Below are 109,813 nucleotides of genomic sequence, written 5' to 3'. Positions count from 1 at the left end.
CGTGCATGCGTCTTTCCGTCCGTCCTCCTTGCGTGACTCCGTCCCATCCGTCCATGCACAATTTTGTTCGGGCTATTTGTCAGCAACTTATGACCGGAATTCAATGAAAACTTATGGGAAGCTTCACTACCAAGAGGAAATGTGCATATTATCAGCGGATTCTGGTTGGATGATTTTTACAGAGTTATGGCCCTTTGAAATTTTTCATTAACTGTACAAATAGTGCAATTCTTGTCCGGGCTATTTCTCTCAGCAACTGATTACGGAATGCAATGAAACTTTATGGGAAGCTTTACTACCAAGGAGATGCGCATATTATCAGCCGGTTCTGGTCGGATGATTTTTCACAGAGTTATCCCTTTGATATTTCCATTAACTGTACATATAGTGCAATTCTTGTCCCGGCTATTTCTCAGCAACTAATGACCAGAATTCAATGAAACTTTATGGGAAGCTTCACTACCAAGAGGAGATGTGCATGTTATCAGCGGGTTGTGGTCGGATGATTTTTCACAGCAGATATGGCCCTTAGAAATTTTATTTAAAAAAATCATTGTCCCCCCAACTACTGTGTCCTCAAGACGTTTCCTTTTATCTGAATATATAGTTAGTGTTGTTAATCAGTCAGAATTTTTTTAATCGATTAATCGGCTACCTCAACTGACTAATAACGGATTAATCAGGATTTTTGTAAGTGAAGGAAAACTAAGCTTAATGGAACTTATTTTAATGATATGAGCTGATTTATTGTACAACAATTGCAATAACATTTATATTGAATATACAGAAGAAATCAGAACAACTTGCAGTCTGTTCAGGTTTCATGCTGTTTGCTACTCATCAGTATCTGAGGGTTGAAGATGAAGCCTTTAACATTTGAATCTAGTTAGAAAAGGTCTTTAATTAAATTCACATTTCTGAGGGACTACAGCATCAAATTCGTATCTAAGTGGTTAATGGTTAAGGTCATGGTCACATTTCATGGTCAATAGTTTAGCCTTCATTGTTACCATTTTCCGAAGGAAAAAACTGATTATTAGATTGGCGAATGCGGGCGCTGGCTGGCTGGCTGGCGGGCTGGCGGGGGGGGCGGAACAAGCTTGTCCGGGCCATAACTATGTCGTTCATTGTCAGATTTTAAAATCATTTGGCACATTTGTTCACCATCATTGGACGGTGTGTCGCGCGAAATAATTACGTGATATCTCCAAGGTCAAGGTCACATTTTGAGTTCAAAGGTCAAAAATGGCCATAAATGAGCTTGTCCTGGCCATAACTATGTCATTCATTGTGAGATTTTAAAATCATTTGGCACATTTGTTCACCATCATGGGAAGGTGTGTCGCACGAAAGAATCACGTCAATATCTCCAATGTCAAGGTCGCCACGACTAAATAGATTTTTTTTTTTAAACAAACTTACAAAGGGGGTTAATTTTGTTTGTTCATTTCAAAAGTTCAGTTTGAGTTTTCTCCCTTTCATAATTTATTTTTCACAATGAAAACCTGGTTTTGTGACAATTTTGTCCCTTGTTTTGTATCTGCTTCTAATCATCTTGTGTCCATTGAAGAATTAAAAAAAAGTAAAAGCTTTTCAGAAATGTCCAGGTGTTAGGATTAAATCTTGTTTGCTTAAAATTAAAGTTGCTGCCTCAAGGTATAAGAATTTTGGCTGGGGATAGAGCTGTCTCTGTGACTGACTTGTCTCAGTTAAATCTAGGCACTTGTGTATAAGTGTCTTTATTTTCAATGTCCCTTGACATATTGCTTTCATATTTGCATACTTGTTACCATCATGACCCCAACCTATAAACAAGAGCAGACAACTATCATCAAGCATTTGACAGAATTATGGCCCTTTTTATACTTAGAATATGCATATTATTGATAAATCTATGTTAAAGTTTGCGTACTACCCCAAATATTTCCTGTGCCCCTTGACATATTGCTTTCATATTTTGCATACTTGTTACCATCATAACCCCAACCTACAAACAAGAGCAGACAACTGTATCAAGCATTTTGACAGAATTATTGCCCCTTTTTACTTAGAATATGCATATTATTGATAAATCTATGTTAAAGTTTGCGTACTACCCACACCCAAATTTTTCCTGTGTACCTTGACATATTGCTTTCATATTTTGCATACTTGTTTACCAACAAGACCCCAACCTATAAAGAAGAGCAGACAACTGTATCAAGCATTTTGACAGAATTATGGCCCTTTTTATACTTAGATAATGAACATTTGCTTAAATTTGCCATAACTTCTTTATTTATGATCAGATTGTATTATACTTTGACAACACCACTTACCTGAATACCACAATGGATTCCACAAAACAAAACTCCACGCCCCAACCCAGAATCCCTGCTCTCCCCTCCCCCCCACCACCCCCCCCCCATTTTTTTTTACTTTTTTTATTTTTGAAAGATCATCTTATAAATGACCACACCCCACATTATACCCCCCCCCCTCTCAACCCCCCCCCCGAACCCCCACCCCTGAATTTTTTTTTTTCCTTTTTTTTTTAAAGATCATCTAATAAATGACTACACACCCCCCATTATACACCCCTCTCAATCCCCCTACCCCCCCCCCCCCCCACCCCCCAAAAAAAAAAAAAAATAATAATATTTTTCCTTTTTTATTTTTGAAAGATCGTCTTATAAATTATTGAATATAATTTCCCCATGATGGCTTACGTTATACTGTCAAGCACTCGAATAGTCGAGCGCGCTGTGCTCTGACAGCTCTTGTTTTTAATTTTTGCAAGAAATAGCATTTCTTTGTAAGAACAATTAATAAAACTTTGAAACAAAAAGGGATTTTTTTATTTTCTATTTGGATGTATACATATGAAATATTTGTTCGGTTTTCTGTTTAATATCCAATTATATTACCAATATGGCCCTGTGTTCGCAAAACATTTTTGGAATCGAAAATCGATTTTGCTTGTCATTGAAAATGGATTTCCATTGTAGTTGAAAGGCAAATATGAAATCGATGTCAGTTAAAATTGATTTTCGATTGCAAAATCGTTTTGTGAACACGGGGCCTGAATTATCAAATTCTTTATCTCCAGTTATCTTATAACAGGTATGATTCTTAAATATTAAAATTTTTCATTTATAAAGGGGTAATCTGGATTTTTTTCTAAAAACTCAATTTATATCTTTACTATTTGTGTTTATTTCATGACTTAAAATAAAATAAAAGGTTAAACACAGTATTATGTGAAGTTGGAATAAGACATCAATTTGGGAATAATTATGTTTTTTCAACAGTGCATAAAATGCAGTTTTACATGTTGTATATTATTTAGATTGACATATTATAATTAAAATAGATACCGGTCCTTGCAAATATAATAGCATCATTTAAATTGATTTTACTACAAAACTGGATTTTTTTTATTTTTTTTAAATCCTCATAAAATAAAACTGAGTCCATGCGGCACATGAACACAGTTTAAAAAAAATACAGTAAAAAAGATAAAAATACAATCACTGTTAATGAAAAAATCATGCTTATTAAGCTTGAAGTATAGATAAAATATTACAAAAATAAATTCAGATCATGAAATTAATAGTTTTGTTTGAGAAAATCAACCAAAATGATGTCCATTCCCAGTTTGATGTCTTATTCCAAATTCACATAAAACAGTGTTGTTAGATTATTTTCTTGCATATGATATTGTCAATAGCGTGTTGTGCTGATTTTTATGTCCCCCACCACTATAGTGGGGGACATATTGTTTTTGCCCTGTCCGTTTGGTTTGTTGGTTGGTTGGTGGTTTGTTTGGTCAAACTTTAACATTTTGCAATAACTTTTGCAATATTGAAGATAGCAACTTGATATTTGGCATGCATGTGTATCTCATGGAGCTGCACATTTTGAGTGATGAAAGGTCAAGGTCATCCTTCAAGATCAAAGGTCAAATATATAGCCTCAAAGCGGTTGCAAAAGGGGAACATAGTGTTTTCTGACAAACACATATCTAGTTTATTAATAAAACGTGTGATCCTTGCTTATTTACAGTATTTTGGCCTTGCTCTTGAAATAAAGGGTTCAAGGCATGTGCAAAGAGTGTCATCCAAGATAAGCCTGTGCAGTCTGCTCAGGCTTATCAGGGATGACAATTTGCTTCATGGAATTTTTTGTATAAAGGAGGTCTGTTTTAAAACAAAAATCCAGTGTACGCGAAAAGTGACAGACAAACACTTTAAACACATGCATTAAACCCACTTTTCCGAGAACAAGGCTAAATTGTACTTGTAACAGATGAGATGGAAGACACGTCTGATGATGACAACGGAGACTTTGCTGATGTCGAGGAGTTTGCTGATCAGTTGGAGAGTGGAGACCGACTTGAAGGAGATGGAGGGGAGATAGAGGCGATGGGGAGAGTTTGATGACAAGGATGTGGACTTTGTGAGGAAGATATCCAATTTTCTGATGGTGAGCAGTTAATGAATGAAGATTTAAGATTGGTGATAAACAAAAACTGACAACATAAATATTACTGTCATTTAACCTATTGTTTTTATGAACATAAGAATTATGTTTTACTTTTTGTCCCCTACCGGTTTCAGGGGACTTATGGTTTGCGCTCTGTCTGGTCTGTCTGTCTGTCTGTCTGTCTGTCTGTCTGTCCTGTCTGTCTGTCTGCCTGTCTGTCTGTTTGTCCGTCCGTCCGTCCGTTCCGTCCGTCTGTCCTGTCTGTCCTGCGATAACTTAAAAAGTTTTAATATTTTTTCATGAAACTTTAAACAATGGATAGATGGGCAATATGGACATTATGCACGTCATTTTATTTTGTTCCTACGTCTAAAATTCTGGTTGCTATGGCAACAAATAGACTAGAAATACTGCTGAAAATGGTGGTTTCCTGGATCCTGCGATAACTTTAAAAGTTCTTAATATTTGTCATGAAAACTTGAAACATGGAATAGATGGCAATATGGACATTATGCCACGTCATTTCAATGTGTTCCTACGTCGAAAATTCTGGTTGCTATGGCAACAAATAAAAAATATCTGACAATGGTGGGAATTTCTGACAATGGTGGAGCCGGTAGAGGACTAATATTGCTTGGCAATATTCTTGTTCATGAGTGGTTTTTCTTTGTGGTTTAATTTGGTAAGTATACATGTATAATAGATTGTGCTAAAGTGTCTGCTTTCTGATGATTGTTTTTGCTGCTGCATGTAAATGATGATTTACTTGCTGATTATTTATCCAGATGAGTTTAGTGAAGATGTCCACGCAAAGGGCAAAAAGAGGAAGGCAGCTTTGAAAGTTTTGCCCCAAAAGCTGAACAAGTCCAAGTAAGGGAGCATGTTAATATGCACATTTGAACAAAAGTCTTTGATATATATTCATTGTAATCAAATGCTAGCAAAATTCTACATAATGGTTTTATCTGTTGCAGATTCTTATTACATAATATACTGATTGTGTTTCCAGGTTAGACTTGTATGTTGCTGTTCTTAACTAACTAGGAAGGTTGAAATTGAGTCAAGTTATTGTAAAAGTGGGCTCAATGCAATATGCCTAGTGTTGTACCCTATTGCTGACTGCAATAGGCTAATCAGGGAGGACCCTTTCCACCTTAACTGAATTTTCGTTTAAAGAGACCTACTTCAAACTTAAAATTCACAAATAGCAAAAGTTTTGTCTCTGATAAGCCTATACAGACTGCAAAGCCTAATATGGGAAGACACTTAACGCATATGCCTTAAGACCAGTTTTTTTCAGCACAAGGGGATATATATTGTGTATCCATATATTTCAGGAAGGCAAAGACTGGTGCCAGTGCTGATATATATACAGCTGCAGAGCAGGTAATGTGCACATACCAGGGATTAAGGGACCGCTAAGTTTATGTTATGGTTGAGTCGAGGATATTTGTTGAGTTGTCTGTTTGATCATATATTCTTAGATTTGAGCCTTGCTGTGAGATAATCAGGGCTTTATGTATATGCATGAAGTGTTGTCTCAGATTTGCGTGAACGGTCCACACAGGCTAATAAGGAAAGACACTTTCTGGTTTTATGATATTTTTCGATGAAAGTAAGTCGCTTTTAAACAAAATTCGTTTAGGCAGAAAGTGTTGTCCCTGTTTCAGCGTGTGCAGATTGCACTGGCTAATCTGTGACGACAGTTTACCCACATGCATATTTTGACTTCATAGATTTTACTTAGTAATGAATAGATTTTAGACAAGGTCAAGAATTTTACATAAAAAAAATTGACAAGTGTCAATAATGATCCACAAATAGCATTGTACAAATGTTTTTAGTTACATGTGAGACGTGCTGTGGGAAAATCATGCTTGATGCATGTGCTTAAGGCAGTGCCCCAAATCATCTTGTGAAGTTGGCACAGGCTAATGAGGGACAACACTTTCCGCTTTTATAAAATTTTAGTGCAACATTTGACGCACAAGAATTAAGACCTGTTTTTCCCAGAACAAGCAGAATTGTTTTTGATTAAACATTTAAACATGTATCTGTGTTTGCAGTTTGGGGACATGTTGGATGAGACAGGAGGTTTCCAAGATCAACATGTCTGGATCACATGCATTTGCTAATACGGACAAGGCCCGTAAGTACACCACTATACAGAGATTGTTTGTGTGGCAGGAATGTATGGGTATAACTGCAAATATGAGACTACCTCTGGAAAAACTGTGCTTAATATGTATATGTCTTGGCCGAAAGTGTTTTCCCTGTTCCTGATTCCCCTGTAGACTGCACGGGCTAATCTGGATGACCCTCAACACACAACATTAAGCTTCAGTTTTAACAGAGTGCGTCTCGCATGTATTTCCTTATTCAGTAAGATGGAGTTTGGCTGTACAACTTCATGGATTTTAATTTATGACAATAAGTAATTGTATCTTTAGCTTCTATATCTGGATTTCTCAATTTATTTATAATTATGCCAGGTTGGTCTTATTAGCTCACCTGTCACGAAGTGACATGGTGAGCTTATGTGACCGTGTGATGTCCGGCGTCCGTTGTGTGTGCGTGTGTGCGTCCGTCAACAATTTGTTTGTGTAGACAGTAGAGGGCACAGTTTTCATCCATCTTTATGAAATTTGGTCAGAATGTTTATCTTGATGAATTCTGGGTGGGATTGTATTTGGGTCATCTGGGGTCAAAAACTAGCTCACTAGGTAAAAAACTAGGTCACATAATAGGTCAAATAATAGAAAAAACCTTGTGTAGACAATAGAGGTCGCAGGTTTCATCCAATCTTTATGAAATTTGGTCAGAATGTTTGTCTTGATGAAATCTGGGTTGGGATTGTATTTGGGTCATCTGGGGTAAAAAACTAGGTCAATAGGTCAAAAACTAGGTCAAATAATAGAAAAACCTTGTGTAGACACTAGATGTCACAGTTTTCATCCAACCTTTATGAAATTTGGTCAGAATGTTTATCTTGATGAAATCTGGGTTGGGATTGTATTTGGGTCATCTGAGGTAAAAAACTAGGTCACTAGGTCAAAAACTAGGTCAAATAGTAGAAAATTTTTGTGTAGACAGTAGAGGTCACAGTTTTCATCCAATCTTTATGAAATTTGGTCAGAATGTTTATCTTGATAAAATCTGGTTGGGATTGTATTTGGGTCATCTGGGGTCAAAAACTAGGTCACTAGGTAAAAAACTAGGTCAAATAATAGAAAAAACCTTGTATAGACAATAGAGGTTGCGGTTTTCATTCAATCTTTATGAAATTGGTCAGAATGTTTATCTTGATTAAATCTGGGTTGGGATTGTATTTGGGTCATCTGAGGTAAAAAACTAGGTCACTAGTTCAAATGATAGAAAAACCGTCAACAATTTGTTTGTGTATACAGTAGAGGTCACAGTTTTCATTCAATCTTTATGAAATATGGTCAGAATTTTTATCTTGATGAAATCTGGGTTGGGATTGTATTTGGGTCATCTGGAGTAAAAAACTAGGTCATTAGGTCAAAAACTAGGTCGCTAGGTCAATAATAGAAAAAACCTTGTTTAGACAATAGAGGTCACAGTTTTCATCCAATCTTTATGAAATTTAGTCAGAATGTTTATCTTGATGAAATCTGAGTTGGGATTGTATTTGGGTCATCTGGGGTCAAATACTAGGTCATTAGGTCAAATAATAGAAAAACTTCGTGTAGACAGTGAGGCCTTTTTAACAGCGTTAGGCCCAGCCAGTGTATAGTACTGCGTTTTTTAGAGCTTCTAAAATAAGGATAGATATTTTTAATCCAATAGATTTTTATTAAGGCACCGCACCAACACTGCAAAGTTTTCTATTTATATCAATGGTACAGCCCAGTAAAATCGGGCTGTCCATTTTATGGCCGTTTTCGACCTTTTTATGCAGAGTTTTATGTTAAGCAGTGTGCTCGGGCAACCGAAGTCCCGAGGGTAAACAACCCCATTAGTCAGTCAGACAGTGAGGTCACAGTTTTCATCCAATCTTTATGAAATTTGGTCAGAATGTTTATCTTGATGAAATCTGGGTTGGGATTGTATTTGGGTCACCTGGGGTCAAAAACTAGGTCACTAGGTCAAATAATAGAAAAACCTTGTGTAGACAATAGAGGTCACAGTTTTCATCTAATCATTATGAAATTTGGTCAGAATGTTTATCTTGATGAAATCTGGGTTGGGATTGTATTTGGGAAGTCAGGTGAGCGATTCAGGGCCATCATGGCCCTCTTGTTTTTATTATTGCAAATATTTTATAAGTGCTCAAGGATAACTTTATTTCAAAATATTGTTGATATTTCCCATTCCAGAGCTGTATTTATATTTGTTCACAACAAGAACACTTTCTTCTTTCATATTCATAGTGTAGTCACCGCTTCGTCTGTCCGTCCGTGTGTCCGTCTGTGCACAATTTTTGTCCAGGCTTTCACTCAAAAACTAATGACCGGAATTTAATAAAACTTTATGGGAAGCTTCACTACCAAGAGGAGATGTGCATATTATCAGCGGGTTCTGGTTGGATGATTTTTCACAGAGTTATGGCCCTTTGAAATTTTTGAAATTTTCCATTAACTGTACATATAGTGCAATTCTTGTCCAGGCTATTTCTCAGCAACTAATTACCTGAATTAAATGAAATTTTATGGGAAGCTTCACTACCAAGAGGAGATGTGCATATTGTCAGCAGGTTCTAGTCGGATGATTTTTCACAGAGTTATGGCCCTTTGAAATTTTCTGTAAAAAAATTCTTGTCCCCCCAACTACTGTGCCCTCAAGACGTTTCCTTTTATCTGAATATATAGTGCAATATTGTGACAAAAAAAAACCTTTGGGGAGCATCACCCGTCTCCGACGGTTTCTTGTTTATACAGTAAAGATAGTTATTCCTTATAGGGTGTGTACAACTTCATTTCAAGATGGGTGCTTTATGCCCGGATTTAAATTTTGGATAAACTTTCTATAAACAAAAACTTCCATACAAGTGGAAAGTGTTGTCCCTGATTAGCCGGTGTAGTCCACACAGGCTTATTATGGAGGACATTTTCCACCTAAAATGGATTTTTTTTTTAAAAAGAGACTTTCTATATATAAAAACTTCCATAAAAGTGGAAAGTGTTATTCCAGATTAGCCTGTGCAGACTGTTTTAAACCTATTTTCTTGTTGAATTTAGATGCAAAGCAGCTCAAGTGGGAGGCAGACAGGGACAGATGGCTGCGAGGGCCGACCCGAAAGCAGCCATTCAACAAGCAGAGGGGTGGGAAAAAATTCTCCAAAGGAAAACAAGGTGGAAAGCGTGGACAATTTCAAGGAAAGCCTGGAAGAAGGAAATAGACTGTTAAAAAACTTTTGTAGCTTGTTCTTATATGTCTGGAAAGCAGATGCAATGTTCTATACGGTTTTAAATAAAACCAGATGTAATTATGATATGTGTTCAGTTTCTCTTTGAATTGTTTGGCTTTTAATATTATTAGAATTATATGACGCTTTTGATTGAACTGAACATATTGATCAGTATACTGTGATGATTTTAATCAGTATACTCTAGCCTTTAAACATGTAATACTGCATATGAAGAGTGTTATTAGAAGAGTTGGCTTTATGAGCATGCTCTTTCTGCGCATGGATGTTTCAAGGAAGTCTCTTCTGATGGTAAATCCACTGTTAGTTGAAAGGAACAGCCTGATCTAGGACGCCACTACTTGATCTAGAAGGCAACTTTGATTGTGGATTAAAAAAAGTTTTTCCTGATTATACACACATTGTATAAACCATGTGTGCACTATGCAATTTTTTGTTGATTGGTTCATTTCACAAGATAGTGCAAAAATCTGTTAATAAATGTTTGCATTATTTAACAAGTAGGCGGAATAACTGTTTCAAAAGAACATAAACTTTCATTTTGGCTAATGTAATAACCGACACACATTGAGTCTTGCGATGTTTGAAAGCCATAATTATTACTTGCATTTGTTTTATAAAGAATAACACTGTGTGTTAAAGGGACCTGTTCACAGATTTTGGCGTGTTTTGAAGTTTGTCATTAAATGATTACCGGTATTTGTAAACATCAGAACTAAAGAGCTCCGGTAAATAACAAAAATATATTTTTTAAAGAAAAAAGTAATCCACGGCTGGGCTCGAACCACTGATCCTTGAAGTAAAAGTCTAGTAATTGTACCACTCGACTATCAGTGCTGGTAAGCCAGATGATGTATTTTATACGATATATAAGCAATCCTTTTAATGTCACACAATGTAATGATTTCAACAGAACTTTCCAAATTATTCATTCAATCCCTTCACGTTTGTATTGCAGCATTATTTTCAGGTTTTTAAATAGGCAAATAATGCATATAATGAATATTTTAGAGCATGGTTAATGATAAGTTTCCTTGTAATAAAAACATACGTACAATTAAAGTTTGCAAATCTGAATTAAATTTGTTTTTTAATTTATGTTAATTTATCAAAACATGAACAGGTTCCTTTAATATGATGAACAGAATTTTAAATGTGAGCAACTAACAACACATTTAAATTAAGCACATTTAACTGTTTTTGAAAAATGTGCATGCCATAATAGGGGAGATAATTTCAAGGTTGAATGTTTTTAGATATTAAAATTCCATCATCTACAGTTACAATAATTTCACATGAGAAAGTCCAAATATGAAGGATTTTGTTTAGTGTAACTTATCAGGCTTTCTATATTTGTGCCCAAAATATCTTCAATAATACTTGACTTATCTGTATGTAATACAAGTAACAGTTAATAACAATTCGGTTTCTGTATGTGTGCATACAAATCTAAACACTTGAATGGTCACAAAGGGTAGTAATTACTCCACAAAATGCTGTGGATATATATGGTGTCTGTGCTGGAGGTCAGGGGTTTTATCTGATCTCAGAGCATTGTCAGAATCGCCTCAAAAACACCATGAAAGTACTGTCTTAATAAAAATGTTGCTGTCGATGCAATTGTTAATTAGTCAATATATTTAAACTGATGAATAAATAAAGGAACCTTTTGTCCATGTCATTTTGCTTATATAATGGAAAAAAGTCCTATCTGCTGTGAGAATTGAACGTAGGTACTCAAATTTAGTTGAATTGTGCATTTAAGGGCCCTTGAACCTAGCAATTGACATAACTGCCATAAGATTGTGCAACAAACTTCTATATTGTGCAAGCATTTTAATAAAAATAAAAATATGTCATAATAAAGTTTGTGTGCATACTGATCTACTAATTCCTGAGGTATGTGCCATATAAAATGTCTTGTATAGGTTCCTGGAATTTCTTGGAGGAAAGTACAGAATATTGAAACTATTGAATTATCTTACCCACGGACATTTTATCTGTGAAACTTCAAATGTGTTATTATCGTGAAACTTACATGTTTTCAAGCCAAGATTTCCCCTTTTTATTAAGTAATATGCATGGGAGTTAAGTCACATTAACACATCAGTACGGAGTTAATATTTGGGTGTGCCTATAAAATTGTGTTGGAATTCACATAGGGAAAACGTTGCAATTGTGTTAGCATTAATGGAAATACAAAATAAATTAATTCTGAATATTGAGGCAAAATATTATTTTTTTTTACATCAAAGGTTCAAAGGTTAAACACATAGTGAAATTCTTTTAAAATGATATTGCTAGTATAAAATAGCCCGTTATGTATTGAGACCGAATCGACTCGACCAAGCCTCGCGCATAACCGGATGTAGAAGGATAACTGTATAAACTGTACCAAAATGTTACAAAATATTTCCTCTAAATCTGAGACAAAGTAAAAGGTGTTCAAAATGATGTCCGACGAGATCATACGTCGGAATCCCGTCGACGACTTCGAGCTTATTCAGCGCGTGGGTAGTGGAACGTACGGTGATGTTTACAAAGTGAGTAGAGACACTGTTTTCAGCATCCATTTATCATCTTCAGAAGTGTCAAATTGCTCTTGTCACTGTCTGTTGACACCTGACTGCGAATACTGAAAGAAATTGTATTTATCTTGTAACTCAACTGCTTAAAATAGAAGTAATTGGAAACAATTGCCTTTCATATTGCGACTGGCTAATTCTCTGCAATCTGATTCTTAATTCCGCATTAATAATAATAGGCAGGGATTTGATTAATACAGGGTAGGCAGGTAAATTCACAGGGACCTTTAAGATAAAAATTCTCTACATACTATAAATAAATATAAGGGAAACAACTGTCAAATTTCCTGCACTGCACCTTGGAAAGAGGCCTTGTGGTTTGAAATATTAAGTTTCAGTGCTCATTACAATTGTTCAGTTGCAGATAATGGACTTTCTGAACAAAATATATTAAATTTGTTATTCCTTTTGGGAATTTTTCTGACAGCATAAGGAAAATGTATAGTTTTTACTCAATTGCTGCATTATAAATAAAGTCTTCGAATTAGCCTATAAGCCCGAATCGATTCTTGGGCCGGTCGGTTGATCCTAAATGCTTATAAAATAGCCCGACTGGTCGCTTAAATATTTGAGTGCAAAATTGTGAATACATTGAAAAACTGAAACAACTATCATTTCAATAACCTGATTTATACGTGGTTTTAAGAGGCATGATTAAATTCGCTATTTAAATGCCTAAAATGACGTTATAAGTGTAAAAGAATTGCATGAACACATGCGGCCGCCATTTTTCTAAACTGTCATGTAAACATCCAGGTATGTTGCTATTTAAAGTAATGATGCAATTGACGCCTAATCGAGATGAGGTTATTCAAACTTAACATGCGTAGATCACGTTGCTGGATGTTCACGCATCTGGCACTTCGTAATGTTTTAGAATAATGACCAATCTAGAAGCGTATTTAATTTTAGAAGCATTTTCCAAAAATGTATTTATAATTCATGAAAAATGGACGAAGTAATTTTTCAATAAAAATAAAAGAGTCTGTAAGGGATATTGTACGCATTGGGTTAAAAACAAATTGATCCTTATTAATACAGTTAGATTTCCATGTGTTTTAATGAATTCTTCTTGCGTATTAGAAGATGTTTTTTCAACAAATTATTAAAAATTGTAGTACTTTCGTTTATTCTGTAATCTCGTTCTGCTACGTGACCTTCTTTGCTACTTATAATCTGTTTACAAATATACAATACTTTTCATGGTTGACACATGCTTATCAAAATATCAGGAGTAAATTAACGAAGCATACATTGTCACTTGGTAGATTGGGCAATTAACACACCCAGTGGCTTTTTGTTCTGAAGCTACATGCCGACAATTCATAAATTCACCGGTGATTTTCCTAGTTATAATACGATAATGATCTGTTATATAAATAGGTTGATGTAATTTTCAAGTTCTTCAGATATTTTTTAAGCATGATTATAATTCAATTTGCTTTAAAATAAAACCAAACAGCGGTCAAACTGATTTATGGAATCATTGAATGAGAACATGTGTAATAATAAAGTTACAATAAACAGCATAATTATCTGGTGCATTTTGTATAAAATGCATTTCAAAAGGAAACAGAATACCCTTTATTACTGTAATCACATGCATCTGTTTTTACTTATGGAAGTAGCTAGATTTTCTGATTGTTAATAACTATTTTGGTGTTGCTGGCCAAAAAAGTCATAAAATTTATATTGACCCAGGTTTTTTTTTTGGCCCGATGTTATAGCCGAAATTCAGCTATGTTCCCAATCCCAAAAAGTATACTTTTTTCCCAAATCAGCAGGGTTGGCATATTGACCGGTCAATTGAGTATTGACCGGGCCGGCGGTCAATACCCGGTTAAAACCGGTCAAAAAGTTATTTATTGTAAAAAAAATCTTTAAAGCTGTAAAAATTACTTCTTTATTATTTATGGAAACGGCCTCAAATACATAAGGACTGAGGCAATATCTTTATCTCAGTGTGTCACATCTGTTACTAAAGCATTATTACTATTGTAGTTACCACAGTATTCCACTTATCTATTGATATATCTATTTGATAAGCAGATGGACAAACAGAACTCTTGTGTTTTCTAGGGTCATAAATTTGGCTCCTAAGCCTTAATTGGTAATAAAATGCATGCAGTGTTATGTCTCTCATATTGGCAATGAAACAAATCTGCCCTTAACCCATGCCGTGCTTGAACCGAATTTTAAAGGCCTTTGCAAACAGTTTGGATCCAGAACGTGGCGTCTCATCAGGATCCAAACTGTTTGCTATTATGATAGTATTCTTTGAAAAAAGTAGAAGAAAATGCTAATTTTAGAAATTCTGCAGACGACATTTTAGCAGACGACAAATTTCCCAGCATGCAAAGGGTTAAGCTATTTCATATCACTCACACAAAAGGAGATTACTTGCTATTAATTAAATAGTTGCTTCTAACTTGTCTCCTTTCTGTAGTCAGGGGTGTGATTTTTCCGTGGATTTCCGCGGATCGGGTTGTCCCGGATGTCACTTCTGAGATTTGCGTAAATTTGTTTTAAAAAATGTGGGGGAGAGGGGCTACCACTGATTCCGCGGACGTATTTCATAAGCGGCCCGAAATACCCGCGAAATCTCTCCGCATTTTACACTGGTAGATTCTGCCTAAGCATTTTTAAAACGAGCCATATAATTGGCTGTCGTTTCCCAATCTTCCAATTAGAATCGTGTTCTTAAAATGCGCTCTGTGATTTGTTTGCAAATGGCGCCGTTGTGAAGAGAAAATTAAGATTATTGAAATAACAAATAGCAATCGAATAAACGACTGACATCACCTAGCAGGGATTTCAATTGAAGCAGAATCCTGCATTTTGATGCAAGCAAGTTGCAATTTTCACATTTTTGACTCCTGACAAAAATTAGCCTTGCATCATTTTGACACCTTTGTTTTCCACAATCCAACTTGAAAAATGGACCAGAAATTATCATTTATGGAAATAATAAATCTTTTGTGAAATTATTTTATTGATTATTATGATAAATAAGCTATTTCAAAACTTTAAACATGCATTTCGGAACATTTCAAGTAACTTCCGTATATTGACCATTATAATTTTATTTTGACCCCTTATTATTTTGAGACCTTGGGTCATTTCGACTCCTGATTTTCAAAATTTACTGAAATCCCTAACCTAGTCTGATAGGAATAATGAAATGTGTTTGTCAAAAAAAAGACCACGTTTTAGATTCAAGCAACACATATTTTGTTAAGAAATGTGCCCACTGAATTTGTGTCACCAGTGTTTGCAAATTGGAGTTTAGTCTACTCGAGAAGTAAAACAATTTAGAAGAGTATCGTTCGAACATGGAAATAGACAAACATGATTTGATTTTTATATGTCTGTGGGTCTGTGTATAATCAGATTCATATGCATATTCTGCTTTATTATGTTTGTCACGCTGTTCAGTTAACTTAAATAGCTTTGAACTGAGTGAAGATGTGAAATGCAAGATATTGAAAGGTAAACAAATTAAATATATTAATTTAACTCAGTTAATACGTCTTTAACACCAGAAGAACACTCAAGTGTGTTTGTTTATATTTAGTCTATTAACTGTAATGCAATACATTGAAAATACATTGAAAAACTGCTGCTATTGATCACAATAAATACTTAACAGTTTACTTTGCATTCTCAGTGTGTTAAATGTGAAGTTTAACAGGTTTTTATAAAGAAATATTGTTATGAAGTTCAAAAAGTTGTTTATTTTAATGTCTGTTTTTAGCTCATCTATTTTTTGAAAAAAAATTATGAGCTATTGTCATCACCTTGGCGTCTGCGTTGGCGTCGGCGTTGGCGTCGGCGTCCGGTTAAGTTTTGCGTTTAGGTCCACTTTTCTCAGAAAGTATCAATGCTATTGCATTCAAACTTGGTACACTTACTTACTATCATGAGGGGACTGGGCAGGCAAAGTAAGATAACTCTGGCGTGCATTTTGACTGAATTATGTGCCCTTTTTATACTTAGAAAATTGAAAATTTTGGTTAAGTTTTGTGTTTAGGTCCATTTTATTCCTTAAGTATCAAAGCTATTGCTTTCATACTTGCAACACTTACTAACTATCATAAGGGGACTGTGCAGGCAAAGTAATGTAACTTTGACTGGCATTTTGACAGAATTATGTGCCCTTTTTATACTTAGAAAATTGAAAATTTGGTTAAGTTTTGTGTTTAGGTCCACTTTATTCCTACAGTAGCAAAGCTATTGCTTTCATACTTGCAACACTTACTAACTATCATAAGGGGACTGTGCAGGCAAAGTTATGTAACTCTGACTGGCATTTGGACGGAATTATGGGCCCTTTATACTTAGAAAATTGAAAATTTGGTTAAGTTTTGTGTTTTGGTCCACTTTACCCCTAAAGTATCATAGATATTGCTTTCATACTTGGAACACTTGCAAACTATCATAAGGGTACAGTAAAAGGACAAGTTGCATAACTCTGGATGTCATTTTTAGGGAATTATGGCCCTTTTTTGACTTAGTTACTTTGAATATATGGTTAAATTTTGTGTTTCGATCCACTTTACTTCTTAAGTATCAAGGCTATTGCTTTCAAATTTCAAATACTTTCATGCTATCATGAGGCTACTGTACCTGGCAAGTTGAATTTTACCTTGACCTTTGAATGACCTTGACTCTTAAGGTCAAATAATTAAATTTTGCTAAAATTGCCATAACTTCTTTATTTATGATTAGATTTGATTGATACTTTGACAAAACTACTCTTACCTGACATACCACAATAGACTCCACCCAAACCATCCCCCGTGCTCCCCCCCCCCCTCCCCCCCTATATATTTTTTTTTTTTAAGATCATCTCACAAATGACCACCACACCCTCACACTATACCCCCCCCCCCACCCACCCCCATTTTTTTTTTTTAAACGGTTAAAAAACACAACTATTTATTTTTATTATTTTATGTTTGAAATACCATCCAACCATCGCACCCAAGAATCCCCCCCCCCCAACCCCACCCGAATTCCCCCCCCCCCCCCCCTAATTTTTTTTTTTTTTTTTAAGATCATCTCACAAATTACCACCACACCCTCACACTATACCCCCCCCCCACCTCACCCCCCCCCCCAAAAAAATAATTTTTTTTTGACACGGTTAAAAACACAAATATTTATTTTTATTATTTTATGTTTGAAATACCGTCCAACCATCGCACCCAAGAATCCCCCCCTCCACCCCCCACCCCCCACCCGAATTTTTTTTTTTTCTCCGTTTTTTTCGCATTTTTGGAAGATAATGTAATAAATGTCCACACCCCCACACTGTACACCCCTCTTCACTCCACCCCTCCCTCCTTTGTGATTGAAAATGAGAGTCCCTTCACCTTTAACAAGAAAATAGATGAGCGGTCTGCACCCGCAAGGCGGTGCTCTTGTTATGTTTGTCATTGCGTTATGCGCGCCATTCGCGTAGTCAAAATCAGTCAACAGAATTTTCCTCCCCTCTGACTTTGCCTCAATCACACCCCTGGTAGTAAGAGGTTTTTTTCCTTTCATATTTTAAAGTTCAATTGGTATTCAAATGAATAAGCAATCAAAGTTCTTGATTTTGACAATAAAAAATGTTTTCCAACTGTGGGTCTGCTCTAGACTCTTCTTTTCAATTATTTTTTCTTTTAATAATTATTTCTTATTGTGTTTTTTATTTTTATATCAATGGAAAATAAAAGATTTTTTGACTATTTTGTTTAAAAAGTATTTAAAGAAATCTATGCAAGAATACATGACAAGTAAGGGTCGTGTCAAAATGGTGCCATTTAAGGCCCTATTATCAGGTTTGGATGCCCCAACCTTGTAGAGGTGAGAAGACTGTAAGAAGACTGTGGGGACAGTGGGGCATGAGGAATAACTCATAACCAGTAATTGACAGGTTCTTGTTGAATCAAGCACAGAATTATCTGAGCATAAATAATTCATTAGAATTGAAAAAAAGTTCAATCGACCAGAAAAATCCAACTTTGACTAATTTGAAATTTTTTGAGAGATTGGCCAACAAATTGCATTAACAGGTATAAAATAGTGGGTATTAATAGCTTAAGATATTATTGGCAACATGACTTTTTAATTGATATTATCAATATTGTTTAATTAGGCATGGAATATTAATCAAAATTAGGGGCAAAGTTCAATCGACCAGTATTGACAAGTAATGACCACTTCGGGAGTATTGACCGGGGCGGTTTTAACCGGTAAAAACCGCCGGTTAAAACCGGGGGCAGTCGATTGGTGCCAACCCTTGCAAAATGTGGCAAAAAATTCCCAATTTCATAAAAAATATAAAAAAAATTTTTTTTTTAGAAAGAAGTGTCTAATGCGTATTTTATCTCAATATCTCAATTTTAATCCAATTACATCTAACAAAGTTTTATATGATTTTGTTCTTTTAATTTGAATGATTATAAAGAGTTATGTAAAATTTAGTATTTCCCTAATCAGTGGACTTTTCATGTGGAAAAAAAAGGCTAATGAATTTATTTTCCGAATTTCATGAAAATGCCGATAAAATTCCCAATTCCAAAGCCATGGGCTATCTTCCCAAAAAGTTGAAAAAAACAAACCTGATTGACCTCTTCGGGCTATTGAACATGTTTGGGCTATTCAAAATTCCATCTGATTAGCCCTTAGGGCTATTTGGCTAAAATATTTAGCGTGAAGACTGTAAATAATGTCATAACATACAAAATCCTTTAGTGTTTTGTCTTATGGTTTGCTCTCTGTGTGTCTGTCAGGCCTAAGAAAAAACATGTATGTTTCAGGTTACAGGCTCAAAAAAATGAGGGTCGGTAGGTAGGGATTTTTTTTTTGGTTCGAAAATGTTCAGAATTGTTTGATGTTCGTACTCATTTTGTACCAACATGTTTTAAATAATTTAAATGAAAGTTATGCACAAAACATGCAAGATATTACAGATAATGACCTTATTGAGATAATCAAGTACTGTTTCACACTTGAATTTACAATTTCATTTAATAAATCATGGAAACGTTTACATAAAAATGAACGCTAAGCTCTCAAACTTCGCATTGAGGGAATGATAGTTTTGAAAATTAAATTATAAAAATACTACCGAAAATTAAATTACAATAATTTGAAATAATGTTTAAAATGTATTTACTATTTAAAATTAGTCAGGTTTTATTCAATATAAATATGACTTTTCCTCTTCATTGGATTTTTTTCGTTACACTGAATTCCAATATTCCACTTTTCTGGATCCTGCGATAACTTTAAAAGTTCTTCATATTTTTTCATGAAACTTGAAACATGGACAGATGGCAATATGGAGATTATGCATGTCATTTCATTTTGTTCCTACGTCAAGAATTCTGGTTGTTCTTGCAACAAATAGACTTGAATTATTGCTGAAAATGGTGGAGTTTCACCGGTTGGGGACCATATTGCTTGACAATAGTCTTGTTTTACATAAATAACAGAGCAGCGCTTCCACTAGCTTTCAAAAGTTGGAAGTCCTGACTTCCAATCCTTAAATTTTGGATGTCCCAGATGATAAAGTTGGAAGTCCCAATTTTATTTCAATGAATATTTTAGTAAACCCTACTGTATGTGATTTTGCTGGTAAATACCTAAATTAAAAAACTGTGATTCCTTGTTAATCAATCTGCGATAAACGCTTACGCGCTGAGTTAACCGAGTGAATGACCAGACTTACTGTTATGATTTTATGTCCCGTGTTTTAGATAACAGTATACATGCCGATTATCGGATGTCCAAGTGACTTCCACCATTTGTAAAACAAACGTACAACTGCCTCTTTTGGGCGTAATTTACTCCTGGACGTCCATTAACGGAAGCGCTGAATATTAATTGTTAGCTCGGGGATCAGCCTAGTCACATTTCTACTAGAACTTTGTTTAAATGGGCTGGTGGGGTAGGGATTTGCATGAAGACTGACCCTAATTGTTAAGTCTGGCAGTGTTTTTTTTCCCTTCTTTGGACGGGTCCGGTAAACAGCCCCGTTGCCAATGACCTACGGACCCGTTCCCAAAATGAACCGGATCCGTCCCAATTGCCGAAAAAATACAACAAATCCCAATCAAAATCGAATAAACAATCCAAAAAAAAAACGCCAACTTGACGTATTTTGAGACCGTTTTAAGTTTCGGCCGATTTGACTTCTCGGTGAATGACTGGTATTAATATTTAATGTTACATTCGTACATTAAATACGTGCATGTTATCAGAGACAATATCCTATGGGCGACTAGAGCGATAATTTCATTCAAACGCCCATGATTTCGCCTTACAAGCACAGTTTTTGGCAGACAGCACAGTTAAAGAAAGTCGGAAAAATTATTCAAGAAAAACTAAATTGATCAAAGGATCCACTTCTCTATTAAGTACAGCGAGTTTTGTCAGTTTGTTAATCCACCGTTAATTACGAGTAACACCCATCTTATATAAACTGGAATCACAGTTCATTTGTATACTAACAAGTCCCAATACTACACAATAGACATTGAGAAAACACATTTCCTCGATTAGATATAAATTATCTGAGTAGAATTAAATTGCTGCGTCATGACCTTCGTCATTGCAAATGGCGGACGTATTTTAACATTCAACCTGCGTTCAATTCAAAGCTGGCGATTCAAATTACAAGCAATGGTGATTCAATAATGGAGAAAGCATTAACTGGATTTAACAAACGTTTGATAAGGTTTGTTAAACCAGATAACAACAAGGAAAATTTGGATTATTATTAAAGTTAAACAGGTAAGGCATTCTCAAGTGTACATATTTCGGACATGTACAGTAATAGATATACTAGATGTCCCAATTTATAGAGAACTCTGTCTGTAACAATCTGTGTTCCGATAGCATGTTGTTGTTTGTGCAAGACTGTGAATAAAAGTTAATGTTGCTTTCCTGTGTCATTTAAAGCTGACTAAAGTTAAACAAAGTCATAAAAATACCATTCTCTTCAATTGTTACAATTCACAAATTGTTGTTTCCCAATTGGAAGATTTCACGACTCATTTTTTTCCCAATTTGGTGATTTCACGACCCGTTCCCAATTAGGTGAAAAAAATCACTGGTGTAGGGTCTGCCAAGAGGATGACTTAGGTAAACATTGGCTCTAATAAGCATACTAAGGGGAACGTGTCTTTCATGACTTGCATTATCTGTTACTACACTTTACCCAGCCCAGTTTTTGTCAGAATGGGGCTCTTATTATGTTGCCATTTCAATCAGATAATATAGGTTGGCGCTAAGGAAAAAAAAAGTAAGAGCCAAATTTCAGCCTACCGATGATGACCCACATATACATGTAAGCTTATTTGCTCTATATATGAGTGTACCTTTTGCTTTGTGTCACTGTGTGAGACTATCAAAGAAAGAACAACAACGTAATTATTGTCTTAAATGTATTGGTATCAAAAAGCATTGTATTAAATTATCAACCAAACCACATTTAAAAAAAATATTTTTCCTCTGAAATTAAATGCTTCATTTAATTATATTTTAATTTCATTTTCATGTATTGACAGGAATGGTCCGACCCGCCCCTACTCCTGAAAAACTCCATCCTCAATCCCCCTCCTCTCCCTTATATTTTTAACAAACATACATGTACTTGTCAAACAATGTAGTCTGGTGCTTTTTGGCTCTCTAAAAATACATTATACTGCAATGTGATAGTAGTAAACTTACGCATTTTTTCTATTGTTTAAATGGATCAATACTTTCTAATTGTGTGCATTCATTCGAAAATACGATATGCAGGTTTATATTTAGTTACACCACATGGTCTGTTGCAACAAACACGCTTTCCATGCATGTTACTAGACAGACGACAGCATTAATTTCGCTCTCTTATTAAAAAACGGGTTATACATGTATAGTGAATGGTGAACGCGGTAGATGAGTACAAAGGGACTTGTAGCAGCAATTACTATCACATGGCTGTAGAAAAACGGTGTAAATAAGTTCTATAAATAGACATGACAAAATATATATTTACTGCAATTAAATTGTTACTGCATAAAAATTCTTATCGGCTATTGCAGTGCTTTCCACAGGATTTTTGTCAGGCGCCCCGGGGCTGATAGGGGTGGTTCAGGAGGGGTGTCCCCCCCGACGTTGATTTTTTTTAAATTTAACGTGTCAATTAACGCTCTGTGGTGCGTTTTAACTCAAAGAAAAACAACGTCGAAAGACGTCATTTGGTGCGCTATGACTCTTCAAAAAATCCCCCTGTCATTTAAAATTATATATACTTTTTTATTGTTTAATTGTTTTAAAACTTTCCCGTACTGACAGTAAAATCCTGACTCGAACAATTCTCCAATACATCCGTTTCAACCCGACTCTATTACTGCATACTTACTACTATTCAAGTTTCTATTTATTATCCGATAATCCCGTTTATTCCGTTTTTATAAATCACTTTCTGGTAAATATTTACGATAAAAGCTCTCAATTATTTCTTTTGAACAAACCTTGCCATTTTTCTATAGTATCAAATAAAAATTTTAAGTGACTATTTATAGATTTGATGAAATATTGCCTCTGAACATGCGTCAATCCTCTTGACGTGTTGTGTGCTTGTTAAAACAATACACGCGACGTTGTACATGCTGCATAATTTTCGCGCTCTTTTTAATTGAGAAAAAGATTCGACACAAAATAAATTTGCACTACTAATTTGAGAGCAAGAATATTTAAACGTTTCGGTAACATTTAAATTCGGAAGTGTGTTTCGGATTAAAAACGCGTTAACGTCGACATACGGGAAAGGGTTTCTGATCACAAATTTAATTATTCCCATTTGAGATTTTAATACATATTAACAGTTGCGTTATGAATTTAACGATAATTTGTTCAAACATTCAAGTCGAATAAATGTTTTGACGGAATTATGCATGAAATTCACGAGGATTACGGCCTGTTGTCATCATCAGTCTTCTAAGTATCGATTATCGGACGAAAAATGTACTAGTGTGTGTAATTAATATAACGAAATTGTGTTAAAGTAGGTACCGTGTGCTCTTTTAAAACAGGGAATATTGATACACTGATAGAGAAACCTTTTTTTTTTACAATCTCCACTTTCTTTCACTGAAAAACACAGGTCGGAAAATTTCAAGCGCCCCGGGGACTCTGATTTCGAAATTCAAGCGCCCCGTCAAGGGGCGCTTAAATGGCCTGGGGAAAACCCTGTATTGTCTTCACTCTTGGACTCCATAAGTAATTTAATTGTGAACCATTTGCCTTTAACTTTTCATAAGTAACAATTGTTTACAACAAATTTTATAGTAATTGTTTGCTGTAAAAAGTTGTGATGATGATGCCTGACGCCGTTTTAATATACTGTTTTAATTGCCGTTTTATATTATGTAAAGGGTAAAACTGTGATTCTTTCTTTATCTATCTGCAATGAACGCTTACTTCGTGACCGACGTCAATAAAAAATAATAGTCGCCGGTTAACCCCGCCCTCATAAGCGTTCTCGTAATCCGATTAAACGGTGAATATCACAGATTGGCAACTGGAAAGTTTCCTGGGAATTTCTTGTGATGCATGAGTGTCAGCAATGCATACATGACTGTGTAATGTAGCTTGAATATTTGATAAGCATGTCATGCTATCTCTTATCATTGGATTATCTATTAACCCATACAGCGTTTATGGCAATTACATGTACATGCGGATGTATGTACCGAGTGCTCTTTTAAAGTAGGGAATATTGATACACGATGTTTCTGGCGATTTATACAGCCTGAAAACAGGAATTTAGTGAGTGAATTTGAAAATCAGAGGGCCCTTTTTTTTCAATCTCGGATTTCATGAAAATCTTATTTTTGATAGCCAGCCAGGAATTGTAACTCCAAATGTGATTTTGGCAATCGGTAAGGCTAAAGTAGGATGAGGCCAGAGTTTTATTATTTTCTGTTTAAAGGGATTTTTTTTTTGAAAGTCTGAATAGGAGGAGGAAAAAAAAAATCAAAAAAGTTTCGTAGGAAAAAACATATTAAAAAAAAAAATGAAAGTTACTAATTGTTTTAACCCAGCCCCCGCAGTCATTTTGAAAATCATTTTCTTTGTTTCAATATCAAAGTTTATGTACAAAATAAATACTAAATCGAAAGAATAAACAATATTCAAGAATCCTCATATTACATTGGCTTCGAAAATCATGTAAAGTGTTCACTATTTACCTAAAACTTTCGGATCTCGCAGTGAATTATTTGTTTTACATTCATGTCTGCTAGATGCTTGATGAATGATGATAGCATCAATTGTAAATTCGTCTCCGAATAAAACCCGCGCAGTGTTGTACCGTCTTAATAGCTTGTTATCGTAGAATGATCGCAGATCGCAACAGTTTGCGCCTTGTTAATTTTTTTTAATCTGGAGTTTACTTAGATGGGTTGAAATTGATTCGGTACATACCCCCCTAACATGTCTAAAAAGTCCATGCCATCCCAAATCCAGAATTTTGAAATAATCCAGAACATTAGAGCCCCTGTAAAAATATACTTACCCCATATTTACAAGAACATGGATGGGCGTTTCCAGCCCACATGTGTAGTAGGTCTGTGAACCACCGCCGCCCGCAGCCAGCTCTAACCACATCAATGATCTGATCTTAGCATTTTATCAAACTTGACAAACAATGTCCTAAATTTTCGGGATACGGACAAAACCCCTCCCGGATAAAAACCCTCCCGTCATTTTCATAGGGGGCGGACAAAAACCCTCCCATGAATAAACGTGGGCGGACAAAAACCCTCCCACGAAAAACCGAGGGCGGACAAAAACCCTTCAATGAAAAAACGGGGACGGACAAAAACCCTTAAAAGAAATTAAACACCAACAAAAATTACTCATTGTGTGTATTGTGTTTTCAGGGTTTGTCCGCCCCCATTTTTTTTCATGGGAGGGTTTTCGTCCGGCCCTGTTTTTCATGGAAGGGTTTTCGTCCGGCCCCGTTTTTTCATGGGAGGGGTTTTGTCCGGCCCCTTTAAAACTGACGGGAGGGTTTTTATCCGGGAGGGGTTTCGTCAGGCATTTTAATTTTTCATTTAACGGAAGAGGAGATAAAGTGTTAGATTCATTTTTTGTTATTATACTTTTAATTGAAATTTTGAAATACGACGATGCCATTGGATTTAATTTAGTTAATGGACTTTGTTAACACGCCATTTTCTTTGCTGATGGGTAGACTGGTTTTTTTTCACTATATTTTGACGTTTTTAGGGGTTGACTGTCGTAAACCAGTTTACAAAATTATTTGTTTTGTTCAAACAGCAAAGGCTAAAATACAATATCAAATATTTTTTTGAAGACCACTTTTTGTTGGATGCGGAGAAAAAAATAAAAATATTGTTTTCTGCATTATTTTAATTTCACTTTTCGGAAAATTGGATGCGGTGTTCCGGTTAAACAGAAGATCAAAAAACTGGTCTTATGGCTGAAGTCTCAGGAGTCCCTGTACTTGTGTTTGTTAACATGGACACCATGAATCTTTATCGCCAGACTAAAATTTCCTGATAGATGTCAAAGCTTTGTAGATATGCCAGAAAGGAAACAAAGCTTGAACTATTGTCTTACAGCAGCTGTGCTATGGTAGTTAGTACATGTAAAGATGTGTTGAACATCATACATTGTAAATATTAGAGGTTTGCACAAAGTTGGCTTATTGCACAAAACTTAATTTCTAAACTGGATTTTTGCTGAGCAAATACTTCATTTAAAGGGAAAAAAAAAACAAGTGGAAAGTATTTCCCTGGTTAGCCTTTGCCGACTGCACATGCATGACAACCAGTTTCCTTGGCACAAGACTCATATTATACAGTGTTCTCCATGAAAATTTTAGAAGCCAGTAATATTTTCAAAGTAGCAAGCGACTTAGAACAAACGGGTTTTTTTTTGCGCGATTTTGATTATTTTGAATTGATATTTTTAGGAAAAGTAGCCAGCGCCAAGGTTGTTGGTAACCGGTGAAATTTCTGGCTGCTGCTGCTTCCGGAGAACTCTGTCATATAGTACATCTAATACATTGCTTGTGCTGCCATTGGTCATAACAGTCTTAGAATTCTTTGTACAATATTTGGCAGCATCATATTTTGTTTGGCTACAAGTTTTACTCCTGAAGTAAGGAAAATTTTGGCATTGTTACATGTATATTGACTATTCATAATTGTTCAACCAAGCCTTGAGTTAGTTCCAATAGTGCGTGTACTTGTATTGTGCAAGTGCATCATGCAGTTACTTTTTTCATCACACTATACCTGTATCTGTAGTAAATTATCTGTATTTCACCTTTGTTATGTTTATTCCAACTGCAAATGATAAACTGATTATACAAGATTGTTTGCAACTCTTTGTGTCAGGAGGTATTGTTGTTGTTTTGGTCAAATTGGTTAAAAATTCGGCCATATATCCAAACGCAAAAAAGGAAATATTTTTCCAGAATGACTGCCTAAAATTCACAATAAGCTGAACCTGAGTAAATATAATAATTAAAACAATTTGATCTCCTATTTTAAAGTACTTGTTATGACAGGCAAAACATGCCTTTTTATGACAGACAAAACCATGTCTTTGCGAAAGATGAAAACGTGCCTTTTAATGGCATACAAAAACATGCCTTTTATGACAGACAACAACCATGCCTTTTTATGACATACAAAAACATGCCTTATTATGACAGACAAAAACATCTCTTTCAATGACATACAAAATTAATCCTGTTTATGACAGACAAAACAATGCTTTTTTACGACAGACAAAAACCTGTCTTTTTATGACAGAGAAAAACATGCCTTTTTATCATCAAATTTATGGCAGAAAAAAACATGCTTTTAACGACAATCACCTGCCTTTTTATGACATACAAAAACATGTTTTTTTATGACAGACACCAACCTGCCTTTTAATGACATACAAAAACATCCTTTTTATGACATACGAAATCATGCCTTTTTATGACATTAAAAAAAAATGCCTTTTTATGACATACAAAATCATGCCTTTTTATGACATGCAAAAACATGCCTTTTTATGACAGACAAAACAATGATTTTTTATCACAGATAAAAACACACTTTTAATGTCGAAAAAAAAAAACGTCTTTAAATGCCTCACAATACCTATGTGTGTTCCAGGCGAGAGAGAGGAACTCGGGGGAGATGGCAGCTATTAAGATGATCAAGCTGGAGCCTGGTGACGACTTTGCTGTCATCCAGCAGGAGATCATTATGATGAAGGACTGCAAACACTCAAATATTGTAGCCTATTTCGGCAGCTACTTGAGGTATGGGAAAACTGGGCTAAATGCATAAACGTAGTGTCCCAAGTTTTTTTTATGCTCCCGATAGGGTTGCATATAGCAGTTGAACTGGCCGTCAGTCTGTCTGTCAGTCTGTCCGAAAACTTTAACATTGGCCTTAACTTTTGCAATATTGAAGATAGCAACTTGATATTTGGCATGCATATGTATCTCATGGAGCTGCACATTTTGAGTGGTGAAAGGTCAAGATCATCCTTCAAGGTCAAAGGTCAAAAAAACTAAATCAAAGCGGCGCAGAAGGGGACATAGTGTTTCTGACAAACACATTTCTTGTTTGTTTTGTTAAGGCCATCCCTTATAAGCATTGTCGCAAGAAGTATAGGCTTTAGTCACCGCTTTCCTTGATAAATGGTTACAAAGCTGTTAAGGAGAAGAATATGTCTGTTCTTAAAGCCTCAAAATTATACAGATTGCCTAAAAATACATTACATCACAGGGTCTTTCAAAAAATCCACCAGACACAGTTGTTATGTGAGCTGCTCCCATTTTCCATGCAATTTACCCTGTTCATATGTTAATATTTTATTGTTATTTCGTGTTCGACTTTTTTGTTAAATGTTTCATTTGCAGCAGAAACCAATTTAAACTGTTAAAAATAAGTTAGCTTGGCCTAATTACTCGACATTGCATTAAATTTTTGTATGACGTCATACCCGCGAATCAAGGGTAGTAAAACAAAATGGCTGACGCTTTACACTTATGTCAACAATATTGACATTTAAGAGCTTTAAAAACATTGTTTGGAAATCACAATGGAACAAATCAGCGAAGAATGAATTTATTTTAAAAGGTTAATGTTTGTTTTCGTTGTTTTTTATGCGTTATTATTTTAATATTGACTAAATGTTAAGGTCGGGAATTTACGGTAATTTAGGATATGAGTAGCCTTCCAGGAAAATGTGTATAAAGGCATGTGCATAGAGTCATCCAAGATTAGCCTGTGCAGTCTGCTGGCTTATCACGGATGACACTTTCCACTTTCATGGTATTTTTGTGTAAATTGAAAATCAAATTAAGGTTGCAAAAATTGTCCCAGATTAGCTTGTGTAGATTGCACAGCTATTCTGGAAATGCACTTTATGCACATGCATTTATCCACGTTTTTCCAGAGGGAGGCTCATGTATTGCAATGTCAATGTTTCAGACGAGACAAGTTGTGGATCTGTATGGAGTATTGTGGAGGTGGATCCATGCAGGACATCTATCATGGTGAGGCTCTTCTGTACACAATAGTAGTAATATATTTGGATACACAAGTGTGTAAAACTATGATATGCAAAATTATATCAGCCTTGATGTGTGAAGATTGGGCTTAATGCATGTGCATAAAATATCGTCTCAGATTAACATGTGCTGACTTCACAGACTGGGACTCTTTACACTCATGCATTAAGCCTAATTTTGTGAAAGCAAGGCTAAAATGCTTGGTAGAGAATGAGCTGAGGACATGTATGCATCTCCTGCAACTTAAGTTCCTTGTTGACATTTATTGTGTTTAAGTAAAATATCAACAGGCACTTAAATTGCAGGAGATGCATACATGTCCTCAGCTCATTCTCTACCATGCATTTTAGCATTTATTGTGTTTAAGTAAAATCATAGTGTAGACATTGCCTGATGCTATAAAGTTAACCCTGTTGTCAAACAAAAATTATGTTATATACATTGACTGCTGCTATACAGTTTCCCCTTTACTTTCCCCTGTTGTTTCCCCAGTTACGGGTCCCCTGATGGAGCCTCAGATCGCGTTCATCTGTCGGGAGACCCTCAAGGGGCTACAGTACCTGCACAGCAAAGGCAAGATGCACAGGGACATCAAGGTAGGCAAATCTGTAGTGGCACGACCCCCGGATCGAACGATCGGGGGTTTATTGTTTTTGGCCTGTCTGTCATCATATGTGTCCTTGTGTGTGTCCCAAAACTTTAATAAAAAACTTAAACCTTCTTCATAACTTTTGCAATATTGAACGTAGCAACTTGATATTTGGCATGCATGTGTATCTCATGGAGCTGCACATTATGAGTGGTGAAAGGTCAAGGTCATACTTCGAGGTCAAATTAAAAAAAAAAATCAAACTGGCAAATTAGGGGGCATTGTGTTTCTGACAAACACATCTCTTGTAGTATTTTTCATGCCAAGGTTGTCATTTTTATACAAAAATCCAGTGCAGGCACAAGGTGTTGTCCCTGATTAGCCTTTGCAGACACACATAATCTTGGACTATGCATCAAGCCCAGTTTTTCTTGACCAAGGCTCATATTGACCTTATTGTTGGGCTTCAGATAGTTGTTCCTGCCTACTTCTGCTGTCTTAGCCTCAAAAATAAGGCCAATATAAATTCAACTTATTGCACCACATTCTGTGAAAAACGGGCTCAATGCATGTTGGTCAAGTGTCAATCAGGGATGACATTGTCGCTTTACATACTTGTTTATAAAATAAATGTAGTTATATATTGTATATATAGAGTGCTATTCAACATAAATCACTTTAGAAGTACAGGCATTTAAAAAAAAATGTTTGTCTATGCAATCATGTTTAATAATTGAAATCAACAATCAACATTGAAATACTGGTACCATGAGTGTCCTGTAACATGTGTGATTTCTTTCTTCCTTTTTAGGGTGCCAACATTCTACTTACAGATGATGGAGACGTGAAGTTAGGTATGTCAATATATGAGTCATGTTCTTGATTTAGTGCTTGCGCGTAAAGTGTCATCCCACATTAGTCTGTGCAGTCCTAACAGGCTAATCAGGGATGACACTTTCCACTTTTTACAAAAAAATATTTTAAAGGAAGTCTCTTTTAAACAAAAATTCAGTTAAGGCATAAAGTTCCGTCCCTGATTAGCCTGTGCTTATCTGGGATGACACTTGATGCACATGCATTAAGCCCAGTGTTCCCAGAACATGGCTCATATACAACAGGGTTTCTCATTTCTCACTCATTTAGCATGAATTTATCTTGCAAGAAATCAACAAAATACAAAAAAACTATTAAGTCATTAATTTAATGTTTGAATAACAATTCGAATTGCATTTCCAATATTTTCAGGATGTTATTTGCACATATCATTTTTAATTGAAGGCAAATTTATCATTGCTGTTGATATTACTAAATGACTGAAATGGGATGTGATATTCATTTAGGAGTTTTAGCTTACTTTTGCGCAACATGCTTATTGTGAGTTATTTGGAAGTTGCAATGGCCCCAATAGACCCTTGGACCATGGTCACTGTTGTTATAATTGATAACAAGATGGTAGTTAAGATTATATTAATAATGATGGTCATGATGAGGTTGATAATGCTAATGATAACAGTGATCATAATGACAATAATAAGGATGATAATGATTATGATGGTCATGATGAGGTTGATGATGCTAATGATACCAGTGATCATGATGACAATGATAAGGATGATGATGATGGTATAATGATGATGACATGTCTGTTTCATTGCAGCTGATTTTGGTGTGTCTGCACAGATTACACAGACTATGTGCAAACGAAAGTCTTTCATTGGGACTCCATATTGGTATGTATTAAATAAATATATAGAAGCAGCACATTATGCTGTTCTTCTTTTTTTTTTAACCCTTGTGTTAATTTTGTTGTACATCATGTTTAGTGATCAATTAAAACCACACATGCATCTTATTTTCAAAGGCATGAATGTTTACTGATAAATGTTAATAATGCGCTATAAATGGCATTAAATACTTGAATAATATGGAAGGGTTTATCCGCCAGTTCATGCTTATTGCTAAATGACTATTTCATATTTCTAAATGACAATTGTTATTGCTTATTGACAACTCCACTTTGACATATTACAACTTGCATTTGAATTCTGTTACATTACAATTGTATATTTGTTAATTGCATTTGCCGTAAAAAAAATTCATTGTTCATGCGCATTAAAGCTTATGTTAAGTCCCTTCATGAAAACCATTTGTTGTTGGTGTGATTAAATTTGCGTTCAGCTTTTCAATATTGAAATGTTTATTTATACTACTGCTATTTACATCTGTGCTTGCCTAAGTACATTTTACTTTGTTGCTGCTTCGATGATCTTACTATGCATGTACAGTGTTATTTTTTTACATGGAACCAATAATAAAGTGGACGTTCTAGCGCAAATTATTATACAGGGAGACAACTCTCCAGGTGTACGATAATTCCCGGTGTGTACACTACTTTTGTCGAAACAATTATATTGGCGTCCGAGCTTGTTTTGCTGATAGTACATACCGCAAAGAGATGTATTCGTTTAGAAAAGTTTATTATAAAGAATATGATTACGCGTGTATGGTTACGTGTATAGGTGCGTGCGAAAATATATTGCGAAGCCCCTTTTTACTTTGCGAGATCATAAGGAGAGCAGAGTACTCGGAGGAAAACCCAACTGTCCAGTATGTGAGCAACAACTAAACCCACATGCACCGCTTATGTGAGAAGCGAATGTTCAAAGCACCACTCTAGCTTGATAGTCACGCGATAATCAAATCTGTCCTGACAAAGTCATCAAACACTTACAAGGATTGAATGCTCTGAGCACTCAGTAATTGTTACATGAGAAATTAAGCACTTTGTGCACTGATTGAAAAAAAAATGGCGGGAAAAAATACACTGTTGGACATTTAATATTAGTTTAGCTGGTGTATCGACTTTCAACAACAAAAATGCGGCCATCATGTGTTCTTTAGATAAAAACTACACCCAGTTGCTTACATAAGCATAAAAACTACTAAGATAAACATTATCGGAGACATTGTGAACGACGATGTGTTAATTGTTTGTTTTGAAACGGTTTATTTTGATTTTCTGAGTTGTTTTAGCATAACTTCAAATTTCGCACTTTAAAAACGGTTCTCAATACGTTATCCCCTGACAGATGACAATTTACACAAAATGTTTAAACTGTAAAAAGGATGTAACATAAAAAAGTTACATGCGTGAAAGACATCCATAGACATTCAATGTGTTCTGCGTTGCATAGATGCATTTCCAAAAAATAATATATCTGTCCATTTAATAACGGTTTTATGCATTTGCATAAAAGTGGCTTATAATCACTTAACATTAAACAATATCATAAAATATAAATTTTCAAAATATAGAAACCTTTGACAGTTGCGTACATTCTAAAATATTGTAAAAAACAATAGATTATTTATTTTTTTAAGTTATGCGCTTCATATTTTGTGCAATAATGTATACTTGATTATTTTAATTGTACAATGCTTCTATTTGTCATACAAATTAAATGATCTTATGTATTAATAATTATAGTTTGGCAATACCTATGATATTTTTTTCTAACTAGATGCACAAACGTTTGGACGAATTTTGAAATATAGCTGCAATTTCTGGTTATTTAATTTTAATAAAATGTTTTATTCAATTTTAAGGTAGTATTGTTCTTTGGGAGGGCGTGGGGCAGTTAGATGGACTTGTTCACAGTTTGGAAAAATTACGATTTTTCAGAAGAAAGTGTCTTAGATTCAAACAAGAATGTATACATTTTTGTAAACAGGCGAAATAACGCTCCTGGCTTAGAAAATTATTTCTTCATTTATGGATACTCATCATTCGAAATCGATAAAATAATAAAGCTTTTGTGAAGCTTTTCATCGATAATTTTTAAAATACGAGTATTACTAACATAGCTGTTATTATTCGCAATAATTTATAAAAGCGTGCTTGGCGCAGTGGTAACCCTCTTGCTTTTTGCTTCCACAGGACCCGGGTTCGAATCCCAGGGAAACATTATAGATTTGTTTGAAAACGTATTGAATGAGATTTTTCTTAAACTGCGAAAAAGTCCCTGAAAATGATTTCTAAGATGTATGAAAAATGAAAATGACGTACAAATCTTAAATATTATTTTACTCTGTAAGTCAACAAAATATCAATTGACGCTTCCAAAGTGCGCAGCTGTGTTAATAATTAACGTTCTGTGTGACTGAAACGCAAAGACGGGTGTACGAAAGTACTGAAATTTTACCATGCATCGACTTGCTTGGGCACACGCATCCAGCCTGCTTCTGCCGTTTTACTGACTCGCAGAGACAGGGCTTTTTTCGACAAAAATAGCTAGTGGTTTAATAGTAATAAAATAACTTGGAGTTTACTGATCCCGATATTTCTGGTTCTCCGCTTTATATGAATTACATATCACAAATTGTCATATCGCATTTGATTAACTTCATGCTGCGTCATGCCTTGCAACATGCTTAGTGCATATTGCTTTCGTCTTGTTGAATTGCTAGTGTAATTACTAGTGTAATTGCTAGTGTAATTACTAGTGTAAAGTCGGAATCATGTACAAACAGTATGTTGGTAACGAATAGCACAATCCAAAAAGTATTTGTCATATACCAAAATGCAATTGTAAATGTCAACATGGAACTGTCGTTAAGCAATATACATTTGTCATTAAGCAATACGCAATTGACATTTAGCAACATGAATGGACTGGCGGACATCCCCTTCCATAGAAGATGAAATGTTTTCACAGCAACTGTAACTAGGCAAAATGCAACTGCCATGTATCAGAATGCATATGTCAGTAATTAAAATAAGAATGAAATTCAACAGCATGCATGTTCTGTATTTAAATAAGAATGTCGTTTAATCGCATGCATCTACTGGCGGATATTCCCTTCCATAGAATAATGGTACTCATTTTTATGTCCCTCACCCACTATAGTGGGGGACATATTATTTTTGCCCTGTCTGTAGGTCTGTGCGTTGGTCTGTTTGCTCCAACTTAAACATTTGCAATAACTTTTTCAATATTCAAGATAGCAACTTGATATTTGGCATGCATATGTATTTCGTGGAGCTGCACATTTTGAGTGGTGAAAGGTCAAGGTCAAGGTCATCCTTCAAGGTCAGAGGTCAAATATATGTGGCCAAAATCGCTCATTTAATGAATACTTTTGCAATATTGAAGATAGCAACTTGATATTTGGCATGCATATGTATTTTGTGGAGCCGCACATTTTGAGTGGTGAAAGGTCAAGGTCATCCTTCAAGGTCAGAGGTCAAATATATGTGGCCAAAATCGCTCATTTTATGAATACTTTGGCAATATTGAAGATAGCAACTTGATATTTGGCATGCATGTGTATCTCATGGAGCCGCACATTTTGAGTGGTAAAAGGTCAAGGTCATCCTTCAAGGTCAGAGGTCAAATATATGTGGCCAAAATCGCTCATTTAATGAATACTTTTGCAATATTGAAGATAGCAACTTGATATTTGGCATGCATATGTATTTTGTGGAGCCACACATTTTGAGTGGTGAAAGGTCAAGGTCATCCTTCAAGGTCAGAGGTCAAATATATGTGGCCAAAATCGCTCATTTTATGAATACTTTGGCAATATTGAAGATAGCAACTTGATATTTGGCATGCATGTGTATCTCATGGAGCCGCACATTTTGAGTGGTAAAAGGTCAAGGTCATCCTTCAAGGTCAGAGGTCAAGTATATGTGGCCAAAATTGCTCATTTTATGAATACTTCGGCAATATTGAAGATACCAACTTGATATTTGGCATGCATGTGTATCTCATGGAGCCGCACATTTTGAGTGGTGAAAGGTCAAGGTCATCCTTCAAGGTCAAAGGTCAATTATTTTTTTTTAATTCAAAGCGGCGCAGAAGGGGACATAGTGTTTCTGACAAACACATTTTTATGTCTAGGTCAAGGTCATCCTTCAAGGTCAAAGGTCAAATATATGGGTCAAAATCGCATATTTAGTGTCTAATATATGGGGGGACATAGTGTTTCACAAACACATCTTGTTTGTATTTAAAAGTTAAAAAAAATCAAATTGGAATTTCCTTCTCAACTTAAAAATCATAGATTGGAGATGCCTTACTTTTGTTTGACAAATAGTTTGATTAGCTATATTGGATTACGCCACCTTTTATTAACTATATAAATGTAAACTTTTTTTTTCAAGCCTCTTGATGGGAAATCTGGGCTTAATGATAATCTGTTAAGTGTCATCTGAGATTTTCCTGTTCAATCCACAAACGCTAATTAAAGATAACACTTTCAGCTTTATTGTCTTTTTGCTAATAAGACTTCCTTTGAACGAAAAAATACCATTTCACCCTTTCCCACTTAGAAGCAAAATGAAAATGGCTATGTGCAAACAACATAAAACCAGAACAGCCTGCGAGTAACTCACAGTCTGTTCAGGTTTTATGCTGTTTGCTGCTCATCAGAATCTTGGGTTTGGAAATGAAGCCTTTAAAACTTGAATCTAGTTAGAAAGGTCTTAAATTAAATATAACTTTCTAAGGGACTTCAAATGCGTGAAAATAAGTTTCTAAGGGGTAAAGTGATAAGCGGAAAGTGTTGTCCCTGATTATCATGTGCATACTGCACAGGCCAATCTGAGATGACACTTTTCGCACATGCATTAAGCACAGTTCTCTTGTGTGTTATCATGCAGGATGGCCCCTGAAGTTGCAGCAGTAGAACGTAAGGGTGGCTACAACCAGCAGTGTGATATCTGGGCAGTGGGCATCACAGCCATAGAGTTTGCAGAGCTACAACCACCCATGTTTGATCTCCACCCAATGAGGTATGTTCTCAGGCCATAAAACAGCTTGACAATTCCTGTCTCAGCCATTACTTTGCTATATATGGATGGATATTTTAATAACTTTGCACAAATAAAAACTATCAGAAGACAATTTGTAGCACGTAACACTCATCTCCCAGCCTGAAAGGTCAAGGTCACTTTTAGAGGTCAAAGGTCAAATTTGGCATTAACAATTCCTGAAAATTGCTGTCTCCGCAGTAACCAGTGTTTTCCACAGGTCAATTAACGGTCCCTCACAGGGGAGCTTGAATTTCGAAATCAGAGTCAGCGGGCCTTTATTATTCACCGATTAGTGTATTTTTCTAACCCTTCTTAAGATCAAAGCAAAATCAATATTCTCCAGGTTATGTGATTTCATCATACCATATTCTTGGCTGTTTTAGGGCCCTGTTCCTAATGTCCAAAAGTGGTTTTAAACCTCCACAATTAAAAGACAAGAGCAAGTGGTGAGTATCTTTTAAGCTTGTAACATATGAACAATAGGTTCAAAATGTATGTGGTATTTACTTCTACTCAAACAACTACTTGTATTTAAAAATTATTATTGTCTCAATGTGATTTTAAGTAAAATGAGTTTTTTTTTAATGTAATGAAAATACATTTAAGTGCTTTATTGTGATACTGCAGTGTATTTTTATCGAGATCAGAACACAAGTGCTTAGCTCAAAATTTGTATATTTAAGCAAGGTGCTGCTATGTTTAGTTTTATAAAGGCATTCCTTGATACTCAGTCATATAAAAATTGAAGTGGAAATTCCAGATTGTATGCATGCTGAAAGTGTCATCCCAGATTAGCCTGTGCAGCCTGCACAGGCTAATCTGGGATGACACTTTACGCACATTCGTTAAGCCCCGTTTTCTCAGAAGAAGGCTCATATACAAATAATAGTTATTAGTATCTAGAGTGTTCTTTTACTATCTGCCAATAAAGAGGACAACTGTTATTGCATTGCAGGTCTCCAGTGTTTCACAACTTTGTGAAAATATCTTTAACTAAAAATCCTAAGAAAAGACCACCAGCTGAGAAACTATTAGAGGTATGCTTACATAGTGAAATATAAATAGATTTTATGTGTAACGTAATGTTGATCCTCAATAATGCCATGCATTTGGTACAAACAATGACAGACTTTTAATTATTTCAAACATTACTGTACTGAAATCAACTACAATTTGGCAAATCCAAGATTGTGGCCCGTTTTCATTATCCAATTCTTAGACATAAGTCTAAGAATATGGAATATTCTTAAAACTGAAATATTCACAATATTCTTTATTCTCAAGTCTTTCCTGACATGTAACACATCAAATAACATCATTCCTCATAAAGAACAGTGTGCTTAGGACATAAATACAGTTCATAGCCTGCATTTATTTAAACTCTGAAATAAGATTTCTTGGTTCAAGGTCTATTCTTTATACTTAAGTCTAAGAATCAGTTGGTTAATATGGGCATGTGTCTACGGCATTGATCTATAAATGAGTCATATGAAGGTGTTTAGAACTTGGTTTCATGATTTTTTTGTGAACGGAATTTCTAATGTCATATGTCCATGCTTGTGTTTCAGCACCAATTTATGCAGGGTGATTTAACTCGAAGATTAACTAAGGAGATTTTAGATAAAGTACGCAATCCACATTCAACTACATATGAAATACAGCCTGACGATGAGGATGAGGTAATGTATGTTAATATGGGACTAATATCTAGAATATGGTAGGGAAATGAAATTTAGCGTATTTCTTGGAAAAAGGGGCTTTGATGCATTTGTGTAAAGTGTCTTCCCTGATTAGCCTGTGCAAGCCTGTGCAGTCTGCACAGTCTAACTAGGGACAACACTGTCTGCTTTTATGGTATTTCTATGCTCCCCATATATATATATGGGAAGCATATAGTTGCCAGTTTGTCCTTCCGCACTAAATTCTTGTCCAGAGCATAACTCTAAAAGTACTGAAGGGATTCACTTGAAACTTGAAATATAAACAGATGGCAACTAGGAGAAGTGCAGTGACCAAACAACATAACTCTATCTACCTTACTTTTTGAATTAACTCCCCTTTTATATAATATCAAAGTAAATTTTTGTCCGGAGCATAACTTTAAATGTACTGAAGGGATTTACTTGAAACTTTAAATATAAACAGATGGCAACTAGGAGAAGTGCAGTGACCAAGACCCATAACTCTATCTACCTTAGTTTTTGAATTATCTCCCCTTTTATATAACTTCAAAGTATATTTTTGTAAAGAGCATAACTCTAAATCTACTTAAGGGATTTACTTGAAACTTGACACATAAACAGATGGCAAGTAGGAGAAGTGCAGTGACTAAGAACCATAACTCTATCTACCTTAGTTTTTGAATTATCTCCCTTTATTTAATTTCAAAGTTAATTTTGTACGGAGCATAACTCTAAATCTACTAAAGGTATTTACTTGAAACTTAAAATATAAACAGATGGCAAGTAGGAAAAGTGCAGTGACTAAGAACCATAACTCTATCTACCGTAGTTTTTTAATTATCTCCCTTTATTTAATTTCAAAGTAAATTTTTGTCCGGAGCATAACTCCAAATTTACTAAAGGCATTTACTTGAAACTTGAAATATAAACAGATGGCAAGTAGTAGAAGTGCAGTGACTAAGAACCATAACTCTATCTACCTAATGTCGCTGGGGTCATGGTCACCAAAGCTAATAATAGATTTTCCTTCACACTTTTGTTACAGTTTCTCATAGAGCCTTCAATACTTTACAGATCTCTTTCATATTTGGCATGTAGGTACCTTGGATGGACCTCTACCTTTTGATGACGTTTGAGGTCACTGGGGTCAAGGTCACCAAGGCTAATAATAGATTTTTCCGTCACACTTTTGATAAGTTTCCACACAATTAACCCATATATTGACAAAGCATCATTGGGGAGCATCCATCAGTTTTACTGATATCCTTGTTTGTTAACAGGAAGTACTTCCCCAAAGAAAATCTAGGCAAAATCCAGTGTAGGGGTGTTGTCTCTGATTAGCCTGTGGGGACTGTACAGGCTAATCTTGGACAACACTATGCACGTGTATTTTACCCTGTTTTCTCAGAACAAGGCTCAACTCTCCAAGACCTGCCCTCACGACTACAAAAGTTGTGAATCTTAAATTAAAAAGCAATAATATTAGCAAATATTAGCCAATCAGAAAGCGTGAAATATTTGCTCTATCACTTTTATTAGTTTGATAGGTCAGATGAATATTTTAGCATTAGTTAATCCATTGTGAAGATATTAGCTGATAAGGTGAATATCAGCCACATTGAATAGATACACATTCTTTGCAACATACTGCGCAAAATGGTTAATGAAATAATTGTGTACACCATTTGGCTATTATTGCTAGTTTAACATTTGTTATATGAATATATTAATAGATTATTTATTTATGAAATAATTGTGTGCATAATGATTATTTACTCATTAAATATCTGTTTATGATAAAGAAAAAAACACAATAATTTCAAGGTTTTGAATTCATGTATATTTTTGTACTCATGACATCTGTTTGTGTTGTCATGGTTACATTTTCTGTTTCAGTTGTTGGCAAACGTTCCACAGAGAATCCCCTCTGCCAACTCCGACAGTAGACATCGACAGGCGCTTAGTGAGTTTCAATGTAGCCCTGAACAGTCATATACATGTATATCCCAAAACGTATTTATCACTCAGTGTAAAAGATGGATTTGAGCCTTCTTCTTGGAAAACAGGGCTAACTTCATGTGCGTTAACTGTTATCCTACAATAGCCTATGCATTCTTCATGTGCGTCAACTGTTATCCTACAATAGCCTATGCATTCTGCACAGGCTGATCAAGGACAAAAATCTCATTTTTTATGAAATTTTTCGTTTTAAGTAAGTCTTTTGTAAACCCAAAACAAGTTTAAGTGTAAAGAGTTGTCTCTTATTAGCCTGTGCAAACTTCACAGGCTTATCAGGGACGATACTTTATGTAATCTGCATTAAACCCTGTTTTCCCAGAGGGCAGCTCAAATTTTTTTATGAACAATTCATTAAATGTGTAATGGTGCAAGGAAACTAATCGTGCTGTATTATCAACTATTGACATTTGCTAAGTTTATCTTAAATGAATTTTTTTTTCAAGTAAGCTAAAAACTTATTTTTCCTAAATAAAAAATAAAAATAACAAAGCTCACTATAGCCGTGCAAGTTTTCAAGTTTACATAAGTGTGTATGCATCCAAGTCTACAAAATATAGCTTAGTAATTCATCAAGCCATTTAAAATAACTTTACATTTTCAAAAAAAATTCACTGTTGGGAGACAATATAATGTATCAGGTATCGACCGTCTCCTAATCTCAAAGATCAAGGTCACTTTTTTAGGTCAAAGATCAGTTGACCATTAAACAGATTGTCAAGACTGTAACATCATCATTCATCGTGCAATATAATTTTCCAACAATATTAAAAATGTGAAAAGGTTTGTCACCTGTTGGTCAAATGTCAAAATCACACCGAAGGCTAATGGTCTAGCTTGCTAAATAATAACATAAATGGGCTTGGCATGTTTGCTGACAGCCATCTTGCTTGTTCCTAAAAAAGTGGTTAAGAATTCAACAATAAATTTTGTCTTAAACAATAACCTCAATGTTTTCTTTTTTCTTTTCAGGTAATATTGCCAACAATATTTCAACAGTAAGTATTTGTCACCAAGTCCAATAGACTTAAGAGGAAGGGTCTATACCAATTTTGAGTTGAGAGTAAATGTTGTCACAATCCAAATAAACCAAAGTCCGAAAACCCAAACATTCTATTAATCTTAGCACATCTTATAATTATGATTCCAGCATCTCATGTCTAAAAAAAGATCTGATGATAAGTAGCTTAAGCCACAATGCATAGTGGATACTTAATATCCAGCCGCATCGCAGGAGAGGAATGCTGGCACATTGGACTCGAGTCCTCTACATAGATACTACATCCTTTCAAGAATTGTAATCAAACTTGCCTTCAATGCAAAGGTCATTGAGATGATGTGCAGAAAGCATGGGTATCTCAATCTGCTCATTGTAAAGATCGCACTTAATAATTGTGAGCCTTTTCGACTGAGATTTATCAACATATTTACTCATTTTAGAATTAATCAGTGCCTGAAGTTTTGTAGTATTTATAAGTGTACTTTTACACATACCTATTCCTGCATTCATTCTTTTAGTGTCACCTCTGGCATATTAAAGGTACTTTGAAATATACGATTTAGTCATGGTGATCATTTGATTGTTTTGAGATCTTGATACCCATATTTCAGGATGAGCAGTATAAGACAGCAGTCAGCTGGCCGAAAGAAGATCCCTCTCAAAAGTAAGGCACTGCATTTTCACCTGAAATTGAGCCTTGCTCCGGAAAAATGTGGCTTAATGCACGTTTATAAAGTGTTGTCCCAGATTAGCCTGTTCATTCAGCACAGGCTAATCAGGGACAACTCTTTCCAGTGTGATTGTATTTTTCATCTCTTCTGCGAAAATCCAGTTTACGGGGAATGTGTTTTCTCCGATGAGCCTGTGCAGACTGCACTTTGGGCACACGTGTTAAGACCCATTTTCTCAGAGTGTGGTTAAATGACTTCAGTTGCCTAACTCAAGGTTTTGCCTAACTCAATGTATCTGCAAAGTATCTTAGAGTAGTGTTCCTTTAAGGTTTTTGTAATGTTTTTTCTTTATGTTTGATGGTTTTATTGTTTGTATTAAACTTTGTTATTCTATAGAAGTCTAGTAAGAACTTTGGCTTTTTGCACTTTCGCTTCATCAAACTCTCTAGTTTCAGTGTGTCCCAGTTTGTTGTAAATTAAACATGACCTTTATCAACAAAATAAAGTGCAGTTTTAAGTTTTTACATGCAGACCAAACTAAAATGATAAAATTCCAAAATACACAATTTGATCAGAATGAACATAACACCAGTGTAATAAGTAGTATTCCAGATTGCAAATTGACGCATTGAGCCTCATTCTGAGAAAACTGGTCTTAATGCATGTGTGTAAAGTGTTGTTTCAGATAGGTCTATGCAGCATGCACTGGGTATTCAATAACAGCACCTTCCACTTTTATGTTATTATCAGTTATAGGAAGTCTCTTCCAAAGAAAATCCAGTCTAGGCAGAAAGTGTCGTCCTGATTAGTGGACTGCACAGGCTTATCTGAAACAACACTTAGCACATGCATTTAACCATGTTATCCCAAAACAAGGCTCATTTGCAGTTGAAACACTGCATATTATCTTGTATTGCATCTGTCTCAATTTCCTCTCTCAAGTTTGTGTGGGCAGATGAGTGATAATATACTGGTTTATCTTACATTTATCTATTTCCATCCTGGTTAATTAATTACCTGTATGATAATATGAATACTGTGGTAGCTATTTAAATGTTAATAGCACCAAATAATCTGATTATCCCCCTTTAATACTAATTGTCTACCCTACATTTTGTTTGAGTTTTCCTGGCTTCATATTATAACGTAGCGCATATCAGTTGCAAATGGTCTTCCTCCTATTACAGGGGATTGCTAGAATCTGTAAATGAAGAACTCTTAAACAGGTAGGTAACCATGCTACATGTATAAGCTGCCTGTATGTGGCACACAAGTATATTCCTTTAGATGAACTAGCAAACTAGCCTGAATGGGTAACTTCCCTTCAGATGAACTAGCAAACTAGCCTGAATGGGTAACTTCCCTTCAGATGAACTAGCAAACTAGCCTGAATGGGTAACTTCCCTTCAGATGAACTAGCAAACTAGCCTGAATGGGTAACTTCCCTTCAGATGAACTAGCTAACTAGCCTGAATGGGTAACTTCCCTTCAGATGAACTAGCTAACTAGCCTGAATGGGTAACTTCCCTTCAGATGAACTAGCAAACTAGCCTGAATGGATAACTTCCCTTCAGATGAACTAGCAAACTAGGCTGAATGGGTAACTTCCCTTCAGATGAACTAGCAAACTAGCCTGAATGGGTTACTTCCCTTCAGATGAACTAGCTAACTAGCCTGAATGGGTAACTTCCCTTCAGATGAACTAGCAAACTAGCCTGAATGGATAACTTCCCTTCAGATGAACTAGCAAACTAGGCTGAATGGGTAACTTCCCTTCAGATGAACTAGCAAACTAGCCTGAATGGATAACTTCCCTTCAGATGAACTAGCAAACTAGGCTGAATGGGTAACTTCCTTTTAGGGAAACTAGCACACTAGTCTGAATAGTAGAGTTTGGAGGCATGTAAAACCAGATTTTATTATAAAGAAAACTAATTCTGAAAATAAATGATCTTTAAGTAAAGTTTCTTGCAATCTTTCTAACAGGTATATAGTGTGTTGTTTAACATAGGTTGCAGAATGCCAATGGTCACATTTACAGATTGAAGAATGTTTAGTCACATGCACAATATAAATTATGTAGAAAGTATTTGCATTCCATAATTAAATATAATACAGCGATTTTTTTTTTTGCCCAATCGGGAAAAGTACCTGTACTAGTCCAATTGGGAAAATTGTGAGCGAAAAAACCTGAAATTGGGAAAATTTGCGTTGCGAAGTCTTCATTTTGGGAAATTGGTGCATTTGATTTTTTGCTCCCAAATACTTTAAAATTGATAACTAAATGGTGTTAAGTTGTCAATATTATATTTACTTAAGTTCAGGCGATAGAGCTGCATAGTGAAACTAACTAAATGTTGCAATTTATTTAACAAAAAATAATATTTTTTTTAGAAACCTTCAATTTGGGATTTTTTTTACAGCAAATGGGAAATGTGTATGGTTTTTCTCCTTATTGGGAAAGTGCCCTTTTCTGGTACTTTATAAAGAAGAAAAGAAATCGCTGTAATAGTCAAGATGTGAATTCTTGTTAAGCTAAGCTACAAATATCTGTGTCATTTATAAATGTTATTTCCTGCCAATGGTGAGACATTTGAGTCTTTTATGTATAACTTAATATTCATCTAATTTACTGGGGGTTATTAGTTAGTTAAATATTTTCAAACATTTCAATATACAGTACAGCCAACGCGGAACAAACGTATTTCGCGATCCGCGGCGGCAAGGCGAAACAAATCGATGCCGCGTCAGTCGTTGAAGCCGCGTCAGTATGCGGCGGCAAGTCGCATTTCGCCGCGAAGCTTCGCATCTGTCCGCCGAGGCATGCCGCGATCCGCGACATGATGCCAAGTCGATGCGCATCATGAAATAAAAAATCTTTAAAATTATTAGTTACATGTAGTTATCAAATTTTGAAAGAACAATTATAATAATAATTAAAATAATAATTTATTGTGCGCGGATTGTATTAGCATATACATGTAAGCATAGTTAATGTGTCTGGCCAATTAAGTTTGTTTCCCGCCCGTAGTGTATGTATTTCACACATAAACAAGGTCACGTAATGATGTTTTTCGCACATACAAGTGGTCAAGGCTCCAGCATATGGTGGATTTATAAATTAATTGCATGTTGATTTTGCTATTATATTTAAGCTGAGAAAATAAGCAGTTTGAAGCCACATCAATAATCAACACGGTGAAGACGTATTTGTTGTTTTGTTAATTATCAGCTTATTATAACTATAATGGTTTGAATATGCGTATATAAACACATTTTATTAACCAGGTTTTCCGAAGGAAAAAACTGGTTATTAGATTGGCGAATGCGGGCGGGCTGGCGGGCGGGCGGAACAAGCTTGTCCGGGCCATAACTATGTCGTTCATTGTCAGATTTTAAAATCATTTGGCACATTTGTTCACCATCATTGGACGGTGTGCTGGCGAAATAATTACGTCGATATCTCCAAGGTCAAGGACACACTTTGAGTTCAAAGGTCAAAAATAGCCATAAATGAGCTTGTCCTGGCCATAACTATGTCATTCATTGTGAGATTTTAAAATCATTTGGCACATTTGTTCACCATCATGGGACGGTGTGTCGCACGAAAGAATCACGTCAATATCTCCAATGTCAAGGTCGCCACGACTAAAAATATATTTAAAAAAAAAAACTTACAAAGGGGGTTAATTTTGTTTGTTCATTTCAAAAGTTCAGTTTGAGTTTTCTCCCTTTATCAGATTTTTTTTCACAATGAAAACCTGGTTTTGTGACAATTTTGTCCCTTGTTTTGTTCATATTATACAGTTAATATCGCTACTAATTACCCGATAATCCCGCATATTCCAGTTTTAAAGCAAATGCTGGTAAATATTTACGATACACAAACATTCTCCATAAGTATCAAATACATTATGGCATTTGTTACTATTTAAAGAGATGATGAAATAACGTCTAATCGGGCATTTTTTTTCCCCACTGAACACGCGATTTACGCCTGACGTGATGTTCATGTAATTATACAACACAAAATACAACCACACTTTCCAAACGACGTTCTACATGACTGCATAATTTTCACGCGCTTTTTATGAAACAAAGGATATTTTAGCACTGTTTATTTGACGCTAGAATTTGCCAAAGGTCGCGTTAGCATTAAAATTCAGAAGTGTGTTTCGGATTACAAATTTAATAATGATAATTTGATAATCGAACGAAACATTAACAGTTGCGCGTAATTAATTCAAGGATAATTTGTTAAAGCGCATTACATGTCATATCGCTTATTAAAACATGAAAATAATAATTATGAAACCAGCGTAAATCTTGGTTTCTACGCTACACATTCATGTATGTACATGTAGGTGGATATCTTTTCACTCGTTCCACTGCGTACGTATGCGGCGGATTTACTCCGCGAAAGTACGCGAGTGTTATACAGACTCGGCGTCATTGTGCGGATCAATGCCGAGTGCCACGGCGATACGCCGCGTGAACACACGATTCGGCCGCCGCGTACTAATAATCTGGCTGTGGCATAGCCGCGGATTATGTTTGTGCCGCGTTGGCTGTACTGTATTCTAGTCAGTAGTATATAGACCATACTCTTACTGGGGGTTATTCGTTGGTTAAATATTTTCAAACATTTCAATATATTCTAGTCAGTGGTATATAGACCATACTCTTATGCAAATGAGTAACACTCTGGAAAAATGGGGCTTAATGCATGTGTGTCAAGTGTTGTGCCATGTTAGCATGTGCAGCTGCACAGATGTATAAGGCATGACACTTTCCACTTTACTTTATATTTGTTTAAAGGAGACTTTCTTTAAACAAAAAAAAAATCTGTAAGGAAAGTGTCGTCCCTGATAAGCCTGTGCGTACTGCACAGGGTTATCTGGGAGGACACTTTATGTGTATGAATTAAGCCTTGTATTCCCACAGTGTGGCTTAAATGTATTGTGCCCCCCTTCAAAGAAGCAGCGGTATATAACTTTGCACCTGTTTGTCAGTCAGTCAATAGGTTTATCCTTACATAAGCCATTTGTTTCTCCACAGTTTACTGAGAATACTTTAACCTTCAACCATGCAATACCTATGATGGTTACTTGGATGGAATGTTTCAATTCAAACTTAAAGTGTTCAACTTAAAATAATGACTGATGAGAATGCAGTTGAACTTGGATTGTCATTGGTTTAATGTTAAAACTCATAAGAAGTATTGTTAGGGCAAGACTTGTGTTTTCAATATCTGTAATAATGCGGTTTCTTTACAGATTGCCTGTAGGAACCTATCTTGTTCCAAAACAACGGTAAAAATGAAAAATGTGTCTACATGTGACATATGTACCTATTTATTGCAGTTAAATGCACGAAGAAATAGCTACCATTGCTATGTCAAAACAGTAATGTCTGCCTCTCTGTTTGTAGTTAATGATTGTATTTAAAAAATGGATTATTGTTTCAAGTTTTTAAAAACAAATCTAAACTTGTTAAAAACAAAATTTTGTTAAAAACAAAATATGTTAATAACATAGTTGTTGTCAGAGTTTTAGCCTTTAAGTCAATTTATTCAAATTGTAAACCTTTCTCTTGCAACACTGAGCTTATTGCGTGGCTAGGTGTTCTAGAATTACCAGTGCAATTGACCAGTCGCCAACTCCGCCCACATTTTGTCGATCAGCCAATCAGATATCGATTTTTCACACACCCCTCGGCAACGCTTATCTGGCCGCCATTTTGTCCGACAAACAAAGCGTGTTGTACATATGGAATGGACGTAATTTTTAAGAGTTTACACAGATTTTATATCAAATGCATGATCATTACTGTTCGATCATTATTCAAAATTGTAGGTGCTATACATACTTTATAAAAGGTTATTATTTTATCTTTATTTCTTGAACATATGAACGAGTAATGAGAAAACAAACACAATAAATAGTTTAACCACACCAGGTGTGTGTTCTATAAAACGTGTTATACCGTTTGATGCACAATATTATTAAGCAGTTTGGACAACATTATAACTGCCACACGTGCTTATTAATCTCAGCGTAATTGTCGATAATTAATAAATAACAGTATGTTGCGTGGATCTCAGAATGAAGGAACATTAAGGCATTGTTAGGTACTGTACACAAGAAAAGAAAACTATTTAATTACTTAAATGATTTCCAAATATATATTTATTTTCTGTGGATCATAAACAAGGGAAATCATTATAAATTGTTAACTTAAATATTGTTTTAACTAAAGTAAAAACAACAAAAAGGTGATTTCAATGCGGCTTAGCCAGCTTAAAGCGACTTCAAGTGTAAAATGTACGGCTTATAAAACAACAACAACAACATTTCTAATACAACATATATTGATACGGGGAGAAATGTGAAAATTGCAATAAACATATAAGGGCCATCTTGTTATAAATAAGCAAATGCATAATATGCTAAATGTATTCAATTCGAATGTTCGTGAACAGCACCGTAATACCAACATTTTTCTTTTTTTGATAGTGAAATGTAACAGGTTCGCATTAAACATAAATGAAATAAAATGCATATTAGACTATCTGTTAATGAAACCACGAAATTAGGCCTGTATTAAATTATGGTTGCAATCAAAATTTAATTTATATCCAAATAAAAAAAATCGGCGTCTTTTTAAAAATAACAGAATAAAACAAAGATCTAAACATTTTTAATAAACAAAAAACCCATCATGATATGGATATTTCATTTGCATTTAATAAAAATATTTTCAAATTTATATATGAATAGCCACCGGGTTCACAGTCAGACGGTTGAATACAAGTTCAAAATCAATATGAAATAAATGCTCATTTTTACAACGGATTTTTCATCACCTCCCTATATAATATGTATAAGAAACGTTTCTGATAGTCAGTCTGCCGTTAACTCATTTATTTTGATTACGCCATTTTTCTCTAAAGTTTTAAGATGCTTAGTGATGATCTAAAGCAAGTCAGTGAATGGTTAATTGACAACAAACTGTCATTGCACCTAGGTAAGACCGAATCAATTCTGTTTGGTTCACGGCAGAAACTCAGGTCACAATCCTTTCTAAATATTTCATGTGATGGAACACCCATTTCATCTACATCATCAGTCAAGTATTTAGGGGTTACAATTGATCAAAATTTGTCTTTTACTTCTATGGCAGAGTCAGTCATCAAGAAGGCTAATGCAAGGTTAAAGTTTTTATATCAAAAAAAGGAATTTTTATCCACAGATACTAGAAGGCTTCTAGTCATGTCTTTAATTCAGTGCCACTTTGACTTCAGTTGCTCTGTTTGGTACACTGGTTTAACTCAAATGTTAAAAAACAAGTTACAGGTCACCCAAAATAAACTTATCAGGTTCATATTAAATTTACATCCTAGGTCTCACATTGGTAAAGAACATTTTACTAGACTTAACTGGTTGCCTATTGAAAGTCGAGTAAACCAGATCACACTTTGTCATGTTTTGAAAAATAAGCTCTAAGTTGGCTCCGCTATATATGGAAGATAATTTTACTCCAGTCAGTAATATTCACAATAAGAATACTAGGTTCAGAGTTAGAACACAGTCAGACTCTCCTAATACTGATCTAAACATGCATGATTGCAATAGGTTTGCCATTCCAAGGGTCAAGGGTTCTGGCAAAAAGTCATTTGCTTTCAATGGGTGTACTCTCTGGAACTCTCTTCCTCAGCATATCAGAGATGCCAAAAGTATTCCATCTTTTAAACACAGTGTTAGGGAGCATTTTTTAAGCCAGATAGATTTTTAATGTGCATCTCTTTAAGATTTTTTACTGTTGATTTAACTTGAATGTCAATATAGATAGATTTATTGTGTCTTATCTAGTTGCTGTATGATTATTCTTTAGCTTGGCAAATAATTTTATGTTAATTTTTAAACACTTAAATTGTGATAACTTCTTAATAATTGTCTAGTCTAGAACTTATCAGAATATATTCTATGCATTTAGGCTAGTGTAACTTAAATATGTTACATGTCTTTCATTATTATTCACTGTGATATTACTATATACTGTGATATAAAACGTTGTCTCCTATGTCATACAATATTATAACTAAAGGACCACAATGGAAATAAGGGTTTAATTGCAAACCCTTTATTGTGCAATCCTTAACGTATAATGTTCATTGACATGGCTTTGTTTATACATGCAGGTTGTTTTTTATTACTTATTGTGTGTATATAACATGCTGCCATGTAAATCTATGCATTTTATGTTGAAATAAATCTATCTATCTATCTAATGATCGTATTAACGTTTTACAGAGCAGTTTAGGTTAGTGTGCGGCTTTAATAATTTATTTTATAGAAAAGAGCATAATACATCATTACAAATATAGAATTTCCCTCACGTAATCCGCTATAATTGCGATCTGCTTGTCGGAGTTTTCTAATCACTAGACCACGTGACTATGTGGGCGGAGCGATCGATAATTTGGCGACTGGTCAATTCAGGGATAACACTCTCTGCTTTGACTGTATTTTTGTTTAAAAGAAACTTTCTTAAAATGAAAAATTCCATAAGAGCGTAAAGTGTCATCCCTGATTTACCTGTGAAGCCTGCACAGGCTAATCTGGGATGACTCTTTAAGCACATGCTTTAAGCCCACTTTTCCTATAGCAAGGCTAATACATGTGCATGTTTATGGCTTTTCAGTCATTTTATTAGGCAAATGGAGAGGTTTATTGTTTTGACACTCTAGACCCTGCTTCAGATTTTAACATAGCTTCCAGAATAACTCGGACAGTTGCAGGAATCTAACTGTTTATCTACTGGCTTAAATGGAGGGCCTTGTGTTTCAAAGTTAATATTTACCTGCGCTCTGGGAAAAAGGGGCTAAATGCATATGCAAAAAGTGTCATCCCTAATTAGCCTGTGCAGGTTTCACAGGCTAATTAGGGTTGACACTTTACGCTTTTATGGTTTTATTTGTTTCAAGGAAGTCTCTTGTTAGCAAAAATCCAGATTTGGTGGAACGTGTCTTCCCGGATTAGACTGTGTGGACTACACAGGAAAAGCTGTGAAAACGTGTAACATTAATGCATTTAGCCTCATTTGGCCAAAGCCCGGCTCATATTTGTGTTTTTTAAATCCCCATAAGTACACCATTTATAAAACACAACTTAGTTTGACAAAAATGTTTTATCGGAGCTTTAAAAAAATGTTGACTTAGATTTTGATTTTTAAGTCTTATGCACAGCTGCTTGAAATTTTTAAGTTATCAATTTAAAAAAGAGTTAAGGCCTTATTATTTTAAGCCAGTAGACAGATTGCCATCTCTTTGTTTATGGTACCTTTAATACAACTTGCTTGTTAAAGGCCTATAATTGTTAATATATTTTATTTTCATCTTCTATATCCGTTGCTTTCAGAGGACATAGAAATAGTTTGGTTATAGAGGATGGCTTTCAAACTTGTCGAAATGTCTCGGAAACGTAAGCACTGTGTCTAACCTCCTGGGTCCTGCTTTGTTCTGCATGCATGGGAACATCGTATTTCATCACCATGCCAACAAAGTTTTAGTTTTGTGAACATTGTTATTATGATAACTATTGACCTATTATTGTGGACAGTTTTATTGATACTGATTACTTATACGCAACACTGTGTACTTATTTTGTTCTATTTATTTTTATTTCATATAACAAGTGTTAATTGAATTTCCGCGGTTGGTTGATGGTTTCACAAGTCAAAGTTTGCTTGAAAAAGTTAACCAATTAACAAAATATAACATTAAATGATTTTTCTAATAGATTAAAAAATTATACCACCCGGAGTCACATCATTACTTGGTCAGTCTATCAAATATGAGGCTTGCCTGGGAAAACAGGACTTAAAGTATTTGCGTAAAGTATCGTGACAGATTATTCGTGCAGTGCACACAGGCTAATCTGGGACAACACTTTCAGCCTGGAATGGATTTTCCATTTGAAGAAACTTTCCTTAAAAAAGCCTTCCATAACAGCTAAATGAGTCTACTCTGATTAGCCTGTGCAGACAAATGCTTGGAATGTTAAAACCTTACCCTTAAGGCTGTTAAAATCTTTATATTATGGGTACATTGCTGCCCTGCTAGCATGATATCATGATGTGGTTACATTGCACATATTCATGGTTTTTGCCATTTTTTGCAGAAGTTTTATTTTGTTTTTAGTATACAAATGTATTTAAACTGACTTAAACAGTGTTTTACACTGCATGGCCCATTGAGTTGGCTTATCAAGATTTGTTTACTCACATTTTGGTTCCATTATCATATAAATATTATATTTATTAGAATTCTTGTTCTGTCCCACTCCATATTTTGTATTGTTGTGATATTATAGATAGATTAAAGTAATTATTATGAATGTATTTCTCCATTAAATTTGGCCATTCATTTTTATTTTTTGGTAAACGAGAATTTTAGGTGGAGTTAGGCCGTAGGAGAAATCTTTTGCATTGCTCCAATCGCATTTGGTTTTACTGGGTTAAACTGGTTAGCCAAATCCGCTATTGCTTTTAGATTTGTGAAATTGTCTCCCAACAATTTATTTATTGATGGTAAATTGGTAGCTGAGAAAATAAAAACAGAAAACTTATTTATCTATTTTTCCATAACCACATTTTTCTCACTGGTTTGTAAACTGAAAGATTAACAAGATGGCCTTAGGCCTTCAAACATAATTTTTCTCCACATCTGAATTTTTTTTTTTATGAAGCTGTTACACAAACCTCGAACCTTGGGTTGCAAAATTGAAACTTGTCTCTTCTTTACATTAAAACTAGATATGTTCTTGTACAAGTGTACTACATGTTAAAATGTATGATTTGTTTATTACAGAAATGTTTAAGGGTTTCGTGTGGTGTATTTTCAGGGCGACGTTGCCATTAAAGCCGCCTCCAGTTCCACCCAAGGTATGTACAAAGTCAGTACTCATGTGTACAGTGACAGGTACAGAGATACAATGATTGTCTTTTTGAAGATATGAGATACAGTGAAAACTCTCTAAACTGGATCCTCTATACTGGATTTATCTCTAAACCGGTCTAATTGTCCGGTCCCATTTTTAGCTCGTCTGTTTTTCGGAGAAAACCCGAGGTATGGTCATAGCCAGCTCGTCGTGTCTGTCATCGTGTCGTCCGCATCGTGCTAAAACCTTAACCTTTTGTTAAGGTTTCTAACATTGGCTCTAAAATCAAAGTGCTTCAACCGACAACTTCGAAACTTCACATGAAGCTGCACCTTGATGAGTTCTACACGCCACACCCATTTTTGGGTCTCCAGGCCAAAAGTCAAGGTCACTGTGACCTAAAAAAATAATAATCTGACAAGCTTTCGCAAAAGAGCGTGGCACCCGTTATGCGGTGCTCTTGTTTTCCCTTTAAAACCATGCGTAAAATATATCCTCACGTCCGAAATCCCCTCAATTCCGAATACTGGTCATTCTTTGGATCAAAAATGGGTAATTCCAAATGTAATTGTACCTCTCTAAACTGGTCAGGAGCGGTTTATTGCACCTCAGACTTAGGGTCAAAAACTTGTGAATAGCGGATTAAAGACGCATGAAATTAATAATGGTGGTCGAAAATTTTGCAAACTGTAAAATCGCAAAACAATTTTTAGGGACTTGACCTGTGATGTACATATCTACAGGGTTAAAAGTCTTCCAGCTTGTGCCGGAATTCCGGTTTTTCAGGGCACCAAAAAGTCGTTTTCATTATTCATGTAAATTCCATGAGATAATTTAGGGGGGGTAGGGGGTGACCCCCCTCGCATTGTCCAAGCAACATGAAATGTTTATCACGCAAATAAAAACACAGAAATAAAAAAAGACACTTTGTAATGGGTTTTGCAGAACGTGTTTCGGTGAACGAGCTGCAATTTCGGAAAATTAACAAAAGCAGGTGCCGGAAAGAGTAATCGTTCTTTACATTGTAATCTGCGCGAAAAATAAAGGGAGGCAAGCGTTTGCGACATTGTCGAATCATTTACGTCAAACGAGTGCCATAATAAAAAATAGTTGCTTTTTGACGTAAAACGAATACAAAAAATGTAGTTCCTTGAGCTGAATTCGAGTACAAAGGTTCTAGAATCTGACGTCAAGAATAAATGGCGATGGGAGTGGTTGGCTGAAGTTGATGAACGTGGAGTTAAATTTCGCTAATGGCTTAACAAATGTATTGCCTGGTACATCAGTGAACAAGTTTAGAATCACCGGGCAAAAAACGTTAATAAACTTATTTTTTTTTACCACAATAATTTATTCCAGGATTTAGTGTCATTGTGAGAATTTGTAAAAATAAAGGGTAATATTTATTTTGTTTGATAACAGGTTTGACCAGAAGGCATATGCAGTTTTTTGTCAAAAATAGCCAATTAAAGTTCACCCTTTGGCAAAGTATTAAAAATCATTCGACTTACAGAATTAGTATTTCAAAACATTGTCTTGGCATTTGTTTTCAATCAGCAAAAATCTTATTTGAAAATAATAAAGCCTTCTATATTCATATGCACATTTCAAAACATAACTCATTCAATCAGTTCCGGTTAACTTTTTGCTGCATTTATCCCCCCCTGTAAGCATAATACAAAAGCTTTTTTGATTAAAATTGGTTAATTTTTTTCCTTCACCTAATGTATACCGTAGACACTTATCATTTTGTTTTATTGTGGCATTATGGAAAATTAAAAACAAATTAATCGGAACTGCTGATTATCCAGAACTAGTTGACAAACTGTATATGTTCATTGTTGATTGAAATTTTTGGTTTCTTACTATAAAAAAATAATATATTAACTCTCCTTTATAAAAATGAACTTGCAAAACAGGTGTGATTTTTAGCAAGGCTGTTTTGGGAGAAAACCCGAGCTATTGTCGTAGCCAGCTCGTCCGCCGTCCACCGTAGGCGTCGTGCTCAAACCTTAACGTTGGCTCTAAAATCAAAGTGCTTCCACCTACAACTTTGAAACTTCATATGTAGATGCACCTTGATGAGTTCTACACGCTACACCCATTTTTGGGTCACTAGGTCAAAGGTCAAGGTCACTGTGACCTCTAATATCAAACTTTAACATAGACTCTAAAATCAAAGTGCTTCCACCTACAACTTTGAAACTTCATATGTAGTTGCACCTTGATGAGTTCTACATGCCACACCCATTTTTGGGTCACTAGATCAAAGGTCAAGGTCTCTGTGACCTCTAATATAAAACTTTAACAAAAACCTTAACATTGCCTCTAAAATCATAGTGCTTCCACCTACAACTTTGAAACTTCATATGTAGATGCACCTTGATGAGTTCTACACGCCACACCCATTTTGGGTTACTAGGTCAAAGGTCAAGGTCACTGTGACCTCAAAAAAAAAAAAATCTGACAAGCTTTCGCAGCCAAGCGTGGCACCCGTTATGCGGTGCTCTTGTTAAGATTTGTGTTAATTTCTGAGCTATTTTTTATTTGTTATTTTGCTAAGTCTCAGGAGCTTCCGGGGGCCTTAGTCCAAGCGGCCCCCAGCTAAAATTTTCAGGTTTTTCAGTTTTGCCAACTTTTAACCCTGTATCTATTAATGGAAGTTGTAATACTGATTATAATTACTGATAAAATAGAGTTCTTTAGTGTGTTTTGTTTTTGATGTAGGAATCTGTGCTAAATTTTGATTAAGCTTAAAGCTATTTAATTTTGAGTTGTTTATTACAATTGCTAATTTAGTGTCATATAAAATGGTGATTTACAGAGTTCTTGAAGAAGGTGCATTTAGATATTCATTTACATGTAGATTTTCAAATTTGCAATTAAGACTAAAACTGTAGGAATCTCCTTTTAAGTGATGGCACGTAGAATTGTCTCTAGAAGACAATATCAAACTGATCAAAGAGTCAGAGATGTTGCCTAAACCTACACTCAAGATGCTGTCAGAGAAATATTGGGTAGGAAAGTCGATGAAAAAAGTCTGTGTACATGTCTCATTGGGAAAACAACTCTTCACCCAATAAAAGTCAATTTAACAATGAGATGAAATTTGAAAATATTGCCCTTTGTTGTTTTTGTATGATGTAAGTTTTCAAGGCTATATCTCAGATATTCTGCTAGATTTCAACATGAAACTTCATGAGGTGTATAGATATCAATGGGGAGAATTGCAATTCATAAAAACAATTACCCTACACTGAATTATTTTTTATGACTATACCATATATCAAGGGATTTTCACCCATCCATAAACAAAATTTATTTGGCAGGGGATATCAATTTAAAGAATTTGCTTGTTATATACTAATTTTAGCGCCATTGTATTGAAAGCCCCAGGATGAACCAGTACTTGTGTTTTTTGAAAGGCTAAGATACTGTATTTAAATTGAATATGAGTTGCTCTCTGGGAAATCAAGATACAATGCATGTGGGCAATGTGTCGTTCATCATAAGCCTTTGCCAACACCTTCCACCTTCCGACTAGGCTTGATTTTCGTTTAGAAGTGACTTCCTTTAAACGAAAAATTATATAAAAGCGGAAAGTGTTGTCCCCGATTACCCTGTGCAGACTGCACAGACTAATCTGGGATGACACTTTACGCACATGCATTAAGCTTAGTTTACCCAAAATGATGCTCATGTGTATAGTGGAGATACAATGTCTTTTAGCATATGAAAAAATAATTAATTTACCTTAAGCTACAGACAAGTGTAACATTTGTAAGTGTGAATATGTTGCTTATTCAAAGTTTAAGCGTACTTATTGAGACTCTGTGGCATTGAAAGCCTTAGAATGATCGAACACTCAAGTGTCCTTTTCTATGTTAAACCAGTACTTGTGTCATTTGGAAGATTTCTATCTTGCTTTTAATTTGAATATGAGTGGCGCTCTTTGAATAGATTGTTTACTGCAGATGAGTAATGTGTAGTCCCAGTCCGCACAGGCTAATTAGGTACGACAGGGGGAGGCTAATCTGGGATGACACTTTACCCGTTAAGCACTGGTTCCCCAATGTGAGGCTTAAATACATACCTTTTGTAACAATTCTGATAACATAAAGTCTCAAGATCCTCTCTATATTTGCCCTTACTTTATAAGACCTTGTATTTCATCCCATTTCCATTTGATTATGTACATATTATAAATTGTGTATGAAATTCAATGTAAAACAATGTGTTATGTTTTAAATAAATATGTTTGCCCCAATGTTAGCCCGCAGCAAGCTACTTCACTGTAGAGGAAACCTCAGAAAACACATACCATGAACCTGATGATGACAACGAGGGTGACCTTGACCAGGGGCCTGACCTTGGAACCCTCCTAGACCGGGAGCTCACGCTCACGCCCAACACCCACCTGCCCGCGTTTGACCCGGGTGAGGCAATGTTCACCCCACCCCTGCCGCCCAAGCTGAGCCGTCGGCAACACAACGGGGTCGCTGTCAGCAATGGGAAAGCCCGACCCAGCTCGTACCCTCCTGGGGGCGGGGATGAGGAGGGCAGTACCCCACCGCCTGTGCCCAAGCGAGAGAAGAAAGAAGGGCTGGATAACACTGTAAGCTTTTGACTATGAGAGTCTCAGGGCCTTGCTCTGGGTAAATTGGGCTTAATGCATCTGTGTTAAGTGTCGTCCCAGATTTCCCTTTGAAGTCATGGACTGCACTTTCCGCTTTTTATGGTATTTTTCGTTTTAAGGAAGTCTCTAAACAAAAATCTAGTCAAGGTGGCATAAAGTGTCATCCCAGATTAGCCTGTGCGGATTTCTTTTCTGGGATTACACTGTGAGATGCACATGCGTTAAAACCACTCGCCCTTTATTTTGCAGTATACTGCTTTTACACTTCTAAACATAGTCATGATTTTCTTGAAATATTATGGTACTAAATCTGATGTTTGTTTTTCATGATAGGATGACACTGCAGGTCTTAATACTTATTATCAATCTGCCTTTAATGTTACTAAACACAGATTTGTTTATATATTGTGTATATATATTTATATTGTTTTTGTATATCAATTATAGATTTTTGTCAAATGACTTTGTGAATTTATTTTCGTATTAAAGTATTAAGATGAACATTTGTATTGCTCACAATAAGTCAGATACCAAATCTTTACTAGAAATTCTTCAATGCCATTTATTTTGATATCGTTTATCTTTCAGTTACGGCCAGTCAGTAATGGTTTACCTCCAACGCCAAAAGTTCATGTAAGTATCACTTGTTACTAATAGCTTTATTATTTACCAACTGAATGTGTTGATCGTTCTTACATATAATTAAGTTGGTACATTATTAAACAAATATCCTTCATTTGACTGAAAACAAAATGAATCTCTTAAGCAGATGTTGTAAGGTATACAATAGGGCCTTATTCTGGCAAAGCTGGGCTTATTGCATGTGCATAAACTGTTGTCTTAGATAAGTCTGTGCACTCTGTTTTTTCCACCTTGACTGGATTTTCGTTTAGAAGTGACTTCCTTAAAACAAAAAATTCTGCAAATGCGGAAAGTGTCATCCCTGCAGTCTGCACATGCATTAAGCCCCGTTTCTCCAGAACAAGGCATTTATTAACATATTGTGTTACAGATGGGTGCATGTTTCTCGAAAGTGTTCAATGGGTGCCCTCTCAATATCCGGTGTACTGCTAGTTGGGTGAACCCTGACACCAGAGGTATGTAGGGAAAAAACTGCTGATAAATAATTAATAATAATTAAATAATGAATAAATAAATAATAAATTACTTATTTAACTGTTTAGTGAAACAAAACCATTACTTTGTTATATATTATATACAAAGAACCTACCCAAAAATTGTATCATATGATTTATTTCTTTTCAAGGTACAAACTATTTAACAAACAGTTATAATTTGATATAAATTTAGCTGTAATTATGTGTACAAAGGTTGACCTAATTGTCAGACATGCTACTGCATTATGCTGTTATACATTTTGACAAATAATAAAATGAGCAGCAGCATAGGAAAATGAATCTTATGCCATATACCACCAGCGTTGCTCAAGACCAGCCTTTGCATTTGTGCAGTCTTGTCTTGAGCTACAGTATCCATAAGGTTTATATGGTCTTACTAGTGGAGCTAAAGCTCCTGACTAGACTGCATGGATGCACAGGCTGGTCTAGAGCTACACTGGCCACAAATGACATAACGCCCGTTTTTGCACAATGCTGCTCAAACGCCCATGTATTTCAGATGAGCACATCTTGATTGGGGCAGCAGAGGGCTTGTACACATTGAATCTGAACGAGATCCATGAGGCTTCCCTTGAACTGGTACTTGAGCAGTGGTCTCTTTTTGAGAATGCATTAGTCCATCGTACCTAATTGCAGTGGAATAGGTTATGAAAATCTGATTGAGCATCCCTCTTGGTAAACAGGCTTTAATGCTATTGATTAAAGTGTTGTCTAAGGTTAGCCTGTGAAGTGTGCACAGGCTAATCATGGAAGACACTCTCTGCCTAAACCGGATTTTGGTTAAGGAGAGACTTCCTTTAAACAAAAAAATACCATAAAAGTGGAATGTTTTGTCCTTCATTAGCCTGTTGGGACTGCACAGGCTTATGTGAGGCAATATTTTATACACATGCATTAAGCCCTGTTTTCCCAGAACAAGGCTCAGTAACTGAAGATGTTTGCCTGAGCAGGTTCAACAAGCCATAGCGATATGTTTTCACTTAAGTGATACAACTTAGTTACAGTCAATCTTGTATTAAGAGACCACTCAAGGGAGTAATCAAAAGTGGTCTCTTAATAAAACGGTCTTTGAATACAAAAGGCCATTCTGGAAGAATGCTTACCCTCAATTTTAATCTATATGAAGGATTATCTCTTTTATCCACAATGATTTTAACTTTTATAATAAAATGAATATAAACACAATACATAAACAATATTTTACTTATAATGTGTTTTATTTTTCACTTATTATAAATTATCATTTATTATAAATTTATTATTATTGTGTGTACATATTTATTTGCAAAAACAACATAGACAAGGAAATATTTTTCCTAAGAACAAAGAATTTTGCTAAAAATGTGTAACAGTCTACATATACATGTGTACAGCTAAAACTAGAAATAAATGTCAGAAGCCAAAAGCTATGATATATTATCACATGTATTTCTCTTTCCGTTTCTATATTGCGCGTTTTTTTTCACCTGACACATTATTTTCCACGTCTTCAAGCACCTCGGCTTTACGCTTAAGAATGTTCTGAATTTGGGTTTTTCCGACTCCAATCTCGTCTGCGATTTTACGTGCACTTATACTCTTTGACAATTCCAAAACCCGAATTTTCTCGTTCAACGTTAACACTTTTTGTTTTGACATTTTAATTTCTGCATGTACGCTTAAGGAAATCTAACTCGATTATGATACATAATGAGCTGAAAAAATTAAAACACGTCAATTGAAAACAAACAATCAGACCTGGTTGGAAAATTTATTAAGTAAATAACAATGTAATTGGCTTACAAATATCTACTAATTAGCATTATTACAAATTGGTAATGTACGGATTTCGACAGATGTTGCCGATTAATAGTTTATTTTCCGCACTTCTCAGGAAATGTTTGTCGCGTACAGTGCATTGTTTCTGCACCTGTTATATATACTCGAGAAAAATCGGCATTGTCTCTTAACGATCCACATAGTAAACTATTTAAGCTGTAGACTGTGCGCAATACGTTCCCCTATTATTCAACTCAATAAATTAATACGCAGTCTACAACAATACCGGTCAGAACCGGTCAACGAGACAAAGCATAATCATAATGGTTGTGAAAACAAAGCAGAGGTGTAACAGTACATCTTATCGGCTTAGATAAACAATTAACACGGATTTGTCCCTGAAAGATCGATAGATTAACCACTTTTACCTCCTAGTGGTCGCTTAATACAAGATTCGGACATCAAAATACACACAAATCAGCGGTCGCTGGTCGCGTAAAACAAAAGTCGCTTAATACAATATCATTATATAGCGAAAAAGCTCCGTGGGATTTCAAAATGGTCGCATAAGACAAAGGTCGCTTAATACAAGTGGTCGCATCCACAAGATTGACTGTATAAGGAATATGTTTAGCAGTGTTTTATTTTACAAAAATAAATTTCTTAAAAATGGATTCGACAATTCATTCCATAATCCATTTCTAAATTATTTACTCAACTATAAAATTGTTCAGCATTGGGCTTAGTTATTGATCATTATATTACATTTTAAGTTTTCAGAAAAGAAAATTACGTTTCGTTAATTTGGCATTTATTTTGCACTTATTGGCATAATAAATTGGTTTTGTTAAATAATACTCATTAGATCACTTAAATTATTTGCTCAATGGCAATGCTCAATATTTATTTGTGAAGCCGACATCATTTTAATTATTATTGTGTGTTGTTATCATGGAAAGTAAGGTGTGTAAATTTGTATTGAAAATAGGCAGGAGCAGATATTAAAATACAGTCGAAACTGACCTAACGGCCACCTGAATTTACCGGTCACCTGCAGACAACGGTCAGTCTGGAATCCCCCCGACGAAAAACACTCTATATTACACTTGAATTCAACGGCCACCTGTCCATAAAGGCCAAAGGCCACTACATTCCACTCCGAAATTCATGTTTGACCTGAAATCAACGGTCACGCGTCAGTCGTCTCGAGTCGTCTCGAGTCGCGAAAATTAAAAACACAGCATATCATGTGTCCGTCTATTTTGCGGTAAAAGCGTCTGATAGCGGTAATTGTCTTTGATATTATAAAAGCGGCCCGCTGCGAGTAAACAAACAATTTGTGCCTCCATGACCGGTATGTAAAATTGTTTCACCATTATTATTGAATTTTCATTTTGATTGCATTAAAAGACCAATTGTCTGCAACTCATTTTGCTACCAGTTGTGTATTAAAAATATATTTTATATTCGTTATTTTACATGACTAACCCACTCCTCTAAGCCGAAATGATCCGTAAAACAAAATTGTGTCTTTGTGTCGTATAAACGATTCTACACTAAAACTAAATTTAGGTTCACATCGTACATGCATGATCAGTTGTTTAACGAAAAGACGGTTGATATTCAAATGCATTTGTTTTCTCTCTCCGGGATAGTGTTTTAGTATGTTGATGCTGAATTAACAAATATAAGTGTACATTGTATATGAAGTGAAAATACCAAAAATAAACAACGGTTGCGATAGCCAGCTATAAACTGTTAGATGCCCATAATATCACTTTAAACAGGTGACATTAACAATAACAATGTGTATTAATAGCAATTATCGTCTGCATGCATAACGCATTAACGCGTGACAAAGTCAATTGATCTGTATCGCTGATTAAGTGTTAAAAACAACATTAAGCTGGCGAGTGTTTTGATAAGAAGGCGATAAGAGGATTAGTGATCAGCTGTAATGGCAAAACATGGACTGATTTGCAACATTTAAAGCGTCTGAAAGCGGTAATTGTCTATGATATCATAAAAGCGGCCCGCTGCGAGTAAACAAATTATAAGGTGTTGAGAAGGTTTCTTTTCCGGGGATAATTGTGGGTGTATCTTCTAAAGAAATTTTATCAGAGTTTATGACTTGTTGAAAGTAATTATCGCTTAATTAAATGACCGCTATTTCTTTGAATTAGAACGGTACAATTACACTGTACTATCGGTTTATGACACCGAATCCGCTTTTTAGACTTTTACGGACGTGACGTCAACGGAACGTGACAAGCTTTATTTACTGAATGAATGAGATGCATGAGAAAACAATTATACCAGCGTTGATAAAGTCATTGTTTAATTTAACATTATGAAATAAAATCAATCTAAAAGATATTATTCTCTATTATTCAATGTACACGCGTAAGTTAATGCTGTTATTATGCTTTGTTAATGCAATGAGCATTTGTTTTACACTGTATGCAAACGACTGGGTGGGTTAACGACGTAGTAATACTACCAACTGACCAACCTTCTTAAAATTGTGATCCGAATTCAACGGTCACCTGTGGACAACGGTCACTTTGATCATTTCCTTTGACTGACCGCTGAATTCAGGTTTGACTGTAGTTCTTATATAAAACAGACCAATAATATAACTTTGTGATAGATTTGAAATAATGTATGGCCATGTGTTGATTATTGTGATAATAACCAAAAGTTATTTGTTTTGATACTTATTATCAAAGCATTTTGGCTATTTCTGTGGTGGTTCTTATTCCTATGCATAGAAATTTCAAAGCATTGGTTAGTACTGCAATAACAAACACTCGCTGAAAAATATTTGTTTATCATAAATTGGTAAAAATGCCTCTTGATCAAATAGGTAAATGTGTGGGGTTACAATACATATGAGCCTTGCTCTGGGAAAACAGGGCTTAAAGCGTGTGAATAAAGTGTCATTGCAGAGTAGCCTGGGATAACCATGTTCAGTCTGCACAGGCTAATCAGGGACAACACTTATCAACTAGACTCGATTTTTCTTAGGAAAATACTTCTGTGTTGTCCCTGATTAGCCTGTGTAGACTGAACAGGCTAATCTCGGATGACACCTAACGCACATGCATAAAGCCCCATTTTCCCACTGTGCTACTCATATATAAGCTGAAGGAGATTGAAATTCATTCTGATTGCTGCCTCATGTACTTTCAGCTGCACGCCCGACCGTGTTCATGGCTCTACGTGATCAACAATGTCCTCATGTCCCTGTCAGGTAACTTAGGCAAACAACTGCAGGAAACTGGGCCCCGCTCTGGTAAAAGGGTTGTTTAATGCATGTGGGTAAAATGTTCCAAATTAGCTTGTGCAGTCAGCACAGGCTAATCAGGGACAACACTTTCCGCTAAAACTGGATTTTTGCTGAGAAGACACTTAGTTTAAAGGAAAATTACAATAAAAGCAGAAAGTGTCATCCCTAATAAACCCGTGTGGACTGCAATGGCTAATCATGGACAACACTACACACATGCATTAAACCCTGTTTTCCCAGAGTGCGGCTCAAATTGATGTTTGTGTTTCCTCTACTGGAAGTTTGTTTTAATGTCATAAATACATACCTGCTATCCCTAGCTATACCTTTTAAAGGTGGGTTAGCTCCTCCAGAAATCTTCAAGCGCCGAAATAGGCCACCTCTCTAAAACAGATCAGGTTAAATATAATACAATGTAACCTAACAGGAAATCAAGATCCGCAACTCATCTTCCTTTTCTGGAATCGGCCATGTAGATCGCCATTTTTCGTTGTCATTGAAATTTGATCTTTTTACTCTCTTCTGCGTGGTTGTTTGGGTTTGGAATTGATAAATTGCGTGATTTATCGTTTTTGCTCTATTCAAAAATTGTTTCCTGTAAATATTTTGTTGAAAATTAATTAATTTTCAGACTTTACCGAGTTTTGATCATGCTCATGCACTTGAGCACATGCATTTCGTGTTTTTAGTCAACAAGTTGTTATTTTGTTCTTTTAAAACTGTTTTCTTATGTAGATTCTTTTCTTTTTCTATTTTCAGAATAAGAATGAATCTACAAATTAGAGGTTCATGTGGTCACATAAAGGCTTCGTGGGATTCCCACAAGACTTTTTTGTCGTGTACTTATTGTACCGTTGATCTTAAATGCTCTGTTTGCAGTGCATGGGACGATGCGACGTGGCAGAAAGCAATCCGTCGCAGAACGTTTCTGAGCCGGAAACAGGCAGATGAACCTTCACAAGATGATCAATGCCAGGTGACTTTGTTGTCCACGGATGACAGATTTCAGCATCAAACGGTCTTTGCCCGATGGCATTACTAATGCCGGACCATTTGGCAGCCGCCATACGGTCATTACCTGGTGACAACACTGGTCATGTTATGACCGGTACGTCACCAGGTAACGGACCAGAGACTGGTCTGGTCACTGGTCACCGGGGACCGGTCCGTAGTACTGGTCACCGGGGACCGGTCCGGTCACGGGTCCATGGCACTGGGGACCGGTCCGGTCATCTATCAACAGTGACCGGTCTGGTCAATACCACCGGGGACTGGTCTGGTCACCCGTCAAGACTACCAGGTACCGGTCACTGGTCATTTGTCAACAATCAGAAAGAGACATTGCTCATCATCATCGGACTATTCCTCCTCTTCTTCAAAGGCATCTTGGTCGTCAACTAGTACCGACAATAGAGGTAGACGTCGTACACGCTCTCCTTTATCGAGCAGTCCTCATTCACGGCGTCGATATGATCGATACCGATCATCTCCAGACTCTAGGAGACGTTGTTCTAAGAGACGTCATTCCCATCGCAGCTGATCTGTTTCTCGGCATTGCAGGGATAAAGCTCGGCGTCATGCTTCACGTAGGCATTGTCATTCTGACTACTCTTATCCTTCGCTGTATTCTGTTTCGGATTATAATGTCTCTATACCCTATGTACCAGTTCCAGTTTCCAGTTTAACATATACACATGTTGCTGTGACTGGTACTAGTTCGCAGACCTTGTCTTCTGGTGTTTATCTCACCACTACGGATACTTGCTCTGCACCACGGGTATTGGCTACGCTACTTAGTCGGGTACCTCCTGCTGCTACACCGTCGAATGCACACTGCTGGTGTTGTAGACAATGAGGCCGATTCAGAGGCAGATTCCAATGATAACACTGATCAATATTTGGCATCAATTAATCAGATCTATGAACTGATATTTCAAACTCTCGGTGATGATTATTGCCCAAGACCTGCGGAGATGTCTACTCATTCGACGATCTCTATCACGGATAATTAGTTCGTACATTTGATCCCTACAGGCTTTCTAAGGCTACTTCTCGCCTTGATACACGCCTTCCTATTGGTTCTACTGTCTTATCAGTTTTTCAATCGTTGGAATCAGCTAATAAGGCCATTCCAAAACGAGGAGAACTGTGGAAAGTGCCTAAGGATTTGTCTGATCCTAAACAGAATGAACGTACTAGAAGCTACAAGCCTCCTGTACCAGATCCAACTTCCGGCTTGGATTTTGCTTAATTGCCGGTTCAGGATCCTGACATCAATAAGCTTTTGCTTAATATGCCTACTTCTTCTGTTTATGTTCCTTATTCCATGTTGGAACATTGGGAAGTGAAAGAACGCAGATCTTTAGGTCTTACCAACCAGATAGATCTTATGCTAGCAACTATTTTGCAGTTGGTGTGTGATTGGTCGGATTCGATTCATGTAGAACTTCGTGATTTGTTAATTCATCTTTAACGAACGACATTGTCCCTTTCACATAATGCTGCTACTTCAATGTCGAAGATGCTAAGGATTTGTAGAGATCTTATCCTTTCATCTTTACCTAAAGATTTTCTATTAGAACCAGGTATGAATTCTCTCAGAACGGCACCTCTCTCATCAGGATTTCTTTTCGGTGAATGGATACAAGACACAATCTCAGCGGACAAAGATGATCAACTTCATGCTTCTTTAGCTAGAAACAACTCTGGACAACGCCAAGGGGCCTTTAAGCGACCAGCTTCTAGACCACCGGCAAATCCAGTAGTAAAGAAGGATAAGAGGGATAACCTTTGTTCTAAAAGGCCTTCCTTGAATCTTTGGTCAGTTCCTAATAGACAGTCTTCATTTAACAGACCTTCTGTTTCTCAGAAATCTTCTGTTAAGAAATCTGGTAGAAAGAACAAGCCTCAGCCGGATAAAAGTTATTCCAAACTTCTTACCGGCAGGGGCGGACCTCCTTATCAGCCCTAGGGGCCAACCCTTTCTACGGCCTTCTCCTCCGATGCCGGAAATACCAGTAGGGGCCAGACTTCAACATTTTTCAAATGGTTGGCTTCGTATAACTTTGGACGCTTGGGTTCATTCTCTTGTTACAGAAGTCCTGACTTTTCAATTTGAAAAAAGACCTCCACTTTCTCGCGTCCCTATAGAGCTTGTTTCTCTGAATCCACTAATTCCAGAGTCCATTCTCGGTCTCTTGAAAAAACAGGGGGTAGAAAGGGTTACAGACCCTTATTATGTCCCCCACTATAGTAGTGGGGGACATATTGTTTTTGACCTGTCTGTTGGTCCGTTGGTCTGTTGGTCTGTTTGCGCCAACTTTAACATTTTGCAATAACTTTTGCTATATTGAAGATAGCAACTTCATATTTGACATGCATGTGTATCTCATGAAGCTGCACATTTTGAGTGGTGAAAGGTCAAGGTCAAGGTCATCCTTCAAGGTCAGAGGTCAAATATATGTGGCCAAAATCACTCATTTAATGAATACTTTTGCAATATTGAAGATAGCAACTTGATATTTGGCATGCATGTGTATCTCATGGAGCTGCACATTTTGAGTGGTGAAAGGTCAAGGTCAAGGTCATCCTTCAAGGTCAGAGGTCAAATATATGTGGCCCAAATCGCTTATTTTATAAATACTTTTGCAATATTGAAGTTAGCAACTTGATATTTGGCATGCATGTGCATCTCATGGAGCTGCACATTTTGAGTGGTGAAAGGTCAAGGTCATCCTTCAAGGTCAGAGGTCAAATATATGTGGCCCAAATCGTTTATTTTATGAATACTTTTGCAATATTGAAGATAGCAACTTGATATTTGGCATGCATGTGTATCTCATAGAGCTGCATATTTTGAGTGGTGAAAGGTCAAGGTCATCCTTCACAAGGTCAAGGTCATCCTTCAAGGTCAAACATCATATAGGGGGACATTGTGTTTCACAAACACATCTTGTTCTCCAGGATTTTACAGTTGTCTTTTTCTTTTTCAAAAGAAAAATGGTTCCTGGAGACCAGTAATAGACTTAAAAGTTTTCAACATGTATCTACTCAAACCAACTTTCAAGATGGAGACTCCTTCCTTCATAAGGAATTCCATCAAACCTCTGCACTGGGGGGTGTCCTTGGATCTGGAAGATGCGTACTTCCATGTTCCTATACATCCCAACTACCGGAAGTACCTTCGTTTGGCCTTTCGAGGCCAGGTATACCAGTTCCGAGCATGCCATTTGGGTTTACAACAGCTCCGCAAGTCTTTACCAAGCTGATGGCTGCAATAGGAGCACATCTCCGAGATCACGGTATTCTGCTTCTTTAGTACTTCGACGACTGGCTGCAACACCAGCTCGATCGTCAATTGCTTCTGTGCCATCTGGAATTTTCTTGGAAGGAACTCCTCTATCATTAAGGCTCCTCCTAAATGCAGACAAATCAGACCTCATTCCGTCTCAAGATTTCACCTTTGTGGGAATGAATTTCTTGACTCACATCAACAAGGTCAGAGTGTCATGTCAACGTATATCAGACCTTCTGGTAAAGGTCAACTATGTTTTGTCCCAATCTCATATAACAGCTCAAGAGTTCCTCTCTCTCAACGGTATCCTGAGCTCAGTAGCAGACTTTGTGCAGTTGGGACGTCTATTCCTACATCCTCTTCAGCATTATCTCTCAGCTTGATGGAAATGGTCTCCGGACAATCTGTTAAAACAGATTCAATCTATCCTTCCCTAGTGTCTCATCTTCAGTGGTGGCTAGATGAGGAGACTCTTAGCAGGAGTACCACTTCTTCCTCAGCAACCGTCATTACATCTAATCACGGATGCGAGCAAGGAAGGATGGGGTGCTCACCTGGAACCTCTCAGTCTAATAGTTTCAGGGTTGTGGTCTCATCAGCAATCTCACCTTCATATCAACAATCTAGAAATGCGAGCAGTATTTCTAGCTGTATCTCATTTCCATTCACATCTTCGAGACTCTTGTGTGATGGTGTCAACAGACAACACATCGGTGGTGGCTTACATCCAGGCACAGGGGGGAACACATTCTCAATCCCTGTATCTGAAAACCAGGAAATTACTTGTTTTTTTGCAAAACACTCAACATTTATATTCTGGCCAAATACATACCAGGTCGCCTTAACGCCCTGGCGGATGGGTTGTCTCGCAAACATCAGATACTTCCATCGGAATGGACACTTCATCAAGATGGATCTGTAACGTTGTTATGTCAGCCAGGATTCCTTGGTAAAAATCAACTCCCCTCTATGGCTTCTAAACCCTTCAAAGTTCCAAGTCTTTCTAACACTTGTGGACATAAAGATGATGATAGACTTTTTTGCCCAGTCAGTGCTTTGAAGTTCTATCTTAAAAGAGTAAAGTCTATTCGAGGTTCTCGCAAAAGACTTTTCATTCCATTAAAAGGAGGGTGTGTCTGCGGCATCTATTTCTCGTTGGGTAGCCTCGACTATTAAGAAGGCTTATTCATCTCTCTCATCTAGGGATTTATCCCTTTATATGATTAGACCACATGAATTAAGAGCTCTTTCGGCTTCCTGGGCGTATATTAATAATGTTCCACTTTCTGAAGTGCTTCAAGCTGCTTTCTGGAGGAATCCGACCACCTTTTCCTCATTCTATCTTCGTTCTCTTGAGTGTCAACAAGACAATTTATATATGTTGGGTCCTCTTATGGTCTCTCAAACAGTAGTTTCTTCCATGGCGTAAATGTGCTGGGGCTATCTGGAAACTAGTACAATACTGTACTATCGAAGATTATCTGAGGACATACTTCTACTATCTCTGGCTGAAAAACCTGAAATATGGGTTTTGCTGTGATGGGAAAATATAATGAGACCTTCCCGCCACAGCTACCATATCAGCTAGGGATAGCAGGTATGTATTATTGACATTAAAACAAATTTTCTTAAAATAATAATTAAGAATTAAAATAAATTTTATTTTAAGAAAATTTGTTTTATCTGTAGTGGAAACTGTCATTTGGTGAGTGAAATTTCTGTGGTAAGTTAATGGAACTGATTCTGCAGTATTTAGCACTAAAATAGAGGTAGAATATAGACAATTTTTTCTAGGGTACATCATGCATTCTGTACGGCAAACAAGGTCTATCCTAGCAGAGAACAATCCAGGAGCTAATGTTGTTGCAAAAGACTTTGTCACTTTTAACAAGTGTATTAATCGAACACAGAAATTCTGTCATATTGGAAGAAATGGAATTTCAAACACAATGCAACCTAATTTTAGGGGTTTTAAAGGGGCCTTTTCACAGATTTTGGCATTTTTTAACTTAGTCATTAAATGCTTTATATTGATAAATGTAAACATTGGATCGTAAAAGCTTCAGTAAAAAATCAAGAATAAAATTTAAAAAAGGAAAAGAACATTGCCCGGAGCAGGATTCGAACCAGTGACCCCTGGAGTCCTGCCAGAGTCCTGAAGTAAAAACGCTTTAGCCTACTGAGCTATTCCGCCGAGTACTCATACTTGACGTATTTTATACTTTATATAAGCAATCTTCGTAGTTTCACAAAATTTAACGACAAAAACAGAACTCTCCAAATTATTCAATCGTTTCGCGTTGCAACGCTTTATAATTTTTAGGTTTTCAAATCGTCAAAAGATGCATATAATGGCTATATTAGACCATGGTAAATGTTCAGTATTACTGTTTCCTCACAAATATCATAACTAAAACGAAAATTTGCGAATCTGAAACAACTTTTTTCAATTTTGTCAATTTACCAAAGCGTGAAAAGATCCCTTTAAGAATCACTCGCTTTCTGCTTTTTGTGAAAAAATTTCAAATAAAGATGTCTCCTCTAAGCAAAAATCAAGTCTTAGTGGAGAGTTTTTTCCCTGATCTTCCTGCACTGACTGCACAGGCTAATTTGGGAAAACGCCATAAGACCATGCATTAAGCCCAGATTTCCCAAATGGCTAATTTGTATTTGTTGGATGTAGGTCGGACCCAGCATCTGTTCCGTCATGACCTGATGATGCTGTACAACAAGCAGACCAATCTGTTCTCGCTTCCAAAGAAAACAAAGATTCCTGAAAAATTTGTTCCCAAGTAGGTAACCTTAAATATTGCTGTTAATCAGCCTCTTGCTGGGAAATCTTCTATTCATGAGTGTAAAGTGTCTTCCTAGAATAGCCTGTGTATACTGCACAGGCTAATCTGGGACAACACTTCACACAGGCTAATTAAGGCTAATTTTCTCAGAGCTAGTCTCAAATGTTTTATAATAGAAACATGATACCAAATGCTCAAATTCATGTATATTTGAGTCAGTTTCCCCATTGTGTGGCTCTTATATATTTAGGAAGTACACTGCCACATCTAAGGTTCCGGACACAAAAGGTTGCACGCGGTGCTGTTTCGGCCGTAATCCATACAACGGATATAAATACCTGTGTGGAGCTCTGCCAAATGGGATAATTCTTATGCAGTGGTACGAACCACTGAACAAGTTCATGCAACTCAAGGTGAGACCCTGTGTGTGTGAGTCAAAAGTAACTGCATTACTTCCCTTTCCCTTTGAGCCGAGCTGTGGAGAAATTAGATTTAATGCATAGGCTAATATGGGTCAATGCTTTCCACTTTGATGGCATCTTTTGTTTAAAGGAAATCTCTTATTGGTCAAAATGCAGTTAAAGTGGAAAGTGTTGTCCTTGATTGCATACTACACAGGCTAATCAGGGACAACACTTAACGCACATGCATTTCACTCCTTTTACCCAAAAAGTGGCTTTTTCATTGTTTGCTTGCTTTATTGCTGTGCATATTGTTGATATTTGATTTGTTGGCAAAAGAGATCAAGTCTAAAAAAGCTCAAAGTAAAATAGTTCTTTTTTTGTTGTTAGAAAACAAAAGGATTTCACTTTTCTTAAATGGAATAAAACCCTTTCTTGTAATGTGCCTTGATTTCTTAGTTGCTTGTGCACTGTGTTCACTGTATACTCATGTAGACTAAGCATGCAGCTTTTTCATGTAATCAATACAAAAAAGACAGGTATAGCTGACTTGAAGAAAGTTGTGTTAATATTGTCTTACCATTGTTAATGTTCCTGGAATATATATTTGTATGGTAGCCCATTAACATTTCTATGTTATTGCATGTTTTAGCATAAAGTATTTCCTTACTTTGGCAAGGTAACTTTTGAAGTTTTGTAGTAGTTTTCTTAGTTTTTTTTGTTATTATGAGTCCTGAGCACTTCAGTGCTGAATGGTGAGCTATTGTTGTCAGTCACTGCCCGTTGTCCATAGTTGGTTGTCAATATTTGACATGTTATATGAAACCACTGAGTGGGATGTGAGAAACTTTTCAGGTTTTATTCAATGAAATAATTTTGATTTGTTTACATTATTTAAGCATTCAGTGTCATGAAGGGCATGTTGCAGATCCCATTCATAAGTGCACCTTAAAACTTAAGCAGATTATTATACATGTTAAAAGTAGGGCTTAATAATGCTTGTGTGTACAGTGTCATCTCAGATTAGACTGTGCAGTCCATGAAGTAAGGGACGACACTTTTCCCTTTCGTGGAATTTCTCGTTTAAATGAAGTCTGTTTTCAACAAAAATAAGCCTCTGCAAACTGCACAGGCTAATCTGGAATAACAAATAATGCACATGTGTTCAGCCCAGTTTTCCCATAGCTAGGTAGACATAAACATTTATCACATGTGGTCTTCTATAAATGCTTACGTGCAAAAAGTTTTAATGTTCCAGGGTCCTTGTTTTTTAGAACAGCTGAATTAATTGTTTGACTCAGTATAATGCTGATGTTTCTTTAACATGTAGATAAATATTCATTATTGATGTTCTGTCTGGTCTCAATATCTATATCAGGTGAGCGCTATATAATTCCACTTTGACTCTCTTGTTCCACTTTGTTGTTTATTTGAGCAAAAGTCAGTCAAAGGTTCCAGATAATAAATACAAAAAAAAACAAAATAATTATTGTACGAAATATTTGCTGTGAAATACAGTTTTTGAAACATATTTTGGTTGTATTTTTGCTACAATTAACTGAACAAAACAAAAAAATGGCAAAAACATAAGAGAACCTGATGATGCAATCTGGGAAATCTGTGTTTAATACATGCGTAAAGTATTGTCCAAGATAAGCCTGTGCAATTTGCACAGGTTTACCAGGAATGACACTTTCTGCCTAAACTGGATTTTGGCAAGGAAGAGACTTCATTTAAATAATAAATACTTTAAAGTGGTATTCCATGCACCGTACAATTAATATCAAATTCATTAACTCTTTGAGTGCTGGAACCGAATTTTGAAGGCCTTTGCAAAGAGTTTGGATCCAGATGAGACGCCACAGACTATTCTGATAGTATTCTTTGAACAAAATCGAAGAAAATGCTTATTTTAGAAATTCAGCAGACGACATTTTATCAGATGACAAATTTCCCAGCATGCAAAGGGTTAAACCTTGTTTTCCCAGGGTGCACTGGGGGCTGACGAGGTCAAAGCGTAGTCCGTTTCGCTACGACGTCGGGTATATGTTTTACTACGAAAACATTGTGTAAATACACTACTTAATCAGGCGAGGTTTATCTTTTCTGGTGTTTATGGATTAGAGAACGGAACATCCAGTAATGGTAGGTACTTATTTTCAATAACAAATGCGCGTAGTTGCAACCTTCAGGTTTATTTTGAGCTAAAATCGAAATATTTTTATTTGAAGCAATGCATAAGGTGGTTATTCTGTTAAAATAGCTAATTACGGTAACTTAAATCAAATAAAACTACATTTTACGTTTATTCAGTGTACATTACACATTTTAAAGTACAAAACAGGATACGAACATGTATTTTAATTATTCAAATGCTTTGTTTCGAAGGAAATTGCAAGTCGCTTTATGTATAGGTTTCGCACAGAGTATGTATTGGTTGTGCAACGAAGTACAAATATAATGTATACGTTGCTCAACGAAGTTTCTGTATCCATTTTAGGATATATCACATGCAGTTACTGCAGACTTTGACATAAGCCGAGTTTCGAGATAAGCGAGTTTGGATAACGAGAATCGAATGTTATTTGATAAAGAGTACCGTCTGCTGAAAACCTATCGTCGGTCTCTATCTAAATGAACGTATAAGGGATTGTCACGAGGTGAAGATGCGTCATTTTGATTGAGACCGACGAAATTAGGTTCTTGACTCTCAACTGTCATCTTAAATTTGGATTTTCGATTTTTCCTTTGGCCTAGTCGTGAATTTAATTATATCATAATAATGTGCATTACCATGTCGACTGTGCGCTTCAGATCATGTTGTGCCGTTGTTACTACCTCTTCCTCAAAGGAAACATCCAGCCACTCCATGACTCTGTATCAAAAAAACTTTTCTTTATTTTGCCTTCGAGAGATAACCAAGACGTCTTCTTTGAGAAACGCATACACGCTAAAGCGTTGTCGTAGCGAGGCATATATGTATACTGTCAGAGACATGATCATGCCTAATAATAATATTTAGCCTTTATTTCTGATAACTGAGTCACCCTACACATTTCTAAACACACCATTGGCTTAACGATACATAGATCAATATGGAAATTGTCAAATTGTGTCAATTAAACACAGGTGTAAACCTTAATTGCATTTTTTAAAGTGAAACTTGACTTCGGCTTGATAGATCAGCGGTATATTTCATGTTTAACCGCATAAACCACACACATCGTGGACTATAATTTGATGTTACAGACCTATGAAATGTCATTATGCTTAAATTCAAAGTTTTGTTATTAGAAAAGCATAATCTTACATGTTTTAAACAAAATTTTCGACTAATCCGTTCTCGATGTCATGTGTATTTAAACAATATTTTCGTAGTAAAACATATACCCGACGTCGTAGCGAAACGGACTACGCTTTGACCTCGTCAGCCCCCAGTGGGGTGAGAGTCTAAAGTTTCTGATAAAGCTTGCACTGCACATGGCTCTGTTATTACATCTTATCTGGAAGACTTGCTGTTTGTCTTTGAATAGTTGCTACTTCCTTCTTAGCTAGATTCTGAACACATTAGAGATGGGTGCACATTGAAACCCTAGCTTCTCTTTACTTGTATGTTTCCTTGTTCGCTTTAATGTCTTTTACCTCCTCATAACTTAGAAATCCCGATAACTGTAAATTCTTTTTGTACACCCTTTTAATTAAAAAACCCGGATATTATGGGCATACATGTCACAGATAGCGGTCGAGTGGTGGCCATAATAGCAATGTTTGCTAATTAACTCAAACAGTTAAAATTATGAAACTTTGTGGGAATCGGATCTAAGCCTAGTTTGGTTACGATTCAGATGGCATGAAAAACATCTCAATTATGGTCCTTGAATTATGAAAAAAAACTTATCGTATCATCATCAATCTTTGTCGAATTCGTTGTAGGCTCTAAGTCTGGGTCAAATGCAATTACCAGCCTAATGGCTTCAAGCAATTTTGAATTATTTCCCTTGAACAATCATCAAGCTTGATCAGTGTAACTCGGACTTTCAAACTGGTATTTTTTGTGACACTTGCACACATGGATATGTACACATTATTACAACTTTATCAATGTGATGTTTTAGATCCTTTTACATTTGCAGCATATATACTTTTATTTTTGTCACAATTTTATTTTTGTTGTTGGTACACATGGGCTTGGGAAGTGTATTGGGAAGGGGGCTTGAGGGGACGCCATCTTGATTTAAATACACTGGACAGCTAGAATATATTGTCAGATGTCAACAAAAAGAACAATATTGGGATCCTTTATTTTATCACAAATTACAAAGTCTTGATTATTACTCAATGTATTTTTTCCCCTCAAAGGGAGGCATATAGTTAGTGTTTAAGGGATTCAAAGACCAGTGTTCCCAGAATGCAGCTCATTTAGTCTTTTACTTACCATACATCTTTTAAACAGCTTCCAAGCCATCACAGTCCCATGTTTGCAGTGGATTCTCTATTTCCTTGTTTATTTTTCAGATATTTGAGCTGGACGGTGTGCCAGCCTCACCACCCGTGTTTGAGATGTTCATATCCCCGGAGTTAGAGTACCCACTAGTGTGTTTTGGAGTGAGAAGAGGGTACGTACAAAGTTGAGTCCCCTTGCTTTTATCAATTCAGATGAAAATAATCGTCAAATTGGGCAATAAGGACACTGCAATTAATGAGTTATTGTGTGTGCTTTAAGATGACTGGTCCTTTTTTCATACGGTTGCTGTATTGTGTTCAAATGTGTTTGAGTGTTTTGTATTAAAATGTGTTTGAGTGTATTGTGTTCAAATGTGTTTGAGTGTATTGTTTTAAAATGTATTATAGTGTATTGTATTCAAACACGTTCATGGTATATATATGTGTGAATTGTGTGTTTCAGGAACGTAAGTCCGCTGACGTTCGACATCATCAATCTCAACTCAGGCTCCAACTGGTTCACAGACTTCGAATCCAACCAGGGTAAGTGACCTTATCGGTTACAGATTATCTGTATCTTTGGATAATTAATAAAATTATACATAAAATGCTAAAATTGTTCATATTTTTAGTTAAACTTAACACTCAGATGAACTTTGAAGCATTAGTAGTCCTTTAGAAAGTTCAATATTAAATTAAAGACCTTTCTTAGTATAATCAAGTTTAAAGGCTTCGGTTCCAACCATAACCTACTGAGCAGGAAACAGCATAAGACCTGAACAGGCTGAGAGTTACTAGCTGGTTGCTCTGGTTTTATTCTGGTGTCATATCATATTAATTGGCTGATGATAAAATTTTGTAGACCATCCGTTGGTCTTTTAAAATTGTTTTGATAGATTTTTATAGTGCAAACATTTGTACATGTATTCCTTGACTAGGCTTTATGTAAGTGTAATTTAATAATCTGGAATTAGGTATAAGGAACTGCTCAGAAGTTCATTTCCTGAAGACACTTTACTATACAAATGCATTTAGTCCAGTTTTTGTCCCCTACCGGTGAAATCGGAGGGGACTTATGGTTTGCACTCTGTCTGTCTGTCAGTCCGTCAAACTTTTCTGGATCGTGCGATAACTTTAAAAGTTCTTAATATTTTTTCATGAAACTTGAAACATGGATAGATGGAAATATGGAGATTATGCACGTCATTTCATTTTGTGCCTACGTCAAAAATTCTGGTTGCTATGGCGACAAAATTAATATAAAAAAATATTTATTTTTTTACTGACAATGGTGGAGTTTCACCGGTAGGGGACCATATTGCTTGGCAATCTCTTGTTACTACATGTTTCAGATTTAATATTCCTACCACTGTATTTCACTATTTGTGCCAAGTTCCAGGAAAACTGGGCTTAATGCATGTGCAGCTTAATGCTAATGCAGTCTACAAAGTCTATTCAGAAATGACACCCTTGCTTAAGCTGGATTTTTTTTTAGATACAATTTCCTATAAACAAAAAATTATATTACAGCGGAAAGTTTCATCCCTGATAAGCCTGTGCAAACTGCACATGCTTAAACCACATTTTCTCAGAGCAGGGCTAATATATATATTTAACCTTTGTGTTTGTGTTGTTCAGGAGGGAGGCTGCCAGTGGTTAGTTTAATGTGAGACAACACAATGCACATGCCTTAAGTCCTGTTTTCCTATAACATGTCTTACATTTGAGTTTCCCACCACTGTGTATGACTATTTTACCTTTGTGTTTGTGTTTTCCAGGAGAGAGGCTGCCAGTGGTGAGTGTTACCCAGCTGGAGAGGGACACCGTGCTCATCTGTCATGACAGTAAGTGGGTCCACGCAAGCATGTACAGCATCAGCAATTTGTTTGCTCAAATCAGAAAAGTACCACTATTGAGACAATTGGAAAAAAAGCACACTAAAAATTGGGAAAATTTGCGTAGTGAAATCTTCAGAATCAGATAACTGTTGTCTTGCTTTGAACATATTTTCCTGTTTCTGCAACACAAACTAATAAATGAGCTGAAATCTGGGAAAACGTATATGCATTTAATGCATGTGCATAAAGTGTCGTCCCTGATTAGACTAAGATGCGAAACTTTCCACATAAAATGTATTTTCATGTAAAAGGGACACTCTTTATACGTGAAACTATACTACCGTGAAGTGTCACCCCTAATTTGCATGCAGACTGCGCAAGCAAATCTGGGAAACACTTTTTCCCCTTTTCTAAGTGCGCAGCTCATACATACAATGGACATTTGCCTGTGTTTATTCAGACACGGTATCTGTGATGGACAACTTGTGGGCTAACTTGATGCCAGGTATAGACCCTCCCCATGCTTCTTGAAGTCTTGATGCTTCCCGGTCATATTCATGTAGTCCAATAAATGATGCATTATTAAAGAATTTATTATCTCCTTTCATATCTCTTTATTTATACACACTCTTCTTTCGTTTAAACCCAAAGCTTTGATGCTTCAATTTCAAAAGCCAAATGTTTCAAATGTTTGCTCAAATGGAAACCACTGGCACATGCAAGACAGCTTAAATTAATTTTGTTCATGGAAACCCATATACTCACATAGATACAGTCCAATCTTCTGAAATGCTCACGCCAGTTGTAAAATGCTGAGATCTGTATGACCTTTCTTTCACAGTTTTGTTTGTATACGCCCGTTGAAAACAGGACGTATTACAAGATCACCCTTGGCGGGCGGTGGCCACAGCGGTGTCTGATCTCTAATTCAAATACAGTCAATCTTTTACTTGCGACCACTTGAATTAAGCGACCTTTTGTCTTATGCGACCACTTTTAATCCCGCCCGAGCATTTTAACTATATTTTCATATTGTTTTAAGCGACTTTTGTCTTACGCAACCAGCGACGGCTGATTTTAGTGTATTCTGATGCCCAAGTCTTGAATTAAGCAACCGCTTTAAGGTAAAAGTGGTAAATCTGTTGACCATTCAGGGACAAGTCAGTGTTGATTGTTTATCTAAGCCGATAACATGAACGATAATACCTTTGTTTTAATTTCACACCAGCCATTTTCCTTTGTCTCGATGACCGGTTCTGACCGGTGTTACAGGGTTCGTAGAGACCTTGAAAAGTGCTTCAATTTTAATGGTCTCCTTGAAAAGTGCTTATAAAGTCTGTGGAGTGCTTAAAAAGTGCTTGTTTGCATATAAAATCTTAAAAATGCTTAAAAAGTGCTTATTTTGGGCTTCAAAAGTGCTTGAAAAACGTACTAAGGGTAAAAATATAAAATTTAATATCTTTTCCATGAGTCCGAAGTCGTAGATTTTTTTAAAACGATTTATGACAGTCTGATGTTCATACTAGCAGGTACTGGATTGGTACGGGTTTTAGAACATAAGGGAGGCAACTACTACTTATCTTCCGCCAATTGGTCTACTTCGTTTTTTTTGTACACATTATGCCATTACGGTGCTGACAAGTTGAAATATGCCAGCAAATAAGTGCATTTTTCAGAAAGGATGGCTTTTGAAGTACCTTTGGGTTGTGGACAACGCCGATTCTAAAGTCAAAGCATCTTGTAAAGTATGCAGAACAGATAAAGAGATAGCTAGTATGGGGGAATTGGCTATATTATACCACTGGAATATCTGTTATGAACATTTAGAATACATATTCAATACAAATAACAGGTTTTGTTTTGGTATGTGTAATGCCTTTGGTCAATTACTATATCATAATGAAATATCTTACTTTTGATTAAACAGTTTTTACTGTAGCAGGGTAGTGCAGTCACATAGAATGTTAAGCAAGAAGAGACCAATTTAGCGAAAATGTTGTTGGTATTGGACACAGAATGATATACAGTTTTCAGTAGGGCAGAATAAAAAAGGGCTTGAATTCGGATTTTTTCCCTTGAAAAGTGCTTAAAAAGTGCTTGAATTCCATTAGAGAAAATCTGTATGAACCCTGTGTTAATGCTGACTGCGTATCAATTTTTGGTGTCGAATAATACAGTGAGGTATTGCCAACAGTCTACGGGTTCTATCTGGGACATTAAGTGACAAATTTGATCGCCGATTTTATTGCAGAAACAATGCGCCGACGCGACAAACAATTTCACAGTGTTCTCGAGAGGTGTAAAAAATAAACTATTAATCGGTAACATGTAGCGAAATCTGTTCATTACAAAATGTAATTGTTATGATGCTTATTAGTTTGTGTCAGCAAATTTTCCAATCTAGCGTGTTTATTTAGTTTTCAATCAAGGTGTTTATTTCCCTATGTACCATTATCGAGTCAGATATATATAAGCTTACATGCAGAAATTAAAATTTCAAAACGGAAAGTATTAACGTTAAATGAGAAAAATAGGGTATTGGAAGTGTCGAAGAGTAAAAGTGCACGTAAATTTAATCGCGAATGAGTTTGGAGTTGGAAAAACCCATTCTCCATGCAAACCATTTACATTGTATTTTGAATTAGAGAGAACAAATACAACTTATTTTAAGTAATACATTGTTTTATTCATTTTATTTATATTAAGATTCATTTGATTACAAAAGCTGAAATTGCTGTGTCAAAAGGAGATAATCCTATATCTGGATTTAAAATCAAAGGTCCGCATTCATCCTAAATGGCCTTTTTTTAGCTCACCTGAGCACAACGTGCTCATGGTGAGCTTTTGTAGTCGCTTTTTGTCCGTCGTGCGTTGTGCGGCATCAATATTTGACTTGTTAACACTCTAGAGGCCACATTTATTGTCCAATCTTGATGAAATATGGTTAGAAGATTTGTCTTAGTGATAATCGCGGGGCTATGAGTTCGAAAATGGTTACGTTTGCTTGAAAAACATGGCTGCAAAGGGGCGGGGCATTTTTCCTTATATGGCTATATAAGGCTATAGTAAAATCTTGTTAACACTCTAGAGGCCACATTTATAGTCCGATCTTCATGAAACTCGGTCAGAAGATTCATCCCAATAATATCTTGGACGAGTTCAAAAATGATGCCAGTTGGTTGAAAAACATTGCCACCATGGGGGCGGGGCTATTTTCCTTATATGGCTATAGTAAAACCTGGTTAACACTCTAGAGGTCACATTTATTTTCCGATCATCATGAAACTTGGTCAGAAGATTTGTCCCAATGATATCTTAGATGAGTTTGAAAATGGTTTTGGTTGCTTTAAAAACATGGCCAACAGGGGTGGGGCATTTTTCCCGATATGGCTATATATGGCTATAGTAAAACCTTGTTAACACTCTAGAGGCCACATTTATAGTCCAATCTTCATGAAAATTGGTCAGAAGATTGGTCTCAATGGTATCTTGGATGAGTTCGAAAATAATTGTTTGCTTGAAAAAAATGGCTTCCAAGGGGTGGGGCATTTTTCCTTATATGGCTTTAGTAAAACCTTGTTAACACTATAGAGGCCACATTTACTGTCCGATCTTCATGAAACTTGGTCAGAAGATTTGTCCCAATTATATCTTGTTATCTCAGGTGAGCGACTTTGGGCCTTTCAGGCCCTCTTGTTATTTAAAGACCATTTTATTAAGAGACCACTTTTGGTTACTCCCTTTAGCGGTCTCTAAATACAAGATTGACTGTACAAGTTGTTTTCATCTGATCTTCACCAAACTTGGTCAGAAGTTGTATCTAGACAATATCTAGGTCAAGTTCGAATATGGGTCATACCGGGTCAAAAACTAGGTCACGGGTTCAGTATGTGCATTTCAAGGATTTAACATGGTGTCCGCTCTCTAATTGAAGTAGTTTTCATCCGATCATCATCAGAAGTTGTGTCTAGATGATATCTAGGTCAATTTCAAATATGGGTCATGCCTGGTCAAAAAATATGTCACAGGGTAACTTAGTGCGAATAATACAATCACCATTGTGTCTGTTACCCCAGTCCATTAGTTGTGATATCATGCTACACTTGTTTCGCCGGTTTTCGTTCATGCTTTCCACGATTTTGAGGAAATTGACTGTCAGCATTTTGTTTTGGGGTATTTTTTTTCATACTTCATATATGCAATTCATTGTACGCACTTTGCAAATTTGCATGATCAGACTGGTGTGCTCGAAGTGTACTTTTCTGACCACAAGGCTATCTGGATCGGGATATAGTTTGTATGGTTAGTTATGCAGTTAAATGGTTAGTTGTGTAGTTGTTGCTTGTTTTTCATAAATATATCACTTTGCCTCTCAAATGGTTAGTTATGGCATAAAAATATATGATTCTGCCACTCAAATGGTAAAGTTATGTGTGGCTTAATTTTCAAAAATATATCATTTGGCCACTCAAATGGTAAAGTTATCAAGCTGTCTAAAACCTTCAAACGGGCATATCTTGTGACAGTTTGGCACTCTTGTTTCAATGTGCAACAATTTGCTGTATGGGCATTTTGGTGGTATCTTACAATGCTTGAAACTTGTGTAAAAAGGATATCCAGCAGTTGAATGAATCCTTACATCTTTAGTCATTTCAAATGCATGATGAAGCATGGTTACAGTAGTTGCAAAGGGACTTCACAAGTTTATACAGAAGCCCCTAAACATCCCTTGCTGGCTTTAAATCATATCATAGTGCACAGAAACACAGCGCCATCTCAGATGTGTATATCATGCTAATTTTTGCTTGTCTATGTACTGCCCAGTAATGTATATTTTTAGATGGCTGAAAATTACTCTCTCCCCTTGATTTTTAAGCATAATTGTTATTGAAATCGTAATGTAAGTTACTTTTATATCAAGAGTTAAGTTGTATTGTATTAAAATTGCCCATTAAGTAATTGAAATGTTTTCCAAACTTAAATATTTATGTCTAAAATGTCTTCAAAGTTTTCAACACAAATTAATTACATGTAAAAATCACTAAACATAAATTTTGAATTATGGTAATATGATCAAATTTCTGAAAATCCAGAAAAATAATTATTTCAAAATTTAGTTACTCATAAGTGGATATCAAGACCAGGGGTTTTTCAGCACTGTCTGCGCCCCCGGAAAACGGAGGCACTCCCAAAGCAAACAGACCCGATCCCAAACCGAAATTATAAAAAAATTCTCAATTTCCAAAAAAAAAAAAAAAAAAAAAAAAAAAAAAATTCTTTTTTTTTAAGAATGAAGTGTCTTTTAACTTGTGTGACTAACCAGTGTTTGTTTTGGTAAAAAATATTTGCTATAAGGTTTTGACTGTTCAGTTCTTGTCACAGAGAGTAACTGTAACTGAAAAACAAAACTGCAGTACTTGAATTAACGTTGAACATGCCCAATATTGCATCTGTTTACATAAAGAAGACAAAATAACAAATAAAAACAAATTTATTTGTTTAACCACTGAATTATTTAAGCATGATTAATTCACAATTTTTTCCCAAATGAGCCGTTTCATCGAAGCAAAAATTCCCAAAATGACCAATTTTGTCGATAAAAAATTCCCAATTTGGTCAGACTCCTTTTCCCAAAATAGGCAGAAAAACCCCTGAAGACACAACCTACAACTTCCATTAAATAAAAGCGTATAATTGCTGCTAAAGAGAATGATGACTCAGGCCAAGTAAATTAGCTGCATTCTTGCATTGGGCTGAATATATGTGCGTAAAGAGTTGTACAAGCTTAGCTTGAGCAGTCTTCTGTTGTGGGATGACACTTTCTGCCTTAACTGGATTTTCGCTAAGAAGAGACTTCCTAATAGCGAAGAATGCCATTAAAGTGGAAAGTATTTCCTTGATATATGTGCTGACTTCTCAGGCTTATCTGATATGACACTTAACGCAGATAGGTTAAGCCCAGTTCCCCACAATGAGGCTCATATTATAGTATATATGATGTTTCTAGAACATGGTCGCTGATCATCTATCAGTTGATTGAATATTAAGAGGCTACCACTGGTGATTATATCAGTAACCAGGTTTTCCAAAGGATGTCGGCGAGCGGGCGGAACAAGCTTGTCCGGGCCATAACTTTGTCGTTCATTGTGAGATTTTAAAATCATTTGGCACATTTGTTCACTATCATTAGACGGTGTGTAGCACCAAAGAATTAAGTAGATATCTCCAAGGTCACACTTTGAGTTCAAAGGTGGCCATAAATGAGCTTTTCCGGGCCATAACTGTGTCATTCATTGTGAGATTTTAAAATCATTTGGCACATTTGTTCACCATCATAGGACGGTGTGTCACATTAAAGAATTACATCAATATCTCCAAGGTCAAGGTCGCCACGTCTAAAAATAGATTTATTTTCAAACAAAGTGGGTTAATTATAAACAATCAGTTCAGTTTGAGGTGTCTCCCTTTATCAGACTTTGACATTGAAAACCTGGCTTTGTGACAATTTTGTCCCTTGTTAACAAAATGTTCTACATGAATAATGATGTAGATAGAGGTGGTTAATGAAGTTTGACTTTACATAAAAGCAGTTCTTGAATTGTCCAATTTCAAAAATATTCTTTATTCTTTGACTTTGGTCTAAGAATTGTTTGGTGAACATGGTCCCTGATTTCCCCTGTATTTCCAGAATTTGTGAAGGCTGTATCCATGTCTGGCAAACTGAAGTCCAGCAAAAGACAGGCTGCAGAGCTGCATTTTGATTTCAAGGTGGAGTCACTTGGTGAGTACATAGTAAAAACTACCATCAGATTGTAATTATATGGGATTATAGGATATAAATCATACAAGAAATGGGTATGTATCCAGCTACTGGTATTGATATGGTTTATATACATGTATTTACGAATGACAATACACCATGGCAATAAGCATAGAACCATGGTTCATTTGTAACGGGTGTTATAATCCACCTTTTATATTGGAGTTTCAGTGTAACACAAAGTCACTCGATCATCATAGAAACATATGTATTATGTAGTGGTATCACATGTAGTCGTGGAGCGGTCATATAGTGGTGCCACTCCGATTTCACAATCTAGGGCATGCAGGTTTTCAGCGTCCACTACACCCAAACCTAACGTGTGCATGTGCACAAAGTGTCATCCCAGATTAGCTCGTTCAGTCTGCACAGGCTAAAAAGGGAGGATACTTTTTGCCGTAACTGGATTTTGAAAGAACAATAATATAAAAGTGAAAAGGGTGGGGATTTCCCGGGCTAGTTTGGTAAAACACTTTAAGCATTTGTGCTAAGCCCAGTTTTTCCAGAACGAAGCTCAGCCAATTAATTCCAAGAAGCCTTGTACTTGTGCATATTTGATTACTACTAGACTTCTATAAAAGAACCAGTGTTCATGTCTCCTTATTTATTGTTTATTGTTGTATAGCAGCATAATTATTTTTTTTCAGAGGCAATCATTCTGACTACTTCATGTGTGATATTTGCGCTTCTGTCCCTTTAACTGAAATGTATATTTAATAAGTTGTCACTGTTTAATTGCCAGCTTTTTAAAGCATTCATTACACACATATTTAGTGGAAAGAACAATTCTTTATTAAGCTTAAACGAGCCCAACAAACTCGTGAAATCAAGAGGCAAGAGCAAGCAATCTCTGATGGTAGGTGGGAATAGGTGTGAAAATATACTTCAATTAGCACTTCAAATTAAATTTGTATTACTGGATATAAAAGTAGGAAAAATGGACAAGAATAAAGGGTTCAAAATTGTATTAATAGCAGCAATTACAAAATAGTAGCAGTGAAACAGATATAGCAGAGTTTTAAATAAATCATCAAATTTTCTAATTTAATTCAGATGGACAAAAAACTTAACCTCATTTGGATGAAGTGTCTTCTAAATAATGGTAATCTACTGTGTATGAATTATATGCCTTTACTATTTGTGAAAACTGTAGGGAAGATAGTAAGAGAACAATTTTTCCTTCACTGTGTAATTTGGAGCAACATGTATCACCAATGAAAACAAACACATTTTATCAATGAATTTGCACAGACTTTTCAACAAGCTTGTTGTCAATGTCACCATGTCTGAGAGGGTAAATAATTGTAAAGCCTGGAGTTCATTATGAATAATTTGTAGAAGGAATGCATTCAGAATTGGAATCTGAAGTTTTTGTTTAAAACGGTTCATATATGAGCAACGCCGTGTGAAAATGGGACTTATTTCAAATATGCCCAGTCTGGTCAGGAGCTGCCTTGTTTGCAATAAAGTCATGCAATGTTTTGTGGTCTCATAATCAGACTGCATTTCACCTGACAAGACTGCCTAAATAAGTTTCACTGGCAGCATATGGCATAAGACCCATATTTGCAAAACTGGGTTCCTATATTTTAATCTTGGAAATATTGAGAAGAATTGAAGGGGCTCATCGGAGCACCAAATTGTCAACTGTATTCTTTGTCTAGAAATACAAATGTACACTTGTAAAGTTATAATTCCATGTCTATCATAGTACATTCACCATCATACTTAACTTAATCATTTGATGTTAGGCCTGGATGACACATGGCTTAAGGGATTAAAAGGTGGAAGTGTGTCAATATTGTGTCTTATAGTCATCTAACAGTTTGATTTAATGTGGACCACACTGCATATACACAATGGGCAATAGGGCAGTGTTTGTTCAATTTATATAATGGGTATTACGGGATTAACCGGCATGACAAATGTCAGACAATCCATGCTTTTGAAAGTCATCTTTAATTGGTTGATAGACAATAATACTGGCTGTGTTTTAAGTGGTTGAATCAATAGTATTTTTCAAAGACCTACTTTCATGCTTCTGTTGTTGTTTTGGTGTTATATGGCTTACTTTTTGTAGAATGTTAACCATGAGTGTACTGCAGTTGAACTCTTTAACTTTTGTTTCCATAAAACTATGTCTGTCTCTGCTGCAGTAATTACATGTGCTTTGTTCAGGGAAAATGGGCTTAATGCATTTGCATAAAGTCTCATCCCAGATTAGCTTGTGCAGTCTGCTGCATTTTTTAAAAGAATAAACCTTCTTAAAATGAACAATTCCATAAAAGTGGCAGGTGCCGTCCCTGATTAGTCTGTGCTGACTGCTAATCTGGAATCACACTTGATGCACATGCATTAAGCCCAGTTTTTCCAGAGCAAGGCTCAAACACAACTTTGGTTTGTCTGTCTGCTTGCCTATCTTGGCTATATATGTACAGATTGTTAAACTTTCAATATTACTGATCAAAGTTAGCAATAAGCTAAAATATTATACCTCACATAAATTTGTTTCTTCTTTGCGTATATAAACTTCACAGGTCCGTTATTTTGAATAGTGCCCTGTAAAGATGCGCGCGCATAGTCAGCGGGCGCTATTTTGAATAGTGCCCTGTAAAGATGCTCGCATGTTATAGTGACTGCTAGAATGATTATTTGTTACATTTGTGCAAGTTTTACAATGAAGAGATTTCTGCTTTATATAGTGAGGGTAAACACACGATTCGTTTGGCAGGTCACAAGCGTGTGTCTTGTATTGTTAATCACATCTTGAAAAATACAAAAATTAAATGCTATAATTTTGATCAATGTTTAGAAACATGTTGTCTGTAATAATATCAGATATAACTATATATAATGTATCTCAATATGTGAAATTCTTTACAATAAAATGAATTTTGTATATAAGAGCGAATTTTTCCGAATCCTACTTTTGCAGGGAGACAAATCGCGCACAACAATAATGCCGTACATATTATTATTTGTAGTGATTCGTTTGGCAGGTCACGAGTGTGTGTTTTTTATGATTAATATCATTTTTAAAAATACAAAAAGTAAATGCCATATTTGGATCAATGTTTTGCAATATGTTTTATGTGATATAAGCAGTTACCTTTAAATAAGATGTATCTAAATATGTAAAATGCTTTACAATAAAAATGAATTTTGTATAAAGAAGCGAATTTTTCCGTGTCCAACTTTCGCAGGGAGACAACTCGCGCACTTAATAGTAACTGATAAATATTTATGGAATTTTCTTGTGTTATTAATTTTTATTTCTATTGACATTTATCTGCACAAAAATATTTGGTATAATTTATAAGAAATAGAAAACCTCACTTCAGGCCCAATGGCAGAATAGTGACCAGCCAGGCAGCTCCAAATAGTATATGGACCTCAGCCTTCGGCTTCGGTCCATATACGATTTGGGGCTGCCTGGCTGGTCACTATTCTGCCATAGGGCCCTCAGTGAGGTTTTCTATTTGTTAATGAAAAGAGTGATAAAAATGCCAAACTAAGAATGTTGACCTTAACCTTTGCTGAGAAGGTAACTTCTTAGTACACATGCCTTTAAATACTTAGGAATTCCAGTGACAGAATTTTATTGGCAAAGTACTTGTGCAAAGAGATTGAGTCTCCAGGTCTAAATATGGCTCAGTAATGGGTTTTAGAGAGTTGAAAAAGCCATCTTGTCACAAACTGAGTGGGCTCAAGTACCGTGCTAGAGGTATTAGCCATATGCCATAGCTCTTATGCCAAATGTGGCCAGGGTAGCTAAAGACCAGCGTACATGTTAGCGCAGTCTGGTCATTAGTTACGCTAAAGTCCTGTAAGATTTCCTGGTCTAATAAGTGGACAGGGTAGCTAAAGACCAGCGTGCATGTTAGCCCAGTCTGGTCATTAGCTACGCTAAAGTCCTGTAAGATTTCCTGGTCTAATAAGTGGACAGGGTAGCTAAAGACCAGCGTATATGTTAGTGCAGTCTGGTCATTAGCTACGCTAAAGTCTTGTAAGATTTCCTGGTCTCATTAGTGGACATGGTAGCTCCACACCTGCAGACTGCACAGGCTGGTCTGCAGCTACGCTTGCAGTTTAGGCATACATGTTTTGTTTGCATGAAGCTAGCAAATTATTATTTATTTTTTTATTATTCAGCTTTTTAAAACCAATTTCGAAGAGAAGGTGACAGCAGAAACAAGCCATTATGACAAAAATAATCCATGTGAACCGTTGTCTGTGATAACTGGGTTTAACGCATGTGTGTGAAGTGTTGTCCCAGACTAGCCTGTGATGTCCAGTCTGCCCAGGTCAATCAAATACCACTCTTTCCGCATAGACTGGATTTTCATTAGGAAGAGACTTCATTTACATGAAAAATACCATAAAGTACCATCCCACGAGCTTTTCTGGTATGAATCTTCATGTACATGCATTAAGCCCCCTTTTCCCAGAGTGCAGTTGTTATAAATATAATTGAAGAGAATAAATCTCAAATACGCTTGAACACTGCAATCAGTTTACAAATCATAGTTGCTGCATGTTATCAGGACTAAAGCATTGACAGCAATAAATGAAATATACGGTATGTAGTAACTGGGAAACCTCTTTATGAGATCTGTTAGATCCATCTGTAAAACTGTCTGTTTATGAGAGACATAATAATGACATTAAATTGCCCATGGCCTCATGCCATAGGGAATTGAACTAGAAACAATCAAAATAATATTGGATGAAAAACTTGATGAAGCACCTTAGATTCAATATTGGTCACTAAGCAGTGGAAAATCACCCCACCTGTTTGTTTGTGTATGTGTTGCCTATAGCAACCATGTACTTAAGTCCCTGTCATGTGTGTTATTACTGTCTTGGGATGCTGAATGGAGCTTGTGATGTGAGTGTGAATATGTGCCTGCTGGCAAATTTCCTTCATTGTAGGATACATGGGCCTTGTTCTGCATGTACGTAAAATGTCAATCCAAATCAGCAAGTCCAGTCCACACAGGCTAAGCCGGAACGACACTTTCTGGTTGCACTAGATTTTCATTTAGAAGAGGCATCCTTTAAATGAATAAAACCATAAAAGCGGAATGGGTTGTCCTTGGTTAGCCTGTGCTGTCCAGGCTAATCAGGGACGCCTTAACTGGATTTTCATCAAGAAGAGACTTCCTTTAAATGGGTAAAACCAATAAATCAGAAAGTGTCATCTCTATTCTGGGATGACACTATGCATGTACAGTAAGCCCTATTTTCTCTGGGATGACACTATGCATGTACAGTAAGCCCTATTTTCTCTGGGATGACACTATGCATGTACAGTAAGCCCTATTTTCTCTGGGATGACACTATGCATGTACAGTAAGCCCTATTTTCTCTGGGATGACACTATGCATGTACAGTAAGCCCTATTTTCTCTGGGATGACACTATGCATGTACAGTAAGCCCTATTTTCTCTGGGATGACACTATGCATGTCCAGTAAGCCCTATTTTCTCTGGGATGACACTATGCATGTACAGTAAGCCCTATTTTCTCTGGGATGACACAATGCATGTACAGTGAGCCCTATTTTCCCAGAGCAAGGCTCATATATAATTAATCAGTGAGGAATAAATTATAGAGGTCATTGTCCTGTGATGATCTTTTTTATGATCTCCCATTGGGCCAGTTGACAAACGGGTACACTGCAACGCCGATATATCGCGGTTGGTGGGGTCCAAAGATCGCGAGCGCGATATATCCGGCGCGCGATATAACTCGAGAAATGTCTAACTTAATTATATTGCGGTGAACTTGTCAAATTTCTCCAATGTTTTCATTTTATATACAGTGCTGCTACATATTTGTATTGTAATAATTGCAAACCAATTCTACAATAAACGTTTTCATTACTTCATAAGTATCTGTGTATTTATCATAAAACCAAAATGTAAATTATGTTTTTTATTTTCATGTACGATCTCTGCGAATCAGCTAAAATGAAAAATTCTTGCCGTAAAAAACGTATAAAATATTTTGTGCATAGGTTCGAATTTGCCCTTAGCGTAACGGTAACGATACCGCGTGTTTGAATTATATTTTATTAAGGGGAAATGTCAATTCCACATAATTCGCGAGATACCGCGGTACTTTTGTTGAAATTTACAACGAAACTTTTAACGGAAATTAAATTATCGCAATGTTGTACCGGCTACAAAATTTTTATTTACAAATAAATACACCCACGCCAATTTTCGCGCGCTTTTTATCAGGACAAAGAAATTCATGACCAGTACCGAAATTTAACGATTTATATACCAGTAAACTGCCATTATTACCTTTGCAATGACACTAATTGAATATTTCCTAAGTGTTAAAAACAACCCCAGCCTTGTGTAAACAACATTGTCACTAATCGACTGTTTTTCTCGCTTCACTGCGTACCATAGTAAGCCGCGAAATATTGTGTGTTAATACTAGCTAGAACCGGTTTTTTGCTTAAGTTAGCGAATTCTCAGATTAAAACATGTCATTTAGTGATCATGCTCGTCGGATTTTTGGGAGCCATAGCCAAAGCGCGATATATTGGACAGCGCGATATATCGGCGTTGCAGTGTATCAGGGTATCAGTCAATCTGCTGCTATTTTCAGATCCCTGCCTTTGATACAGGTGTTGATAATTCAAGAGTCGGTCAGGAGTCACATATTTCTTGTGAATAGTAGCTTGAATTATACTAAAAAGCCATTTTCTATTTACCAGAGTGTAATAGTATCTTGTTTCCCAATATAGTTTCATGGATTTCAAGAGTACTGCTGTAGCCATGGGACTAGAGCCTGTGTATAAACATACTAAATATTATAGTGATTAGTAAATAAACAACAATTGAGTTGCTAATGTGAAGGTGTAATATTCTTGCAACCTTATGAAAAAGACTTGTATAAAGGCCAATATATATATAATTCAATAATAATTCAAGTATTGTTGCGATTCTTACTTGTTAATTTTTTGTATTCCGTGCGTTTCGATTTAGGTATGGTAAATGTGTGTGCTTATGTCCGCCACACTCTTCTATGTGCAACTCGTACATTTTGCATGTTTTTTTTGTCAAACTTTTACAGAATGATAATGTCAAAGTGCTGCAGGGCATGTTGTTAAGGTTTTGTGATTTAATTATTTGTTAAGCAATAAGGTGTTATTTGCCTTTTGTTAACCCATTTATGCCTAGCGTCCTGAAAAAAGGACTTTGCAAACAGCGTAGACCCAGATGAGACGCCACATGATGCGGCGTCTCATCTGGGTCTAAGCTGTTTGCTTAAAGGGATTTCAGTAAGTAATATTAAATAAATATACTAGACATCCCTTAAATTGCTCCAATTTAGAAGGATGGGAGAGTCCACTAGGCATAAATGGGTTAAAATTAAATGAATAAGCTTCTGTTCACAACTCCAAATTCGATCAAGGTTATTAGAATTATTATCTCCAATTCCTAATGGGCATATTGTCAAGGTTTCACAATTTTCCTTGGGGAACAGTACAGTATAAAATTATGAACTGTGAGATGTGCAAACCACTGAGCAATAAATCTAGGCAGATACCACCACGCCATTCCAGTTTCTATCAGGTGTCTGGCGTGAAATCAATATGATCATTGGAGAAACAGAATTAAAAATTGAGCTGATGTCATGCTGATGTAATTGAGACTACATTCTACTGAGCAGACAATGAGCTGATGGTATTTAATATTGATACAATTGACACTCTGGAAGCTTGCATTGTGATCAGAGGTTAACATGGTTAAACACGACACAATGTACAATTAAAAAATTGAACAGACTTATTATATTCTTGTTAAACAATTACTCTCAAAGCATTGATACACAAGGTGCATAAGTTTAATATGTGACTCAACTGGATTTGGTTGTCTCCTCCACTTTATTATTCCCGGTGTGTTTTTTTCACATTAAGGGCTGGTAGAGGCACCCGTTTCCAATGGAAAAAGTATACCCCAGTATATATTTCCTCAATAGGACCTTAAAATTCCCAATGAAAGGTTTACAAAAATTAAATTAAATAAAATCAATATTGTGTCTAAAAAATCTTACCAAAACATCCCCCAAAAGATGTGAAATGTTTCCAATAAACTCATTAATTGTTTTACTGAGTTTATTATGCAGCAATGTAATTCCGTGGCATTTTATAATATAAATTCAAAAAATAAAGTTAAACATCCAAATACAAATAATTGGAATACTGGAATTACAATCTTTTTTATAAAGTTTTATTTTTCCCAATTTCATGGTTTATCATGCCTTTTTCCTACCGGTAATCCAAAAGGCACAGGCTGTAAAATGTTTATAAAAAAACAAATCACTGCAATTTTTCCCAATCCAAAGGGACATTGTCCTATTCCCAAAAAGGCAAAGACACACTTTGATTCCAATAACATTACCGTTGGTCCATCTACCCCAGAGAGCACAGCATCCTAATCCTATTCTTATCATACATCAGTTCATTGAATAAGGTAACCATTAACCTCATCCTTTGAAAATTGCATTGCAATGATGACATTGCAATTTTCCTAATTGATAGAAGGCATTATCTGTTGTTTCAAAAGACCTAAGAGAATTCAAATTGGTAAGCAACATTATGTCTGTTTTTTTTTTAAATACTACCAAACGTCAGTTGTTTATACAATACAATTCTGGTTATATTATCAAACAACAACCAATTGTTAAAACAATTCCATTCTGGTTATTCTACCAAAATAAAAACAGTTGTTTATACAAAACAATTCTGTTTGTACAAATATTAAACATGCCTAAATACCCAAGCTTCAATTAAAATCATCCCTCCCCCATACTAATTTTAGGGTGGTATGGTAGGTCTGATTTGTTATTGAATTATTTATGGATTTTGTTATATACATGATATTTGTTGTATTTTTATCTGTTTTGTACAAAATCGTGTTATTTTGTGTTATTTTGATGGTTGTCAGTTGCAAACTGAACAAACTACCAACCAAGTCTGTGTATAAAAGTTTATGAAATCCTTCTGTGTCTGAGACTGCATTATGCATGGACCCGGTGTGTCACAGCATTCCCTCCTAATTATACCCTCATTACCATTGGTAATGGTAGCTATATAGGAGTCACTTTGTCTGTAGGTCGGTCTGTCTGTCTGTCCCAAAATTTCATCCGATCTTCACCAAACTTGGTCACAAGTTGTATCTAGATGATGTATAGGTCCAGTTTGAATTTGAGTCATGCCGGGTGAAAAACTAGGTCACGGAGTCACTAAGTGTGTTTTAAACTGAAAGTTTTTCCGGATCATAACTATGTCATTTATCGTTAGATTTTAAAAATAACTTGGTACATTTGTTTACTATCATGGGATGGTGTGAAGTGTGAAAAAATTACGTGATATCTCCAAGGTCAAGGTCACACTTTGAGTTCAAAGGTCAAATGCTTGTCTGGGCCATAACTTTATCATTTATTGTGGGATTTTAAAATCATTTGGCAAATTTGTTCACCATCATTTGACGGTGTTTCGCGTGAAAGAATTATGGCGATATCTCCAAGGTCAAGGTCACACTTTGAGTTCAAAGATCAAAAATGGCCATAAATGAGCTTGTCCGGGCAATAACTATGTCGTTCATTGTGAGATTTTAAAATCATTTGGCATATTTGTTCACCGTCATTGGTTGGTGTGTCGCACGAAAGAACTACGTCGATATCTTCAAGGTCAAGGTCACGCTGTGAGTTCAAAGGTCAAAAATGGCCATAAATAATCTTGTCCGGGCCATTACTATGTCATTCATTGTGAGATTTTATACTTTCTTGGTTCATTTGTTCACAATCATTGGACAATGTGTCATGCAAAAGAATTACTTCAATATCTCCAAGGTCAAGGTCACACTTGGAGTTCAAAAGTGAAAAATGGTCATAAATGAGCTTGTCTGGGCCATAACTATGTCATTCATTGTGAGATTTTAAAATGACTCTGTACATTAATTTTGTTCACAGTCATTGGACGGCGTTTCATGTGAAAGAATTCATGAGTTCAAAGGTCAAACTGGCCATAAATAATAATGCATAATAATTCTTAAAAAATTGCCATAAATTAAATTCTCTTGTTTTGTAAAGACAGCATGCAAAATAGTCTGTGTCAATGTGGCATGTGGGGTTATACGTCACGTCTGTTAAAAAAAACTCTAGTTACATTACTAGACTCACGAAAGTTGAGATGCGTTTTGAATTATAGTTGCAATTTCCAACTTTTTATGCCCCCGGATCGAATGATTGGGGGTATATTTTTTTGGGCCTGTCTGTCTGTCATTCTGTCCCAAAAATTTAACCTTGGTTAAAGTTTGATAACTTTTGCAATATTGAAGAAAGCAACTTCATATTTGGCATGCATGTGTATCTCATGGAGCTGCACATTTTGAGTGGTGAAAAGTCAATGTCAAGGTCATCCTTCAATGTCAAAGGTCAAATATCATTGTATTTTTCTTTCCTAAAACTTTAACCTTTGTTAAAGTTTTGTCATAATTTTTTGAATATTTAAGATAGCAACTTGATATTTGGCATGCATGTTCATCTCATGAAGCTGCACCTTTTGAGTGGTGAAAGGTCAAAGTCATCCTTTAAGGTCAAAAGTAAAAAAATACAATCCAAGGGAAGTATTAAGCTTTAAAAGGGAGATAATTACTTAACCTGCCAAATGATGTTTTGAAATTTTATTTCAAAGCGGCACAATAGCGGGCATTGTGTTTCTGACACATCTCTTGTTAGTTTTTTACTGAAAGATTTTCAATTTTGATGTGATCTTGTGTTGTGGGGATTAACCTTAGTATCTGAAGGCAAACCCACCAGTCCGGTATGGTTACCACCAACCAAAGTCACATGCTTCTGGGAACAGTTGCTTTATTTTATTGTTTCTCTTTCTTAGCAAACAAATTTGTCAAATGATATAAGATTGGTTTTTATGCCTCTTTTCGAAGAAAAGGGGGCATATAGTGATCGGACTGTCCGTCTTCTGTCTGTCCGTCTTTACGTCGCACTTTGTGTTTAGGTATCGAATAATGCTCATAACTTCTATGTCCCTTGAGATATAACCTTCATATTTGGTATGCATGTGTATATGGACAAGGCCTTTCCATACGCACACATTTTTTTACCCCAGTGACCTTGACCTTGAACTTAGGGTCCGCGTTAAGGTTTCGAAATCTGCGTTTAGGTTTTGAAAAATGCTCATAACTTCTATGTCCCTTGAGATAGAACCTTCATATTTGGTATGTATGTGTATATGGACAAGGCCTTTCCATATGCACAAATTTGTTTACCCCTGTGACCTTGACCTTGAACTAAGGGTCCGCGTTTAGGTTTCGAAATCTGCGTTTAGGTTTCGAAAAAAGCTCATAACTTCTATGTCCCTTAAGATATAACCTTCATATTTGGTATGCATGTGTATATGGACAAGGCCTTTCCATACGCACAAAAATTTTGACCCCTGTGACCTTGACCTTGAAGTTAGGGTCCGCGTTTAGGTTTCGAAATCTGCGTTTAGGTTTTGAAAAATGCTCATGACTTCTATGTCCCTTGAGATATAACCTTCATATTTGGTATGCGTGTGTATATGGACAAGGCCTTTCCATACTCATACAAATTTTGACCCCTGTGACCTTGACCTTGAACTTAGGGTCCGAGTTTAGGTTTCGAAATCTGTGTTTAGGTTTCGAAAAAAGCTCATAACTTCTATCAAGCGTTTATAGGGGGCATAAGTCATCCTATGGTGACAGCTCTTGTTTTATCATCAAATAATTTAAAAAAAAGGTAAATTAATGCAAGGTGAAGAATAAGTACTTACCTACTGAAGTAAAGATGTAATATATGAGAATACAAATCATGTTGGATTGTACTGTATTTAATAATTACATTTCTTACACTTCCCTCAATGAAAACAAATCTGATGTAACAGTTGTTTGGACTACTTAAGTTGACATAAACAATTGAAATTGACAATTTTGGTATTGAGCTTTGAAAACACTACATTTCTAAATTTGCTGAGAAATCAAGATAATTGACTGACGATGTGGTCCTTGTTACTTGCACACTTAGCCTCGTTCTTTGAAAATTGGGCTTAATCCATGTGTTTTAAGTGTCATTCCAGATAAGCCAGTGCAGTCCACACAGGCTAATCAGGGTCAACACTTTGAGCCTAAACTGGTATTTTGCTTAGAAGAGACATCCTTGGAAAAAAACAACACATACAAGCTGAAATTGTTGTCCCAGATTAACCTGTGTGGAATGTATAGGCTAATCTTTGTTGACAATTTGCCCACACGCATTTAGTCCTATTTTCCCAGAACACGGCTCACACTGGTTGTCTCTGGCTGGTACTGTAACACTGATCCATTCAGTCCCCTCCTTGATGTGATACTGTACTGTGTGTAGAAAACGTTTGGTGTATGCAACCATCCAGACTTTATGGTTTTGTAATTGTTTGATTGTCATTCTGTCATCCCATGTTTGGATTGCATCAAAAGCAGCCATTGTTGTTATTTTGTTAGAGGGTTGACAGATTCATCATTCAGTGCATAGAAGGGATTGCACACTCAGTTTGCTAGCCTTTCCAGTGAATTTAACATTTGAATTTAAAATGAACTAATAATCAAATGCATAATTGAATTGGGTGTGCAAATGAAAACTATGTAGTCTGTTTGATTTATACTATTGTCTTTAATTCCTCATCATAGAATGTATTGGAGTGAATATGTTATCAAAACAAGTCCCTGGCTTGACAAAACAATGTTCATGAGATTTGTCATGACCAATAAATCACCACTTACAGTTGTTTAGGGTCAAACAAAAACCCTTTTTAACATTTTCAAAGCCAGTCAAATTTGAAAAAAACAACACTTTAACCTGTCTGCTTCAGTATGTAGAATGCCATCTGTGTATTTCAGTATGCCTACAGGACAGTGTTCTCGCCTTCCACAAACATGGCATGCAGGGACGCAGCTTCAAGGCCAATGAGGTCAGTTCTTTGGGCAAGTGTAAATGGTAACAAATTGAGGTCAAGCTGTTCCTGAGTCTTAAAATACCAGTCATGTCATGTGAATATGGGTCTTATGAGCGATTGGGCAGTCTGTACAGCAGCTACACTTTATGCTCTCAAGTCACACAAGGTTTCCTGGTTTCGTGGACAGGAGAGCAACTGACCTGGCCGCATATGGCATAAGAACCATTTTCGCATGGCATGGCTTGCTCTGCAGTTAGGGACTCGGCTTCAATGCATAATTATGAGATCAATTCTTCTGATGTCTTCATTATAGCGTTGTTTTTTATGAATTTTAACATTATACTTTTAGAACGACAAGTATTGCTTCATATAGACAGAAATTTTAAACAAAATGGTACAATGAAATCTTTAAAATACTGCAACATATATATACATTGATACATGTATACACCTGAAGGGATGGTTTAAAAGAGAGAAAAAAGCAACCTTTATTGAAAAAAAAGCTTTATAACAGTTTATTAAGTGTAACTTTGTCTAATGGTTAAATGTGGAAAATATGAGCCTTCCTATGGCAAAACAGGTGTTAAATTCATGTTTGTGAAGTGTTGTCCGAGATAAGACTGTGCAATCCTGGATTTTTGTTGAAAAGAGACTTCCTTTTAATGTTAAATTCCACAAAAGCGGAAAGTGTGGTCCTTTACTAGCCTGTACGACAATACTTCCTGCACATTCTTTAAGCCCTGTTTTCCCAAAGCTCAGCTCACATTCAATGAGCCCTATTAATTGTGTTGTTGTGTTGCAGGTGACCCAGGAGATCTGTGACAAGAGTCGCGTGTTCCGTCTTCTGGGATCTGATAGGTAGGCAAAGTGCCCCAGGATGTGAGAAGTGGAAGCTTATGGAGATAGGGAAGACAGTTATGTGTGACTTTGAGGGTAGGGGTATCTATGGCAAATGTATGTGGGTTTTAGGGATAGTTGTGACTAATGCAAGGTTTACAGTTAGGTGTGTCTGGTTAGGGAAGGCTCGCAGGGTGGGAGAGGAAGGATTATCTTGTGAGGGTAGGGGTAACAGTTATTTGTGTCTGGTTAGGGAAGGCTCGCAGGTTGGGAAGGGAAAGATTAGCTTGTCGGGGTAGGGGTAACAGTTATTTGTGTCTGGTTAAGGAAGGCTCGCAGGTTGGGAAGGGAAAGATTAGCTTGTCGGGGTAGGGGTAACAGTTATTTGTGTCTGGTTAGGGAAGGCTCGCAGGTTGGGAAGGGAAAGATTAGCTTGTCGGGGAAGCGGTAACAACTTAAGTGTGCCCGGAGTTTAGGGGTATCTGTGACATTTGATTGCTAAGGATGTCTGTTACAAGTTTGGGGTGTCAGTAAGGTGTGTCTCAAAAGGTAGTTTTTTTTTATTTGTTTCTGGGTGGGTAGAGATGTCTGAGACAATTGCAGGGTTTTCTTTCAGCTTGGGGCTGATAGGTATGCAAGGCTCAATGGTGATAAGGGGTAGATGTGTGTGCCAAGGGCAGAGTATATCTGATAGAAGTCATTAAGAGGTGCGAGGCAAGGGTGGTGCATGCTTGGTACAGTGTGGGGTGTTTGATAGGTGTGGGGCATATATTATATGGGTATAATCCCAATGGTAGCTTGGAAGATTATAACATTTGCATGTGTGGGCGATAGAATGATGGATGATGGTAGCAGTTACTAACCATGGGGTGTGACTTTGGGATAGTGCAGTTACATAACCTCAGAAGTTGTTATGCACTTATTACCCTTCTTGGCAAAAACATAATTTTCAATTTTAAGTTAAGGATTATTTGTTCTCATACATACATATTTCTTGTACTTCCCATAAGTAAACTTATACCTAAAACTACAATTCATGTGACAGTATATCCCAAATATCATTACCTGCTTGCATCATTACATAAAGCAGTTATTATTGCTCTGAATATTTTATGACTACACTTTTTTGCCAGTGTTCCAGTTACTAGTGACGCAGTAACAGAGATCATGTATTGATAATTAATGAATTTTCTAATTCAAAATTCATGTAGCTGACATTTATATCTAAATGGCATGTTTCATTTGGGGAAATAGTCTGGTTATGAAAGCCAAGTATTCCCGATGGATGGCAATTGTTGAATAATTAATGTAGTGTTGTGACGATAAACTTTTGTTTTGTTTTTTACATGGTTGCGATGATATTATGGTCCACAGCATGTGCCATATTGAGATCACTGTTTCATGATCTGTGTACTCTTCTTCTTTTGTTGGTTTTATAATATGTGGTCCATAATTATGCTGGAATTGAAAACACGTAATGAGTCTTAGACACAGGGTTTTGACAAAAATCAGCAATTAACAAACTGTCTTGAATTATTATAAAACAGTTGCATTTTATTTGTTCACTACAATTCATACCTCAAGACTATAAAGTAAAATGGAGACATCGTTTTATGGTTGTTTATTTGATGTTTTAAAAACAATAATTATGTATTGTGTTGGTGAGTATTATGCTAGAATTTGTAATTGTTAACTGTAAATTGCATTGGCATAGTGGATATGGTGTCCGCCTACAACACAGGAGGCCATGGGTTTGGTCCCCACTGAGGGAGCGTGCTTTATTTGAATGACAATGTTTTTCTTGAACAATACATTGGTGAAGACTATCCAATCCAAACCAAAGTAAAAATAAAAGAATAACATGATGTGCCAGCTTGGTATTAATGAGTCTTAATATTCTGTAATGCAGACCCAGAAGGAGATATCAGATTTCCCTCTTTTCAAAAATAAAACAGCCAAGCTATTTATTATTTTGTTTTCACTGAAAAACGAAGAAAAAACACCCAACTGAATCAAAACATTTCAAATCAATCAATACTGTTACTGTCTGTGCAAGCCATTAGAAAGCTATTAGCTGATATCAATACTATCACATATTATAATTCAGTGTAGTGGTAATGATATCTGGGTGGAACACTTTCTGACTGTCAAAGTAGTGAAAAGTCAATCAGAGAACATGAATGTCTTATCGTGGCAATTTAGAAGTCTATTCAACGATTATGCTTGTCACATAGATGAACGATAAGCGTTTCAAGTAACAACTGCTTTAAATGTCCATGCCATCAATTTAAAGCACTGAAAAACCTTCTTGTCTACAGCATCAATATTTGGTTACAGTTAATTTATTTGCACCCAAATACAAGCATCTGGAAAGTCTTAAAACAAAATCCCCAAAATGAAATTACTTTTTTTAGAAATGTTTCCAAAAATTATTGAACTTTTTCAATAAAGAGACACAGTATGAAGTAAATCTCATTTCAGTTGCAGTTGGTAAAACGTACTATAATTTCATGTGTGTCAAGTGTCGTCTCAAATTAGACTGTGCATACCGCACTTTTTGTTGTGGAATTATTTTTTGAAATGAAGTCCCTTCTGAACAAAAATCCAGTTAAGTTGTAAAGTATCGTCCCTGATGAGCTTGTGCGCACTGCACTGGCTAATCTGGGACAACACTTTATACAAAGAGCCCGGTTTTCACAGAGCATGGCTGAGATATTCACTCATAATCATGGATGTCAGCATTTGACCTCACCAATTACATAACATTCAGATGTGTGGCAATTACACCATACATTTTGTACATTATTGTCAAATTGTGTATTCCAGTACTATCCCGTTTTGTTTCAGAGTGATAGTGCTGGAGAGCCGACCCAGTGACCAGCCTGAGGCCTATTCCAACCTGTACGTGCTGGCTGGACATGAGAACACTTACTGACCCCTCCCCCCTCCCAATCACAATTATCCATCCCCTCGCTTTGACCATGGTCACAATTGACCATGCATATTGGCCAACATTGACCATGCATTAACCATACAAGTCATCTCATCTTCCCCTGTAGTCACAACTGGGTCTCGGTCCTTGGGGAGCCATTTCGGCTGTCGCAACCATACAGGTGATCAAACAAATTACCGAATGACCGTCAATTTGATGTGCATTGATGAAAGGGTTTAGTATGATTTTACCATGTTCTTTGCCATGCATTAAAGTTGCAATTGTCTTTGGTACGGCCTGGCTATAACTGTAGAGGGTCCTTAATGACATGGCTTTCGCAAGACCCACAAATTTTGTAAATTTATGTGCACAAATGTCTCTGTGATCCAGCTATGTATGCTGGCCTTTAAGTGCCCATGTTCTTACTTCATACCAACAGCGGTTCGGGATTCCCGATACATCGTCCAATCTTTCATATTTCCAAACTATTTCCTGATATGATAAAGAGAAAACTTGAAAGTGGTGTCGTGCAAAACTGTTGATGTTTTGTCTGGTATTAATGAGGATATTGAGTTGAGAAGTGACATATCAGACACAAGGCATTAGTTATGTGGTTATTTAAAGTTCATAGGTTTGTTTAAATGGTTAATTGTGTAAAATAAAACACAGATACAATTTTACAGAATGTATTGACCTTACTGTAGTCACTTATGGCTTGGCTTTATCATCAACACTCTTTGTTGCAATCTTAGAACCTTGTATATGTTTCGAAGAAAATACGTACACAATGAGCCTTTCCCTTGGAAAACTGGGCTTAATGCATGTGTATAATGTATCGTCCCAGATAAACTTGTTCACTCCACACAGGCTTATCATGGACGACACTTTCTGCTTTTATGGAATCTGTAAATAAATATTATGCCAAAAGTGTTGCACTGATATGCCTGTGCAAACTTAACAGGCTAATCTGGGACGACACTTTACACACATGCATTTAGCTCTTTTTTCCCCAGAGCACGCCTCATATATATATAAGGTGCATTATAAAGCAATTTTTGATTGAAACATATTTAATCTGTTGACATGCATGGACGTCCTCACTTTGATAAAGCGTCCTCATTTTGCTTACATGTATGATCAGAAAGTATTACAGAGCCTGTTGCTAAAGTAACTAAGTCTCCCTCTAGGAAAATGGGGCTAATTGCAAGTGGGTAGAATGTCTTTCCCAACTTTTTCCCAAAACGCGGCTCAAATTGCTAAAGAAAACTACATGTAGATTCTATTGTGTAATTGCTATTGTAAAGCATCCTTTTCTAATCATAATACTGTAAGTCTATTGTCGCTCTATTGTTTATCATGTAGGGAGCAAAGACCAGTAAGTGTGTTGTCAGTTAAATAATAAAGATTTTTAAATGATGTCTTTAGTTGTATATGTATTTTCATGACGGAAAATTTATTGGTTTGATAAGGTGAATAATTTACCATCAGACATTTTTTGGCTTGTGACTTACATGTACAGTGTTATTATTTTAATTTTGTTTAGACATTACAAATTGTTTCTGGTTACACTCTACTATAAAATAAAGCATTCCACCTAAGAACCGATCTTTTTTGTCCAATTTTACTATTTATTTGTGAACTGTTTTGGCAACACCCATAACAAAACAATTTTGAAGGATATTGCCAATATTCAAAATATGCAATCAGTTCAAAAACATCTTACAGTTAACGATTTGCTAAATACAATAAACGGAAAACAGGAGAATTAACCATGATAAGAATGAAATATTTAATAAAGAAGAAAAATGTAAATTTTAATTACTTATGTGCAATTAATTGTATACTGTGGTAAAATTTGTTGTTTTTAACCAGGTTTTCCGAAGGAAAAAACTGGTTATTAGATTGGCGAATGCGGGCGGGCTGGCTGGCTGGTGGGCGGGCGGAACAAGCTTGTCCGGGCCATAACTATGTCGTTCATTGTCAGATTTTAAAATCATTTGGCACATTTGTTCACCATCATTGGACGGTGTGTCGCGCGAAATAATTACGTCGATATCTCCAAGGTCAAGGTCACACTTTGAGTTCAAAGGTCAAAAATGGCCATAAATGAGCTTGTCCTGGCCATAACTATGTCATTCATTGTGAGATTTTAAAATCATTTGGCATATTTGTTCACCATCATGGGACGGTGTGTCGCACGAAAGAATCACGTCAATATCTCCAATGTCAAGGTCGCCACGACTAAAAATAGATTAAAAAAAAAAAAAAACTTACAAAGGGGGTTAATTTTGTTTGTTCATTTCAAAAGTTCAGTTTGAGTTTTCTCCCTTTATCATATTTTTTTTTCACAATGAAAACCTGGTTTTGTGACAATTTTGTCCCTTGTGTAAATATTATTTTATTGTTATTTTTATGTGAGAAAAATGTAAATAACACTATATAATTGTATATGGTATAATATGTGCAGTACATTTATTATATGTATGGGCAGATGTATATTATTGAACATTTTAATAGACAATCATATACATTCATGTTATGGGATGTACATTATACAAGTGTCTACTACTATATATTCAAAACCAATTATATAAAACAAAATTGTTGTAATAATTGCATATTTGTAATGTAATATATTTTACCAATTTTATAAAATGTAACTGCATAATTGTTTTAAACGTACGTTATTAACAGCATCAGAGTTCATATCAGTTCTTTATGATGTACTTGTAAATCTTTGCAAACTATGCCTTTCAGTTTTATTTATTTTTACTCCATATCGTTGCTGTCGTGTTCAAACCTCGTAGCTACAAAATGCAAAGTTTTCAGGAGAGAGAAAAAAACGTCTCATTTTTTTATAACGATGTTTTAGAAAAAGAAATTCTGTAAAAATACCAAACAAATGAAGCTGCAAAATACGGTATAAGCCATAGACGCGTAAGTCATACTGATAAGTCATACTGATTTTCAGAAATGGTAGCTACGATATTTTGTCACCACAGTTGTGTCATTTGTATGAGCACGGAGCGTCCGTGGTATGAGGTACGACAATTCGTCCTGATAGGAAACCTCGTAGCTGCAAATATAAAAACGTTTTTGTCAAATTTGTCCAAACGAAATGACGTACCTATAGATGAAATGACGTCGCTAGACTTTTCGCCGGAAAAAAAGCCAACAATAAAGCTACAACATTTCGTCACGTGCATTTTTCAAGGGCTCTGATTGGCGTAGAGCTACGAGATATAGCACAAAACACGCACCAGACTTCATATATTCGGAAAAGACGAAAAAACATTTTTGAACATTTTGAAGCTACAAGGTTTGAGAACGACAGCGACGATATATAAAATCAGTGAACAAACCATTAAATTCTTTTAATATTGTGGCTTTATTAGTGTGTCAAATACAGACTTTTTATTTATTGGATTTTTTTTTTCTTGACTACACCTTTGTAAGCAACTTGTCTTGTACACACTTACAAATCATTAATGTCACTACTTGTAAAGTACAAATAACACATTTTGGTAAAGGTTAACATTTATGAATATTGTATTATTATCATTTCCTTTATTCTCACTTGTTATGATTTGCATCAGGTACTTGTGTGGTGAATAAATATCAGTATAGGTTGATTTTACAAATCTGATTGAAATAAATTTAGATTTGTTTATTAAAATTGAAACAAACTTGAAAAAGTTATTGTATTTTATGGATGACAAAACCTTATTTGTTGTTTTTTTTCAATAAAAAAAAGCTTGTTTTAAATGACAATTGTTATTATAATTGGCCTCATTCTCAATTAACTGGGCTTAATGCATATGGGTCAAGTGTCGTCCAAGATTAAACTGTGCAGTCTCAACAGGCTGATCAGACACATTTTACACCTAGCCTGCAATCAGACACATTTTACACCTAGCCTGCAATCAGACACATTTTACACCTAGCCTGCAATCAGACACATTTTACACCTAGCCTGCAATTTTGTTTAGAAGAGACTTCTTTCAAACAAACAAATTCCATACAAGTGGATAGCTACCTTTGGGAACTTGCATGAAGCCCAATTTTCTCAGATTGAAGCTGAATTATAAATCTGTATAAAGATGTTGCATAGCAACTGCTTGGCTGTACACTGCAAGTGACCATGACAACCATGCTTCTCAATGGTGCTTATTTGTCTGTGAGTTTAGTTTGTGCATGCTCATCTATTGGATATTGTTCTGTTAATGTTGTGAGACAATGTATATGCCATATGTGTCCAGTGTAGCTCCGCACAAGTTGCACATTCACCCAGCCTGGTCAGGAGCAACCCTGTCCGGTATGAATTCATGCAAGATTTTGTGGTTTTATTACCGTACATTATGACTTTTCAACAGAGATACAAGATATATCTGGAGCTTCAATGTCCTAAAGTTGATTTTCTTATGAGGCATTATTATAATACCAGTCACCCAACACGTGTGTTGTATGTTTGTTTATGTAAATAATAGACTAGATAATAATAATAATAATAATGGCATGCTGGGTCTTTTAGTCTGATGATGACAATAACATGGTGCATTAAGGTAAACAAGCCCTGTTTTTAACTTGAATTTTTATCATAATTGTGTACATGTTTATATGTCTTTGATTTACTTACATTTTCCACCGTACAGTATAATTATATATGATTGTATATTTGTGTGTAGTATATATAGATTGTACATATTTATTAAAAATAAATGTATTTCTGTTTGTTCACTTTAAGGACACTTGCTTTTCCTTTCAGTGTACAACTGTGTACTGAAGTTAAATTTCAAAACAAATTCACTGTTCAGCTACTTTTATATATAGAGAGAGATATGCTTGTGTTCAATTTACTTACTTCCTAAAAATGAAGAAATTGTACAAAACATTAGATATTAGGTCTTTCTAGATATTAACACAGTACATATGAGTCTGGCTATTTGACAAAAGTTTAATGAATGTGCGTATAGTCCCATATTAAGCTGTGCAATCTGCACAGGCTTATAAGGTACTACACTTTTATTGTATTTATAGTTTAAAGAAAGTCTATTCTTAGTGAAAATCCAGTTTAGGCAGAAAGTGTCGTCTATGATGAGTCTGTGCGGACTGCACAGGCTAATCTGGGGAAACACTAAGCACATGCATTAAACACTTTTCTCACAGCGTGAGACTTTTATGTCTTTATTTTATCACTGTTCCAATTTGTGTTTTATTTTTAACAGACATACTGTCCATGTTTATTTTCAAATAAACTTTTGCTGTTGTGTCCTCCAGTATTTTTAATGAATGTTGTACACCCAAATTTGGGGCATGTTTCACATGTTCATAATCTTATACTATACATTAATAAAGAAAAACATTCCTAAGTTTTCCTTTATTGTTATTTTATTATGAAGTTACAAAGCAACAATTCGTACCATAAATATGTCCATAATTATATCCCCATTACCATTGGTAATAGGGGCTATATAAGTCACTTTGTCAGTCGGTTGGTCTGTCCCGAAATCTTGTCCGGGCAATAACTATGTTCATTGGATGGTGTGTCTTGCGAAAAAATTACATCGATATCTCAAAGGTCAAGGTCACACTTTGAGTTAAAAGGTCACAAATGGCCATAAATGAGCTTGTCCGGGCCATGGCCTTGTCATTTATTGTGAGATTTTAAAATCATATGGCACATTTGTTCACCATAATTGGACGGTGTGTTGCGCGAAAGAATTACGTCGATATCTCAAAGGTCAAGGTCACACTGAGTTCAAAGATCAAAAATGTCCATACATGAGCTTGTCCGGGCAATAACTATGTCGTTTATTGAGAGGTTTAATTTAATTTAATAATCATTTGTTCACCATCATTTGTAGGTGTGTCGCGAGATAGAATTACGTCGATATCTCCAAGGTCAAAGTCACACTGAGTTTTAAGATAAAAAATTGCCATACATGAGCTTGTCTGGGCCATAACTTTGTCGTTCATTGCGAGATTATAAAATCATTTGGCACATTTATTCACCATTATTGGACGGTGCGTCGCACGAAAGAATTATGTTGATATCTGCAAGGTCAAGGTCACACTTTGAGTTCAAAGGTCAAAAATGGTGATAAATGATAATGGCATAATAATTCTTAAAAATCGCCATAAATAGATTCTCTTGTTTTCTGAAGACCGCATGCAAAATAGTCTGTCAATGCGGCACGTGGGGGTATACGTCACGTCTGTGACAAAGCTCTAGTTATTAATACTTCTCAACCACCTCTTTAAAAAAAATGGGCTTAATTCATGTGTTATAAGTGTTGTCCCAGATTAGCACAGGCTAATCACTGGTGACACTTTCCTGGTGACACCTAGACTGGATTTTTTGTTAAGAAAAGACTTCCTTTAAACTAAAAATTCCAGAAGAATGCAAAGAGTCATCAATTATTATCCTTTGCAGACTGCACAGGCTTATATAGGAATTACTTTACGCTAATGCATTTAGACCAGTTTTTCCAGAACAAGGCACAATTACTAACATGCCGATTGCTAAGTATTAGCTGGTGTACTTTGTGTCACAAAAAACAAGTAAAATGTAATCCAGTAAATGAAAACTGCCCTACTTGAATGAGATGTGGGAGGAGAATGGCCGTAGAAAGGATTTCATGATAAACCTTCACTCAGTTATGTGGCTGGGTAGAGGATCCTCTGGCCTGTAGTCTAGTGCTCTACCAACTGAGCTAGCCAAACATACTTTCAACACTGTCTATGTTCATGGAAAAAGTAACAAAACTACACACTTGGTTTCCCCAATATACTAACATTTTAATCTAACTGACCATTACAAATAACAAGATTCATCATGATGCAATCAAAAGAGATTACGCAAACTTTGGCATTAATTATATATATATATGATTCTTGCTCTTGGAAAGCTGGGTTTCATGCATAATCATAATCATTAAGTATCGTACTAGATTAGCCTGTGCAGTCTACACAGGCTAATCAGGGATGAAACACTACCAACATGCATGAAGCCTGGTTTTCCCATAGCCCTGCTCACATATTTAATATAAGGATGAAGTGTCAATTTTCCATAAATTCAGAAATGATATTAGAACAAATTAATGTTACTTGTACAAATACAATAAACTTCATATAATGCATTATAGATTAACAATTGTCAAGGACGGATACAAACATCTTCATTTTAAAACAGCACAATTCTTCTTTTGATTAATGCAAGTTTGTCTTTCATCATTATGAATTCTAAAAAAAACAAGTTTGCTAAAGAAAATGGTATCTTCAAGCACCGGGCTAATTATTTTAAACAAATTTTTAAATCAAATATACAACATGCATATAAAATAAATTAACACATAAAATGCATGTTGATGAAATTAATTTGACCAACAAAGAGAAAGGGCAAGTAGGTTCCTTATTTTGACGTTTTTTAATAGGTTTGTGAAACACTGCAGGCTTAATAAAAATCTGTATATTGCAAAAATTTAGTTTTATCATAATTTAAGCATAGTGTTGTCATATGAACAAAATATTACAATTAACAGGAAAGTGAATGAAAATGATAAAAATCTAAATATATAATTATACAAATGTAAACATACATCATACAAATACCGTACATAAATGTCACTGAAACAAATGTAACTGAACATAGCAATCTTATCCTATATCACAGCTAAACTGTGCCAACAGAAACATGTAAAAAATATGTCAGATTTAAGCGAATATACAAAATAGCACAACCAGAATTTTAAAGCCATTTACACAGTGTTACTGTAGCATTTTTCTTACAATACCTTTCAGGTAAATCTTGTCCAACTCATGTCTATAGAATCAATACAAAACATGTAAAATAAACTATCAAATTGTCACTGAAAAAAATAATTCCTTTAAATGCATAATATAATCAATGAGAAAAGCAACTGATATAAGGTACTTAAATTTACAAAATCAGGGCTAGCTTTTGTTAAATACAAATGAACTAAATGAACATAAGGTGTCAGTAAACAAATGACACATAGTTGCAATAGTTGAATCATGTAAACAAATGACACATAGTTGCAATAGTCGCATCATTTTTTATTTTATGAGGGCAATTTTTTAAAGAGAGAAAATTCATACCATGATTTTAGTAAAGGTAACAACGTTTTTCTCTGAAATGGGCAAATGAGTAGGTTTGTTATTTTGCCTTTTGATTTTAATCTGTATTTCATAATCAATCAGTAAATGAACAGTACCTGTAGTAAACATATATTAACTCTTGTGTCAGACAATAGAAGTATTACTATCATATATCTATATAGCTAAACAGAAGTCTAGTGGTTATATTTATATACAAGCATCTATGTTCTACAAAACCATAATCCATACTGTCTTGCACACGATGTTTAAACATGTTTGTCAAATCTACTGGTGCAGAACTGTCCAGGTACCACAAAACATTTGCATTCAAATGAAGGCCCTTAGTCACCTTGCATTTAGTAACAGCTCAAGTGGAGTCTTTAATTTGTCATTTCCTTAAAATCTGTGGCTCAAGTGTATTTTTGTTTGTATCTAGATTTTGTCTAAAATAGCAACATATTTCACATGAAACCATTCTTTACTAGTATTAATAGCAACACTCTGTTTTTAGAGGATGTTTAAACACCTAATAAAAATATAATCGGTATGTTTTAACAGGATTCATTGTAAAAAACAATTTCATATGGGTGTGCATAACAACTACCTTTTCAATAGTTATTTTTAAAGCAAACTCCCTACAGGGTGGGTGGGGGGGGGGGGCATGAAAATATGCAACAAATGTGACCCTTATAAAAGGTGCTTTATTTTATTCTCTTTGCACAAAAATTCCAAATAAATTTTGTTCACACCTCTCTTAAAAATTAAAATGATAGTT

At 35.8% G+C, this 109,813-nt stretch overlaps 1 protein-coding gene and 1 long non-coding RNA gene across 8 annotated transcripts; both read left to right on the top strand.

Moving 5' to 3' along the window:
• Positions 1-4,393: 4,393 nt before the first annotated feature.
• Positions 4,394-11,523, top strand: LOC127873431 (uncharacterized). The gene is made up of 5 exons (XR_008046144.1): positions 4,394-4,464; positions 5,250-5,334; positions 5,802-5,850; positions 6,531-6,613; positions 9,666-11,523. It is a non-coding gene; the product is annotated as an uncharacterized LOC127873431 (long non-coding RNA).
• Positions 11,524-12,146: 623 nt separating this feature from the next.
• LOC127873416 (mitogen-activated protein kinase kinase kinase kinase 5-like) lies at positions 12,147-106,289 on the top strand. 7 transcript variants are annotated; one of them, XM_052417262.1, is made up of 32 exons: positions 12,147-12,396; positions 27,621-27,769; positions 28,950-29,014; positions 29,522-29,625; positions 30,430-30,472; positions 31,276-31,348; positions 36,283-36,414; positions 36,819-36,881; positions 37,391-37,472; positions 38,004-38,114; positions 40,014-40,080; positions 41,106-41,131; positions 41,745-41,797; positions 42,992-43,030; positions 47,081-47,116; positions 52,709-52,748; positions 57,018-57,359; positions 57,969-58,013; positions 58,393-58,477; positions 59,019-59,098; positions 63,470-63,530; positions 70,544-70,652; positions 70,906-71,068; positions 71,709-71,735; positions 75,572-75,672; positions 75,963-76,042; positions 77,278-77,343; positions 77,798-77,842; positions 84,026-84,118; positions 97,096-97,166; positions 97,954-98,009; positions 100,836-106,289. In XM_052417262.1, the coding sequence occupies exons 1-32, from the start codon at positions 12,304-12,306 to the stop codon at positions 100,921-100,923; spliced, it is 2,688 nt and encodes an 895-aa protein (XP_052273222.1). In that variant the 5' UTR covers positions 12,147-12,303; the 3' UTR covers positions 100,924-106,289. The 7 variants fall into 7 exon arrangements, with proteins under 7 accessions (XP_052273222.1, XP_052273225.1, XP_052273224.1 ...); XM_052417265.1 differs by lacking the exon at positions 42,992-43,030; XM_052417264.1 differs by lacking the exon at positions 47,081-47,116.
• The last annotated feature ends 3,524 nt before the right edge of the window (positions 106,290-109,813 follow it).

This window comes from Dreissena polymorpha, chromosome 3, assembly GCF_020536995.1.
Source record: "Dreissena polymorpha isolate Duluth1 chromosome 3, UMN_Dpol_1.0, whole genome shotgun sequence".
NCBI lineage: Eukaryota > Metazoa > Mollusca > Bivalvia > Myida > Dreissenidae > Dreissena > Dreissena polymorpha.
This window is presented reverse-complemented; position numbering and strand designations above follow the sequence as displayed.

Bases quoted from the DNA above. Each gene is read 5' to 3' on its own strand.
- LOC127873416 (XM_052417262.1), top strand. From the start codon at position 12,304: ATGATGTCCGACGAGATCATACGTCGGAATCCCGTCGACGACTTCGAG. The intron at 41,132-41,744 runs GTAAGTATTTGT...CCCATATTTCAG, and splicing joins TTGCCAACAATATTTCAACA to GATGAGCAGTATAAGACAGC. The intron at 59,099-63,469 runs GTACTTGAGCAG...ATGTACTTTCAG, and splicing joins ATGAGGCTTCCCTTGAACTG to CTGCACGCCCGACCGTGTTC.